At 40.5% G+C, this 102,777-nt stretch overlaps 2 protein-coding genes across 18 annotated transcripts; both read right to left on the reverse strand.

The window, feature by feature from the left end:
• Window positions 1-9,624: 9,624 nt before the first annotated feature.
• On the reverse strand, window positions 9,625-10,251 carry FGFBP2 (fibroblast growth factor binding protein 2). Its single transcript, XM_066995833.1, has one exon. The coding sequence runs from the start codon at window positions 10,249-10,251 to the stop codon at window positions 9,625-9,627; it is 627 nt and encodes a 208-aa protein (XP_066851934.1).
• Window positions 10,252-12,868: 2,617 nt separating this feature from the next.
• On the reverse strand, window positions 12,869-75,828 carry PROM1 (prominin 1). 17 transcript variants are annotated; one of them, XM_066995671.1, is made up of 30 exons: window positions 75,671-75,793; window positions 70,508-70,611; window positions 69,724-70,138; window positions 53,399-53,457; window positions 49,799-49,825; window positions 48,006-48,211; window positions 41,598-41,718; window positions 39,092-39,155; window positions 36,298-36,387; window positions 34,752-34,969; window positions 34,267-34,341; window positions 33,047-33,110; window positions 31,088-31,247; window positions 29,831-29,983; window positions 28,834-28,957; window positions 28,301-28,404; window positions 27,819-27,903; window positions 26,686-26,832; window positions 26,357-26,428; window positions 22,576-22,668; window positions 21,834-21,851; window positions 21,349-21,402; window positions 20,343-20,423; window positions 20,196-20,264; window positions 19,564-19,656; window positions 18,010-18,125; window positions 17,298-17,321; window positions 16,861-16,929; window positions 14,540-14,580; window positions 12,869-14,313 (listed from the first exon to the last, which is right to left on the reverse strand). In XM_066995671.1, exons 3-29 carry the CDS (start codon window positions 69,944-69,946, stop codon window positions 14,562-14,564), a joined length of 2,628 nt encoding a protein of 875 aa, XP_066851772.1. In that variant the 5' UTR covers window positions 69,947-70,138; window positions 70,508-70,611; window positions 75,671-75,793; the 3' UTR covers window positions 12,869-14,313; window positions 14,540-14,561. The 17 variants fall into 17 exon arrangements, with proteins under 17 accessions (XP_066851772.1, XP_066851771.1, XP_047902728.1 ...); XM_066995670.1 differs by lacking the exon at window positions 75,671-75,793 and adding an exon at window positions 75,613-75,627; XM_048046771.2 differs by lacking the exon at window positions 70,508-70,611 and having other exon boundaries at window positions 75,671-75,827.
• Between the last annotated feature and the right edge of the window lie 26,949 nt (window positions 75,829-102,777).

A 102,777-nucleotide genomic window follows, 5' to 3' on the forward strand; every position in this document is an offset into this window, starting at 1 on the left:
AACAAGTGCAACATGAAGAGAGACTGTTTGTCCCCTGCCCATTCTCACAGCTGAACTGGAAACCAGCAGTGTTCTCAAAGGTAGTCCACATATCTCACATTCCTCACAAGAACATCTGACACATGCCTCTAACTCAGAAAAGGTTATCTTTTAATACTTTTGATTGAATGTTTGAGGCTCAGTAGAAAATAAAGTATGGAAAGAAGAGAGACTTCAGATACTGCTGGATTTGGCCTGAAAGCCACCTTATTAATATGTCTGATGGTCTGAACTCATTTCCACTATTGATTAGGACAAGAGTGCATCTCAGACATGGTAAAACTGTCTTTCCTGATGCTTTTGAAATGTTTTCCTTAGGCCAGTCCTCAGAATAGGTAGGTGTTGGGATTCTTGCTGTTAACTCTGGTCGTGTTTGGACCACAGATTTTAAAACAAACGGAGCTAGCCAATTCCTTCTGAGAACAGAATTTTATAGCCTTCTGAGGTACAGCTGAGCTCAGCAAAGAAACCCTAGTCCTTCCACATTTCAGCACCATTAAAAACCCAAAGCTGCTCCTAAGCAGGGTAAGATGCTCACTGAAACATTCTGCCTAACTATGGTCTATTGAACAAAACGGCTCTATGGGTGCTCCATCAGTATGGTAGGCAGCAAGATAGGGTGCATCAGACAGGCTTCTTTCACTCCAGCATTAGGCTAAAGGAGTAATGGTTTTAATTAAATATAAACATAACTACACCAGAGAAACACTGCTGCATTCAGATGGGAGATTTACATTAAACTGTGCTGGCACACATCAGCAAGTCTGAATTCACTGGGCACACTGTATATATTAATCTGTACTTAGCAGCATGACTGTTTTACAGTTGGAAGAATTAATGAGATGCAGACAAACAGATATGCATGCAGATAAAATTATAAGCAGCAAGACCTGAGAAAGAGAAGGAGCCTGCGGTGCAGGATTTGATTATAGTATCTAATACACTTAGCCTATTGATTAAAAAAACAACAACAACAACAAAAAAACAGTAAAACTGTGAAAGCTTATTCATTTCCAGAGTGTTCCCACAGAACAGCAGCAAGGTATCTTTGAAAGCAGTGGAAGTGTAATAAAGAGACAATCAGAAATAACTTTTCCAGGGGAGAACTGCAGAGGGATACCTGACAGAAGACTTGCCCTTTTATCTCAGTTTGACAGTCTGCCCAGCTTGCCGATGCCTGACACTTAATTCCTCAGAAGGTCCAGGTTAAAGTCCAGTAAGTTGAAATGAGGAAATCTGTTCCCTGTCTTAATTACAGATCAGAATTAGATTGTTTCTGGTTCTTCCAAAGGTTCCACTGGCAAAAACTTGATCCAGGCTGAAAGTAGTAGTAAAACTGACACTGAGCAATGACAGGAGTCTTTAGGCACTACTGTGATGCTGGTTGCTTTAAGAGCTAACTCAAAGGCAAAATTAGCAGACTGCCTATGTTGCTTTTGCTGTTGTTGGAGCTGAGGGAGCTTTCAGTTCCCTCCTGAACTCTCAGGACTCTGGGCACGAACAGACCTGATGCTTCACGTTGGCATCACCCAGGGCCCTCTCTGCCACCAGACAGCATCTATCCTAGCCACATTAGAAGTTAAGAGCTCACTCTATCTATGGCCAACTTTATCCGGCAAAAATATGCATGTGTAGTAATTTATTTGTTGAATACTGACACAGGCATGCATGTATAGGTAATGGGTGGCTCTGCTTGAGAGCATGTTCAAGTTCTGGGGCCTGTGAAGGATTGACTTTTTTTTTTTCCTGTGTACACTCAGCTAGCAGAATTACAAAAATGCGTTAAATTTTCATTTCTTCTTAAATACTCACCCAGTACTATTTAATATACTAGCTTCTGTCTAAATGTCTGCTCTCAGAGGCCCCCTTACATGTCTGTTTCCTAACCTTGTAAAGGTGGATAACAATACTTGTCTATGTCAGAGAGATGTAAGGAAGTTAATTTTGTATTTCTTTTTCTTTCTTTCTCTCTCTTTCTTTCTTTCTTTCTTTCTTTCTTTCTTTTTTTTTCTTTTTCTTTCTTTCTTTCTTTCTTTCTTTCTTTCTTTCTTTCTTTCTTTTTTCTTTCTTTCTTTCTTTCTCTTTCCTTCCTTCCTTCCTTCCTTCCTTCCTTCCTTCCTTCTTTCTTTCTTTTTCTTTCTTTCTTTCTTTCTCTTTCTTTCTTTCTTTCTTTCTTTCTTTCTTTCTTTCTTTCTTTCTTTCTTTCTTTCTTTCTTTCTTTCTTTCTTTCTTTCTTTCTTTCTTTCATTTTTTAATATCCTGAAATGTATGAATAGAAGGCAATGCAGAAATAAAATGCATTACAATTTCAAACAATTTATAGAACTGAGAAACTAACTTCTTATTGAATTCAGTATCCTGTTGTATTGTTTACCTTCCCAGGTCTACAGGCCAACAAGTGATGTGCTTATATAAAGCTATTGTAGAAAGCACCCTAGTAATTATATTGTTATATGTCTCTTTAAGTAGCCACAATTATTTTGGTTTTGAATAATTTTAGACAATACAGGGGAAAACATAGAAACGATGATGACAGAAAATTAATTACCTGAGGATTTCCTTTTCAGGTGGATTTCTTTCTCTGAGATGTTTACAATGTGCCTTTCTTCTCACAGATACTCAAAGCAGTCATTTTTCTACACAGGTTTCTAGTCCTTCACAGTATATTTTCTCTGCTTATTGAAATCCTGTGGAAACTGCAAAGTAGTTGAACTCTGCTCTTTGCTATCTGAGTTCAACCAACCATGTAGATGTTTAAGAAGGGCCATTACATAGGCAGAAGGATAATGTGTCTGATGATAAGGATATAAGGTGATCATCCATTTTGGATCCTGGGTTTTCCCTGAGTCAGAAACATTGACATTGCAATCCTCTACAAAAAAAAATAATCATTAATAGTGAGGAAGAAAAATGAGTTTGCCCACTGCATCAAATCACTGTGATTGGTTTATTGTAATTCAGATGAAGTGTGTCCTGCCAAAGGACACTGCTGCTGCTGAGGTGAAATTAGTGCTCTATAAAAAGTCATCTACGCTGAAGGAAAACAGTGTTTCTGATTTCTTTCTGTTGCTGGCTCACTCTGAAAAAAGATCATGCGATTAGTATAAAGCAAAACTCGAAGCTATTGAATTGATTCCGACTATTTAAAAGATTTCAGGCCCAAGAAGGCAGGGGAAAGCAGACGGCTACAGATGATGTTCATTGTCAGTGCTCATGAATGGCTCTTACCTCTTCTTATCTTATCGTAAAAAACATCTCCTGCCGCCCTGGTGTAGCTTACCAGCACAGCAGGTGTGGTCTGGATTTCTACAGAGAGCTTTCAATGGCTGGTCTTGGAACATCTTTCTGAAGAGGGAAAGCAGCGCAGGATGGGTCATGGGGCACAGGGGAGCTTGAGGCAGGCCTCAGGGAAAGATGGAGACCTTGTCCTGACATATCACGTCTCCACAGCCTGCTCTGGCACATATCCTCAGGGTAAACCACCCAAGCCCAAGTTCATCAGCGCGTCTCCTGCCCTGGCCGCCAGCCCCTGGCAGGGTGCTGCCAGCCAGACCTCCCCCAAGCACGGCTGCTCCCAGACACACCCTGCAGAACAGCCGAAATGGCTTCATCTGCAGACAAACCATTGTTCTCACCAGTGCTTGGGACCCCAGAGCCCCAACCTATCCCCAACCCCACAAATTGGCAAGATGGCCCCGCAGCACCACAGAGACCTGGGCAATGGAGGGTTCACTCAGGAGATGACCCTCATGGAGGCCACGCCACCTTTTGCCCACACAAGAATGGGTGCTGTTCAACACCTGAGCTTCAGCTTCACTTGTGTCTGAGAGCCATTATGGTCTTCTCAGGTAATGGTTCCTGCACATAGATATGGAAACCCTACTTTGCACTTCCCTCCTGTGATCTTCCAACACTGACCAAGCCTCCTGCACAATTGTGTGGGCTTCGGATAACCTTCCCAGCCTGCAAACACTAATATTGGGATTCCCACATTAAATTTCTGGGGTCCACAAGGAAGGGGATCAGCTCAGTACCTCAGTGATGGTACCCGTGTGGTCTGTATCTGCTCTAAGAGCAGGGCAAGAGAAGAGGGTGGTCGGCTGCTCTCCTGCCCGACTGCTGGGCTGTTTTTTGACAGAGCAGACTGTAAGACTGAGCCTGGATTTTGCTAACCATTTCCTTCAGCGGGAAGTTTCCAGCCCACTTCAGGTCCTAGGTGAATTCCTAATTTTATTACCACCACGTTTGTGGAGAGGGCCTCCTCACACCACGTAGGCCAGTAAGACAAATAAAGGGGGTAACGAATTTCACAATTTGCACATTAATTTTTACGGGTGGCAGCAGCAGTGACGGAGTAATGCAGTTCCTTCAGCTCGGCAGCCAGCAGACCTAACAGGACGCCTCTGTTTTCTCTCCTGACTACAATCATTGTAAGCCTGGAGGCACTGGAAGCGTACGGCAGCACAGACACCCACGGCAAGTAGCTGGCTGTGCAAACACTTTTATAACATGGTTGAGGAGAGGGAAGTAGGGAGGGGAACCTGAACTTCCGCTGTAGCTCAGGCATTGGCTTAATTTTTTTCTTGCTCTTGGAAGTACTGCAATGGAGCTATCCTGAAAATTCAGTCTCTGGCCTCCTGCCAAATATTTATGGAGTCAACTTTGTACACAGGTTGTGAAAACTAAATAAATAAATCCTCAGGATGTCGGATATATGCTCATGAGATAATGTCTTGTCATCAAACTGACTGCATCTCTTCTGATTTATTTTCTTATTCTTGTTTTTATACGCATATCACATACTTTTTGTCATTGTAAAATGATCTGTGAAGTCTGATGAGAGCAATCTTCTTGTCTGTAAAGGCAGAGGCAGCCAAATGAAATCTCTCATGCTGCAGCTGACTCATCTTCAGAGCAAAAAAGGAGAGACTAGAAGTAACACAGCAGGAGAAACAACAACAACAACAAAGAGATCAGTAGCCATTAAGTTCCTACAGAAGCAGAAATGCCTGTTGCCATTTCTGGGAAATTTTTAGTATTTTCTTTATCTTCTTATTTTTCTGGAAGATCTTGTTCCCTAAAATCCATGCCATATCAACCAAGACACTTACTGAAAAATCAAGAATGCAAAACATATGACTACAAACCACACAAGAATGACCAAAGCAAACATAACAATTCTCTCAGAAAACACCAGAGTGCACTACTGCATAGTTAAGATAATCTAAAGGCAGACTGAGGAACAACATTATTGAGGTGTGGTTTGGTCTACTTCAGCACAAATGACCCACACACTGCAAATGATCATTTCCTTAGTTTCAGATACTTGATTTTAAGGCAAAACAGATCAGATGTTTGGTATTCCTTAATACATGAATCCCTTGTTGATTTTCTCTGGGGTCAAAATCAAGCTAAATAAAAACATGTACCACAAGACAGAAGCACCACACATGAAATTTCTCAAGACAACACATACAGTTTAGCAAAGGGATCTGCCATCAGCACATACTTAAGAAAATTCTGTCATTCAATTTAGCATAGGTAGAATGGTTGGCCCAGGAGCATTTTTTGCATTTTAAGGAGATACAGATGGTAACAGATGTACACAGTATTAAACAGACAGAACTTTTAAGCATGATTCTGTGTTTTCACTGCAAATTACAGAATCACTCAGACCAGAAGCCACCTTGGGAGGTTTGAAGTCCAGCCTCCTGCTCAAAGCAGGGTCATGGTGAATTCAGACTATGTTGCTTAGACTTTGTCCAGTTGGTCTTGAAAAACTCCAAGGAGAGAGGTTGCAGAGCCTCTCTGGGAAACCTGCTCCCTTTCTCACAATGAATGTTTTTCCTCATGCCAAGTCAGAACCTCACCTGTATCAATTTATGACTATCTCTTCGTCTCCTATCACACAAGTCAAAGAGCCTAGTTCCATATTTTTTACAGCCTCCTCACAGGTATTGGAGGGCAGCTATTGGGTCACCCTAAAAGCCTTCTCTTCCCCTGGCTAAACAAGCCCCATTCCCTCAGCCTCTCCTCACAGGAGCGTGCTTCAGCCCCAACCATCTTGGTGGCTCTCCATTAGACTCACTCCAGTTTATCAACGTCTCTCTTCAATCTTAATTGTATGTGCTAAATACACATCCTTTTACACAAAAATTTTCCAAATGCATCTTGCTTTGCTTTTCTGGAGGCTTACCTTGTTCAAGCAGCGAGTATTCATGAAGCTTCTGTAGAAGCCTAAATGAGAGGATCCTGAGGCAGGTGCACCACACGGCCTCACATTGCACTAGCAGCTGCAGGCCTTGATATCAGGGGTCTTCCTGTCTGCAGGAATCCAGACAAACATTTTAGTGTGCCATCCACTGTCAGGAAAATAACGATGAATTGCACCTCCAGTTGAGCGGATTTCCTTTGGTACTTACGTATACGGGGAGTAACAGGTTAACCCTAAAATGAATGAAACAGCAGGTTTCATTCATTCACAGGGTACTTGAAAATTGCCCTGAACTCACCACAAACACTTCTCAGTTCATTCTTTCATTAATGAATAGCACTTTCATACCAAAATGGTAAACTGAAATGTCATGGCTGTACATTTCTAGTGTTAAACACAGTTAAGTGGCAATGTAGCCAATACAATCACAGCTGTTAGACTAAGGAGGGGTATTTCAGTTAACATCCATTTTTGTATCTATTGAAAGTACTATAATTATAGTTAACTGGCTTGCTGAGGGTGCATAGCATTGCCCAATTAAATGTAATCCAAACCATACATCACCTTGGTAGCAAAATCTTCACGCTTAACTATACATTTTGGATCCTGGATAATTTACAGAAAGCATCTGAGTTCCCAAGGAAAATCGTGCATTAGCACGTATACGTGACATTCGTCCTCTACTAAACAGAATCAATGATGGCCATGTTTTTTAGACTGTATCATCATGAGTTATATAAAGTGTCAGATAACTCTGCTCTGTTGCCTACTGTGTTCAATGCATATAGATAGAAGAGGGCTCATGGGGCAAGTTTTCTTTCAATGAACTGATGAAACCTCATCTTCCCTCCTGCTGTCAAGATGGTGGGGTCACTGGTTCCCTTAGATGTCTCTCACTGAAAGGCATCATCTCATCTTTGAGGTCATTGTTGTTGTAATGGAAACTATTGCAAAACCTTCAGTCTGCTGGGTGGACTTTGCATCATAAAATAAATTTTAAAATATTTAAAAGCAACACCTTAAGAAAACCCCCACTCTCCACTTAAGATTTCCAAATAGTTCCCAAGTATCAATCACTTTGAAGCACTGTAACAGTTTGCAAATTAAACAATTAATTTCTATGACAGAAATAATGAATAGAGGTACTACTACATTTTTTCCTCACAATACAAGAGCCTATGAAGGATAACTGAAAATACAAAATGAAGATTAACCACATTAGATTTATGGGCGACAGAAATATACACTTGCTTGAGCTTGCATTTTACCAGAATTCAAGCTGTATTTCTGCCTTGCATTTACAACCTCCTGCACTGGTCCTGCACTATTTTACTGAGTAGCAAAAAATCATTACTTGCTTTTCCTTTCCATATAATATTTTAAGAGGCTTGGGGACAGAAATTTATTTATTTACTTGGTACAAGGCAAAAAGTTCAGTGATTAAGTAGGCAAGCTCTGGAATTATGAATTATCAAGCAAGAATTGCAAATCTGTGAGTGAAGCTGGATAAGTACCTAAGCATAACTTTGCATTGCATTAATTGTTGAACAGCAATAGAGAGTACTTTGTAGTACCAAGCTTTTCTGGTTGTATCCTTGTTGAGAAGCTCACTTAGGAACAGAAGTTAAAAAAATAGTTGGAGTGTAATGCTTTGTAAATTCAACAATAGGCTATTAGGTCTCACTTTATTGTTTTGATGAGATTTGTGTGAGTGAGGTATAATTTCATAAGTGCATAGACATGAGTTACCTTTCAGAATATTTACTGAACCTAAGTGTTAATGTGACTACCAACAGATCCTGACTATATTGAATTCTACAGCCACATGAGATGAACACCTCTAACCTGCTATGTTTAGAAATGTACTTTTACAATACTCTTCTATTTCTTCATTTTATTTTTCCTGCTGGCTGAAACCTATCATTGTAATATTAATGTAACAACATTGAAAATATTAATATTCATGAAAACATGTAATAGTAGAAAAATGACTCAGATCTGTAATTTCTCTTACGCATTCTACAACCAATCTCTTAAGAAACAGGTATCATCATGACTTTACACAAGTAGCGCCATTTATTCAAAATTGTAAGAAAGCACAGCAAACACATTTTCAAAATTCTTATTTTTATTGTTTGCCTTAACTGTAGCATCATGTACAGCTTTCTCATCTGACAAAGCAAAGCAACTGAGCACACACAAAAACCTGTTCAAGATCATCACAAGGAGACCCTTGGTTACAAAAATGCAGTACATGCAAGAGTTAGCTTATCGTAGTATTTCAAGTACAGGTCACTCCAGTTTCATGCAGCTTTCAGGGATGTTAAAAAGCTCCATTTTCGGGGTGCAAGGAGAAAACAGCTACAACATTTATAGGGATTACTCATTTTTACATCAAATTCTTAAGTCTAAGTTATTAAACTACAGCAGGGACCCTTCTTCAGCAGAAAATTTTTTGCTCTGCAAAACAAAAAGAAAAAAAATTAGTCACTTTGCTGCATTAAGTACAACCAAGATCATTAGCAGACTAAGCACTTAGACTGGCTCACGCTGCATATATTCCCATTTCTGTCAACAGTTCTTCAGGGTTAGTTGCCAGCTCCTGGCAGTCTCCCTGAGGTTAAATGTAAGTGGGTATAAAACCAATTACTTCTATAAGGGCTTTGCCACTTCATATCCCGGCTAAAAACCTGAGACTTACCAGACAAGCCTGCATGGGATCACCTAGCACGGCTACAGAAACAGATGTGGAAACTAAGACAGTTTGGTTTCCATTCAAATCTACAAGTTGTTTATGAAATACTTTTAAAACATAAATGGTTAAATACTAACTAGCAGTTCTGATGAACAGTTTATCCTGTCAGATTCTAAATATAATTCTATAAATTGCACTTTTTATACGGGTCTGATGTATTTGTTATTTATCACATTTTGCTGGCTTACATCCAAAAAAAAAAAAAAAAAGCCCAAGAGGGAAGGAAGGACAGAAGGGAGAAACAAGCCCTAATCAAACAGTTAAAATGAAATACCATAGGATTCAGACATACATTCTAACAGGAAAAATACAAGCGATGCTCACTATTTGGTATCAGCAGATATAACCACCATCTCAGTACATAATGAACATCTCACATGAGGCTGCCAGGGAGCCCTGAACTATCGGATATCAATGGGAGTTTAGGCTCTCCAGCCACTCAGAAGCCATAATACCACTGACTTTCCAACTTCAGATTTTAGTGACCCTAAAGCCTCCCTGTCCATCCCCTTGAGAGATCCCCAGGATTAAAACAAAGATAAACAGAACTACAACAGGTTTACATTTCGGTATGCTCTGCTGTGCTTCAAGACAGAGTTTTACCTGAAGCAAATCCTTAACCTCTAAAGATGCCAATAACGTAGGAGCAGAAACCATGCAGGGATTCCCAGCAATGTTCCCGTGCCAGTTTCATTGCTTCCGTTTCATTTTCAGACCCTTGACCGTGTTGGGTTGGTTTTATAAGAGGTAGTATTGCAGGCTTCCCTATTTTCTTAACAGAGCTTTTCCCTGCTCCCCTCACAGAGGCTGAAGTTTTCTGGACTGACTTGTCCTGATTTGCTAGGTCTTCCGGCTCCATACCGGCAGCTATTTGCTTCATGAGAGCATCTGCAGGAGCCTTTTGGCACATGGTGGCCTTCAACACTTGTGTGGATTCGCAAGCGTGAGGGAGCTTTCTAAGTTCCACGGCAATCTGATTCCAGTAGAGTTTGGGATTGTTTCGGAAAGGACGGCAGACCGACGGCTTGCCGGTGTATTCACACCAGTAGGACTTGCCTTGGCTTTTGCATTCGATTCTTAGTTTCATCTCCTCATCCCCACTCATGCTCATGGTGCAGACGTCTTTGGTTTTAGTCCGAAAATTGATTTCTTCACCATTGCTTCTCTTCTTTGGCTTCAGTTTCTGTCCCCATCCTGCCACGCCACAGATCACTACTAGGAAAAGAAGGGCAACGCTCTTCATGGCGAGATCCTTGAGCAAAAGGATCCGAGAAAGTGGAAGTAGTAAGCACCTGGCTGCTCACAATTTAAAGGCTCGGTGCACAAAGAAGCCTCTTTCCAGCTAGATGTAGGATGTAAATTTTTTTCATTTAAATAATAAATCACCCTTCAGTAGGCATGTGCCCATAATTTATAGCCCAAGGGAGTGTCAAATAACCTGTGAACTCCCAAGAAGGTAACAAGACAAATCTTGTAAATGCAGTTAAATACAGAACGATAGTTGTATAACCGAGAAGCACATTCCTGTCCAGGATGAACATGTCATATTTGATTTTTAACAGGTATTTTCCATTCTTCAGCTGCTTTATAGCTATCTTCATGCCTGAACTTGTAAAACCATGTCGAAGTAAAAAAGATAAAAGTGCCAAAACTATCTATGCATATACATCTGGATGATTATAAACATGTCCTACTAATAAGAGCTGATTTGTGCAGTGGCTTTTCTGTGGATTTGCACAGCAAGGATGCAACTTTAGTACTTCATTTTGTCAGCACTTGACATACACTGCAGACACAGGGAAGAATCAACTGCACAATCTTTAAGTCCTGAAAGATTTTTAGGCTTGCAATATTTAAATACTTGCAATATTTAAAAATATATATGGAATGAGGCTTTAGCAAAATAATGTAGGCCTAAACATAAAGCAGATGTTTGGAAGTTTTATAATTACCGTTAATCCTTGGGTTATTTTCAGCCAACAGTGCAAGACAAGAACTAGCTTATCACAGCTCTCAGCACCAGGGAATACACCCTAGGAGATGTCAAACTTAGTTTGTGCTTTAACACATATTTGTGCTTTATCACCTTTTACTCCCCCCCCGCCCCCTTTATTTTTTTTAAATATCTCCCTGTTTATAATAAATGAGACATAGGTAGGTCACAAACCAAAGACAGGGGAATATAAATATTTTTGTGTGGTTCTTTACTAATGGTTTCTGCGGTAGCTAAAAGCAGCAGAGCTAAGGAGAGTCGTGGTAATTCCCTTGGTGCTCAGTTGGTCATGAAGAACCCCCCTCCTGTGCTGCTGCATGCCACAGGACTTTTCTGGCTCATAAGATCCTGCCAGGCACAACTTCAGAGACATTTGTACTACACCCAGTCTCACCTGAAGGGCTCCTAGACAGGTAATCATATTATTTAGGTATGCTTGAATAACCCTGGGTTTAAGAACTGCTGTACTTACTGGAATAGAGTACCATTATGTGTATCTAGCCCCTCAACAGGTATTACTAAAAATACAGAGAAAATATAAAAGCAAAAACATTTATTTAACAGATAGTAAAGTAGAACAAAAAATAAAGTTGCAAAAGATGCTCTGCTAAAACTTGACAAATACAGCCCCCAGCTGTTCTGGCACCCCAGCTAGTCTGTGAGCTGCATGTCTGAAGATGGAGCCACCTCAAATGGCCATTCTGGATAGCCTGAAATTGTTCTTCAAGTGAATGTGGCACCAAGTTTCCCATGAATAAATAAATACCATCTGCCTGAGAACCACAATCTTTGCTTTCTGTCCCCCTTTAAGGCTACTTTAATAACACTTTTAGTAGAACTCTCATTTCCAGCTTCTTGCCATTTGTTCTGGTTGACTGTCTTAAAAACACAGTGGTGTGGCTCTCCAGGCAAGTCTAGGACAAACAGTAATGGCACAAGCCTACTTAAGGTTTACAATTCACCGTCCTGTGTTTTCTGGGGAGTCTTCTCACCTGACACCCAGCTAACCAGAAGAATCTTGTTGCCTACCTCAAACTTCATTTCAAGGATTTCAAAGCCCTACTGGAAGGGCTCAAAGACCTCTTGATAATTGAACAAATAAATATTATTTACACTTTCTTATGCACAATAGCACTGAGAATTCCTGGAAACTACAGACGTTTGTCTCTTGTTCTCTCTAATAATTGATAAAGAGTTCAAAATTACTTAAAAAAAATACTTTATACCAGTTTGGTATCTCTAGTTCTGAAAAGTTCTCAGGTGCAATCATGATGATAAATCAGCCTACAAGGATAAGGAGAAATACTGAAGCTTGGACTCAAGAGCTCTGGTGTACTTAAGTACTGCAGTTAATATGTTAACTGCAAACCGTTTGTCCCATTCCCATCCAACTTTTGTGTCCTGTCTGCCTATGCTTCAGATGAAATAGCTCATGGTCTGTAATGTCACTGGAAAACACTTGTCCTTTTATAAGTTGGGCTGGGTTCCCAGCAGTGAACTGTGGGAATTGAAGGCCTAGAAAATGATTAATTCTGCTATCAGTGCAACACAAACAAAGATAAGCAGTAACAACTTGAGTACTTAAAGACTATGTAGGTGTTCCCCACAACTCATTAGCTCGAATCCTACATCTCTGCATAAAACACACCCTTTGTGGAATTCAGAAGCTCTCCCACACAAAGTCAATGTTCTTTCAGTCCTTCCTGCTCCAGTTCTTGGTCTTTTATCTTGCATAAGTTAAAGTCATCAATAAAAGTAAGATATAGGAGACATTTTTAATCAGGATAAAAAAAACCTCATTTTTGTATGACTAACTGCAAATCTGAGACAGGTCTGCATGACAAAACAATTAAGAATCAAACATCAGTTAGTTAAGCAAGTTCTTTTTTATTTAAGTGAACTGGCAACATTTTCTCAAATTAAAAATAGAAACTTTTAAAAATCTACAGTTCTGAACATTACATATACACATTATGCTACATACTGTCAATTAGAAATGTTTCCATTTATGACCTAAAAATGAAAAATTTAAGGTTATTCCAGATTAAAGACTGGTATGACTTTTCAACATTTCTTTAAAATTATTTGAATGATTTTCAGGATTATCCCTCCTTCAAGCTAGTGAACTTCACTGGAAACAGTTAGGAATACTGATATGCAAAGAGACACTATTTGAGATCAATATGCCCAATTATTTCACACTTTGTAATGTTTTACACTAGTAAGATAAATACTTGTGGCTCTCTTGATTAATTCTGCTGTTAACTAATTCAGCAACACAGCTGCATGCCAAAATTCAAGGCAATAATGTTAGAATAGAAATTCTAACTCCAGTTGCTGAACGTGTCTGAATTTCAGTATTGGAAATCATATTTTGAAATTATTTAACAAAAATAGTATCACTGTCTCCCAAAGAGGCACAGTTTAACAGTGATACTGTTAAGGATGTTACAGAAGTGGGTGTGAATGGGGAAAAGGGAGTCAGAGAATGTAAAGCATTCTAAAAATCACCAACATTTTGACATCTTTCATGCGCTTTTTGGGTACTACTGAACTCTAGAAAGCTTAGCTTTTTTGCTGTATTAAGCATTACACATACTCCCAACCCTCCCACCCAAACACGATTTCAAAACAAAAGTCTCCCTTTTAGGTCTATGCTGCAAAAAAGCACTAAAAATTAAATCATAATTAAAAAAAAGGAAGAAAAAATGCAACTGAACTTTCAGAGACACAAAGAGACACTGTGCATCCCGTTACAATTAAAATTTAGTCCAAATTGTTCATTCAAGAGCACCAAATAGCAACACTGATCATGCTGGTAAATTCATTTGTGAAATGTATTATACAATATTAAAATCTTAACTAAACACTCATAAGTTTTAAGAAAAACATATATACAAAAGTCTCTGTATAGAAAATGTATTTTTATGTAAACGTGTATGTACTGTATTTAACGCATCTCAACAATTTAAAACAAGAACTTGACCAACTGTCAGAGGACTAAGCAAAGTCAGTTAATCTAATTAATTTATATCCTGTGATGTAAGATAGAAAGCCCAGTGTAAAAAAGTAAAAAACAAAAAAACGTTTTAATTCAAGCCTTGAACAGTGGTATTTGAGAGGCAGTGCCCTGGTCACAAAATATCCTGTACAGTAGTTTATGGCATAACATTCAATAGTACATTTGTGATTTACAGTGCGGGTCACATAAAACAAGTGGCTCAGTATTTTGAGGATGAACGTAAATGCCAATACGCTTGGTAGAGTAACGATACAGTCCCATAGAAGAATCTTGAGCCTCATTTCTGTAGCCTGGAAATAATCACAAAAACAATTCAGGAAAACTTGATGAAGACACAATTCTAATGTAATTTAACCAGAATGAAGGCACAGATTTTCATATGAACACAAATATGGTTCAATAGGTTTTTAAAATTATTTTCAAATCTTACAGAATTCATGTTACTGAAAGCAGAATAGTCTTAAAATAGGAAAGTAGCAGTAGGTCTAGAATTGACTTTAAAAGCTTATTGCTTACCCCTTAAAGTTTCCAGTATCTGTTACCACTGTTCCACAGAGCTATACAAAAAAGCAAACAAACAACACAAATCAGAATCATAACTTTTTGTCCACAAGCAGAACAGAAACAGAGTGTCTAGCTATAAGGTGAGACAGGCTCATTTGGTACAAAACCTTTCTCAAACTTCCACTTATTTAATGAAGAATTTTTCAAGCAAGAGAAAATAGTTTTCTGGTTTACTCCACCAACCTCTCTTCTTACCTTTGTTTTAGGACAGAAAGAAATGCTTGGGTTACCAATTCAACACCAGTCTTCTTTGAAGAGCCTAATCCAGCCTCCAATTTTACTCTCCCCAAAGTGGTGTCTGCATTTGAGGTTATTTATGTCTTTAACGCTTGCTTTAACGTGTGTATCACCTCTATGTGAGGTATCTATATAAATGTAAACACACCTCATGGATCTCCTACTTGTATTTACATGTCTCATATTTATAGAGAGATTTGCTTCTCCTTTTAGCAAAACAATCCAGCTGGTTTCCAAAGAAAACTATGCAAAAGTGCAGGTGTACAGAGATCCATTCACAGCCAGATCTCCCAAAGCATCTAAAACCCTTACAGGAAAAGTAAGGATCACTTAAAAATAAATAAGACCCTGAAGAATAAGACCCTACTCGTATGAGAATCCTGGACTAAGGAACCCAATGCATGTATCTAACATATTCAGCAGTTTTTCAAATGATTTCAGTTAACTCTTCAGAAGAAAGTATTGCTTCAAACAGAATTCTTACACCATATTATGGAAGGCAATTTTGAGTAACTATTAAAATTTAGAAAAAGGAAGTCAGAACTGAACTAGTGGCTTTAAAAGATTATTTTATGTTAATTTTTAGCTTATTCAGGAACACTGTATTAACTATTAATCAATTCCTGAAATATCATGAAAAACATGCTCTCAACTTCAAGATTATTAACATTCATATTAAAGATTCAAAGATCAGAAAGGGACTTCTAAAGCCTGAGCAATTATTAGTCTCATCTTATGTAAAAGATCAAAAGTCCTGAAACAGAGTTCTTAGATGTGCCAGTGGAGATTAGTTTTGAATTAGATACCTTGTAGATTTATTTAGGGAATCCTTAAACTGCAGCACAGATCATGTTACTGAAAACATTGTTATATTTAAATATTTACTTTAGAAGGAAAAGTGGAAAACAAATTTGGTCACTAAGTAATTACTGTCCAATACAGTTATAACAAACAATAATATACAGCTGATGCAGCCACAAAATCTGGCAAGACTTGCAAACTTTCAACTTTCTTGGTATTTAATCACTGAAAGAACAATGCTATCCTATTTGTCTGCCAGCACTCAGCCCGTATTTTCAGTCATGAAGTTCTAAGTTAAGGCACGGAGAGCTACATATCTTAATTACAGGCTACAGCCTTCCTTAAGCAACTCATATCTTGCAAAACATAATATTAAAGTTGTAGGACACCCTATGTTATCCATACAGAAACTGAAAGTCTCACAACTAGCTAAGGTCTTACAGCACAAGAGTTGGAGACAGAAAAGAACACAAGTCTCCTGCCTTTTAAATCTAACTTAAATTTCTTGTTCTGTGATGTTACCCTAACTCTACCCATGCGGAAACAGCCATTTAATCTCTTCATGTTTTCTGCATATCCTGAATCATCTGTCTTTTGCACAGCAAAAGCTCTTCACTGCATCATCTAAAAAAATGTAATATAAGCACACTTATTCTGGTGACAGAGCAAATGAGCAATTAAATGCTATGCTTATTTGCAGAGTCTCTACAGCTCCTCATTAGAATTTAGGATGATCAGAAGTAAAAGCTGATTTTATAAAATCTAGCTTTTGTGTTCCATGCATTGCACAGGAAGAACATACACTAATTAATCAGTTTGTAAAGTTGCACCTGCTTGTGTCCTAGATAATATATAAAAAAGACACACTCATTACAGACCAAAAAAAAATCAGGAGCAAGAATGCATCCCACCCTATCACTTTCACCTGCTATCAAAATATTTTAATATGTTTACTAATTTAGGACAACCCATTGTGCTAGATAAATACCTAATTATCTGGATTTTACGTCCAAATTTAGGCAATTTCTTTGTTATGTTGCTGGAGATTATTACAATATTTATTGTTATGTAAAGAACATTTAAGAAATATAAATCGTACAGCATTTGTTATAGTGAATAATCATGCAAGAAACAAACTAAGTGATTCACTTTAAAACGTGCAGAAAATTGGATAGGTGATTAATATATTAGATTAAGCAAGGACATGAAGGCATGCAGTTTCAGACTTGGTTTACCTTGTAATAACAGGATTGTGTATACCATATAAATGCTCTTTATGATAACCATTATTACCATTTTCTGTACTGTAATAAAATAAATACACCAAAAAAGACCATGTTAACTACAAGATGCACTATGTACAGTATGGCTTCCAAGACATGTACATGGATGATGGTCTTATATGCAAAGATAAACTGTTTTTGTACAATAGAAGATAACTTTTCTTTTGTAACCATTAGGAGCTATGGAATAAGTATAACTTTACATTTTTTATATTTTAATATTCTCCAAAAACTAGTTATTAAGATATTCCTGTTGAGTTGGATACTCTAATATAAAGTCTAGTGAAACAAAACGTGTTACCTCTGTTGAAGTAACAAGTCATATTAAAAATATAAACCCTCCCACCTGAATAAAATAATTTTACCAAATACCAGCAAAAATGTCTTACTTTTTCATGGGTATAGTTTCGACACTAAAAAACATAAAAAAGGAGGAGTCATTAACTAGACAGTAAAATAAGTGATTAACTTTAGCTGTACATGCCTGTTTCTGCTCTACTGATTTCTGAATGTGTAATGAAAAATTATCAGTGTGAAATGTGAGAAATGCAGTGCACAGGCTATCTGAAGAATGAGTAAAACAAAGAGCAGAAAAGAAAGTAGTAAAACCAAAACTGATGGGAAAATATGTAAGAACAGTTATCATAAAGTAAAATGCCAAGTCCCTGAGACAGAGGAACTGCAATTGAAAAAGGAAACATTGGTTAGGAATAACTAAGACAGTAAGGAAGCAAATAGTTACTTCAAGGAGATTACAAAGCACAGTTCACCTAAACAGATAATTTAGAAAAGCTTAATTGGTTGCACACTGGAAGATATTTATATAAAGGCTGCACATAAAGCTCTGAAGACCTCATTCTGAAGTCACCTCTTAAAGTCAGAGCTGGCAATATCTACAGAGTCACGGCAATATAAAATTGCCAAAGTCTACCTGCATGAAGCACTTTGCAGGCACCAACCCAAACCTGCAGTATTTCTCAAAAACATGCATTGCTAATCTGACAGACAGAAGATTTAAGGATTATAGCACCTTCATGTGAGACACCAGAAAAAACATTTAAACCCATTTGCCATTTAGCTTGACTAGGAGTATATACTTACTCATCATACACATCCTCTGTATCCATTCTACGATAGTATTTGGAGAGTTTTACAGCAAAAATTATGGCAGGAATTAAAAATATTGAAGAGCCTCCCAAACCAAACCAGAAGGTATTCTGAAATGAAACAAAATCCAGGAAAAAAAAGATCACAGAGCACGGTTAATAAAAGACTCATTAGAAACTAGTTTAAGAGGTCTCTGCACTGAAGCTCCTTATACTAGCATGGAACAGGACAAGCTAAGTATTCTCCACAGTCGATGTGAACTAAAGTAAGAACATCACTATCTTACAGGTGTAACCAAACAGAAGACTGTCCAGAGATGCTCAAATTCTGAAATTCACACATGCATAATGTCTTAAGTAGTTATTTTAACTTAGTCAGCCTTGAGCCAGAAAGTAATTTTGTCTCTCAGCATTAGTTTACAAGCGACATTTTTCCCCTTTTCTTGCTATTTTAAATTAGTATCTGTGGTTCTTGCAAAAATCTGAGTTTCCAGCACTTTCTCAATGTGCTTTTTAACTTGTTAGCTGCAACCTGCTTGCATAACTAATTGTATTATCGCACAGATGAGCTGAGTTATCATCAGATGTTAGAATGATGATTTTTCAAATTTTATTTGCATCGCCTGGAGGCATTCTGACTTGTATGTGACTCAGATAGGTTCTATCATCACGAAAACCACGATTCATCTACCACTGGAAGCTTAGTTGCTCTCGAAACCCAGAAGCTCTGTAACTTATGAGGCGATCCATGTGTACAACATGATTCTGGCAAGTTAGAAAAGTTTATGGCATTATCAAGGTCAGAGTAGCTTTGACTGGTTACATACACTTACTATTAGTGTGACTGTTACCCAGCTAAACTTGTGGTACAGACAAATAGTAGCTAGGAGATGTTTTAGGTCATTTCCATGCATGTGGTAGGTTATTTTATTTTTAATATATGCTGCCCTCTCTACAAGCTCTCTTGCAAGACAAAAAAGCCAATACTGCCCTTGCATTCTGCTGCAAGTCATGCTCAGTCTCCACTGTACAAGAATGATTCAGTCTGCTACAAGTCAAGTGATAAAAAAACCCGTTTACCTCATTCAGGTAAATTCTAGATTCCAGAAACGATACTTGAGAAAGTTTTTCCTCTCTCTCTCTCCATCTTAAGTTAGAAATGGTTACTGCCAAAAACTTCAGATTTTTATGCTTTTCTATTTCAAGGAGTTTCGGAATGATGCAAGCTGAAACCCATCCTTTCCAAAACTTAGATTCCAAATTAGTAGTAGTGCATTTATTTCACAATTTAAGTTTGAAAAAAAAAAATTACTAAGAAAAGTTGATTTTACAACATTCTTGCTAACAGAAGCCTAAGTTTAATGGAAACATAAAACAAGTTCAGCACTGGCTGATACAGATCAGAACATTCTTCCTTGAATAACTTTGGATGTGATCCTTTATTGTCACACTTCTGAATGGTCTAGCCAGAATAACTGAATGGAGATTTATATTCAAAAAATTTCTGACTTGATGCCCCGATTTTGAGAAACAGATTCAGATTTCTTACCACAGAATCCGTTACATAGCTGCATAAAAATATATCTACTGCTGTATCTATCACATTGGCAATAGGCTTGCATGCTGCTACCTCCATGGCAATCTGAAAGACATTAAAGAAAACAGTTTGAATTACCTAACAGATTAAAATAAGAACCTCAAAAAATTTCCTACAGCTTTAGTAAACAGCTACTGCTTACTAAATTGTTCTCTCTCCCCCTCTCCAAATTCACATTAAATTCCAGTGGGATGTGCTATCAAATGAACATAAATCTTTAAGACATCAACTCAATTTCTCAAAGACTCCAGCTAAAGAAAGAAGAATAAAACAAGATGCTAATGATACCATTTTAAACTAAGCAGGCTCAGTACAATATTAGCACAAATGGTAGATTTCAGGCTAGCCCGGAAAAAAAAAGTGTACTAAATTGGCATTTTATTCCAATCAATACTACTCATCCTTTCAATTCTACTTCATACGAAATTATTTACAGAAGACAAGTTTTCTCCTTCCTACTGAGCACAAATATCTTACAAATTGAAGTTACAAAACATAAAATCAACATGATTTTTCTATTATTACTATTTAGATCCTTTTTGGTTTCAAAAACAGCTCCTCTCAATGAAGCAAATGCACCTTACCGACTCCTTCACCCAATCAATGTATTGCTCGAAGTAGCCAACTATGGTGTCCATGTACTTTTTTGTTTCCTAAAAACAGACAAAAGTAAGTGAACCTCTATCTCCATGATACGTTAAATGAATGTACTTAAATCAGATAAAACTTACCTGGACAATAACTAGAGAAGCATTGTTGTTTATGAGAAGCTGGGCAGCATTAACAGCGCTAATGACATTTTTCACCTTAACCTGGAGGGGAAGAGAAGGTGTTTAATATAAATAAATCCCTCTCAAGCTGTTACAGTGGTTCCGCAGCCACTGTATGTGATAACCTATTCTCTTGATAAATCTGTAACATTGTCTTGTGAACATCTGACAAAATATGCAATTATGTTCTGCGTAAGGATTCATGACCACCTGACAAAAAACTTTCGCTACTAAAAGAGGAAGGAAGCAGCAGGTATGAATGGCAACTTTTCCTGGAACCTATGTAACAAGTTTATATCCTAGACCACCTTTCTCTTCCATTCTTGTTGTCTCAAGAGTAGAGATACTTTCATCTCCTGGTCTCAGTATGGTGCAGGCACTAGCTGCTACTTGAAGAGGAAACTGGCCGCCCTGGGGAAGCTTCTACACAGCCACAGCCTCCCAGTGTTTGGCTGATGCTGCAGAAGCAGGAAGGTAATGACTACAATGCTAAAGAGACAGGGCCCAGTGGGAGCTGGACATTGGACAAGAGCTGGTTAAGAATGTGAATCACAAAGCTCTTGTCTCATTTGTATTTTTGGGTTTTGTTTCTTGGTTGTTCCCCACCTCCAAGTTTTGCTTTCAGTGATTCTAGAAAAAAAAAAAAAGGCTACATTTTTACTAGCATAAATAGCACTATACATGGAACTTTACTCAAGTCTATTTTACCACTTGATAATTAAGTTTGTAATTCATATTTTTAAAAAAGATTCTTTTTTTCCTCCTCCTCTAAAAGGAAGGGAACGGCAACACAGAAAAAGCTGTGCAGAGACATCTATGACCTTTTTACTACCTCACTGCACTACAATCTCTTCCTAATAACAGAACAGCCAGAAATAGTAAAACCTGTATTGAAAATGTCCTGTATATGTGGCAAATGGATTTAAAACACATTAAAATGCTTCTGTTGCCACAAAGGAAACCTTACCATAAGTTCAGATGATGTCCTCTTCAGAAGCCTAATGCTCTGATTTAAAGTGCTCTAGTAGAAAACAGGGAAAAAAAAGATAAGTCATCACTAGAGGTAAGAGCCTACTTGTTTCAACACTACGTGTGTGCTTCAATTTTGTATAGATGATTTTGTTTCTAATATAACACATCACATTTTATGTAGTAACAACAGTTGTATTAACTTAAAACTAATAAATATATTGTGTTTTTAACCATTCATGTTGGTGATTCAAGTATTTCACCAACAGCACTAAGTAGCTATAAACTGTGTACTAGAAGACTTCAAATTAACTCAAATTAGTAACAATAAACTGGGAAAGATTTATTTGGGGGAAGAAAGAGAGAACAGATAAAATTGGAACTGGGTGTTCAGAGTACAGCTTTGTATTTTGTGGTATTATTGTATATACAAATATACAATATTTGTATATTGTGCAGTTTCAGAAGGGAAAAAGCACTTACCCTAGCTTTAACATATTTCTTGACAGTCAGTTTTGTAAAAGGAAAAAGAGATGAGAATAATTAGGAGTTAATTAGAAAGAACAGCATAGAATCAGAGGCCTAGTGCTTTTTTATGAGGGCTTTGACAGGGGCAGAAATACTTTATCTGATGCTAAGATAAAATAAAAGTCTTCAAGTTATGTAGAGGAAAAAACAACAGCTAGCATGTATGAAATTCACAGCTTGATACAAGTCAGTGTCCGGAAAAAAAACAGTCAGAAGAAGCTTTTTCACATCTTTAACAGCATCAACAGAAAATATTTTTCTTTGGCTCTAACTACGACTGTCAGAGCTTCAGTTCCAGTACTGTTAAGTGGCTGCTGACTCCACGAAGTGTGTGCAAGTCATAACTACATTTATTACTGAAGACAAATGATAAGGAAAAAAGAAAATGGGTGATTTAGGATTAGAATTCTGGAAAGTTCTTCCCTGTTTCCTCTTTTATTCATATATAACCACAAGTATAAATTGGAAAAAATGGGGCCATGATTTTAGGCAGTATTTTTTAGACAGTATTATAAAGTAGCAGTATCCCACGTATGAGAACTGTTTATTAAATACAGACTTTAACCAGATTAATCTTCCGTGACAATACAAAAGTAACTTGTGCATATATACTAGCAAGTTCAGCTTTCTAAATTGTATTCAAGATTCAGAGATTCAGTTTTTACATATATGTTTTAATATTGCTTTAATATTTTACCATAGCTTGCTCTAGTGGAACAACTTGCTGGTTATGAATCATCCGAATATTGTTTGCATGTCCTTTTAAGGCATTTTCCAGTGCTCCTTTTGGCTGCAAAAAAATGAAAGTATGTAGTATTGTTCAATACTTTCAGAGCTTTCAAATAAAGAAAAAAAAAAAAGAGAGCCACAATGAGAGTTACACATTATAAACTGCAGGGCAGCTGATGCTAACAACAGGCCACGGCAAATTGAAATCCTCAATGCAAGGAGGGAAAAAAAATCGCCATATTAATAATTCAAACCTCAGTAACCAAAACATGTATATTAAACTGCTTCTCTGGCTGTAACATTATCAGCAGATTTAATGGAAAATTTTCACAGAGCACACTAAGTTAGTTTAAATACAGAAGAGGGAGCACACCCCTTGCTACTCTCCTCTCCTCTGGCATGTCTCTGGTGCAGGGGTGCCCTCCTCTGGAACGAGCATTTCTCATTTACAGAGGCTCAAATACTTTAGCTATTTGCAGCGTGGACACAGCCACTAGTCATCTGCTTTCTGAAGGACACTGAAGTTTCAACATTTTCAGTCAGTAAGCTGGAAATGAGTCTGTGAAAGCTATTTTTCCTTTTAGTGGCTTCCAAATTTCAGTCAAAAGATCAGCTTGGGCCCTGATTTTAAAGCCTGGATACCCACCTGGAGCTCATACTTGTTGCAAAATGCCATGAAAATTCAATGTATTTCGGAGAATGAAATCATTTTCTATTTCCTCTTGGTGGCAAAACCAACCGGCTCCCTGAATACACACTGCTAACTCCATTTCAGAAGTAGAAGAATTTTAGTCCAAGACAAAACATAGACCTAAACCTGTTTTCTCAAAGGAAATCAGATTTCTCTGCTTTCACATCATTCAATCCACTGTTACCCAACACCACTTGCAGTTAGCAGGCTTGCTTGCCTTTCCTCCTATGAAACTTCTTTTCCCATTTTGGGACTGCAGCCCTTGGGGAACGTAGGTACCCACGGGCAGGTAACTACAGGTCCGTTTCCACAGGACGCAGTTATAAGGACTCAGAAACTGCTGGATTTGCAAGAAGAGCTACCCCAAACGCAAGCCCAGGCTCGTGTAGAGATGAGACCTCATTCAGGAAACGGGGTTTCAAGATGTTTCATTTGGGGTACCCTAACAGTACAACTTTCTACTGAGAAAAACTTCTGCAGATACTTTTTACTCTACTGGCAAATAGAGAATAGGAAGGGCCATCATATCATTTTGTCGAAAATATACTTTGTCAAAATTAGATTATCTCACGAAAAGACATGCTAGTCAAATACCAGAAGGAACAAATGACAGTGCAAATGGCTGTACGAATTTTGCTTCTCTGCTTCTGTACAGTGGAAATTACTTTTTCTGCAATGCCTATTACAGCAGCGTCTACACTGGAAAAGAGAACAAATCCCAGTGCAGCACTGTAATTGAGAATGGCAATGCATCTCTCACAGTACTTGTTCCTCTCCACTGCTGCCATCCAATCTGAGAGAACCATCCTGGTGAAAAGTAGCAAAACATTTTCCTGGTTAGACCTATGCCTTTTAAAAGCCAGTTTTATCTTTGGGGTGCATACTTCTGCGACATTTTTCTAGGTCCCCCTGCAGCCTTTTCCAGCTTTGCCTATTCTTTTAACAGCAGTCTGCCAGGGACTCTGTCCTGTCTTGTGATCCTCTTTCCAAATGAGAAGGAAAACAAACCCTTGCCTCCTTTACCCAATTTACAAGTATAATGACTAAATGCTAAGAAATATACGTACTGTAAAGCCAAACAGCAAAAGACCATCATTTTTAGCTGTATGGCCGGCAGGCTTTGATGCTCAAACACACGTTCTCTTCCTGAGAAGTGTTCCTGTGAGCAGTCATTTCACGTTTTCTGTTCTGAGAGATAAGGGTGCTCGATACTGTCGGTAAGGCTACAGAGCAGCTTCAGCATGCTTTGTGCTGGCAAGCTGGATCCACTTACCTAATAATGTCCGTGGGCAATATTGCTCCCTCCTCCACAGCATGACCCCTTAGTTTGATGCAAGTTTTTTTTTTTTTTTTTACTGTTTCCTTCTTTGCAGTGTTAAAATGTGTATTTAATTTTGTGCAAGGTGCCAGAAAATGCAATCTATACACTCAAAGTTAATTAATTCCAAAAATTTTTAATTTATTCTTTAATTGATTGTTCCTGTAAGCTGTAAGAGCTATCACGGTAATAAAGTAGAATTATAAAATACCCTTGGAAACCACCATCGATTTTGTAACAATCTAATACGTTCTATTGTGTTGTTTTTTCGTCTAGTCACTTTATAGATTACACTGTATAGCAAGAAAGAACTAAATACATACACTCTGAGAGGGAACACATATAATATTGTATTTTTTTTTGTCTTTTATACGAAGAAATTACTCAGCCTGATCTATTCTCACTTCCAATGCTTCCTTTAGATTCTGCTACAAAAAAAAAAAAAACAATGAAAAACCAATCTACCTGCACAACAGATTTTCCTTTATGGAGTTATGTAAAATGTACCTTTAAAGAGAAATCTCAGAGGCAATTCTATTAAGATATAGTATGTTGAAGAACCTCAGCTTTCACTTAGAAAATAGCCCCCAAAACAAAAACTCTCCAACTGTACAACCTTCAGAATGGTAGAGAAAAAACTGAAAATGGAAGTGAAGTGTGGCCAAAGCTATTGGTATCTGTCTAAGTCAGCAGACAACCTAAATGAGCAAACAGACCGAGTGTGACTCACCCACTGTGCTTACAGAGGACGATAGCCACAATACAAAAAAACATGGGCAGACTACCCCCCACGTGAGTACAGGTCTGGCATTAAAAAAATAAGGAACAGCTGTGATCAACTTTTGCAAAAAGCTGGAGTAATCATACCAGCAACTTCTACCAGTGCTGCCCTCTCACTGCAGGAAGGATGAAAATCTGATAAATTCCAATCAGCATGGTCTCGCTCTGCTGCTGTGTCCTTTTGTGATACAAACGACCGTAGTAAATGTGCAGCATAACTCTCTCCCGTGCCACAATGCAGCAATGTCTTAGGTGACAGCAAAGCAATCTAGTGTCCAAACTGACTCCCACTTTGAAATTAAATAGAAAGTGACCTTGACATACATCCAAACATATCACTTGAATATTTAGTTAGTTTAGCTGTTAACACAGATGTGTCATTCTGCAGATTCATTCATTTGTTGTAGTTCCAGCCTTTGACCAGTGTCAGTGTATCTACATTGAACAAGCCCTACAGAGCAGATAGGGCCTCTTTTGTGCATTCTTCCCCCTCAGTGGAGCCCCAGCTCCCAACAGAAGCCTTACGAGCTGCCTCAGTATTCATTTCATTGCTAGTTGCAAAATCTTCTGAGCACTAAGTGAAAGAAAACCCACTCAAATCCGTCATGATCCAAGCAACTTTTCTTCTAACTGGGACCATAAAATGTAGGCAGCATCACAGGAAACACTACAATGGAGTTAGCAGGCATGTTGATTTCTTAACTTGCTGTTTAACAAAGTACACTTCCAAAGCAGATGTTGTAAAACTGCTAACATACAAAAATCAAGAATTAGCAGTCTCTAAAACACAGCTCACATACATTGTTTTTTGAAGTTTTTCCTTATGTGACAATGCACCATGTATGTGTGTCTGAAGTACAAGAACTTTCCCATGGAAAGTCTAAATATTTGGTTATACATACTTATATAATACTACAATGACAAGTTTTATGTATTATTATATTGATAAGTTAAACTTACCAGCTGGTCTGCTCTTGCTTCTAAGTCATTAGCAAATGACAGAAGATCAACCTTGGTTACACTTTTATTGATCTAAAACAAGATATGAACAACTCAGGAAGAAAAGAGTACGTTGTTATTGCACAAACAGACTGCAATTAATCACACCACCTACTCTGTCCATCCTTTATTTCTTCAAATGTTTACTGAAGTGCTTAACTTCTGAAGTACTTTTGCTCTACTTCTCCTTCTACACAAAAGCAGATTTTTCCTCTAGTTTTCCCACTGCTAAAGAAACATTTCATCTTAAGCTGTGTTCCAGCCGTGCCCCTAGATTACTACAGTCTCACCTCTGTTAAATATGCTCCAAAGTTTATCCCATCTATTCCCGAAGAGCTGAAATTCAGAAGATTCTCCTTCCCTATTTCATCCAGCAGAATGATTTTGCTGAGATTTATCTGAATATGTTCAATTCGAAGTGCTACATCTTCTGTATACTGAGAATAGAAACAAATTAAAACACAAAAGTAGTCTGCATCCAGAGCAGAGTCTTCTATACCTCTCCCCTCATATAGCAGCATCTACCTTTTGCTGACTCATCACTTCTATGAAGAAGCACGCAAATGACTTCATTGTCAACATCTGGTCAGCTCAATTAACCTTGTCAGAATCCAGGTAACGTTCTCCCCTTCCCTGCAGTACCCACACAGTCTGGCTACGCCATGTTCTATATCACCTGTGCATCTTTCATACCAATGAATTACTTCTCCCTTCCCAGCCTCCACCATTGTGGAAGCTCAGACAAATTTTTCCTTTTAGTCAATCTTTCCTGTCCATTTTAATCATATGTTAATTGGAGCAGGGACCATATCTACTAAGTGTGGGTACAATGCCTGGCAGAATCCCCTAAGGACTGCAGTAATGCAGGTCAGGATTACAGGTAATCAAAACATTAGTACAGTCATGCAGTGACAGTACTGTTGTGTGTTATTGCAGCCTAACTGAAAGGATTTTATCTTATCCCTCTCTCCTTACTTCCAAAATTGGAAACTTTCTTAGGAGCATAGCACATTGTATACAAGATCAACATAATTCTGATTGGAATCAGAAGAAAACAGAGCAAGAAAGGCATTTATGTAAAATAACAAGACCCTCATTATGCACCATAAGCAGCCTTTGGAAAATGCTAGACCTTCTATGCAAGTTTCAAAATTAAAAACATTATTATCTGCACCCATAAAAAAGCACATCACAACACCTTCCAAGGTTTTTGACTAAGACTGATAAAGAACTTTAAGATCTTATTTGCAAATATATTTCTTTCTTTCAAATTAGTTTGGACAGCTTGTGCCTCCTCGCAGAATGTACTGTACATAAAATCCAATACTCCTTAAAATCCAGACATGCTATACTGTGTTCAAGAGCAGACCTGTCCCCAGCCTTCAAAAATATTCAAGAACCCACTCTTATTTTCTTTACTTACCATACTGATATTTAGAAATTCATTGATATTGAACAGGTGCTCTAGGTGAAGGGAAGTATAAATTCCTTTGTTTTCCTTGCAATCACTATAAAAATAAAAATACATACATCAGCCTGAACACCACCTTGGAGACAAAACATTAAACGAATGATTAATGATGTTTTCATATTTTAGGAAAATCAGTCTTTTAAAAAAGTTCTGGCTACGTTCTTTGAAGCTTCATCTATAAGGAAGTAAGTAATAACTTCTGATGGTCTCAAAGATAAGCTTTGCAAAGAGCTAGTGTTATGCAATATTATGTTAAAATTATCCCTGGTAACTCATTGATAGAAGAAAATCATTTTTACTAGTGATACACAAGAAAATCAATGTTGTCTTCGTGAATATGTGAGATTTCTGTGTGTGCTTGAAATACGAAACCTGGAAGATAACACAAAAACTATGTATAAATGGAATTCAATCTTGACCATAACTTTACATACCTGTACACTTTTTCAAAAGTCAAATTAATATTTGGATTTTTAAAGAGCATGCCAGAAAGATAGTTTTTCCAGTGCTGATTTAGTAAGTAGGGAGTATCCAAAACCTAGGAGACAAAATTCAGTGATGTTACCATAAGCCCATGTTTTCAATTCATGAATATATTCATGTGTGATCTTTTGACACATACCCACATCTAAGCTTATCACGCACTGATGGAAAAACAAGCAGAGCAGTAGATTCAACCTCTCTGGTGTAGAAAGTGAATATTAAAGCTCCATGTCCCCAAGAAACGCTGAACTGCGGAAAAATTTATCTCCAAAGGAAGACAGGCACGCAGTATTTACACTGCAAAGCCAATTAAACCAAGAAAGGATCAATGTCTCTATTCAATGTGCAAATGGAAAGTAAAAACAGATCCAAACTCACTTGAGGTGTCTCACTTGAAATAATAAGTCATGAATAACTGACAAGACCATTAAGACTCACAGGGATTCTATTCATTGTTTAACAACTCGAATTTGAATAACTTCACCTTGAATAAAGTTTTATCTTCAAAGGGCTCACAGACCAGTTTTTCTACATTTCCACCTGTGACAAAAGTGAGCACCACTACAATCATCAGCACCCAGGAGAAAAGAAAACTGAATCCGACGCCACTGAAAAAAAAATATTAGAGTAAGTTTTCAAGAAGAAAATATACACACTTTGGGTAACAGTGAAACCAACAATTAGCAGCTATAGCATTTGCAGAGATAGCAGATGGACAAATGATGACCTAGTAGATGGCCAAAATACTTCCATTTACAACAATGTTCTTGCAGTCTGAAATCTCCTATGTGTTTAGGTCCTGTAAGTTTTCAGGTTTTACAGTTAAGTTCAGCTAAAGTGGGGAGACACATTTACAGTTGGCATGCAAACTCCTTTAAGAGTTAGGAGCCACAAAAGCACACAACATTCTTTTATATATTCAAATCTCTAGCTTTGTATTCTCAAAAAAGTTGTAGATAGATTACAGATGCAATCTTCTCCTGCATACAACAGAAATTATATTAAACCCCTACTGGGAACTTCTAACAGCACCCCCAAACCTGAGAAAACCTGGTCTGAGTAAGTCATGTTTCTCACCTCCTCGTATAGCTTTTTTCTTTTGAGCAAGCACATAAATATATTTAGAAAAACACCTACAAATTCAATTTACACTTCCAATTATTTGATCCAGTTCTCTTATTCTGCAGTTTCCGAATAGGCTTACACAGATATTCACTAGCTAAAATACTCACTTTACAAGAGCAGATTCAGAGCTTTTATCTTCAGCTATGATCCTCAATAAAAGTGCAACCCAAAGCCTAAGTGCCTCAGTGGAAGTATGTTAAGTAAATATTTATGCTCTAATTTTTTTCAGCACATATAAATTTGTAACAAAATCCTCTTCATACACATGTTCTTCAAAATCAACTAAAAAAAAACCAACAAACACCTTCTACAGGTATCTGTTTGTATTTTGCTTTTCACAAATAAGTGAAACTTACGCCATAAGAAAGTTTCCTCCAGTGTTGGAAATGCAGCCCCTGGTTGTTGGAGAAGCGTGTTTATCATAACCACAGGTTCCACATAGCAGTCCAAGATAGTAGAAGACCACAATCAAGACCACCATGCAGCAGAGAATGAGACAACCCAGCCACCTAAGGAATAAAGCCAAAGTGCTTGGTTAGCATGCAAACAACGGACTAGAGACCTGCACAACACTTTGGGCAATACTATATTCCTAATGGCCCATTTGTGGTTCTGACTGAGCAACAAACGTCAGCAATGAAAAAACTTTTTTTCACCAGCATATATTTTGGGCCAGAACCCAATCACTTTTGGATTACAGACATCTGCTACTGAAGGGTTGGGGAATAAACAAACATTACAATACAGTATTCCAAGGTCCAGCAACTGCAGGTGGCCTGTACTGAAGTTTTAAAGACTCCAGGTGGAGCAAACAATGAGTCAAACTCCAAACTCCACCAAGTCAAACAGCAATTTGTTCAAGAAGCAACTGAATTTTTGAACTGAATGGGTCAATTGAAATATCATTGAAATTGAAATGTGTAGGGAGAACTTGATGAGCTTGAGGACTGCAATAAAAACTAGACAAAGTAAACAGTATGAAATAAAAAGCTTTGTGCGGCAAAATGGGATTATTATTCAATTACAGAAGTCATATAGGTCTCAGTTAGAAAGAATATGTAATAGAATACATTTTCTCAAAGTGTAATTAACCCATGCATTCGCAAGGACAAGTATTACATCAGTAGGAACAGGCATAAATGCACAAAGATTTACTAGGTGTGAAGCAAAATCTCTGCTATTACTACTCTGCATTGGAAAGGCCTGCAATAAAAAGGCATTGGCTCCAGGGCCCCTGTGTCCCTATGCTCCCACAACTTACCTGCAACTCAACAAAAAGGAGCCGCAAATAAAGAAGTCACCCCAGCATTGGGGTTAAACTGTTTCCTTATGCATTACATCTTCTGACATCTACCCTTTCTGAAAAAGATTCGAAGGCCTGCAGAGTAGAAACCACCACTTGCTCTGCACTGGAACAGCACCCAGCTCGGTTAGCTGCGATTTTGGACAGGGCTTTTAACCAAAATGCCAGTAATGAAAAGTTGCTTTATAGCATCTTGGTTTCACTGTCGTCATCATTAATAGATGTCCTTTCAGAACATTAAAATATTATGCAGCATTAACAGTAGGTAGGACTTCATTTCTGTCTTAATTCCTATTTAACACGTTCATACCTGTAAAAATCGTACTGCTCCACTACTGGAAAGTAATCTTGAACATATGCTTCACTCTGTGTAAGATATATTGTCAAATCTGCTAAAATCTTCTGAACAGGGAGAGTTTTTGTGAAGCTGCTGATATTCGAACCAATGGATTCCAGCACATTTTTGATATCTAAAAGAATAAATGTGTTACATTATTACAGATTAATAGAATAAATTTACATTCTATCTATGCATTATAAAACTCTATTAAGCCTTTTTGCACATGTAACAAGGCAAGCCATGAAGACAAGCATGAGGAAAAGACAAGCAAGCAACAAAAGCATTTAGCTTCAAAGTAACGCAATGGCATTTTAAAACACACACTTTATTTTTAGCATTCCGTTTAATGATGAAAGATGTAGATGTCGAGCCAGAGCTTTCTTTCCTTTTGTTACAATGAATGTGCCACTTATCTAGCCATCTTAAATCTTGCTTTTCATGCAATATTGCAAATGGTAACACTGAGTGAGACAATTAGCCACTAGGTTTATGAAGGAGAAGATCAAAATCTATTTAAACTCCACCCCTTGGGAGTACAACACTGTGAAAGAAATTAGACTGCCTATATTGATAATCTATAATAGTTACTTTCAGTCTTATTAAAAAAGATTACTTAAATTCATTCCAATTAGTTAGCAACACTCCAGATAATGATCAGTTAAGCCAGTTTTTTCTCAAATTATGAACAACTCTTGTGCTCACAATTTAGATACACACGATTTAAATACACAAAGACACAATTCATTGACTTATTATTCTTTATTTGTAAAATGCAGTTTGTGTCTATTCATCCCCTTTCTTTGAACTTGGAACATGCTTAAAGCATCAAGATGTAGGTTGCTACTTGGTAGTAGGCAGCACCCTCCTCTTTCTCTGACAACTGGACAAGCTCTGTGTTTTGATGTTTACTCTTCCAATTAAGCTCAATCAGGTACAAAAATATTCTTTTTTAGAAAAATTTACAAATTACCATGAAATTTCTCTAGTGGAAGTATTGTTTTTGTTTGTTCTGTAAGTCGAACTCAGTTTTTATAAAAACAAAAAAGTACAGCTATAATAAATGGATACATTAAGATGACCTGTCTGTGTTTATGGATATCAGCAGTTATGGTAAATGAGCAAATCTGCATTAGGTTTCCTAATGAAAAGCATCACATCACACTCTTAGAAAACGGGCTCATTTTAGGCAAGTTCACACAGTATACTATGCTTGTATACATACTGTGTTTCATGTTGCCAAAAAAACAAAACGAAAAACTTACAAGGAACAGCTGTATATTTATGCAGAACAGGTCCACAATGCAAGAACAAAAATTAAAACAGATTAGTATACATACATTATACTACATTTCAGTCAGTGTCAAGTGTCCAGGTACTGTCAAAATCCACAATTTAAAGTCAGAATAACAAAGTAATTAAGACAGGCGTTTAAATTAAGGCACATCTTCCACCTCCCCTTTGTCATCTGCTACATTTTACTAAAGCAGCAGGTAGGGTCAGGTTTGTTGTTTTTTTTTGTTGTTGTTTTGTTTTGTTTTTTTTTTTGAAAAGCATCACATCCCTGAGTATACCATAGACATATTGGTCAAACAAAGTTAGGCTTGCAACCAAACAAAGGTAAAGCATCAGTTTCCAGTTGGGATCTCAGGATTTCTCATTATTTGAGGAGTAAAAAGCCCAACAAATAGAACTCCTCCATAAAACACCATATGGACTAGTTTTAGATTTTGGGTCTTCATTAAGACATACTTCCTCTTTATGTTATTTGTGGCATTAAATCTTGCAAAACGTTAAGTTTTACATTTCATTTTTAATGATCTTTAGCCCAGGAAATATATCATCAATAAAAGAAAACAAATGATCAGTAATTGATGTAAAAACATCAGCATTAAACAGCTAAAGTGAAAATACAGTTTCCATTGTCCTCACCTGATAAGATGTTCTTAGTTTGGTTCACCACTAAGTCTGGAGTATCATTAAACGCTGCATAACCCTAAAAGCAAAAGTTGGAAAAATTATAATTAAGTTCCACATTGCCAAATTACTTGAAATTTTTTCCTTTTATACAAGGACTGAAAGTTTACATATGGTAAAATGTACGTGGTAATACTATGGAAAAATACATTTTATTACTGCACATTAGAAACGGTCAAAGCAAATTATGAAGTCAGGTGCATTTCAGATTTGGTTTGGACTCCATCATATTCCTTATAAATTATCTTAATTTATATACACACGCATCTGTCACTATCATAACAAATTTTATAGTACTTTTGCCTGTCAGATCTAATTCATGCAAAACTGAGAATGCACATGAAACACCTCCTCCCTGCAAGTCTATGCCTTCTTAACATGAAACGTGTTTTACAAACAATGAAATCCATCTATCTCTGTAATCCATTTTCTTCAGTGAGAAGGGGAGAGAAAAGATAAAAGCTGTGGGGACCAAGCTCAGTAGCTCAGCTGGACAGAAAGGAGAGGCCACTGCAGTGGACGCCTGAAGCCTTTTCCTGCAGGCCTGATCAATTCACCAGCTTGCAGGGGTCTTGGCCTCCAACATGTAGCCTTTGGTTCAAGAAAGTGCCCTTCTGTTATTCACAACTGTTTTCAAATTGCTAGGTTTATAAACTGCTCAAACTATACTATTTTTGATAGGTGAAAGGATAGGTGAGTCACAGTATTTTGTAGACTTGCAAAAATACCAATAGTAATTGCCTTAGAACTGTTGCACCAGACTTAAGATCAAATACGCACATAACAAATTTAAAAAAAAAAAATCAAGATAGCTGGAATTTCAATACATCTAATTAGGAGACCAATTAGGATTTTTACTTTTTTAATGTAAACTAAAAATATAGAGTCTGCTACCAGATCCACGTTTCTGTCTTTTTGCTTTTTAAGGACTCTTCTTTCAAGCAGACAATTAGCAAAACAATTTTAAAGTGTAGTATCCTGGGGATGTAAAGCACCACAGTCATATATTTAAATATTAAATCTTGGTCAAACAATGGAATAATGAGATGTATCTACCACGAAGCAAGATAAGGTGGGAACAAGCGAATTCTGCTTGAGAAAGCTAAGGGAAAACAGGTGATACGTAAGTACCCTTTTTATTAATTAAGCACTATCAAGCTTGTCAGGAAACATACCTTCTGAACCAGACTAGAAAGGTCTATTTTAAGGACATCGTTGACCTTGGCTAGCTGTGAGCTCACCCCCGGCAACTAGGAAACAAAAAGCAGTCTTGAGTCACATCAAAGCAGTAGTCTTGCTACTTTACTAATATTTCAAATATAGCAGCGAGGGCAAAGAAAATAGAAAGACCATTTATAATAGAATCTTTCTAGCACACCCCCGAAACCTTTGTTGTACAAAAGCAAAGTTTAACTTCAGCATTTTCGGGAAGAGCAGATTATTTTGCTGCCCATAGCAGCACTTTAACGTAGCTGCTTGACACACATTTTATTCTCTTCTATACGGAAGATGAAAACAGTAACTGGAATTACCCAGAAACACAGAATATGTTAAGTTCACTTATCTCACAAGCGACAGCACACTGAACCATCAATTTGCAGAGATATTAATGGGCTTATTCAAGGCAATCACACTGCAAGTCTGAAAAATATTCTCTTACCCCACTAAAATTGGCATTAATGTTCAGTTGATTTAATGAATTCCTGATGATATTGCAAGTTGAGGCAGCCTGTGCTGCAGAGCATGCAGAATCATTGAGGGTGTTGCTCAGGTGCATTTTAACATCTGTCAAATTTGCATGAAGCCTCTCAGTGCCTTCCTGCAAAACCTCAACAGAGACGCTCACATTTTCCAGTGCCTCCTTCGTTTCTCTGATTGCTGCAAGGATGAGATATAGTTTTTAAAAAATCTTTAGTTAGAAACTAGATGCAAGTAGAGAAAGCATGCGCATATAAACACTATGAGCTTCTTAAAAATACTGATTTAAATAACCTTTCCATCCCTCCCAGAAGAACCCTCTAGCACAGAATACATATTTCTTGCAGATAAAAATAAATCACTTACATTTTCCTACAAACAAATTAATGAGCTCAAGCTACTTTTATTGAGATTCTACCCACTTCTCAGACTACTCTTTTCTCCTCTTTCCCTCATTTTTCTTAACCTGAGATTTCAATAAAGAACCTTAATGCTTGGTTATTAGAAATCAAAAGAAAGCCCATATCCACAAGAGAGTCTTTTCAACATGTCGGTTGTAATCCAACTCAAGAAATTATGTAGCTGCAAGAGGAAAGGAAAAGAGATTGTGTTGCAACGGCCAAGCATTAATGCATGTTAACACTGTCTGCCGTCGGATTCTGTCCCAATCACACAAAACAAAAGAACACTAAACAGGTGTTTTAAGACAAAAACCACACAGATACAACTAAAAATGCACAACTGTACAAAAATAAAGCACATTTCACATAACACAAGGTTTTATCTTTTTTTTTTTACCTTTGATAGCCCTTTCCACTTTGACTTCAAGACAAATAAGAGAAATAAAGCAAAAAAGGAGAATGATGACAAATGAATGAGAAAGAACTCAAGAAAGAATTTATGAGTTAAAAAAAAAAACACAACACAAAGTGACTCAAGTTGAAGGATGACTTTCACTTTGCTCTATAAGGTGTACCCGATTCCTGAAAAAAGAAAACCTTAAATAGGGAAAAAAAAAAAAAAAAGTATTTTCTTTAAAGGAGACAGAACTAAGCACAAGCAATGCTAAACTTAAAGGTACAATCAAGAAACTGTTGGCACTCTCATAGTAGGCTTGGCAGTGATGAGGCCAACGTTTGTTCATTCACTGACCTGTAGAAGGCTAACCTGCAAAGACCTACAGAGAGCTCTTACAGCACAGCTCTCCTAGTCTCCCTTATAATCAACGGAAAGGGACAACCACCTGAAACAGGGAATACAGACTTATCTGTCTTCAATGACTGCTGAAACTAGGTATCAACAATGGCACCTAAATCTTGATTTACTTTTTAAATACATTTATAAATCTTAGAACATCAGACATCCTCAGTCTAAAAGCAACATGACGTAGAAAAATGGTAAGTAGAACCATAGCGCTGCATAAAGCCATCCCATGCTGTGAACTAGAAAGATGACGCCTGTCTTGCCATGGCAACAGAACATTAATACACGAATATGCACATCTTTACCTCCTGCCATTGTCAAAGCCGCATCAAGTGCGGGACGCACTTCTTTCCCCAGCTGTTCTTGAACTCTGCTGCCGAGTAAAGGTCCAACATCTGTGCCATGGAGAGATGAAAAAATGTTACATACTAGTTCAGTTTAAACTACCTCTTAGCACAGGTGCTATCAGACTGAACAAAGGATAAAGTATTAAAATTTCTCTAAGGCCTGACAGTCAAAACGCAGCGATAGAAGGTAACACAATAACTCAATTCTCCTTTAGCTAGCTATAGGCTTATAAAGGACAGAATTACATCAAAATACAGTGGAAAATATTCACTAGCACTTGACCATATACATAAAGACCCATACAAGTCTTACGAGGAGCAGCTGAGGGAGCTGGGGTTGTTCAGCTTGCAGAAAAGAAGGCTCAGGGGAGACCTTATTATACTTTACAGTGACCTTAGCGAGGTTGTATCAGTGTGGGAGTCGGGCTTTTCTCTCAAGCACGAAGTGATAAGATGAGGTGGAAATGGCATCCAGTTGTGCGAGGGGAGGTTTAGGTTGGATATTAGGAGAAATTTCTTTACTGAAGGGGTTGTGCGGCATTGGAACAGGATGCCCAGAGAAGCGCTCATCATCCCTGAAGGTCTTCAAGAAATGTGTAGATGTATAACTTAGTAGCATGGTTTAGTGGTAGACTTGTCAGTACTAGGTTAAAAGTTGGACTAGATGATCTTAGAGGTCTTTTCCAACCTGAATGATTCTGTGAACATTCCAGTAGACTCCAGAATCTGCATTTCATTACATTTACTACTTTTTTTGGAAACAGATTTTTTCCACAAGCTACCTTAACACAGTCTAACATCTGGAAAGGAATTTTGTGGCATACTCATTCACTACAAGCTACGGTTTTGTAGTGCAAGAGAAAGAAGGAAACAGATTCTTTTCCTTACTCATTGCTCCTCATGTGTCAAGGTCACCCACAGCCTGCCAAACACCTCTGCTGAAATCCCTTAAGCGCGTTATGCACGTGTCTGCCAGTCACTGCTCCTCACACACTGCATTCAGCTCTGGTGCTCACAGCACCAGCTTCAAGCTTGCTCAGAACTATCCCCACCCTCCAAACCCTCCTGCCTCACTGCCCGCAAACACAAATGAATCTTAGTTCATCAGAAATGAGAACGGGTGTGTGTGGAAGACAGACGAGTGCAAGAGCAGAGATTGGTGAAGCATCTTAACGTAACATATCCTTTAGGTGGCTGCTGGGTCTTCTTCATTTTCAGGTTACAGTAAACAGCTTTTTTGGCTTTTGCTCTCGATGAGATGGGAATACTGAGTGGTGCAGAAGCATCCATTACTGTCAAGACTGTCATTTCTAGCTTGGGATGAGCTTTTTACCAAGCAGAAAAGACTTTTCAGCATTTCCTTAGGGTGGGCAAACTGAACTCATCTACATTTCTCTTGAGGTTTATGCTGCTGTTGGTTCCCTTTGAATGAAATCCTTTTGTCCCCAGGTATCACACACTTAATTCTGGTATCTCAGTACTATACAAGAAAATAAAAGCTATCTTTATTTATTGATGAGCACTCTTACCACAGATCCAGCTATGTTCCTGTTAACTAACGCACTGAACAGGCATTGAGAGTAAATAAATATTTAATTTGAATTTTCAGTTCGGAGTGCCTGGGAAGCTACAAGCTAGTATTTGAAGTGTAGATGTCAATTTATTTTTAAATTATTATTATTATTTTTAAAGCCTTAAACATGTCACACAGTTTTTAGACTAGAGTGTTCTTGGCTAGAGTTTATTAGGGAGATGTGCAACTACTACTTCGGCTACCACCTTCAGTGTGCTTTAGTAGCCGTTCACAGCGGAGACGCATTGACCTGGAGGTATGCCAAGCTGCCTGCATTGAAAACTATCTTTAAAATGCACTTTAAACCTACACTGAAGGATAGATTCTAGGAATGATAAATCAATACATTTGCTTCCAGCAATCTTGTTTAAAATCAGTTTTGGTATTTTTGTATTACATTTCAGTCTGAAATGCAGACCTGTACCCAAGCTACCATGTTTATTAACACATGCTAACAATATATACTGAATTCTAATCTGTACTGAATATGATCACCCTTTTCTATTATCAGTGTTTTTGGAAAGTCATGCTTAAGTTCTAAAAAACGTCAGAGGTTTGGTTGTTTCTGTTTATTGAGGCATATAAAAAGGTGATGCTTTGTATCATGACTGTACTGAAGAAGAAGGTGAAGCAGTTGTATGTCAAGTTTTATCTCTCGCTCTTCAACTGCTCATCCTGAAATGCCAAAGACACTAAGCAGCTTTGGAAAGAAGATAAACACATATCTCAACTTCTAGCTGAGTAGAGGACAAAGCATAACAACAAAAATAAACAAACGTGGAGATCTATCAGTCATTGTAACTGTGGCAACAGCTTGCAGCTCTCCTCTTTCACATTTGGCTCCACAGTCAAAAACTGAGGAATAATACCCTAAAAAAGCATTAGGTATTAGTGGTTACTCAACTATAAAATGGAAAATAAAATCTTAGTCTGACTTACTGTGTAAGTGATTTAACAAAAGAATTATTTCAGAAAATAATGTGCATTACAGCAGCTCCAAGACAATTTATATGAAAAGAATCTTAGGTTTTAGTCTCATTTACGATTAAGAACAGTAATTATGTTTGCAAACTATATTCTTATAACTAAAATTTCACTTTGCATTATGAACTGTTTACATCATCTTATTGAAGGCTTTAAATACACATCACTAACCCCCTTTAAATCAAAAGTACTTACTGTTTAGGTCAGAGAGTGCTTTATCCTTGGTCGTGTTGTACTGGCTCACCAAGTAGTCAATTTGCTGAAAAAAAGATAATAAGAAAAACTATTAAAGTAATTGGAAAAAAAAAAAAGTAATGCTTTCAAATGAGTCAGGAATTGCCACACTTTGAAACAATCCAAATATTTGTGCAAACCTCCCAAATCCTGGAGCTCTGTTTTCAGTTAACTAAATATTTTAAAACCCTGCTTAGCAGAACTGCACATAAAAAAGACGCGGATAATCAGGAAATCTACGTAACTGGAACATCTCTGGGGAAAAAGATTCAGCTTAAAAGTGTTAAGTAGCCGAGGAACGGTGGCCATATGAAGGTTTCAAGTCAGTCAGGCACAGTAAGTTTGTGCATGTCTTCATCTCTCTTATTTGATTTTTCTAGTGAAAAAGAAAATTTCTCTGGAAATGAGAGACATGCAACAAATTGATGGGATGGTAGCTTTGAAGAAAATTCACAGTCCTGATGCTTTTATCTGGGCAGCCTCTCAGAGCTTCTCTTACAGAAAGGAGCTGGTCATTCTGCCTTAATGCAAATGTTTTTCATTATCCACAAATGGATTTGGCCCAGTCTCAAGTTTTCAGTGGAGTAAAGAAAAAAAAAAAAAAAGAAACAAACAAAACATCACCCACAAAACAACCCACACATTATACAACAGTGGATGTAATTAAACAACAAAGTATGACACAGGACTTTTCTTAACCAAAGGAGAAAAAAAAATTCTTACCAAGAAGGTTTTAGTTTTTTAAGTGGGACAGCATTAGGCTGGGCTGTTTTCCTAAACTAACTTGAGAACTAAGATTTTGGAGGTCTACAAGTTTTACATCATCTCCAGCAATGTCACAGACAGAATGTGATTCAGTATAACTAATAGAGGTATCACTCAGTACTCATGCAGTCTGCTAATCTTACAGGCAAGAACTCTTTACACGTGACTTCATTTTTTAAATCCTCTTATGTTATACACCTCCTAATCATGAGGCAAGGACATCAGTTAGGATTTCAGAGTTTTATAGCCAATGAATTGAATTCCACAACCTTTTCAACAAACTACAGTCCTTCTCTTTTCCTCAAGAAATTCTTACATGCACGTATCTATACATGATACCATTGTACCTTGTCTGTCAAAATGACTTATAAGATATATCTGATGATTACATTATTAAGTGCTATCAAGTCTAAGAAAGAAAAATTAGTAATCCCACATATTAACTAAAAACCTGCTACATATCTGAGATTTTGACAAACTCCTAGCATGAATGTTCAAGTCCTGGCACTTAAATTCAATAATTCAGGTGTTTTTATTAACTTTTAAGCTAGTGTCTATTTTTTTTTCTCTATTTAGACAGCTTCTTCTATGCAACAAGATTGTCTACACCCACATTTCCTGCCATGGGCACTAATCATGCTGTGAAGAGGAGACTAGTGGGTTCTGAGGCAACTGGGTTACATCTTTGAGTGCAAACTTTCCTTCAGCACCCCAAGGCAGCTCCAGGCTCACGAAAGGCCCTCTGTCTCGAGAGAGATGCGAGACGTGACCTCCACTTCCTGCCATATACCTGCATCACCCTACTGTCACACCACCACGCACAAACTAATAATTGTATACAGAACAACTCCAGATGTGGAAAAATTTAAATGTCACTCCCCAGATGTCTCCTGTCCTCATGTAGACCTGCCAGCAGAAAAGCAGCTCATGGGGTATGGAAGCCCAGAATTACTGTAATTGGGATGCCACCACACCCACTGTGTGAATACCAACTATTTCAAATTTATCAGCCACATGGAAGGAAAATGGATATACTAGTAAATTAAACAAAGGCCAGATAATACAGCTGTAGGACATTTTTCCTCCCAAACCATAAAGAACTGAAATTTGTATAGGGGGAAGTTTACAAGTCTTAGCATTTCTATTTTTCCTTTTAGTACAAAAAGCTACTGCTTTTGCGACTTCAAGGAGAGTTTGACAGCAGAAAGGAGAGAATTTTTTCTTTCAATATGGCACAGTACCGCACTGGTTTAAAGAAAAAAACAGTCAAAAATAATTCTGGAATAAAGTTACCATAGTTCATTCCCAGAGTACATATGCCCAAGAGACAAGCAAACAGGAAACATCAAAGAAACCAAGTTTTCATGTAATACTTTGTTTTTTATTAATATGTGTTGCTTTTAAAATCATATTTTTTCAAACATTTCACCTGCTACCAGTCTACACTAGTTCAGTGAGAGGAAAAGGGGTTCACTGAACAAGCATCATTGTAATAGCCTCCAGCAGTCCAGCTCAAAAATTGCTCCCAAACATTAACAATTATGTGAAAACTTCTTACCTCCCATCATTGACTGTACTTCATGAGACTGACACACAAAGAACAAACACCATACTGCAGGTGTAATTTATACCAAACAGAAAGAAACAATTATTATACTTCTTCCCTCCCACCCTCATTTCCCATAAAGAAAAAATTCTTTACCGCTGGAGTGTCGTTAAGGAAAACTTTCAGATCTTTAAAATTACTGTTAACCAGTTTCTTTGCTCCTCGGACTTGACTAGTTAAGTGTTGGTTGGCGGCATATGCACAAAGTACTCCAACGCTACAAAAAATACAGATAACAGATATTTATTAATGTAAATGCCCATTCTGACATTTTAAAACGGAACAAAAAATATACAGGAAAAAAATATAATCAAAATAATGGTCTCCCTAAGTTTACATTGTCTTTTTCTTACTATAAAATTCTCACATCCACCACTCGGTGGAGTAGAGGAATTAGCCGTAAGGGCAGATATGGTACTACTAATTCAAATATAGAAAGAATAAAGCAATGTTAACCCAAAGTCTTCAGAAGTTTTTAACTTATAGCCACTTACCATTTGCATTGATACTGTCAGAAACTGCGCATAGTCTAGGTAAATTGTATGAGACTTACAAATGTTACACTTCCACAAGTATCATTAATGCTGACACAGCTACAAGCAAATGTTCATAAAATAGCTATGAAAAGGAATATTTTACATTTGGAAACTTCAGCAATTTTTACTCATAATGGCCCTATTTATTTACATAATTACATACATCTTTTAAAAGGACATGAATAGACCCTATTAACTCTAAATATATGTATAAACATTTCCTGATAATAAAACAAAAGGTGGAAAGCGAGCTGAGGCTTCCAGTGAGCACTGCTGCTAATTATTTCCTATTTGATCATTCCCACTGTAAAATTCTAACCATAACACAATAGACTTGCACAAACATTAAGTAAAAAGGCAATTAAAAATCCCATGAGAGGCTCCATAAGCTTTCTTAGCATACATAATACTTAGGGGTTTAGTCTAGTTCATGTGTAAAATAAACAGAAGGATGAATTTTGGTTTTAAACGTCTCATATTCACAACAGCTAGCCTGCCAGTTGGAAAGGCTCTTCTGCAGTCACAGGCAGCAGAAGATGAGCACAGCGGCCTGAGGTAGGAATGCAGTGGTAACAGCCCAAAACTAACTTGGTGCAGGTTTTAACAGGTAGACAGCATGGAACCACTCGGCTCAGGCATGGCACATCCCCAGAGGGGCAGCACTGCTGCATCACAGGCATTTCTGGACAGCACGTTTGTTCAGTCTCTTAGCTTGCACTGCAGTGTAACAGCTCAATCCTAGCGATCAGAGAGGCAGTATCATGAAAAAAAGACATGATGGACATCCCAGTGACAGAAGGGAGTCACTAACGCCAATGGTACTCTACTCCTCACAAACTGACAAACTTCACGTGTTGGCATCAAGAAGACCTAATATTTTTAAACAGGTCTTCTAGAAAACCCATACTAAGCTCCCTACTGGGCAAAGTTAAGTATAAGTAAGAACAGTTTTTGCTCCAGAGAATTTATGTTCAAAGGAAGCCATAACATAGGCACTCAAGTGAGAAGGTGATGTTGGGGAGTAAATGAGTGCCTAGAATAACATGATACATAAATCCTGGCAAGACAGGATCAAACACGCTGATGCGGCTCATCTCCTCATTTTATCCATGATCCAAAACCAAAACTTTATCTTGCTTTTCCTACTTCAGCTTTCCGTGGCACGGTAAAGGCTTGTTCTCCCAGCAAGACAGCTCTCAAGTGCAAGAACTTTTGTTCAGCTGCGCTGACAAACGCTCAGGAGGAAAATTCAGGTTTCAGAGCGTGAAGAGATGGCAAGGCTACGCGCAGGCAAGACGGCTGCTGTCTATTAGAATTCCTTCGCTGATGTTTCTCTCAAGATCCAAAAGAAAAATTCAGAGCAGGATGACAGAATCTGACATAAAGAGAGAGCTTCTCATACCCAAATTTCACAGTTCTGTCCTTAAAGCTGGCTATCAGCTCTCTTCCCAGAAGAAGTCACTAACAAAGGGCCACCGACATTCACCTAATGACTTAACTAACAGCAAGTGGCACAGTTACATTTCCAACAGGGCCAAACACTCCAGCAGCCTTTAGTTACCACCCATGGAAAGCGATTTTAGGAAGCGTAAAATGCCATGAAACCGAGCAACTTGCAGCGTAAGCAGAAGAAACAGCAGTAAGTGCTCTGCACTGTGGACACACACAATTTATCATTTCTCTCCATTCTCCAGGGATGGCAATTGTCTCAAAAACGTTCTTCTAGCAAGGTAGTCAAAGATGGTTTTTCCCTTTATTGTTCCTCTCCCCCAGATCTGAAGAAAAACGACCTCAAGCTATCAGGAAAAGTAAACATTTGTGTATCCCTCTGCGGTCCGGTTTATAATGTCATCTTTGTTCTTCGGCCAGGCAGCGTTTTTATGCCTTTTCAATGTTATGCTCGCAGACCAGAAAGGTCAATTTCAAGCTAACAAAACAGTACTTTGTAAGATTTGAGCACGATCATTTTTCTCTTCAGTCTCCTACATGGAAGGAGTGGGAGGACATAAGACGGGGGAGATGCTTTAAATAACTAAACAACTGTAACTAAACAAATACCTAGCACGGGAGAGGAAAAATCTGTTTGTTATATAACTGAACCTTGAGTCAACGTTCAATAAGCAGCTACAAGGAGAAAGGCACAAAGCAGCAATAAAACAGACATGCCTTTTCTGCGGCAGATTAGAGAATTGTTTGAGCAGGCTCCTGGGAGTCAGACCTTCCGTGATCAGCTTCTTGTCAGGTGTCACCAAGTGACATAAGTTACTAATCCAGTTGCAGGGGGGGAACCAAGATTTTTCTTTAGACGTGCCTGCTAAAAAACTTACAAGTTACAGAATAGGAACACTGGACTGATTTACATCTTGGGTAAGTGCCACCTTCCTCACTACTAAATACTGAATGCAAGAAAATAATGGGTAGAGATTTCTGTACTAATCTGCTCACCAATTCTTTCAATTAATGTTGATTTCTGGGTTCTGAACAATGTGCATGACCAATCCCACAAAGCCCAGAGGCCTTCAAAGAAGCCTGAACAAGGTACTTGTCAAGATACCAAATACCACCTCCACTCCTTCAGACTTAGCTTCCCCTTGCACATCATACGTGACAAGAGCCATGACTTCAAAAAGAACTTACACCACCACCACCTCTCGCGGAAGGCCAGAAAAGGGACCTTCTACTTCAAACCACCTTCTGGGACTGATACATTTGATATTGGTACCAATACCTTGTCTTTATGAGGTAGAGGAATTAACGAAATTACATTTCCTTCCCTCAGAAAACATGTTTGCCTAAGCTTGATGACTATTAGGAAATAAAATTAAATAACAAACCTGCTCCTAAACTATCAGTTAACCTCTGGAAAACAAAGCACATAATTGTTTTAGTGGTAAATTTGGAATATGACACCTATTCAGTCATCTATGTGGTAAATTAGTTCTATATCCTATGCTCTTCAGCAACAGAATCCTACTTTGTATATAATATCCATACATGAAAACTGAATTACCAAAACCATAGCACGTATTTCTGACTTGAACTACCAAAAGAGGTATTTCAAATGCAGAATGCTTCTACTGGAGAATGACACACCTAAGACTTATTTACTTGAAGATAAACAACTGTGTACATAATCACAACTTCTGACTTGCCTCTGTTCCTTGAGGAAACCCCACTTCAGGAAGTACACCTTGCCTTCAGAAAGCAGATGCCAGATTTTTTGTTTGCTTTATTTTAAAAAAGAGCTGGCATCTTTGCCCTTCCTTTACGCAACTTCTCAGTAGACGTAAAACCTCATCCTAATAACCAGAACACTGTCAGTGGAAAAGTGAGAAGAAATAATGTTCCCCATGAATAAAATCTACTAGCTGAAATCTCCTAAAAATCTACATTAACAGCACATACAGGCAAGTCTGAACTTGCATGCTGAGACATAAAAAAAAGTCTTCTTCATGTTACCAGTATTCAAGAGTTGTTGCCTATATATACACACCATCTATTGCAAGCTCAGTGTTCAGCATCTTTCCCCTACTCTTACTCTTCTACCGTGCATTTGACCTGACTTCCCCAGCCACAGAAAGACAGTTTGGATCTGTCTTTCAGACCAAGGACTGAAAAAATAAAGAGGAAAAAAAGAAGAAAAAAAAAGAAAAAAAAAAGAAAAATGGCTCATGCTTCCTATTGTTCTTCTGTGCTTCGATCTTTTGAATGAGAGAATCCCAGAATGCTTGGCACTGCAAGAGAGAGGGAACGGAGAGGAAGATGCAGAAAATACATTTGGGCAGTACATCCTGAACAAGCCCATCCCCTAGAAACCCCTCTCATTCCCTCCAGCAACTGTCCACGTGTTCATTCCACCGTGGGCCCCTCAAAGCAGAGCTCCGCTGGCGGTGTGGTTTCAGAGCACTACAAGGGATGGCTGCCTTCCTAAACACATCTGTGGGAGAAATATTTCAAAGGGAGACCTCCAACGCTGCACAAACTTCCTATTCAAACGAGAGGACACATCTTAGTGATTTCATGGCACAGTCAGACATAGCAGTAGCAGTGGAGATTATTTAAGCTCTTGTTCTTTTGGCTATGTCTGCAAGTAGCCACAAGCATTTGACTTGCACAGGACCGAACTCTTTTATATTAATGTCACTGCTTATGCATGAAGCCGTGGCACAGTCCTTGAGAAGTGTGGCTTTGGGAAAAACAGCTACAGGTAAATCTTCCAACTAAGCTGAAACTGCAAGTTGGGGGAAAAGTAGAAAATACATCCACGAGGAAAGGGTGGGGAGGGAACAGCTACCAACAAGTCCTTTCGCCTTTCAGAACAATGGTAAGGAAGCTGACGTGGTTTTAAATAGATCCAGGCGTGGCATCTTCTCTTCCTTTGTTAAAGAAGATCTAGGAAGGGCATCAGCCTCCTGCTTTGTACAGGTGTGTAGTGGAAATCTGAGAGCTAGACCTGTCTCAGCTGGGCTGGGGTCAGTAATATTACCTGCGTAAAGCCTGTCTTGCCTTGCGCAGCACTCACAGCATTAGAGACTTAGCTGGGGAGTCGTATGGGATTATCTCTGCCTGTGGAAACCTGCAGACAGAGCTCAGGCCAAGCCCTCCCTTAGGGTAAGCATCTGATACTCCTGATGTCTGATACAGAAGAAAAAAAATAAGGATGAGTTAAAGGGGCAGCTTCCCTAGTCCTGGAAAGCGTGTTACTGGGGATCGCTGACTGACCATTCAGGACGTGGGGAGATGCAGTTGTTACCCTGGGTATGCTTAACAGGAATGGCTGGCAGCAAACGCACAAGTTGCAGAGACTGACGGGAGACTCAGCTGACAGGCAGCAGCCCTCAGGCATCGTAACCAGAGCACAGCGTCCTGAGACACGGCATAAAGACATCCCTGCAGCTCCAGCATGCTGACAGGTAACTCATAGCATTTTCTTTGAGGCACCACCGCAACTGGAAGAACTTTTCTCCTGTCATCATGGCAAGGATGTGTCTATCACCTGCTTCACCTGCTACCATTTGGCTTTCTGGTTTTCAGAATACTTAAGTGTCACGTTTTTTAGTGATGCCCGGGAGAAAAGAGAATGATCCAATACTTGATATCAGCCAGGTCTACATGTGAGCATGAGGAAAGCCTTAATTCAGCATGACAGACAGCAGTAAAATGAAAAAGAAGTCAAGGTTACAGTGAAGTGACAAGGTATGTCCCACCTGACTAAACAGCTGCAAAGTACAAAACAAAAGATTTAATGTTTTTTCAGATAAAATCACACACACACAAAAAAAGAGCAGGTGAAAAAAATGAAGAAGCTGAACGAAAAAAAAAAAAGTAAACAACATATTTTGAAAGCATCTACAGGGTAAAGAAAAGTCTGGACAGCAGCCCCTCATCACCCATTATCAGCTCCTAGCGTTAATAGGATTAAAATGTCTCCAAACTCAGGCGTTTTACAGCGAGTACACGCATGGCTTAAACAACTCACTCAGTGCCCAAAAGAAAACCCATTAATCCGAACTTATAAAACAATCTAGAGGTCAACAAATACTAAATAAGGTCACAGTTGCTTTTCTCACCACTACTACACGACCAAGAACAAAACTGTAGGATGTACCTCAGGGTCTCTATGGGATGGCAATGGAACATAGGACACGGGATCTTCTGTTCAGGAGTTCAAGGTAACATTCTGCTATTGCTACTCTGAGACTGGCAAAAGCCTCGTTTGTCAAATTCAAGCTTTTTTTTTTTAATGTTTCATATCTACATTCCTCTCAAGTGAATACATAATGACCTGAGGATATCAATGGCAGCAGCACTTTTATAATGCAGTCACATTTTCTTTAATAAGCAGTAATATTATTTAATCTAATGAAATTATCTCTACACCTGTAGGCTAATACAGTAACATTGTAATGTCATATGACACTGCAAAATTAGCGCTATACCAAGCTTCGCATTGTTCTATTACACTTGCCTTATTATTAAAGAAGCAACAAAAAGAAATGTTGCAAAACAGCTCCTCTGACAGTCAGCATTTTTCTTCTGTCTTTGATGCATTTCCCCACCACAGTTGTCACAGCAACGACACATACAGAAGCAAAGTCCCACAAGAGGCAGTAACAAAATAAATAGCAATCCCAAGGCTGCGGAGACTATAAAACCGATTTCATAGTAGATGGCCTGTAATTCAGACAAAAATAGTGGTAATAGCAGATATCACACAGTAACTGCAATCAATACAGAGCAAATTAATAAAAAATAAACTAAAGGCTAAACCATCTACTGAGTTACTGAGGTTATGGACCTGGTGTTTTTGTCAACAATCGACAACTTTTCCAACAAAAAGATACACATGACATTGTAGACACCGATAGCTAACACTTGGTTAACTAGAGCATTAGGGAGGTAAGCTACAGGAATGAATTCGAAGGGAGAAATATGCTCACATGAAATGAATGCAAATTGATTCCATTGAAATAGGTTAAAAACGAACACATTTGCTTTCCTGGACCACAAATCTAATGGTTCTCACATCTGTTTCCAAGAGGCCTCCATAGATGTCAGCAAGACTGCCTAGATCAACACTTCGTTTGGGGGAGGGAGGGCACTTTGTTCTCTTTTTTAATCAGTTACGAGTGGAAAGATTCATACGAACAGCAAAGGGAAGTACTTCACTGGGTGACAGATTGCAATAGCAGAGCTTTCTGCAAACCGTAGAAGAAAAAATTGCTTAGGGACTGAAAACCATAAAGGAGTGGATTTTAGGCTCTCTCAGGTAAAGACATTTATTCCGGTGCCAAGCAGCTAAACAGCAGCGACTAAAAGGGTGCTTTCAAAGCCTGGAAGGAATGAAAGGGAAGCATGCAATGCAATACCCTAACTAGCTTTTACGCTGGAAGCAGCGCAAGCGCTTGAGGTCTGTGAAGCTGGGCCAGGCAGCCCTGGCACAGCAGCATGCAGGGCGATGTGGGTGCCAGGGGGCAAGCTGCGAGCTCTGCACGCTGCGAGCTCTGCTGCAGACACAAACCAACACGCCCAGACCCCAGGCAGGCAGGCAGGTGTCCCTGTGCAGAGCTAGGCAGCGTGGTGGGGGCATGCTCCAGTTGTTTCTCTTGCCTAATAAATCTCTCTCCTCATATTTTCTGCAATTTTAGGAGAACTAATTATCACACCAGTACTTTGAATCTTCTTGTTTTTACAGATCTGCCAGCGCTGGGGCAGCTTGGCAGTAAAAGGATGAAAGTGGGGCTGCATATTGTCCTGCAAAAGAAGTTGCAATTTCTCACAAGCTATCTATCATGCTCCACTTCCAGCCTTACTGATGCCCTTCCTCACAATCCCTAATTACCAACTGATCCAAATACAGCGACCATCACCATTAGCAGAGTTGCAAATTTCTGACCTAATTACCAGTTCTAGGATGAAATCTAGTTTTTGTGTTGTTGTTCTTGTTTGTTTTTTTAATTGTCATTGCTAATAACTGCTGGTTAACTGCTGTTATCCCTTGTAAAGAGTACAAACTAGGTGCTTGGAAGAATTTGGCTTTTTTTTTGGAAAGAATTATAAACTAACCCACAAAAACATTCCTATTTTCTTTTGTAGTTAGCTGAACACTTCAGAAATTATTCTACAATGTACATTTTAAAATATGTTAGATGGAAAAAATACTTAAGACAAAAAACAGCTAAGGATGTTTTAATAGGAGTAGTGCGTATCGACATTGTTAGTTTCTTGTGAAAGCTGTACATCTACCAGATAACACATTACCTGGAGAGTCAGGACAACATTTTCTGGCTGTGGAAGTCAAAACAAATGGAGAGTGTGTATAATACACAGGCAGCATGCACAAAAACAAATTGAGTAATGAATAATTAACCACGATCAAAACAATTAGCAACACAGAAACAATAATAAAAAGCTACCGAAGTAAAATAACGCATAGAAGCACCATTAAATAATCACAGAAAAGAATTTACAGTAAAATATAGAAGCAGATAATTTCTGGAGTCCTTTGCAAGTAAACAAAGGAATCTAGGTTTTGTCCAACACATCTTAGAGCAACACAGACTGGTTATTTCCGTACCAAACATCTGTTTCTTGTAATTCCCAACATATCTCGTGGAAGAGAAGGCCAGGGATTGCATTACTTTGTGGTTTAGTGATTTCTTCAGAAATTCCACCTGCCATAACTGATCTGTGATATTCCTGACTAACATTTTCTTTTCAATGCTAATTTTATTTTGGCACAAGAGCAGCAATTTCAGTAGTGGTTTTGGGACCCTAACAGATTACACAGAAATTTCACCCTTACTTTCAACTAATTACAGAGAGGTTTATTTTAAATTATGCAAAAGTAAAAAAGAAAAGGCATTCAAGAAGGACTGAGGAAATGTATTTAACAGATCCCTAATTCACTTCTCATCCATATTTCAGAAAAACACTGAAAGCTAAATATTCAATGACAGGAATTTCCGAAGAACCTAATTTCCCCTTGTTTTCACAATGAAAACTGTAGTTCTTGTATTTTTCCTATTCATTTCCACATGCCAAGCTCACACCTGTTAATGCTATTCCTTGTGTGGTCAGCAGAAAAGTGGGCTAGCTAAAACAGAATCAGAATCAGAAATGTTCTCAAGTTTTAGGGAAATTTTTTCACCTGCATCACACACATCTTTATGAAACCTCTGCTGTGCAATGTGCTTAAAACATTGAAAATCGTATTTGGTATCTTATTTGTAATGGGAGGAAAACAAATACTTATCCTCCCTTAAAAATATGGTACTGAGTATGATTTTGAACCTTTTAAGCAAGAACACCTCCCAGCAGAACTAAAGCCATCGCAGCAGCAGCGTGCTGGCTCTGTGTGAGCACACAGCAGCTGTGCTCAGCTGCTAGGTTATCCTGGCAGATCCGTGTCCCTGCCAGGGGATGGTAAGACATCCGCGGTAAGACTCCAGCTGGGAACACAGGGATACACGGCACAGAACTGGGAAGGGCCTCCTGGGTCACTAACACATTGTACAAATAGCTTGACATAAAAAAAAAAAAAAAAGATATGGAGGAACGACAGCAGAAATTTAACAGGATATATGTCAGAAGTTGTTCTTGCTACTGCTTGGTGAACTGGGAAGTCTTCCTCTAATATGCATTTATACATGGCCCGTTTCTGTGCATCTGCTTCTGTGATAACACCATCTTTTGCCCAAATAGCAGTTTTTTCTTCCTGGTGCTTCCTCTTCATATATATTTATAAGGAGTAAACATAGCCCTTATCAGTGCTTTTCCTAAGCTAAGCAAACTCTTCCAGTCTTGGAAGACACTCTGAAGGTGTCACTGAAGGTGTCACTGAAGGTATCACTCTGAAGGTGTCTTGGAAGGTCACTCTGAAGACCTATGTGTTTCCCAGATCATCCTAATAAATACTCACCGAACCCATCCTAGTCTGAGTTCATTCTTCCTGAATTTGGACAATGAAAACCACAGGCAACATTTCCTATTACCCACACCATTCAGTGACATTCACACTTCCCTTTCCCTATTGGAAGTTCATCCAGAGGCATATCCACAGCCATGCATACCTCTTCACAGCTACCTCTCTCTGATGCTCCTGTCTCCTGAGGGACTCTATTTACCCTGATGCAACTTCTCTTCTCAAATTTGTTTCAAAGTTTCAGGTCAGAATTAGGACCTACATCTAATGGCCTAAATCTGTTTTAGTTCTTAAGCACACCTGATATTGTGTTTGTCACCCTATGATCACACAATTTTACCAACTGCTTTCGCCACAGAGGACTACAGCTGTTATTAGGCTCACATTTCTCACAACTTACATAGTAGTTACTTAATACTATACTGACGCTCATGTGTAACAACCTATGCTCTAATGTTTTGTCCAAAGACTCTGCAAACCAAGTCCACCCTACGCTGCTCGCTAGGAGTGCAGGCACCATCTGTGGTGCACCACTACACAAAGCCCCACCAAACAAGCCCATGGGATTGGCAAGAGTTGCTTGATGTACCATGAGGACAACACCCATGCACTCAGATGTCACGCAGAGTACATCGAACCACTGGAGTGACAGGCTTGCTGTCAGAAAGCCATGGAAGCACAAGGCCTTCCCACTTCAAGTTCTGTCTTCAGTTTTGGGCCCCTCAGTACAAGAAGGACATCGAGGCCCTGGAATACAGAAGGGCTACGAAGTTGGTGAAGGGCCTGACACACAAGTCCTGTGAGGAGCAGCTGAGGGCACTGAGGTTGTTTAGTCTGGAGAAGAGGAGGCTCGGAGGAGACCTGAAGGAAGTTGTGGGGAGCTGGGGGTTGGCCTCTTCTCACAGATAACTAGTGATAGGACTAGAGGGAATGGCCTCAGGCTGTGCCAGGGGAGGTTTAGGATGGAAATTAGGAGACATTTCTTCTCAGAAAGAGTAGTCAGGCATTGGAACAGGTTGCCCAGGGAAGTGGTGGCGTCACCGTCCCTGGGGGTGTTTAGGGAAAGGTTGGATGTGGTGCTTAGGGACATGGTTTAGTGGGTGACATTGGTAGTAGGGTGATGGTTGGACCAGATGATCTTGGAGGCCTTTTCCAACCTTAATGATTCTATGATTCAAATCCCAAGATCATTCAGCTCACCTGATTCAAGGCAATAGCTTAGTGCCTGTGTGCCAAGTTCCATACTCATCTATCTGATAGGCACACGATCCTATAAGTTCGTGGGTGACACAAAGCAACTTGTTCATTGTGTGGTCCCGGTTAAGATTCCTACTGCAGGAACTCAACCAGTGATGCTGGTTCAAAGATGGGGTGCTGTCTTTGAGACCAGCCTAAAATCAGATCCAAGTTACGTTCTACCTCCTCTTGCTACCAGATATCCTAAGAATTTCAGCTGTTACAGGAAAATCACAAACCTAAAGAGAGAACGGAGAATATACTTGATGTGATTAGCATACTACATAAACTAAAATATACTTTATCAGTAGACTATGGAAACTTTTTGAGGACAATAGCTGAAATTAACATGAGAACTGAGCAGTAATGGCTCTCTCTTAAGCATTTTTAAATAAAAAACGTATTTTTCAACACAAAGGGGTTTCAATCTTTGCACAATAAGCACCATAATCACGTTACAGCTGGAACTTATAAGGGAGCCCTAATTATGTGTAGTATTTTTACACTGGCTTATGAAATTTCCTTTGTGATATTTTGAAAAGTTTTGCTCCCACATTTTATAAGAAACCATCAGTCTTGTTATTCTCAAATATCACTCTTGCATCCTATTTTTATAGCTTTAAAGTACTATTTAATATTTTAGAAATATAACTGAATTCACAGTTTTCATTATTTTATGTAGATACACATAGACAATTTACCTTTTGATAATCGCCCTGTGTATTCCCAAACTTCTGCTGTGCTACTTTTCTGATGAGATCTGAAAATAAGCAAGAATATTCCAGAGTTTTAAAAAAACATAAATTATAAAAATGGGGGAAGGAGGATGGCATGACTTCTACTCTTAGGTAGACTAGATGCAATTAAGAATAGACATCAACAGGATAAGCAAGCACATAAATGTTTCCATAAACTTGTCTGGTTCCAACATTTTTAACCATCTGTGCATTTTATGAGATCACAGGAAGAAAACCAGGTTATCTATCAATTAAATCCCACTGAAATGCAGTGAAGATTTTTCTGAGGTCACCCTCTGTACCTTAGCAACATTATTAAAAGTTAAGCACAAACTTATCAATTACTTGGACAAAGTTCTGGGTTTCAGCTTTGCTTCATGTTTATGGCATGCACATATATATAGATACATATAAACACAGAATTACATTATGTGCAAAACAAGCATGATAAGGATGACTTCTTGACAGAACAACACAAGGAAGAAGCTCTTTATCTTGCCCACTTTATCCCAATTTCTCTTCTTTCATGTTTTGGGGGGTCCCTGAACCAACAGGGACCTTGCATGAGAGTACACAACACTGCCAAAAGAAATCAGAAAGCCTAACACATACCAGGTTACTGCAAGCACAACTGTATCTCAAACACTCATATCTAACTTACTCACAACATAGACAAGATACAGCATCCACTCAAGAAAATGAGGTAGGAGTTTAACATCAACAGAGCCACTCAATGTTAGAAACTTAGCTCCATGCTCCGAGCTCCACACTAGGCCGCGCACAAGCAGCTGTGCTCGGATGTGTGGGAGAAATGATGGACTGAACTTCTGGTTCCTCTGACGAAGACGAAGCACATTAGGAAGGAGTTCTCTGCCCCTCACGTTCATATTGAGCTGGGCTTTATAGTCCTATCACTAGTTGCCCCATATGGAGCTGAACCTCCTTGAGAAAAGCCTCCATACACCCTCTTGTTCGGTGGGTCAGTAAAGGACCTATAGATTCAAAAATAACTATTCACCTCTAAAACATAAATCCAAGCCCCCTCAGAATTTCTTGTAGCACTCATGAAACGTTCAGATGCTGTTCGCTATTCTCCAGTTCTGCACGTCTCAGAAAAACAAACCCCCAAGAGAACAGTTTCCACAGCCCTTGTTCCCCAGCACCCTGCAGAGAGAACAAGTACTCGATGGTCTGCGAGTTCAAGAGATCCTGAGAAGTTCCTCACAGAAAACTGTTTCAAAGGGGAAAAAAAACACAACAGCAGAGCAACGCCTGCTGTTTTCAATGTACCAAGGAAAGTATTCCCTGCAAGGAAGCTGTAGCCACCAAGACTGCAAATTAAAAATTGAAAATAAAAGCCTGTTAACGTATCAGAGGAGCACCAAGTCACAAATCATCCACAGATGAGAGGTATATTTGAAAGGAGGAGCACAAGCAGTAGATCAAGGACCCTCTATAGCGAGACAACCTCATTTTGGAAAAACTAGGCATAAACTAGAAGATTAGGCTGAATCCCACAATAATAGGAGTAAAACCAAAACATAAATAAAACAGCAGCCCAGGAAGAAGAGAGGAGTTATAATCCTCATAAAATGTTCAAGCACAGCTACTAAACACCTTGAGAGTCGGGAGACCGCTGGAGAAAAGGGCACATACTGCTCTACGGGCAGCACACACCTGATCCACAGCTGCTGCTCTGAGATCTCTCTCACCTTGGGGCTGGCAGAGGCCTCCCTGTGCAGAGACGCTCACAGCATCCCTGACAGCACGCGGGTTTCTCGGGGAGTTTCAGGAGGTATACACAGCCAAATGAGGCAGCACTGCACAAATCCCCAAAAGATAACTCACGCTGGTTGTATTAGACAAGCTTTTTCTTCTGCAGCAAAGGCAAAATTTCTTTCTTGTTTAAATCTATATACCTTCCCAGCAAGTAAATTTGAGAAAGGTTTGGTGCATGAAATATGTAATACAATGAATTTTCTCTGCAGCTAGATTTAGCAAGCAGAAGAAAAGGGCTAAAATAACCCTTTTGTTTATATATTTATTCAATCATTTAGCACTGTATAACACCCCACTGCAGAACAGCCACTGCAGAGAAGTTTCTCCCATCTCAAATCACAGTGCGATAGGAAGGAAGAGGAAGGCCCAGCTTCTGCACTCCTTAGCCACACGAACTGCTACAGACTGCCTGCAGGACAAAGATGGGGGCCAATCGCCCAGGGATGCTGCAGCATCGCCCTCCTGGCCTCTGCTCCACAGCCCCAACTGCCAGGCTGTTTCTGCCTTGGAGCTGCCCTTGCTGTGGGAAAAGGTTGGACCCAGGCACCTCCAGAGCTCCCTTCTGATCCAAGCTGTTCTAAAATTATCCTACAATCATGCCAACTTTTTATCATATATAATTTAGCAGAGGAGTGACAGCACTGCCAGGAGGCATGTAAGGAAGCTGTTTTTTATTATTGACAAAGGCTTCCTTTGACACGTTTCCTGTTGTGAATCAGTACAAGCTACAATTTAAAAAGCAGTAGCCTGTCCAATTGAATAAAAACTGAGTTTTTAATCAGTTTTTCTACTTGAATGTGTTTGTTCCCTGTCATATATGAAAATAAAACGTTTTACATAAAGTTTTACACAGATACATACATTTATGGACATCTGTATGTGTATGTATATATAAAACTACTGAACAGAACCACAGAGCAGTTGAGGCTGGAGATCACCCAGGCTAAACCCTGGCTCAGAGCAGGGGCACCTACCACAGGTTGCTCAGGGCTACGTCTAGTCAGGGCTTGATCATCTTCAAGGACAGTATCCAACATATAAAATAAATACATAAATATATATCCCAAACCCCTGTGATTACCCCTATTACCTGTGGGTAATAGGAAACCCCTATTACCTGTGATACACTTAATTTGCTCAACATATTCCTGATTCACAGTTGTTATTTATACTTTCCACCATTTATATCCTGACAGTCAAAAAAAAAAAATGACAGAACTGGAATACACTATGACAAACTGATGCAGGAAATGGCACTTTCTGTGTGTTTACAAAATTTGGAGGCTCTAAAACCTTTTAAGCAGAAACTGAAGCACCTTTAGGATTATAGTAAACAAGAACGCCTGAAAACAGGTACAAGAAGTTCCCACACGGATTTCATTAGGTATTCAATAGTGAGAGAAATAACAGGTTTCATGTCATACACAGCACAATGACTACTATTACACAGCCCATTTTTTAACTCAATTTCAGAATGTGAGTTTTCCCTGCTGAATAAAGATTTACTACTTATATTACTTGGGAAAGATTTTTTTTTCCAGAAGTAATTTGAAGCTTCAGGGTGTTTTTCTCACCAGGCAGCACACAACGGTTGACCATTCTTTACAATGAATTTACTATTTCAATAGCCCTCGGTATCAACTGTTAGACGTATTGCCAGTTAATTCATTTCAAATGAAATGTGGAAGTCATATAAATATTCCCGTAAAAAAAAAATACTATTGGCTAAAACCAAATGTAGAATTACCTTCACTTACCCACCTACACGTGTAGGCACAAACATGCCTCAGAGTTTTGCAGGATCACGAATCTCCATCTCAGGTTGTATGCACATTTACTACAGCAGTACTTAAAGGTTAAGTGGGGGAGTGTCCTGTGCCCCCCTGTGTAAATTGTGTACCAGGAGCACCAAGTTTTCACACATGGCTACATAGCTCACTGTAGCACACTGCAGAGGCACCTCCGCCTATGTTTAATTCACTCATCTACACAATTTACGTTTGCTTTTATGAAGTGCCTTTCTTCCCTAGCTAGCCTCATCTCTAGCATTCAAATACGTTTTTATTTAAAACTGAACTAAGGTAACTCCACATGATGCTATTCTGTATCATCAGCAGAGTACCTCACAGCTGATCTGACACCTTGCGTCTGATTTCTGTTTCAGACATAAAAGCACTAGGCAGGTGTGAGAAAGAGCAGTGTCCTCTATTTTCAAATTAACTGGATTACTTCCGAAATCTTGGCTTGACCAGCTGCACACATTGTTTCACAGGGCCAGTAATCTGAAGCTCTAGCCCAGAACACATTTCATCACTGGGGTTAAAGAGATTTACCTTGTGAGACTCATTTACACGGCTAATTACATTACTGCTTTGCACTGCCTCCTTCCTGCTCTCATCGCACATGCAAAAATCTATCTGCCCTGGTTAAATCTAACTAGCCGGATGAACTGTTCAGTTACCAATGCAATTTGTGATGAAGAAACAATCACCACCTCCTGCATTGCATGAGGATCGTGCACACAGGCCCAATACTGTACTTCTCAGACAAGAAAATGAGGTTACCACTAGGTCTGCTTCTTAGAACTACTTGACAGAAAACAATAGCAAAAATAATACAGATTTAAAAATAAGCTCTCTGGCTATTAAGTACCAACATAAATTAGTTACAAATGCTTCTGCCAAGAAAGCTTTTCAAATCTAGGTGACAGGAAAACAGCAGGAGTAAAACCTCTGGGAACACTGTGCTTGATCTTCACTCAAACAATTCCATTGAGCCAGTTCAGCTATAGTGTAACTCCTGCATTAATCAAATTATGCCAGAAATTAATTTATCCTTTTAAGCGTAATGTAACATATTAGGCTTCTATTCTGAAAAAGACTTCAAGCAAACCAGTAAGCACCATGACTGAAGCATTCAACTCACACTGAATGGAGATCTTCAGAACAACAGGGGAGAATTATATAGATAATATACATGATAAGTTAATAACTGCTTTCATGCCACCTCATTCTCATATCACAATATTTCATCCCACTCCCCTTCATCTCTAACAGATAAAAGTCAATGGACTATGGACTCACTTCACAGTTCAGCGTGTTTCTGAATATGGGTCAGTTTGATCCCATTAACTGTCATGAAAAAATAGCAATAATTAGTCTGAAATTAATGAATTAAAATAGCTTCAAGCTTGGTTTTCTTTCCCTCTCTAATTATGACACAGAATAAAAAACAACCCTTGCAAGTCCACGAAAACCAGAAAAGCTTGATAACATCTGAAATGTTATATGAGATAAAAATCTTCTGGGTGTTTTATAGCAAGTTTTACTGCAAGCTTACTGACGTTTTAACATACTTGCTTTGACCTGAGCGGAGTTTTGGTTGCTTCCCCAGAGTCAGAACACCTCTTGCCATTAACGTGAGCCATGGTCAGAGCCCACTCCTTTTGAAGGGGTCTCCTCCCGCAGGTAACCTAGGGACCGTCCCTGCACCGCTGCCAAACTACCTAATGGCTCTGCTCACTCGTACCATTCCTAATCCCTGTTCTACTCTGCGCTGGTGCGGCCTCACCTCGAGCACTGTGTGCAGTTTTGGGGGTCACCAGGACATGAAACTATTAAAGAATTTCCAAAGGAGGGCTACAAATATGGTGAAGGGTCTGGAGGGGAAGATGTACGAGGAGCGGCTTAGGTCCCTTGGTTTGTTCAGCCCAGAGCAGAGCAGGCTGAGGGGAGGCCTCATGGCGGCCTGCAGCTCCCTCACGAGGGGAGCGGAGGGGCAGGCGCTGAGCTCTGCTCTCTGGGGACAGCGACAGGACCCAAGGGCATGGCATGGCATGGAGCTGGGACAGGGGAGGGTCAGGCTGGGTGTTAAGAAAAGGCTCTTCACCAAGAGGGTGGTCAAGCACTGGGGCAGGCGCCCCAGGGCAGTGGTCATGGCACCGAGCCTGCTGGAGCTCAAAAAAAGTTTGGACAACACTCTCGTACACATGGTCTGATTTTCGGGTGGTCTTTTGCGGAGCCAGGAGTTGGACTCGATGATCCTTGTGGATCCCTTCCAACTCTGGAGATTCTGTGGTTCTTTGACTCCTGCAATGATCACTTGGCTTTGGCTCCACTGCAGGGCTAGGTGGGAGCTCAGTAATGGTGACAGCAGGAGAACCCAACATGCACATTGGTGCACAGAGTGTCCTGCTGTATTCCTCACACCATGCCACCTTTCCTCTTTCTGCAGGGCAAGAAAACTCACTCTGTAGGTGAGATAGGAAGTTGCTGAGTTGAGATCTTTCCACTTCCCATGCAACAGAAAACCACGTCAGTCCACAGATGAAAATGTGTAATACATGAATTCACTCATATAGGCTAGACCATTCTTTTTCAACCCCAAATTAAAAGGTGTCACTCCCCTCTTCACAATGTCTCAGTTGGACAGACTGGAGCCATAACCCTTGATCCCAATCTAAGGAAAAAATGGACAAGAAAAAAGGCAAACAAAAAAAGAACCTTGCCATTATACTGACATGCAAAATGATGCCCTAGAACCCAATATTCTGCAGTGCCTGGTTGCATGGAGGTTTTAACCAAAAATACATACAAAATTGCCTAATTATTTTAATTTCTCATTTCATCTGCAATGCAAGTTTGACTTTTCACCCTCTTCTGCCTTCAGTATGCTGCTTCCTCTCACCAACACGATTATCTCCCATTCTCATTCCCTGACTTTAATTGCATGGTGATCAAAAGCAAGAGAATAATGCTACATTCCCAGCTTATCCTGGACTACTCTGGATCTGTATGAAAATCCAGCAACACACAAAATGAGACAAAAAGCAAATATGTAGTAAGTGCATTTAACATCTTAGTAGTCTTGAAGAGTGTGTACTGCCTTAATCGTGGCTGAAAGAAAAGAATGCCTAGAAATGAGGCTTAGCTTATACTGGATGCAGTGAGGGGTGATGTGAGAGGGGTCAGGCTACAATATGAAACGGCTGAGGAGATGGATGAACAGCTGTGAGCTGGATCAAAACTGTAGGAGTGGTCTAAGCTGGGTGAGTTTTAATCAGAGCGCAGGTAGGACCAGGTGCAGTGCAATCGCTGAAGATGTGGAACTGCAGGGCAGCCAACAGCTGCCAAGCACACATCCTGCAATAACCAGGATGTGAAATATCCGGGACTCTCTTTACACCCTACTGACAGAAAACAATTGTTATATGGAAGAAATTACACAGCAGTGGATTAGATAAGTGACAGTCTATGAATTTCATTCATTCACAGAAAAAGTTCCCTAATTTCCTCAAAGCATGGATGAAACTACAGAATTTCTATAAATTTAGCTTCCTCAAGGTTGTTATTACTCAGGAAGACCAACCAAGTAATTTTGTCTTCCACAAAAATGTCCTCACACCTTACAGCTGCCCCAGGCTGAATTTATCATCCCCTCCCCCCCCCGCCTTTTTTTTTTTTTGGCTTTCCATGAACATATGCAGACAATGTTAAAGAGCCTGGCCAGAAAATAAGTTTAAAGTTAAAAAAAAAAAAAAAGCCAAAGCCACAATATTAACTGTTATACTACACCTAAAATGAAAGATTTCTCCTTTGAAAATAACCTTTGCAGGGACTTTTTAGCAGTTCTTTGCTACAAAGAAAGTTCTGTTCTTGCTGAAGTTTTGGAAAAAGAACAAAAAGAGAGAAGCCTTTAGAAAAATCTCTGCTTAGGAGTTTGCAATAAATTTGCATATATCATGCAGACACAAAGTCAAGTATAAAGCTTTGAAGAAGTATCCACACAGAAACTGCACCGTCTCATTTTCTGAACACAATGAAACTTCTGTAGTGCATTGTTTGTGCCACTGCAGCTATTTTTTGCCATTTATTTTGTTTGTAGTAGCTACCTAAAGTTCTCTCCAGGCCACCATCTGGTAAGGATTTCCAACAGATTACAGGAAAAGATTTAACTTGTTACATTGTATATGCTTGTCTGTTTGAGCATACTGCAGAGCAATTTCTTGATAGTTCAAGAATGGTGTAACATATTGGACTTGTAATTTTTATCAAAATAGTAAACACCTTCATTATAGAACAATTGCGGTTTTCCTGCTCTTCACTTCTCTCAGAAGTTCCCACAAACTGAGGGAAGCACAGAAAATCCTATCTCTGTATTGCATAACTTGAACTGTTGGAAATATGAGTGCAGATAATTGGGAGTGACACGCTGGCGCCCTGCTGGTACCAGCTTTTACTTACCTCAGTAAGTGGCTTTCTGCAGCTTTACTGTGATTTCTCAGCATTCCCTCTCTTTGTTTTTCCATTTATGCAAGGGCCAGAATCTTCCACGTTTGATAATGGTGGCACACACAATGGTTCGAAATACTATGGAGATCACCCCTTCACTCAAAAAAATTAAAGAAAAAGGAAAAGTTGCTACTTTGGAGAAAGATCTCAGCTTTGTACAGGTACATCTTTCAGCTTTCATCTTTTGTACCTGGGCATCTTTCAGCTGAGTTAAACATCCAAAGCAATTAAAATCAACTCTTTTTAGATGAGAAGAAATACATCTGCGTATTTAAAAAAAATGCAAAGCAGGATTTGGATGTTGGGTTTTTTTTTTTTGTGATTGATAAGCTTACACTAAGGCATATATACTGAAATTAATCAGTTGAAACTACAACAGTGGGCATCTGTGGCTGATTTCTGATCAGCTGATTTCCCTTCTAACTAGAAAATAACTCACTTGTGGAAAAGGAAAAGTACACTTAAAAACTTTCAATATGGAAAGATTTAATAATGTTCAAAATCACTAAATTAATAGTGATACATTATTTTGCTCCACTAACTTTTCAATAGTGCACATTCAGTTAGGAAAAAAACAGCGTTTTGTTTCGCTAAAATACAAAAAATCTACATACCACAACTTGAGAAGCAAAAAAAAAAAAAAAAAAAGCAAGAGCAAGGGAGAAGAAAAATTTCTAATTCTCATAACTTTAAACGTAACTAAACATTGAATATTAGGCCTGCAGAAACAACATTTCTTGCAGAAATATGTCAGACTCCCGTTACTTTGGCTGACATCATTTAAGAAAAAGCCATTACGCACCAAGAAGAGTTTGTTGCCCTGGAAAAGACAACCTAAGCAAATTATCAGACAAGAAAAAAAATGAGAGGGCTAGGCTAATGTCGTGTAATTATGAAGGCCCATAACAAAAGAAAACAAAGTCAAATGCCTGCTCTTCCAAAAGCAAGCAGTATCCATACAATATCTCACATTAATTCAAATTGCTTTGTAAAGATGATGAAGGAATTGAGACTCCTCCAGGGTTTTGAAAACATTATCCCAGTAAGTTCAGTAGGTGGGTGGTTGGACCAGATGATCTTGGTGGTCTTTTCCAACCCTTCTGATTCTATGATCCCCTCTCTCAGTCCCTGTCCATTCCACAATCTGAGGAACCTCTTCTGAGGTTCAACACTTGGTTGATAGAAAAACTTATATAAATAAAACAGAGGGGGAGGATGGGCAGCAGAATAGGTGCCATTGTAGGGCCAGGAAAAACAGGGAGCCTCAGGTGAGTGGCCTGAAAACCCACCCAATGTCTGCAATCAAGGAAAACTTTCCGAGAGGTTCACAGATGATACATGTCACCAGAGAATCGGCTGACCCAAAACCTATTCCGTCACGCTTCTCACCATATGAGATGTTGGCAGGTATGCTCTGGAAATCTCAAATAAGCTTTCATCCTTCAGTGTTTCAGGTTTCCTGACTACAATTTTGTTACCAGAGGGAGGGACACAAACTACTCCTCTCTCCAGGTGGTGCATTCTCCGACTGTGACTGCACACTGGCCTCTGAAAGGTAAAACTTGGGCTGATGCCCAACATGCTTACCTCTTTGCCATGAAATATGACATGGTTGGCCAATCTTTTAGAGACGCAAAGAAAAATGAACACACAGAGAACTTAAAGAGTTTAATTCACTGTTTTACTGTAATTGCTGGTGCATAGACACCACACTACATTCAACAGAACTAACGTTACCCACTCATACACACTGCACACAGTAGTACTGCCCATCTAAATACATGCATTTTTAGGAGGCGGTACCTTTTTTCAAAAACAAATGAACAAATAAGAAAACACAACACTTTATTTTTACCTAGAATGATACGCAAATGGCAAAGTGAGCTCATGTGATGATACCGTCCCGTACCTCCCACTCCTCCCCTCCTTGTAGCCACAGACCCTGGATCTGGCTGCACTCAGACCTCAGCCCTTGCACTGATGCAGGGATCACTGCTCATCAGCCCCTTCTGAGCAGCCTCCCCACGGAAAGTAACCCAACTCCCTCAAGCTCTGCTCAAGGTTCATTTTCATTAATTTCTCACTTCTGTCTTAATATTATTGAAGTTATAAGGCCAGGCTGGATGGGGCTGTGAGCAACCTGGTCTGGTGGGAGGTGTCCCTACCCATGGCAGGGGGGTTGGGATTAGATGATCTTTAACATCCCTTCCAACCCAAACCATTCCGTGATTCTAAACTGTGAAGCTGAATTGTCATTTTTCAATTACTGTAGAAGCATGGATTTGTCCCAGGCACAGCTGGCATCTAGCATTAAACCAGATCAGGGCAAGCACTCGGGATACTGTGGAGAGAGGATTCCAGGTGTACGTAAATCTGAAAATCTTGCATTAATCAGATGTGCTACAGCGGTTAAAACTGACTTGCATATTGTCTACCTAATACCTGTCTCTAAAAGAGAACTGTTAGTGTCTGCAACCATATTTTCCTATGGTGGCTTCCAGCAGATGATCTGTTTAAGCCTCCCCTTAAGGAGACAGAACCTCTGTCTCCTCCCCATCCACAAAAAATCTGACAAGCAATCTGTTAAATAGTCTTCAGTTTGGAATAGTTTGTGGAAAAAAGAACTACGCTTCTGATGCCTAATATAAAAAGCATACTTTAAGTCCCCGTCAGAAAGTATTTCAGTATTATTCCTTGTTTACACATGTATATCATCAAGTGGAGCATCTCTTAACTTCCCAGCACGAAATGAGCAATGATCTTTTAAACGCTGTTTCCTTAAGCGTATGTGAGTGGGCAGAGAAAAGAAGATGCTAATTTATCTTGTATCTTCCTGCTGTTCAGTATTCCACAGTATTTCTAACCTTAGACACAAGGCGTTTCTTTCAATATATACCCCACAAGACTAAATAAAGGAGTTCTGTAAATCCGCCGTTATTCCAGTTCTACCCAAATCACTACCACTGCTACGTGCTACATACAACCCCTACCACCGAAACCTGCATTTTTGATAAACACACTTTGGCTACTGCCTTAAATTTGTGCCACACTTCTAGCCACAGCACTAAAAAGAACAGTACCTGCACGTGGTGAAGGCAGCGACTACATCTCACTGAAGCTGTCGTTTCACAACACAGCTTAGCCAATTTAACAGCTACCTTACTCTAAGGCAGGTCTTGCTCTTCTTCCCTCCAGCTTCCTGCACCACCAATTGCATCTGTGCCCCCAGTCCAGCTCCAGGAGGCAAGTTTTAAGAAAACCAACCCAGGTGGTGCACAGGGGAGAGCTGTCAAAGAGTCGCTCAAAAAAGCAGTACATCACATCAGCATGGTTCTGCATCTGAAATAATACCGAGAACGACTTTGCGCAACTGGAAAAGGATGTTTTAAATTTTTACAAAAGGTCGTAATAGTTTTGGAAACCTGAGCACTGTCCTGTGTTGATGAGCTGCAGCATCTGCACGTAAGCCAGAGCCAGAATGCAGTTCTTGGACATGGCCAGCACCTCCAGGAGTCTCGGATCTCGAACCAAGAGGACATCACAGCCATGCACGGCTGCATTTAGCTCCAGTGCTGCAGCACCCAGATGCACGTGCATCTCATGCAGGCATGGCTGAGATGCTTGTGCAGATGAGGCAAGGGTGTTAGTGTCAAGTGTCGCATTTAGTCTACTATTAGATTGAAATTGCCAAAAAAGGAAAGGCTTCCTGAACCTGTTCTGTTCAGATACCAGATCAGAAAACCACAGATCTTATCCTTTCACCTTCGCACGGATGCTTTTTTTCATACAGAAACTGTGGAAGATTTATTAGTTACAGGAAGCAAAAGCCAAGTAGAAATGGACACGCAAGAAGTAAACTTTTTTTCAAAAAAAGCTAATTTTATACAAAAAAATAAAATTCTGACTTTTTAATTGAGGGGGTGATAAAGTCTTTTGATGTTTTGCTTTAGAACCTCAACTCTAACACATCTGATGTATTAAAAACCCCACAATATCCTCAGTGTTCATCCAACCTACCTCCAAGAGGGTTTTACTATGTTTTTTCTATTACAGCTATACTAGCTAGACACGCTGTTTATTTTCACATAAAATTGTGTGTGTTTTTTTTTTAAATATCAAATATGTTACAATTGCTGAATACACTCATGTGGGATACCAGTTTCAGAGATAAGGAACACAAGACTAACTTGCTGAACTTGATTTGCAGCTGCTTTGAAAGACTGACCAGGCGAGGAAAAAGGAAGGACAACGGGGGTCAGAGCCAGGACTTGCACTAAAACAGACCACTTCTGCTCTTCAGTCATATCCTCAAACTGCTCAACAGGTGAGACTCTGCAAACAGAAAGGACTGAGGGATGCAGTCCAGGTCTAAAAACAGCTTGCTGTTCTTCTTCCCCACAGATAAACAGTACACTTAATGCTATGCTTTGCCCGGCAAGCATACGCACTCAAGTTCACATGAAAGCTTTCCTCCTGCTTCAGCAGGAACAGAGCAATCCAGACTAAAAAGCAGAAGCTGGAACAAAGCAGTTGTAATTTAAAGCAAGTGGCACAACAGTCCAGCAATACACTCAGATACAATACGAGGTAAACATGCCTTTAAGTTTTTGCCTTATTTCATCTAAAAAGAGAAGGAACTTTATTCCCAGTTTGTTTCTTTTGTGAACTCTTCACGCTTTAGTTACAAGACACAAGCTGTGAAAGTGAAGATTTGTGCACGTCCTGCTGGCAAGTGGAATCTCAGATTAAAATCGTCTTACCGCAACTAACAACCAGTTTCCATGGGAACAAAGACAAAGCCATGCTAAGATATTCAGAGCAGCCAGAGGATCACACTGACCATGCCCTTTACACGCAAAGTTCCCACCTGAAGGTCTCCAGCCCAACAGGTGACACACACCACGTCACAACTATCAGTCAACTTAACCCTATTAATAACTTAATGCTTCGCTTTGCAACAGATTCTAGGTAGGACAAAGACTTGTTTGGGTAGATGTCCTCCTAGCTGAGTGATGCAAGCAACCTGCAATTTCCCTATTATCTATTTACTATAAGCAATGCTGTTAACAGTAAAGAATAACGATGCACTGTCCTCGACAACAGAAACAGAGAAACCAGGACACAGCAAGACTGAAGAGACCTACTGTATGAGCATCACATACCAACCCAGTTACCAAACAGTCCTTCCACTCCAGTGCATCATCAACTCATAGTGGAGGCTGCTTCCCTTCTGAACAGCTTATGCTCCAGAGTCAGTGACTCCCATTTACACCAGTACACATCATCCAGCGAGAGCCAAAGTATTTGACTGATGGAGTTGAAAGCAGAATCCATTCACAGGCACTGAAGCATTGCAATCAGACATCCTTGTTCATTTTTTAAACTAGTTTCAGGCCATACCCAAGGAGCACAGCACTGTTCTTAAAGATCCAGCAACTGAAAGAAACCAAAAGAGCTCCAGTTCCTCACCCAGGTTCTGTTAGTGTGCTTTACTCAGGCACTACATTTAATCCTATTAATAACTTACCCATTAAATCTGAACTTAGATTAAGCTGTATGTCTGCAAACCTCATGGCATGAGCAACATACTTAATTAGAAGCTGTTTATCAAATAATTACTCAGATTTAATTAAATAAAAAAAAAGCCTTACAAAAAAGCTCAACTATTTTGTTTTAAAAATTGAAAGTGATTGCTCTATTTAAAGTAACTAATAAGAACATTTAAATAAATTTTAAGACTTAATAGCAGGCAAATGAACAACTTAAGAACAATTTTTCCCAAAGACTCTCATGTACTTCATATTTTGCTTTAATCACAAGCTATAAAGCTCATGCTAGCTTTTTTCCTAAAGGCTTACTTGGTACTGAAGGAGTGTAGATGTTACACTGTAACATCAGAGTGCTACTGCGAGCACAAAAATGACTTGCAAAGGCAGGAATATCTACATGCAGTTAGACAAACCTGTCACTTTTTTCTTTTTCCTCCTAGCTAAGTGTACTAACAGTAGATTGGAAAACCAAACACTAAGTACTTCCAAGTACTAGGGAAAAATATATAAGACTACTAAGATCAAATTTTGAAGTGAGTCCTGCCTATGAATAATGTTCCTCCTCTATCTTACGGTTAGATTTGATATTCTGGGGCATCAACCTGGAACTAACTCTTCTGAAGCACCAGACCAAGTGGGATGACAACATTTGGAATTAGAAACACTGAAAAGGCTTTCTGTGCACACTTGTGATTATGTTTATTTTCATCTCTGAATCAGAATTAACTCTATTTCAAGTTGGCAGTTTAAAAAATCCAACGTTTCAAATATGTAACTACACCATTAATACACTGAATGTGAAAATAGAACAGCATATGGCAAAAGAGATTAAAGCGATTAACCAATTAAATGGTATGACTCAAACTGACATGATCCGCCAAATCTGCATTTTGCAGTGAGGTGTGCAGGGGCATGGGAAAAGGACTTCACCTAACGAAAACACTGAAAGCCAAACTTCTAAAAATAACTGCTTTGGTTAAAAGAGTCTGCTAGGACGCTAGCAGGAGTGAGATGTGTGAGATGCTCAAAACTTACAAGGTAAGCAGAAGTGATTTACTTTTGGATGTCTCCCTTCTCTTTAACGCTGGATTTCACAAACACCTACTTAAGTGATGCAGAACTTACCACAAGCAGTCCCATGTGACTGTAATCTTGATAGCAAACCAAATACTCAATTATTTATATATTTAGGCCACATAATGTTAAATTTGACATACAAGGCTATAGATCAAATTCCCATTACTACAAAGACACGGTAAATATCTCACTGACTTCATGTTTCCATAATCAAAAGACAGCAAAATACTCGGGCAGGCCTTCAGACCCAGCAGAGGCCTTTTTCCGAGAGCTGAATGCAGACAACACCCCTAGTGTATGGGGTCTCACGGGGAGGCAAACAGTTCGTCTGTATGTTTAATGGAAGGAAAGAGGCAAACAAAAACAGAGGCATCTGGAAACAGTTCCTCCAAAAGGTGACGCTCCATCAGCTCCGTGCAACTGGCCTCACTACGCCTCGTGTAAGACCTGCCCAGAAGGCAGGTTTTGCAGGGAGCAGACACCAAGCTTTTGCTCTCCAGGTTAATGTCTGGGACTCCAGGCATTTGTGTAAACATGATCAATTCATTCAAGTTCATTTGACTTCTTCTACAGCTATCGAAGAAATGGCAAAAATACAAGCAAATAATAGTTGACAGGTATCATACAGGTCTGTCACCAAAGCTGCTTTTAAATCCTTCAGTAATTTTAAATCTTACCATAATTGTATATACAACAAAGTAATTTAAGCTTCTTTTATACAGTTACGGCTAAAACACCAAAAGGAATCAGTAACAAGCCAAAGCCCTCCTTAGGTTATTAAAATTTCACCTCAGTATAATTTTAAATGCCAATATTATACAAACACATTAGCATTTTCTTTTAACAGCTGAATGAAACAAAAAGCATGCTGAAAATTTACATTACTGCGACTATTAAATCCACAAACACACAGATCCCAAAAGCACATTTCCAGCAATGCGACCTTGATGCTCTTTTGGTATCTCAACTTTCCCTTTAGAAGGGACAATTTAGTAAGACAGGAACGGGGGCTGGGAACATAAATGCAGTTCCAGTCTTCACTTCGGCTCACAAAGGAACAAGAAATTGCATGCCTGTGTAAAGGAACTGCCCTTATATGAAAGTTGACTGTTGATGCAAATATGGAAACAAATGAAGTTTATTTCAAGTTGCTAACTTTCTGTGATCCTTCCTAGGCTACATCCCTTAATACTGTACTAAAAAATAAAAAAGTTTGCCGTAATATGCAAATCAGAGACCTGCCTTTTAAGAATTTCATATTAAACAGAAAACAAGTTATGCTGTACTCACACCCCATGCTTCTGAGCATAAATTAGTAAAAAAATTCAGGTAAGAAAAGTAGCCTCAAATGCATCAATGACAGCTTTGAGATATGAGAGAAAAGTACTGTGAAATTTCATTAACATTTCGTTTTCATTAATAGCCTCCAACTATGCATAGCAGAAAAAAGTGTTATTTGTAAGGAACTGTACACATTCCCAGGTCACACCATATGCTAATAATCAAGCCCTTGCTATCACGTACTTCCAAATTATGGTCTTGGTACCAATAACAGATCTGAACATAAAATCAACACAAATGTTTATCGACTTACCTTGAGGAAAAGGATTGGGCTGTACTAAATACAGGAAAGCATGGACTATTTTAAACAAAATTCCTATTGGCCCGGGTTCGTGGTATGCACCTGTATCATACGTCTTGGCAGGTACAAATCCAAAATCCAAAGTCCCGGGAGGCGGTTTGTATATAGGCTGAACCTCTGAAACAGTACTTCCACAAAACAACAGCAGCAGCAGCAGACAGAGTTCCACAGCCATGGCTAGCAGTATTCATAAAATTTGAGGTAGAGATATGTGTCCCACCAAACCTAGAAATCTTCAGTACATTCACTCGGGGGTTAGCTTTCTAGGCAGTAAAATGCTGGTGTCCTCACACCTTTTATTCTCGGATGTCTTCTTGTTCTGGAGTGGTATGGAAGCCTCTCACAGAAATGACTCAGCGCACCATCTCTGGAAAAAAGACAAAAACCAGCTTGTTAAGGTGTGGGCATGCAAATAGGAAAGTGCAAGATACCTGCAATCTTCTGCACAAGTTGAACGTATCATCAGCTGTAAAACCAAGCTTGGTAGAGCAGAAAAGAAAAAAAAGAAAGGACTGAAGGTTGTGAATCAAGTGGTCTACTGCACGCACTGTACTTGAAAGAGGGATAAGTACAATTATGCAGAGTTCCAGGTCAATGAGTTTTCAAAAACAAAGCAGAGCATTGGGACAGCTCCAAGGGAAACAAACACAATTAAAGGTACAAACATATGAATTGTAGCTCTGACTAAACACAGTATGCCATGCAACAGTAACCGCAGCATGTGACTAACCCCCACCTGCTGTTACTCCAGTTGATGGCAATTATTGGCCATATCCCGTAGTTCCTTTAATCTGTAACTTTCCAGTTTGTAGGACTCCCATTTTCCTCCCCATGCAGGACCTAGAAGAGGGCATCTCTGTGACACCTGTTTCACAACTAGAGCCAGAGACTGTATCTCAATTTAAGCCTCCATTCTTTTAACCATAACTTTTAATCACTGAAAACAGGTAAAAAAAAATATTTAAAAAAATGCAATAAAATCCACCACCGACTCAGAAGATAACAGTGAGTGTCAGCAATTACTTTCTCTTAACTCAAACCATCGCAAGGTTCTCCTTAAAAGCTTGAGCAGTCAACAGTTTTTATTAATAGCTTGCTAAAGCTAAGTGGCACTAAGGTGACTTTGGCTGCTTATGCATCTTTAAGAATGTTGTGAATCGACAAAACCACAGCAGTTTCATCAAGTGCCTCTTAAGAAAAGTAAACACAACCCCCTCAGCTTTCCAACAAAACATCTGGACCAGAACACCACTAGTGGGGACACCTGGGGACACCCTGCCCCTGACAAGACACCCGCTTCAAACCTGGGAGCACCCAGCACAAGCTGCCTCTGCTCGGCATGCCTCTGCTGCCATTTCCAGCAGCACTGCCCGATGGAAATGTTCAGATCATTCACTTGCAAAAATGATGGCAAAGCAACGCGAACACCTCTGGCCTCAGCCAGCCCAAACTCACGCCAACATCTTCACTTGCGAGGTGCTTCCAGGTCAAGGAGAGTCTGAAGACAGAAACACTTCCACCAGTTGGTAGCAAGGTGAGACTTAGTCTCTCCCATGCCTGACAGTCTCTGTAACAACACAAGCTACCTTTCCAAAAACCATAACGACTTGCTAGAACGAACAACCTGGAGGGTTCGTTCTCTACTCCGTCCTGCGTGCACAAGATAGAGCAGCATCAACAAAGATATGGGCCTCAGGAATGCAAGGCCAGATCGAAGAACACGAGACAGTTTGGTTTCCCTGAAGCCCAGTCTAGCTGAAAACAAAAACTCGCAGCTATTTTTCCCCCTTATGGCTAGTGAAAACCAAGGAAACCAATAGTAATCCTACGAATATCAGCGGTACCAAACCTTATTCAAAAAGCCAATGTTAGCAACCATATGTATATGAAGCTCAACGCAGAAATGTAAAAACTTAGAAGTCATTAAACCAGGAGGATTTCTTATCAGAAAGAGAAAGTTTAGTTCAATAATAATGAAAGAAATAACCAGCTCCAACATATTAGTTTTCTTCCTTTAATCTTTTATTGTTATTAGACTTTTTCAGCAGAAACGACCAGAACTGAGTGCAAAAGGTTTTTCTCTTAACGACAGATCAGTGACGGTTGTACAAGTTTGATAAGATAAAGCTCAGCTTGTTTTGCTTAAGAAGTTTGGACACTTTCTGAGCCAAGTTGAGCTTTCTGGAGATTTCTGAAGAACCACTCCGACACCCCAGTAAGCCTGAAGCTCACACAAAGTAACTGAGCCTTGATCCCAAAAGTTAAGGAAGATGATGCAAAACTGTACAGAAGACACTGCATGGAAATGTTAGGTGTGTATATGAAAGATAAAATTAGAAGGGAAGACGACTTCCATAACTGGCATCTTAAGGCAAAGCTAGAAGACAGCACATTTTCTGTAGTGTGTTCTGTTATACCAGAGAGATAGTGGAAGAAGAAAAAGTCCATACAACTTCCTTTACCTTAAAATCCAATTATTATATTTTTAATAACAATTTAAACTGGACCTAATTGTACGAATAATTGTCAAACAAAGCACTATCAAAATGTCCTTCCCATTCAGGAAAACCATCACCATGCCTGGCAGAAGTGTAAAGTCATACATTAGCTGATACAGAATCCTGGCAGTTTTAAAACAAGGACACCACTGAAATTGCAAGGACACTACCTGTACTGCAGAGACAAACAATATCCTGCTGAACAGAGACAGACAAGCACCTTCCTATCACAAAGACACCACAGAAATCTCCAATTCTATATAATTTTCAGATAAGCCTTTATAAAGTTCAAGACTTTTCAAAAATCAGGGGGGTGCCTTGCAAGAAAGAATCTGCAGGATTCTTACCAGGCTCTCTGCCTTTATTGGCAAATAAATCACAATACACTTGGTAAGACAGTCTTATTGGACAATTCCTCTAGGCTGACACCAAGTCTTCTCTAAACTACGTAAAGGTTACATTAATAATGACCAGGAACTTGCAGAAACACTATTAAGCCTATAACTCTGAATACCTGTGAGCATTCAGGTATTCAACGTACCTAAAAATAAGTCAGGTATAAAAACCTCCCAGCAGGTATCCTCATCTTCAGATCTAAAACAAACACATACCTTGGCTGGGAGCATCTTAGTAGTTAAATATGCTAGATAAACAGCGTAGAAAATGATAATCAGTCCATGAAGTTTGCATTTGTGAGAACTGCAAGCATGACATACACACAAGCGAGAAATGTATGAAGAGAAGTGGATAGCAGCTTATGGTAATCTTCGTTGCAGCATGTGGCCGTCTCATTTCCTCCAGAACAGTGAGACATCACTGCAGTCGGTGAGCTGTAGTAACACCTGCCCAGCTCCCCAAGTTCAAGTAAACAGTGAGTGACAAGAAGCTGTGTGAACCTTTGAAGTGTTTCCATTAACTAACTGTCAAGGTGCATGAAATGAACAAGGCGTTCATTTCATGCTCATTTCATTAGTTTTGATTACAGTATATATACACATATATACCTGTTAACTACTTATGATAAATAGCAATGAAAACTTTCATTTATTTTCTGTGTGGTTTGCTAGCATCCATCTTTAGCAGACTGGAGCTGTTGCTTTTTATTCTGCAGCTGTCACTTAAGCATTCTCCATGCACAAGTCACTAAACTTAATTCCCGCTTTTTTAAAGCACTACCTGTGGGAGACACCATCACTCCTTTGCCAAGTACGCTGCAATATTATCACATCTCCAATATATCTTGCTTGGTATTAAAAAAATAGCAGTATTTTGCAAAACCAATAAAGCTTCTGCAATGCCAGTGCAAGTTTAAGATGGGAAGAGGAGACAAACCAAGAGATGCAGAAGTTCAATAACTGCCTCCATCAACTCTAAGGAACAGAACTGGGAAGCAGCACGATGTCCAGCTCTTTGTTCCAACGGCACCGGCCTCCTCCTATTTAACATTGCAATCCACGCACATACGACGCTGCAGTGCAGCGATGCGAACTACGATTAACCCTGCGAAGTGAAATTCAGTCAAGCAGGGGCTAGATTGCTGAAACGCAACGTGGGAGCCTCCTGGCACTGACCCGGGGTGGGACAGTGGAAGCAGGAGCTGTCCGCAGGAAGCCCACCCCAAGGAGCTGGCTGTATTTCTTACATTTCATTAGTCATTTGGAAATCCATGTCCATAATCCCCTTCAGAGTTCCTGTGAAAGCAGCCACCAAAAGACCTGAAATAAGGCAGTCACAAAGCCGGTAGCTACAGCTGGCCTTTGACTCCAAGGTGTGTATTAAAAAAAAAAACAACAACACACAAACAAGGCATAACACAGCAAGCCAAGCTGGCTGCTGTCAAGTTAAAATGGTACGGTTTTCTGCTACAAAACCTCTCCAAAGCCTTCCAAGGATTACAACCTGTTGCCATAGGAGGAGTAGGAAGCAAATAAGCCTAGTAAACACCAGAGGCTGCAGAACAGAGTCTGGCAGCACCAACAAAAACCAAACAAAATCTACACCTCAGGAGGCATCCGACATGACTGCTGGATGCTCAAAACAAAAAAGCATTGAAGTCAGAAAAAAAGGACATTCAGAACCCACATTGGCTTTGAGCAGCTAGCTACTTCATAATCTGAAATAAATACACATCAAAATTAATTAATTGAAAACCAAACCCCACACCCTGCCACTTTTACAAGCCACAGCTGTTTACAGACAACAGAAAGAGGCAAGTAAAAATAAATTCCAAGCGAGTTATCTTCCCCGGATCTGCAGCTCTGATTTTTAGCCAACCGCCTACACGTGTGTGTTTTCATGGACCGAACAACATCAAAAACACACAACGTGATTTCCAGTGGTGCCTTTACACTAGTATTCGTAAAGCGTTCCCTTGTGAGAGCGCTTCCCGGCATCTTGTAGGAGATGTTGAAACACCACGAAGCCATCCCACGGAGAGGCAGCTCTTCAGCAGAAGTGAGGTGAATGAGGGCTCACTGTGTGCCCTAAGGACCACCGAGGGCTCAGTCTGTGCCCTAAGGACCACCGAGGGCTCACTACGTGCCCTAAGGGCCACCGAGGGCTCACTACGTGCCCTAAGGACCACCGAGGGCTCACTGTGCGCCCCAGGACCACCGAGGGCTCAGTCTGTGCCCTAAGGACCACCGAGGGCTCACTACGTGCCCTAAGGACCACCGAGGGCTCACTGTGCGCCCCAGGACCACCGAGGGCTCACCGCGCGCCCTAGCAGCACCGCACTCGCACAGCCTGTCATAAATTACAGCCGACCCAGATTATGCCCACTTCCAGCCGAGCCCAAGTTTCCCCCCGGCCCTCCCCATCACTGAGCACCGCGGTGACCTCCTCCCCGCCACGCCGCCCAGCCCTGGGAGCCGCCAGCCGCCCAGCACCGCGGGCACCTCCGCTCGCCCTCCGCCGGCGCACCGCCCGCCCTGGCGGCTCCCCCGGCCGCTTCCCCGTGCGGGGTACGGCGGGGGCGCAGCCCCTGTAACCCGAAGGGCTGCCCCGCTCCCCGCCCGGCAGGCCCAGGCCCTCACCGCAGCGCTCCCCCCCCCCTCCCCAAGCCGACCCCCAGAGCCAGCGGCGGGGACGGGCGAGCCCCTCCGCCCGCTCGCAGCCACCATTTCACCGCCGAGCCTCCCCGCCACGAAGCCACCCGCAGCCCCCCTCCCGCCCCGGCTCCCCTCAGCGCAGCCCCCCCAGGGTCCCCCCGCTCCCCCGCAGCCGGCTTCCCCTCCGCCCCCCCGGGGCAGGGGGCTCTCCCTCGCCGCCGCGCTCCGTCCCCTAGCAGAGAAGGGCAGCGACCCGCACACCGCCCGCACCGGGGGACCCCGCCTCGCCCCACCTGCCCCGGGGGGGCAGCGCTGCCCGGGGACCCCTCCTCACGCTCGCCGGGCACTCACCGGGCGGAGCGGGGACGGGGAGATGGAGGCGAACGGGGCACGGCGCGGCTCCGCCTTCCTGAGGTGGTGGCGGCGGTGGCGGCGGTGGTGGCGGTGCCGCCCACGGACCGTGGGGGCGGGCTCTGCCCCGGGCCGGGGCTGCGGGACCACCCCGGCGGGCTGCGGGAGGAGAGGGGAGGAAGAGGAGGAGCGTGAGGGGCTTGGCCCCGAGGGGAGAGCCGGGGTGAGGCGAGGGGGCTGCGGCATGCCGCCCCCGAGGGCCCCCGGGGGGTCAGGCCGGCCCCCAGACCTGTTGCTGCTGCCGGGGCTCTGCAACGATTTCTCTTAGGATCCCCCCTTTTTTCCTTTTTTTTTTGGAGTTCAGGCTGTTTTGCTCTTCCTATCAATTCCATCCCTTAAGGTTACTTCCCTCATTAGCTGTTGTAAGGGCGTCTCGGTTTACCCCTCCCGGGGATGCCCTTATTTCTTGACAAGGTTATCGTTTCTTTTGGGACCGTGTGTCCATGTTCCTAAGTGACTTTGTTTCTCAGCCCAGTGATTTATTGGTAAGACAAGAAGCTCTTTTCCTACAGTAACACACACTTTCCTCATTTGTCCTCTGATTTTATTTGCAGCTTGGGTGTTTCAGTACTGCCCTCCCCATTGCAATATTGAATCACAGAATCATCTAGGTTGGAAGAGACCTCCAAGATCACCGAGTCCAACCTCTGACCTAACACTAACAAGTCCTCCACTAAACCATATCACTAAGCTCTAAATCTAAACGTCTTTTAAAGACCTCCAGGGATGGTGACTGAACGCCTTCCCTGGGCAGCCTACTCCAATGCCTAACAACCCTTTCATATCATAAGATATGAAAATGATTCCCACATCTCTTACTAGGCTCTCCATCACAAATTGAGGCAAAGCAAGCAGCTGCACCAGAGGTCCAGGATCATACAGGCTCCTTGGAGAGGCTTAAAACGCTGAAGGAGAAGGCAGTTATTCTCCCATTTGGCTTTATGCGCTGGCAGGTAGAAAGAAAAGGAGGCTTCTGCTGTGGCAGGAGTCTGTCCTGCTAATGCAAGTTTGGCCAAGCGTTGGACAGTTTTCCTACAAGTGCTATTCGGCATTGTTGATTTTTACCTATAGTTCAACTCGGGGCACTTGTCAGCACTGCCCATCGGAGAACAAGTTGCCAGGTTGGCTGCGTGCAGAACAAACAACTATTCAGACCCGGGCAAATCCTGGATTTGTTCAGCAGGAGGATACTTAGTGGTACAACCCCAAACGGGACAGAACAGCACAAAGCTCAGCAACAGGCTTTTGGCTTAGCTCTTCCTATAGTCCTCATATACACCCCCAAGCAGTGTGTCAAAGAGTGGAAATGGTGTAGTCTTGGAAAGACACGGAATATCTTGACAAAAGGACAAGTGTGTTAAATTAGACAGATTGTCTTCAAATCCAGAAGTACAGCTCCTTTTTTAAGCTCTAGATGAAAATTGTTCTAAATATGAGAGAATATTCCTTCCCAATAACAAGCTGTGTGTGCCCAAACTATTAATCTGATGAGCTGGTGGATTTGATTCCTTGCTCTTGTACAGTGTTAGAACAGAAAAGCCAAGTCTCGTTGCCATTTGACTGATTTTAAACTGCAGAATGAAGGCATAGAGCTACGACAATAAATATCAGCAAGAGTGGAACAGTATGCAGGGCTTGAAGACAATGTAGAAATATGGAAGAGAAGACCATGGAATGAAAGGTCAGGATATCAAGACCTTCTGAAGCCAAGGACACTAAGATTTATTTTTGGATTACTAATTAATACAACTACTAGGTTTACTACAGGTTAATGGTAGTAAAAGCCAAAGATATTAAGGTTTTATTTTGGATTACTAATTAATATGAGTAAATGGTTCACTACAGGTTAATGGTAGGTACCACAGGATTTGTAAGTGAGAAATGGCTGTAGTTTGCATAAACAAGGACATGCAGCTAGAGTTACAGGAAAAAGATGCTGGCTTCACAGAAGATTTCAAACTAAGCTAAGTCAAGACCAACTCTGTTGATGGAGGCATTCCAACTAAGCCAACACCAATTTCCTGATGAGTATTACCCATTTGTAGTAGCTGTCCCACTTTTTTTATGGTTAGTGCTGTTGATATAAAAAACCTAAAGCTGTCCAGCTTTCTTATAATCTGAGTTTCTTTGTAATATTGGTATCCAGCCTGAGACAATGAGTTTGCCTCAGGTCTCTGGAAGTGATAATTTATATCGTATTAGGTACTGAAAATGTGTTTTCTGAATAGCACCTGGTTAACACATCTGAGCTCATCACTGTGCGATGGTAGATCAAAGCGTGACCTCTTCAGCTGCCTCCCATTGTGTTGCTGGCAAACGCAAGTGCATGTCTGGCCTGAAAGTGCTCTGAGCAGCTGCTGACCTTTCCTTGATGTTTCTTCCGTGCTAACTGCATGTCAGGTAGAGGTGGACAACTGTAAAGTGGGAAATACTGCACCAGTGTGCGGTCCTTGCCTTTGCTCCCTGCCATCCAAATCACAGCAGGAACCAGGCTTGCTTGGCTGCACATTTACCTACTTGACATTTGGCTGGGGGCACTGCGAACTACTTGCTTTTACAAGATTTGCATGCACGCTGTAACGCCGTCACATTAGAGAAGTGGAACATGTAAAAAATGTACACAGTGTTAGCAGGTTCAAAAACCGTCAAGAAAAGTTGTTTTCCAGGGACTGCACAATTATTTTTTTTCCTGTGGTCCTTTGTGTCTCAGTGCAACGGGACTAAAATTCATCAGGATGCCTTCTAGGATGATTCTTTGTGGCCAAAACTTTAAAATGATCTCAGAATTCAGAACCGTGCTCAAATTCCCAAGACGGCCAAAGCCCTAATTGCTGACATCGGTGAGGAAGTCTGTCAAACCACAGCACAGTAGATGCTAAGGCCGTTAAAAACCTGCTTATACACATCCAAAACAGGAACAGCTGGGTGAAAAAACCTGCCCTGTACTTGCTGGTGCTGAGCATTTGAAAATCTGGCTGCATATCAATCATCTCTGTTATCTCAGAGGAAAATCCTCAGAAAACAGGAAGATACATCAGATTTAGAGCTTAACTATAAGCTGTATCATGTAATTGATTTTTAAGTAGAGCTCGTGATTAAAGGTCTATTAGATAAATAACCTTTTTCATTAGTTGGGGTTGTGCTACGTAGAGTATTGCCTGAAGAGAGCTAAAATCAGAATCCCAACCTTCCCTGCTTCCCAAAAGAGAAAGGTTGAGGTTAAAATAGTGTTTATATTGTGTTTAGTCACAATATAAGGCTGTTCCCTGAGTGCATATTCAGAGGGAGATGTGTGCGTGAATGTGGGGAGAGAAGCAGCACGCCTTCCCTGCACTGGCACTGTGGAGAAAAGTGATTTATGCCCTTTGCCAAGAGCTTGCCTAGGAGTGAATTCTGCCAACATCCCCAAATGAAACCAGTCTACCTATCCCACTCACCATTTTGCCTGGCTTTCCATGGGTTATAACCTCCAAGTCCTTCCCTGTCCTTCCCACCATGCTTTCTGCCCAGCTCTGCCCTCCCTCCTGCTGCCCGATGCCACGACTCCCTTCATTTCTGGCTTAGCCCTTCATCTTCTGCCAGCCCTCACAATTATCTGATGCTGCCCTGGCAGCACCTCGCAGTTACCCACGTATCCCTCTCCCTCCTCCTGCTCATCTCCCTGTCCCCCGTTTCTCCCCCTTTCTGAGATCCCCAGTTGCATCCCTCCCTGTCCTTAATTCTCCTGCGGGATGCGAGGCTTAAAGGATTACAGTCTGTGTGAGTTTGCAGTCCGGACTCTGCAGACGCTGGGAAAACAGGGGACTGGGGTGAAAGGAGGCAGGGAAATGTCAGAGGACGAATACATTGCTCTATTAGTCACCAACCGCAGAAATCTTGAAAGAAGGATTAGGATCCTTGAAAATGGTGGGAAACAGAGCACAATTGTGTGCTATAGCCTGCCATGTATTTGCTTAATTTCTTGCTCCCGAGGGAAAATAAAAAAAGGAAACGGACGGTCTTATCCACATTCATTCTCAGATTTAGAAAATAGCTTGACATTTCATTGTAGACCCTTGATTCATGACAGTTTATGATATTATCTCAGTGAGACTCGCCTTCATCCGAACGGAAGATTTATCCTGCTGTATATCATTTTACGATGCCTTCAGAGTCGATGCTTTGTCAGCTACACGTCTTGCCATTACACTCTGCTGTGCCCCCTCTCAAACTGTGGTAGATCTGCATGACAACTCGTCAAGCAACCTAAAAATTGCATTCATTTCATTTGAGGGAAATCTCCACTAGTTGCTCCAGCAGGTTTCAGAGCTAAACAAAGATAGGAAATGACAGGGATTACATGATGCATGTACCCTGAGCTTGTCGCTTCTTTTATGAGCTCCCCCCACCCTGTTTTGACATCATCTCCCTGTTTTATTTTTGCTTGCAAGCTTTGACATGTGGCATTCTGATAAATTGGTACGTCAGGAATGCTTGAAATTAAAATGGGGAAGACACATCTCTTTTTGGCCCTGGAACAGAAGGAGCATGACTTGGTTCTGGTGTTGTACGGCAGAAAACTGGGGAGAAACGGCCAACTGCTACAGCAGATGTGGGTTCCAGCTCCAGCGCATTGTCCTCCTCTGGTGACACAGAGGGCCGGGATTGCAGCTCGCAGGATCTCTCGTTGCAGGAGCTGCACATACCCAGCAGGCTGAGAGAGGATGCGGCCACGAGAGCTAGGACCCGCGCAGTCCGAGAGGCAAGAGAGGCTGCAGTATACGGTGTAGACAAGCCGTTCATCTAAGAGAGTAACTGAGTGTCAGCGAGAGCAAACCACTACAGAAATAATTAATCAGCCAAACCAAGTGCACTCATGAAAGCTAGCACAGAAGCAAAGTCATGGATCTCAGTAGGCAGTTGTCAGGACTGAAAAGATCAGTGTTCATCTCTGTGTGTGACCCCGTGATAAAGAGAGGTCCCCTCAACCGGGATGGGTATCCCGTGCTTCCCACAAAACGTAATCCTACCTTATGAGCTTAGCTGCTGCAGTGACATTCTTTTGTCTGTCTGCTCCGGAGTAAATTCTGCCTGACATAAGTAAAGAAGATTGGGAGAAGGTTATTTTTAATATCGGTATAGAATATCTGTACCGAAAGAAAGTACAAGAAAGGGAGGCACCGATTCATTATGTTTTCAGGGAGGATGACACCACCACCTACAACATCTTGCAGGGGGAGCATAAACAACACACATCACAGGATTAACCTGACAAGGCCCCTTCGCTCTAGTTTCTATTATTAACTTTACAACTAGTGCAAGTCTCCTCAGATGAACTATGTGCGACAACATTTATCTTACACAGACTGCATCTCAGCTGAAAACTTATTAATAAGAGGCCTGAGTTTTATAAGTCCTTTACAGAGGCATGTTGGGTATCTGATCATTAGGCTTTGCATAGACTGGGTAAAGAACAATTTGTCTAGTCCAGGCTTCTGGTCTAGGTGAGCTTCTCCCTCCCTCTCTCATGTTAAATTGCACACTGAAAAGAAACAGCGTTTCTGTCCCTCCCCATCCCGAGGCCCCATTTTCCACTGAATGGTTGGGAAGGCAGCCTACTATCCACAAGCTGTTATCATGCAAAACAGATGTGCAGCTTCTTCTCTTTGCCACCTCACAGCTCCCTCCTCAGTCTTCTCAGGGTTGGCACAAAAATCCTGATTCGGGCTGAGCGAAAGAAGATTGCAGCCCTGATTACAACTTGCTCCAAGCATAAATGCCATTTTCTACACTATAACGTAAAAGATTTTTTATTTTTATGTAGGAAGGTGTTTTCAGAATTTTATGGAGGAGATGGGATTTTTTAACTAATATTCTCATTAATTCATTGTTTCCTGTATTCAACCTCCCTGCTGACTAAAGTATGAGAGACCAAGACGAGGAAAAGCATTCCCACTGGTGAAGCAAACAAGACATAGAAAAAGAGAAGGTGACCTTTAACTCTGCTCCTTGTCCTTTTTGCACGTCAGAATGTCAAATGATATTCCATATTAGAGGTATTTCATGGCAACACTAAGCATTTGGGAACGGGAAACATTTATGGTGTTGGAGGACACCTGAGGTTTGCCGCCCAAAAGCTAAACCGTGGTCTTAAAATTTAGCCTGAGCAAAAGGCAGCATGTAGCTGTATTGGTGCAGACAGCACAGCAAGCATCAGCCTCGTGCTCCAGGAGCCATGGTGTACCTCTTGGATCTGCCCTGCTGCAGGCTACAACTTCCCTCCCTCTGTGCTTGAGCTCACAGTCGTGCTGATGCATACAGCCAGGGCACATCCACGCTGTCGTGCTGTTTGCTCTTTGCTCAGGTTTCCAGTCTCTGGCTGCGTGTGTATTAGTTCACACGTTGTCCCCAGACTGGCACAGTTCAAGTGACAGTGAAGCCTGGGGTGCCAGGTAGGACGTCGTTCACTTGAGCACGTCCTGCGGGGTTCAGCCTTTGGCCTGGGGATGGAAGCCCATGCAGGCACAGAAAAGAGAGACATTGCACACAGTCTGAGTGAAACCAGACTTTCATCATGGCACTTACTCATCACCTGCTTTCAAAAAAAGGACTGCAGCAAGTCATGCATTCTTTGGTTTGCACTGTCTGGTGAAAAAAATGAATAAGCAAGTGTTATTTCGTAAGCTCCTTGATTCATAGTTTGTATTTATTTATTTATTTTTTTAAGTCAGAGGCAGGTGTTCTGATATCTTTGCATGTGAGTCCTGATCACTTTGCATGCATGTACAGCATATGGGAAGTCATGAAAACTCACATACTAGTGTCAATATCAAGCTTGTCAGACATGGAAGACTTCTGGAGAGAGGTACCTCGGATTCAGACAACAGTAGATCTTTGTCAGAATAAGAACTGTCAGAATGGCCGTTTATTCTCATTACTAACAAACAAAATTTTAGCCTTCACCTCAGTTGTCTAGGATCAGCCTTCAATTTTGTTCTTACTCTTCTGAACAGCCTCACAATAGTGATGAACAACATAGTACCAAGCAATACTAAAGGTGTGGTACCATTCAGTGGTGATGCTAGTCTTAAAGTCTACCCTTCACATCTTGGTCCAGATCTGCTTGGTGCCTCTCAGCCTTAATGAAATTATTTTAGTCTTTCCTATGAACAAATTAAAACTGTTATGAAAGAGCAGCATCATTCTCAAAGACACCTTGCAAAGCAGAACTTTGATGTTTTTCTCTCCTTTTGTGAACTAAGTATTAGAAAGAACCACGTTACAGGGTATGTCTTAATACCCAATGGCACCGGTATTGCCTAGCCACTTAATTAAAAGGGTGCCTGTGTTTGGATATTGTTGGCTCTCGCTGCCATCACGTATGGTACAAGCATCCACTGTAGAAAAGGAGAGTCCATGCTTGGAAGAGGCAGTGGTCTACAGTGGATATGAGGTAGAAAGGTAGGAAAGAGGGAGCTTTGTCAACAGGACGGATTCCAGCTAGGAAGTAGCAGTATTCTCTTCAACGTGTAAAGCCTACAAATCCTACACTCCCGCTGAGGTGAAAAATGTCTTTTGAGAAATCTGGTAGCCACTGATTATTACTCTGATACTTTATCCATAAATCTGAACCTGACTCACGTTATGGCAGTCTTTCTGATCTTTAATCTCCTGAACATTGAGTTACAGACATTTGAAGAGTTGGAGGTCTAATAGACTGAGCTGGGGTTGCAAACACTTTCCCGCTCCTCTCACTAAATGGACAACTCATTTAACTCCGCATTTCACCCTGCCTATCACAGAAAGGCCTCCCAGGATGATCAAGGCCATCTACCCGCCAGGCAGATTATTTCCATAAGCTGACTTCACGTTGCTTTGTTGTATCTAATTTTGCATGTCCAAATGATAGGATTTTTCAGTACATTTTGGGAAAGGTTTCTCAAGGCTACCAGATTTCACTTTCCGTTGCGCCATGCACAGCCTAGCATTTGCCTCTGTACGGGCTTAAATATTTGCTCTTGCAAATTTGTAGTGTTTGCCCTCTGCTATTTGTAGTAAGGACAAGAAATAACTTCCCAAATCATATTTCTGCTGAAGAAGTAATCATCCTGTAAAAAGTAAGCCACAATGCACTCTAGTAAGTCTTATTAGTTTATGTATTCTATATGAGCTTTCTGAGGGTTGATGAAGTACAAGCAGGCAATTTAAAAATGCACATCAGATGTATTTTGAGCTTTCTTTAGCAGCTGTTTCATATTACCAAACATGCACATTGCAGGCTGGTTTTATAATTGTATAATTCAAGTAGCTTGCAGAGTATCTCAATACACCGAGCAAAACCCAGCAAAACCTTATGAAAAGGTGTGCATGGTAATTCTACTTAACAGCTGCCAAAACAAGAGCAGAGAAATCACATAAAAAATATTTCCTGCCTATGTGAAATCCTTGAAAATTCCCAGAAAGACTACAAAAGGCTATAAAAAAAAATCCCAGAAAGACTACAAAACAGAAACCTGCCCTGGGATGAGAATGTGCTTTACATCACACCCAACCAGGGGAGATATACTGTGTAGCTGTCAGCCAAATCTGAATTCTGGTGTACATCAAATGATACTAGTTTGTACTTACTGACACAGCATCCCACATACACTTGAAAAATCATTCCACTTGAATTTCCAGCAGAAGATAGTATATAATATAACCACCTCACTATGTATTTTCTGCAGCCACTTTGCAACATCTAAAAGACAGTGGATTGAATATGTTGTCTTTTGATTTTGATTGAGAAGCCAAGTTTCTTTTTTAAAATTGAAGTTCCTCTGTGATGGAGGAGCAAGGTAGTAGTTTTTATAACTGGAAGCTTACAGATTTTAAGTATACATTTTCTCACCAATTTTAAAGAGGGACAAACTCTTCTACAACATTCTTTGCTGCTGAAGCAGAATTTGCACTGCTACCAGAGCTGTGACGTTTGGGAGCTACAATTCCTCTCCGTGAAATGGCTCAGCTCCCCCAGGCTCTCAAAATTCGAGTGATGCCTTTGCTAGGTTCACGATGGTCTCACATTTGTTATTCCTCTAAAAAGAAATAAAAAGGAAGAGTGTGTCCAGGGGTGAAAAGCTTCAAATTCATCTCCGAGGAACACCTACGTGCTGAAGAGCGGAGTTTCACTTACTGCTTATCCAGGAGCTGTCTGTCGCAAGGCTTGAAACAAGGCTAAAGCCTCTCCTATGACCTATCCACCTCCTTCTCCCTACCCTTGAGAAAAAGCCTTTACTTGCTACAGTTCAGTTAACCAGTTTATAAAATGGGTATAATAAAACTTGCCTTTATCACAGATTTTTGTTAGCATATATTTCTGCAGTGCCTCTGGAGCGGAGCCCTGTTTGAAAAGCACTGTACAGTGCAGTGAGGTGTCTTGGGAAATCAGACATGTATGCTGTATTTAGAAACGACTTGTCTATTAAATGAGATAGTAATTGGTTAAATTGCCTGGTAATGAAGGAATTTTTGCTCTTCTTATTAGATAAACAGTGTGGGGTTTTTTTTATTGCAAACAGTTCTCATCTGTCTAAATCAGTTCCAGGAAACCCTATAATGTCAGTCACTATTAGCATTTGGAATAGCATTAAGAGATTTATACAAGCTCATATTAATCTGTCTAGGCTAACCTTAGTATCCAGGCTGCCTCAGTTGCTGTATTTCAAATCTGCAGAACGTCATTTCTTCTCAGTGGGCTGGAAAAGGTTTAGTCCAGATTTAGCAGTGCTTTGATCGTGCTATGAAGTCATTCTGAACTCATCTGTGACAAAACAAACAAACAAAACAAAAAAACCACCAACATTTATCTGGAGCACTTTTATATCAGTCTTATATCGAGTTGCTTAACCGGTTGGAGCAAATTTTTTGCCTCTCTTTCTCTCTCTAGAAGCTGCTACAAGGAACGGATGATAGTTAAGACAGATAGCAGTGTCAGGAACATTACATTTCAGAAATACATCGTCACAGAAGCAGAGAAGGAAGGGTCCACAGCTCCATCTGCCCCTGCAAAGTAAGCATGCTCACAGCACTGCGAGGCACTTGTCCAAACGTCAGCCCTGCACCTCCCATGAGGGCAGATGCACAAGTCCCTCAAGCAGCCCGGTCCAACGCTTAATGATGCTCATAATTAGAAAGTTTTCCTAACATCTAACCTAAATATTCTTTTCTGCAAATTGGGTTCCGTTCTTCTCATCCTACCCCCAGCGGACATGGAGAATAATTGATTGTCGTCGTTTTTATCACACTGAAATACTGGAACATGTGCTGGAACATGTTACCATGTGCTTCTGCTCTTCTGTTTTCTGGATCAAAACCCAGTTCCTTCAGAGTTATCCTAAGGGTCTGGTTCTCATTTATCTCTTCTGACCTCCCACCAACTCCTGGGTGTCCACTAAATATGTAGCTCGCCTGTGCAAACATGCGACGCCAGCTGAGGACACCCTTCCTGAGGGGAACAACCTGGTGACTGCCCAGACCACACATACAAAACTTCTTAGTGAGCTCCTCAGTGACTTAGAAGTCAGAGAGTTTGGGGGGTTTTTTGGTTGATTTTGTCACCAACTTGGAATGCATATCATAGAAAGTTATTGTAATCTCTCTTCATTTATTTATTTTTTGGTCTGTAAAAGGGAAACGAAGATGCTTGTGAAGTGCACGGCTCCTTGGGGGGAAGATGCTATTGAAGTGCAAAATAGAAATGCTTTTGTATCATCACTTCTGCTAGACAAATGCTTGGGTATCTGGCCCTCTCATCACTTATGCTAGCTGAAACAGGCAGTTGTTCAGAAAGCTAAAGTCACCAAATCCAGCAGAGTCATTGTAGGATTTGTCCAAACCTGGATCTGCAGCGTGCTGTCCTCTTGTCAGGACCCTTTGTTTCCATTTCCTCTCCCAGCTCTCGGCAGCAGGGAGCATGCTTCTGTTCGGATGGCACCAGCACGGCGTGAAGCACGGCTGGAAGTGAATTCTAATTACACTGCTCTGTGTGCACCTGGCACAAGCTTTGGGACCATTAAAACATGCCATGGTCACCAGCAGAAACGGGATGTGGGATGAGTCTCTGTAAATGGGTGTTGTTATGTTTCTGTAGTGCATATTAAAATACTTGACTTTTTTCCTTTTGAAATTCCTGGCAACGATGCAAAAGTGGTTTTTGCTTTTTTTTTTTTTTTTTTTAAGCTTATTTGCAGCAAAAGGTTATAATAATACAACAGCTTGAAGCTCCAGCAAGATTTGGAGTCTCAGAGGTAAACAGAACTTGTTCCAAGTAAAAATGTGCCAAAATGCCTGCTCAGGGCTGCGACCAGAGCTGGGTAACAGCGTGAAAAAGCCGAACTGAGAGCTGACCCTGCATCCAGGGGTGTGGGTTGTGTCCCTGATGGGGGTCCCGGGCTCTGCTCCAGCATCCTGGACCAGCGGGAGCAGCCTGGTGGCAGAGAAGTGGCCTGGCAGACCCTGCCCCTACCCGCGGTGACTGCGCTGCTGAGCCTTTGAAGAGAAAAGAAGGGATGTAGATGATCCTAGAGGGATGGAGGGAAGAAAAGTTGATGTTTCTGCCTGGTTGCCCGCTTGCTGTTTAAACACACAGGGAGACGTCTGATAAATATTTAAGTTGCACCAATTTATTTAGTGCTGCACATGTTTAACAAGATGAATACTAAAGAGGCTAAATAGATTAAGATTTCTAAAATGATTGTGCCACGTGTCTTTTTACTTCGGGTCTCTGTGCAGCACGGATATTTCCACCAGTGTACCTGTCTGTTAGTACGTTAATAAACCCGGTGCTCTGAAACCCTGACAAACATACCCTGCACTAAGGTAGCCACGCTGCAGTGCATCCACGGCTGTTTGCAGCAGCAAAACATCTCCAGGTCAGGCCAGGCTGGGGATTTTGTGCCTCTGCCCTGGCTATCACCTTGAACACCTCTAGTCTCACCTTGAAAGTATTTGCTTTTGCACAAAGACTGCTTTATGCTTAATATTGCCCTGGCACACATTCACACATTCACATCTCACCGTATTATCAAGGAAACATCTGTGTATATACAAGGATAATTTGATCCCCATGTGTTTCTGTGCCAGTCACATGTTGGGGGAAGCAAGTTTCCCTGCAGAAGATTAGCCTGTGTGCTTTGTATGACAGATAAAGCCTCGCTGAATCTCGCTTGATTAGTTCTCCTGTCCTGACCCTAATACAGCGGTAAAAATATTTAATGGCCTGTACTAAATTAAGTAACACCAGACTGTGACTCGAGTATGCATGACTAAATCTAGTTACCCCCAAAAGAGAATGGCTTAGGTAAATACACCGTGAGACCAGCTTGCAAAGGAAGAGTCGCTCTTGAATACTGTATTAGTCATGAGACATAATCATGCAGGAGTCCTCTGGCAGTCCTAAGCTTTTGTTTCAGATAGTAGAATACCCATTAGAAATGAAATTACAGCATCGGCATCATCGAGAGCTTTTTTCCTTGTTGCATTCTGATTGACAGAACGCCTGCCTGCAGCAGGGCGCTGCGCAGCTACCATTGCCCTCGACAGCAGGGCAGAAGCCTAGAGATAAAGATTAGCCACCATTTCGTGCTCCTAGCTACTCCCCCTGCCACACCAGAGAAGCTCAGTTGAGATCAGAGCATCGTGGTTACATATGCACAGGGATCCAACTTCACACGGGTCAAGATGGGATGAGGACAATGCAGGTCTTCTTTACAGAGTAGCCCAAACTGAATGTGTCTGTGAACATTGCTCAGATCAAGCTGGGGAGAGCTGGCGCCAGCGGCTCCCGCTGAAGGATGGGGCAGAGCTGCTGCTGCTGGGGCTGCTCCCTCCCAGTGCAGCCAAAACCCTTCCCGATGACAGCAATTCCCACTCCTGCAGACAGTGACTCTTGTAGGGTTTTTGCAGTCCCTCCCAGGCTTCCATCTTTAGCAACTGCCTGTTTTGCCCACGTGTTAAGACACTAACGGAGGGGGAGAGGTTTCCACACTGTCTGTTGAATTCTCACTTGAGCACAATTGGCGCAATAAAAAACTTAAAAATAGTTATAAATTATGCTATTGTTTATGAGACGTGCAGTCTATGCACCCATATATAACAAGTATTTCTTATTAAATGCATTTATCCTCATTCTGTCATCCACGCAGTCTTTTTCACCACTCAAGTTGCGTTTGACAACTTGTTTATCCATTCTGACGGCGCTGGACGAGAGCTAGCTTTCCACAAAGTGTTCATCACCTCCAAACATGAGTATCGCTTCCACTCGAGATGCTTGCTGGAAGATTTAACCCCTGCATCAGTTCTGTCAGACAGCTTTACACAAAGGGACAGAGCTTTGTCTTCTGCACTGTGGAAAGACCTTCTGTAGGTCTTATCAACGTGCAGTTAGAGAAAGTCTGTTGAGGCTCTCTCAACAAACAGCAAATCTGGGAGGGAGTTGGAGAGGGACAGCCTTTGCCAGTGAGGCAATACAAGGCCTAAGGGGAGGCTACCAAAGCCACAGTGTTATTTTATTTGTGAGAGCTTTGCCAGGGTGGCAGGAGACGTGATGCCGAAGGCTTAAACAGAGACCTGAACGCTGATGTCAGCTGAAGGAAGGCACAAGCCTGCAAATAAGCACCCCAAGCTAATCCGTGGAGCTCAAAAGCAGGGCAAACGGGGCTTTCTTGCCCTCTGCAATTGGAAGAGTATTCAAAGGAGTTATTTTCTCTGGAATTTGCAAGACTTGATTCCTTCCACTTACCGAAATACTGAAGGGAGGGGGGCTGAAGGACGACTCCCAGCTGTGTGGCTCTGTTTTGAGAAGGACCAGCTCTTCGTGCTCCTGCTGGGCAAGGGTTATCTGAGGCTTCCTCCATCAGCCACCCCACTGCAGTTACCTCAGTAGAAAGGTAGTAGATGGGGTATCGATACAGAGAAAACTAGTTGCCTAATGCCTTCTGTATTTTCAGTCCTTTTGTGATAAATACAAACATTGTGAGCGGTTGCAAAGCCGTTTAGAAGTATGGAAGCAGATGAAGAAATCAGGGTAAATTTGTGCTGCTTTTGAGTGGAGATTTCTGTAGCATACAAATACTTAAAATGCTTGCTCTCTTGTTGAGAATATCTTTTTTTTTTTTTTCTTTTCCTAGTCCTGGGGTGAATCGCAGTATGAGATATAGCCTTTAGAAAAACATTAATTAGTATTTTCAGTCTACAGAGTCTAGCTGGAGCCAGCTGTTCTTTTAGATTCATCTACAGCACATGTCCATCTCTGAGATTTTATGAACTAATTAGACTGTGTTTTCAGTAGTACACAAAGAGGACACACATTTTATATGAATTTACCTTCTGGCAACTGGAGTTCAGTGTTCAAACATCAAGCGCTGGAAGCCCCCACCCACATAGCCACAGAAAAACTCTCGTGGTGAATGAGGGCAGGAAGGGAGAAGGAATCATCAAAATAAAATTCCCAGGTTGCCAGCCTGACTTTTTAATGGCTGCTGGGACCTGTATGTGGCTTAGAGACTTGTTTTGAGAATTGTTGTCAGGCACTTTCTGGTACATTTTCCTCTGTTTCAGAAGCAATGGGTCGGAGTTACTAAGTATATGTGCATTATTTACACATCAGTTCTGTGCAATTTCCATCAACCACCTACAAAAAATACCCAGATTCAACAGCACACTTACCTATTCATTATGCGTAACTTCCCAAGCCTCAGAGACACACTTCTGGCCATACTTTCCTACATAAAATTACTTTTTTTTTTTTATTATTTACTAGTATACTCCTTCTTTGCCCTGAAAATATATATAATTCATTTGAATATTTTCTGCAAAATGCAATACTAATGGGATTTGAGTTTTGCTGATAAGGTTTAAAGTTTCAGGTTCCATAACTGATATTCATACAAAACTTAGTCTCTGGGTTTCAAAATAGATCCAATTCACAGTGCAAAGCAGCTTAAATTCACAGAAATAACAATGTTTAAAAGAAAAAGAAAAAAAAAAAAAAAAGGATAAATGTCACCCATGCAATTTCCCAAAAATTCTTCCTGTGCAGGAAGACTTTTTCTTTCCCAGGAAAATGACAATGCTGAAGAACACGAAGCAAGAAAACGTCCATCTTCAGACTACCTGCTGCAAGAGCCTTGCCTTCAGTGCTCTTGGTGTTCACAGTCCAGTCTGTAACCAGCTTAAAGGGGGAAGGTGACATCCTCCTTCCTGTGTTTTGTGCCCTGAAGGCACACACACACACAAAAAATGAGGTATTTTAGTTTCCTATTGCACAGAAATAGAAATATTTTTGATCAACCTGGAGTTATCTCTCAGTATTTTTGAGGTGCACACAGTTACGCTATGCCATGAAAAAAAGAATAACAAAATTTGAGCTATGAGGCACCTCATCCTGTTTGTCTTTTTCTATCTTCTGTGGAATTTTTTTCTATCTTCAATCTTCTCTCAGTGGAGAGATTTGAGTTTTATTTGCACCCGTGTGATGCATCCATTCAATGGGATAGTCCATGTCATATGTGCCCTCACCACTCAGCATCCCTCTATCACCTATACAAGGTGAATAATGCCTTCCTTATGCCATTTACTCATCAGGAAGAGTTTCTACTTCTGTGAATCCGTTCTGGAGACAGCATGGGCTTGTGGCATAAGCCTGCCACTTGTCCTCCTACCACAGAGATGACTGGCACAGAGCCTCAGGCCTATGGGAGCTACTAGTAACTTATCCACCTATTTCCATCTATATCCATTTGATCATAACAGAAATTGCAGGTTTGAACAGCTTTGCCTCTGGAAAAGATGGCTTGTCACTGTCAGCAAGCCATCTTCCCTTTCTGCTACGCTGCAGCTGTAACTAGGAAATTATCAGCAACTCTTCTTTGGAAGAAGCCCACACTTGGCCTACTCTACAGATCTGTCCGTTGAATCCACAAAGGACTTCTTGGTGTCTCTTAGGACAGCTAAGTACTACTTTCTTTAAGCCTACATGCCATATAGTCCCTTCTGATTATTTGTATCTCTTCTTTTCTTCCTTCTACCAAGCATTGGCTTTCCAAATGAGAGGAAATCTTCAGGTAAGTTTTCATATTCCATGGCTTGTCTCTCTTCTGTTCAAAGATGGTTACAGTTTTACGTACCTTTATGGGTGGAGGGTCAGGTTTATTTTCCCAAGACCTTCCACAACCTGTCCTTCTCTTCTGTCTCAGTTTCCTTCAGAAAGGCAAACTGGAGCAGAAGCGATCTATTATTTCCCTGAGCTCAGGGTCCATCTGGGTGTAATGACATTAGAGGTGATATATCTGTATTCGGTTGTGAACGTGCCTTTGTGGTTTTACCTTCTGCATTCTTGATGCTCAGTGAAGGGCTGGTCCAGTTGCTCTCATTTGCTTGGGATGCAGTGCTGGGTGCCCAGGATGCTGGTGAGCCCACCTTTTCAGTTTTAGCAAAATTGCCTCTAAGGTACGTTTCTGTTAGCAAGTTCTTCGCTAGTGGAAATGAGGAGATTCAAACTTTCCTAGCTGGCCTTCTATATTCTACTATATTCTATTTTGTGGGATGAGTATCCCTGTGGATCCATCATAAATCCCTTTCCAAGGGACTATCTGAATTTCATTTTAATCAAGAGAGAGGTATACCTGTTCTGTTTTCTCCAAGTTCACATTTTTAGGGCAAATGCTGTCCTTCACGCTCTCAAAATCAAGGCAACATTTTATTTTTATACAAATGTGTTTTACACATCTTTTTATACAATGGTGCCAGACCCTCCAAGTCTACTCATGCTAATAGCCAAAACGGAAATAATGACATCTCTAAGAAAAGATAATTAAATGAAGTGATGCCTGCATCGCTATTGGACAGCCACATTGGGCTACCTTTATTCATCAGCACTTACTCCTTTTAAAAATAGAAACCTCAGAGAAAATCCTGCCAGACGTAACTCTCAGATACTCATCAGAAGGATTTCTGGCAGCAATAGTGGTTTGTATTTTTGAGTGGGACATCAAACAACAACTGGATGGAATAGCACATAAACCTGGAAAATTTCTCCCTGGAGTCCTTCGTGAATAGTCAAATCCCAGCTCCACATTTCTATCATTGAAAATCTGTGGGGATTATGTCAGCTACCTCTTGCTTGTGTGTGTGCAAGTGTCTTCCCTGATCATCAGAGCTATCAGGAATATTACAGGGCCTGAGAAACGAACACAGACAAACCCAGAAGGCTGGGTCCAAAGCAATCTCCCCTGGCAGAATTCCAGCAGCTTCACTCAAGCACTGCAACAGCTTGTGCAGCGCCGGCTGATTCTCCCTGCAGAGTTCAGGTTTCCAACATATGGTGGCCGTAAAAGGGCACAAACAACTTGCAGTAATTGTGTGAGAGAAAAATAAGCAGTAAAAAAATGAGAAGATCAAAGAGCGAGAGATTATTAATATCAATGCCACGTGTTCTGGAAGAAAAACAGTCCTGAGTGACTGGAAGCAAGAAGTTCTTGAGAACCGTGCCTTGGCACTAATTCACATTTATCCCCGTCCCTTCACTACTGGCAGTGGAAACAGGGTCGTCTTCCGAGATGTCGCTGCTGCTTGGTATGCTCAGGCACTGTACTTTTCTGTGATGATCATTGCTCAGTACCATGGCTGTTTTTTTTTTTTTCTCCTGTAGTTATAACACGTGGGAAGACCTTTCTGATCCTTCACTGTCTTGGCTGAGTTGTGCAACAAGCCGGAGTGAAACCCATGAAGCTGCTAAATAATTCCCACATGAACTTTCCGCAATGACCTTTGCTATTCCAGGGCTCGACATTGCATTATCTTAAACAAAACCATGGGGATGAGCACTACTCTGCTTTCAAACTCTCTTAAGAGTGTGTCCTAATAAAGCTGTCTGAAATTAATGAAATGTTCAGTTTGCTTGCTTGGAGGAATATTTGAGAAACAGCATCCATTTCAAGCAATGTTACTAAACCTTACACCACTTCTATATGCTAAATTTGGTGCAGTGGCACATAAGATCTGGAGCAGATTTGCTTTCTTACCTCTAACTGTATCATTCAAGGATGATACAGAAATCATAAGGTGAGGAAAGAGTAAGACAATCTTCAATGGAAAAGACTTAGATTTAAGAATTCCTGGATATACATTAAAGAAGGAAAGATTATGTTTTAATAAAAATATAAAGAAGAATAAAATATTAATGCAGCTTAGAAAGCAATGCTAAATAAAGGATATTGTGCCAGAATCATCCTGAAAGAATAGGACTTAAAAGTACCCCACCAAAATGCCCATCATCTTGTGGCAACAGAAGCTGCTGCATAGAAATGCTGCACTGGCCAGTCACCACTTACCAACAAAGCCCAGGCATATAGGGACAGAGAAATGCAGAACAGCAAAATAAAAGCCATTTTAGAAAAGCGTTCATTGTATTATCAGGTTATTATTAGCTGCAGAGAGCTGTATAGAGCTGTAAACTCAATTTGTGACAACTTTTCAGTCAAAATAAATTGTTCTGCAAGCAAATGTCAGCTAACCTTATCATAAAAGGCTCTGTTCTGATTGCTGCCTCAGAACGAAGCTGCATGCATAGCTGGGGCAACACTCACTAGTGTGCTCCTGACAGAGATGGGAATTAGGAGTTGTTCAGTTCTCGCTACGATTGCTTTTAATAAGCCGATATAATTACATGATAATACTATGCAAAACTACTTCTGTGGGTTCTCTGCAATAGAGGAGGATTTCACCCTGGGAGAAAACATTTGGTTAAAGTGGCAAGCCTTATTTTTTTCACTACAGTCCTGCCAGTCTCACAATACTTGCACGTACTCTACTTCCTAAGGCTTGAACTCCTAGACTCTTCTAATTGCATGAAAATCTGCAATTTAGGTATTTAATTCAAAGAATAAACCTGCACCTCTTGAGGTTACAGACAAAAGCTTCCAAAAATTAAAAAATAAAAAAAATGTCCTGGAGGCCAAGGAAAAGAAAATGGAACCCCAAATTTTTTGTTTGTTTTTGAGTCTCATGGTGTGCATTGACCATGGTGCTTCAGAGAGGGCTGGAACCCGCTCAGAGATTCTGGACACCAGAGGTGGACTGAAGGGTGGCTAATACCGAAGCTTGGGCTTGAGCCATGCTTGCACATTCCCCTGATGAAGCCAAACATGATGACGGTAAAGCAAATTGCTTCCTTACCGCAAGCCAAAAAAGCAGGGACATGCTTTCCTTCAGGAAGGCCCAGCTGTATCGGTCTTCCTGGCCTTGTTCCTTACTCCAAGGCAGATTTTGGGTCAGTGAGCTAGATTCTCTGTACTTCGTTTCACGAATTTCTTAAGCGGAAACAGTCTTCTGTGTCCCACTGCGAGAGAAAGTGCTGCTCTGAAGCTTAATTGAGATTTATTATTTTCAAGATTATTGGCTGAAATGTGAAAGCATGGTATTGTATTTGTACAGGGATTTATTGCACATTTCAGAAAGCAGAAAGGATTGAGTGAAAGCTATTATAGATTTTGGGGTATGTTTTAATATGCGTATCACTTTCAGGCAGACAAGCTTTTAAGTAGTGCTGGTTGTTTGCTAGGGAAATTGCCTAAGGGGAACTACAGTATATTTCCTAATTAATTACTTCAGATTAAAGGTATCTATAAATGCTAGTGCATTGAAGGGCAAGTTATATTGGTGCTTTCAACTTACAACCTAGGAATTACTAATTGAATTTGTTTTAATTAGGAAAAGTCAGCTAGAACTGAGGAGCTGGCCCACATCATTTTAAAGATTCTTGTGGATTGCAGTGCCCTGGAAATTGCTATGATTTGCCTTAGAAATGTACTTTTTTTTTTATGTGTGTTGTTTTAAGAAATTGTTCAACTTTATTATTTTTTCATTAGATGTTATTGACAAGAGTGGGTTCTTTGCACTAAATTAGCACCACATACAATACATTCATTGCACAGGAAACCTGTCAGGGTGAAATATGTTTCTGATTCTTTGTGGTCTGCTCATATTCCACTGAGAGCAGAGGCTCAGAGACTTAGCTTCTTGCCTGAAGTATTTTATTTCAATATTCATCCAAAAGTATAACATCCAAATCTTTGAAACCTCACTGGAAGTGCAAATGTAAAGATTATTGAAGTGCAATGGAAATCAAGCATAGCTTGTGCCTTTCATCTCTCCTTCATAGCACTACATCTAGGATTTCATATCAAGATAGTGACTTTGTAAGTGGAGCTGATATTGAATCTTAATTTGCCTGCTGTGGGTCTTGAAAAAAGTGACTTTTGATTATCTATAATCAAAGCCTCAGGGTCCCAAAGCAAAAACCATTAAGTGATATTTATGGCTATTAGCACCTCAGTAAAGAAAAGTGACAACCTCTACAGACTATGAAAGAGATCTGTTTCCTAAGAGTATTCAACTGCCTAAATAAAATCCATTAGAATTTAAATCCTTTCAAAGTCTAGCCCAGACACAGTGCAGTTGGCCATGCCACTACATGGGAGGTGTCCAAAGCTCACGCTGACGAAGACGACTAAATGAAAGATTTGCTTTGTCAACCATAAGGTACGTTAATAGGAGCATCGCATGGAAGGGAAATAATTACTGTGTTGTTTTTGTTACCAGTGAAGCCTCATTAGGAGAACTGCCTTCACTTTTGAGGACAACACTTCAAAGAGGCAGAAAGATTACAAGAGTCAAAATGATCAAGAACAGGCAGTACCAGCCTTCCACTAAAATTTTTATTTTTGTGAATTCCACTAAAATGTTGCTATGAAGCAAGTGGTTCATTGTGCTCCTTATCTTCTAGGGTTAGAAAAAAAGGAAATGAGAGCGTTGCAGTCTTCCTCTACTTTTGCTCTTAACAAGTAGCCATCAAATAAAAGATTGTTTAAATTGATGCTCCAATATCCTAGTAGCAAGTGAGGTTTCAGTCTTTGGTCCAGGAAATGACAAGTGACTCACCTGAAAACTAAGTTTCAGAGTCACCACTGCTAGGGAAAACAGAAGGGACCAGTGAATTTCATCTGTGCACAACAGAAGGGCTCCTACCCAGGAGATGGGGTTATCCTTTGGGCACCCAAGCCTCAAAGGTGGACAGTGTTGGTGTTAAGGAGGAACATATTCACTTATACTGCCTCAGCTGTGTGCTGCTCCCTGTCCCCAAGCAGGTGAAGGATGGGGACGGAGAAGCAGTTGCCACCCTCATCCCATGTTGAAGGTCCCAATGGGACATGGCCTTGCCCTGCTGATTTTGACAGGAATTTGCTTTCTCATATGTCATCACCGGACATCAGGACACCACAAGACACTTCAGGGGTTTATCCAATTTCTTCCCACATGGTACGACTTTGCACAACGAATCATGAGAGCTTCTTACCAGATTCCTATTGACCCTCTTTGTGGGAATACCAAGCAGGCTAAACACCACAGTACAAACCAACCATTCTTCCTACCAAACATACCAGCAGTTTCATGGGGACTCATAGGGATCCGGCCACATCAGTACTTAGGTATACAAGCTGTTTTCATTCATCTTAGATCCAGTCCTGGGCACTGAAACAAACAAACAAAAATCCCTCCAAGTAGCAGCTAACACAGTCATTAGGCACTCTGATTTAGAAGAGCAATCTTTACAGCAGGGAGAAAGGAAACGACAGATCAAACCGACTACAGTCATCCACAATTTTTCTAGGCAAGTAATCAGATTAGGTTTTGTTCTTTCTAGTACTTGAAAAGTAACACGATGAGTGAAAAACAATAAATTTGTCAAATCATTTCAAACCGGTGCATTTCCCTTCAACAGTGTAATACACTGTAGGGTAAGAAGCAGCGCATGCCACACACGTTGACTTTCATGAGGCTTTTGATGCTCTTTTACCACAACAGAAGTAAGATTCTGCGGAAGTCTGATCGTGGCCTATTGCCATTCAGTGTTTTTAACCAGTAGTGGTATGCTGGTGCCAGAAAACCTGAAGGAAGGGATAAAGGACTGGAATTCAAAGCAAACTTAACAAAGTACAAAGAGATGGTAGGAAAAAAAAAATCCTCTGAAGCAGCTTTAACACAGGATTTTACATTTTGGCATCACTACACAACACTGCAAGCCCAGGTTTGGGAACTAAGCAGTTTCATAAAAAGTTCATAGATCCTGCAGTGCTTTCAGACTCTCCTAGGTCCAAAGCAGTATGCTGTTTTCAAGAAGCAAATCCCATCCCAGGATGCAGTAACCAAAAGCTGGCTGATGAAATCCTCTGGCTCAACTCGGCTCCACGAGAAGGCACCAGCTGGAGCTCTGTGCCCAGCTTCTGCCTCAGGATGGGCACGGGACAAGCAGACCACAGAGAGGAGCTGAACTCGTTTGGATTGTTCAGCAAAGGAGCCTGAAGGGAAACATCAAGAGTCTCAGCTGCCAAGGATGTAAGGGAAAACGAGAGAGGGAGGAAGAGATTAAATTCACTCTCCATGCCCACAATGTACAAGAAGTAGGGGATTTAAATTTCAGTAAGAAAGATTTACTTCACATAGCAGAAACCTTTCCAGAGGTAATATCACCACTTACCAGTGTACATATTTACTGTTCAAGAAGGTTGTGGAATCTGCCATTTAAGACTGAGGAAAATGTCAAGCAAATATCTATCAGGAGGTACATGAATTGAGCTCTGCGTTAGACAGGACCTGAGCTAGAATAAAGACCTCTGTACAGCTTTTGATACAACGAAGCAGGATTGATTTACAGGGTTAAAAAAAATAAATAATCCAGCCACTGGTGCTGCCATTCATGATGAGCCAACACAGGAGGAGGAGGAAAAAATAACTGAATAAAAACAAAGACCTCAGTTATGACATTGCTTCCCAAAGTACAGGCAGCAGCTCTAGTCAGGGCGCAAGGCTATCTTCTGTAATTCTTTAAAAGCTGTGACTGGTGCATGTTTCAAGGCCAGGCTTTGAGCAACCTGGTCTAGTTCGAGGTGTCCCTGCCCATGGCAGGGGTGTGGAACTGGATGGTCTTTGAGGTCCTTGCCAACCAAACCATGCTGTGATCCTGTGTAGGTACGGGCAATGTATAAGGCCAACGTACGGCCTACCAAGGTGAGTAGCTTACAAATCTCCAGCAGTGGAAGGGCTGGAGCTGCCGTGCTTGTAGGGTGACTTCAAAATGCCTCCTTTAGATCGCTGGTGGAGCTGGCTGGAGCTCAGGCCTTTGTACCCCCGTCTCCCACGCTGTGCGCTAGGCCGCTGTGTTCTCACACCCCACCACCACCCCACCGTCAGCTCAGAGACACAAGAGAAGCTTCTCCAAAACGTTTCTCTCTGGATATAACTGCGCCGATCACTTATTACAGCATGAGGTCAAGTAGGAAACTTCTGTGCTGTGATAGAAAAGTGCGTTATTTACGGTTACACGGCGGGCTTTGACAAAGGCCTCAGTTTTTCTGTTCTGTTCTCTGTGTGCAATCTACATCTAGGAGGGCCTGCCAGAGTTTACTTCAGGCTACAGCCTTGGTGCCCATCAGTAGAGGAAACCATACCTGGCCAGATTGCTGAGCAGTGTGACAAAGGAGAGGAAATAGCTGCTCTTAAGTGTCCAAACCCAGGTCCTCCCCTTCTCCCCAGCTCAGTCAGTCAAGGATGAGACCGATCTGTGAACAAGCGGGTTTGTGCTCATTGCATACCCAGGTCTCGCTCTGTGAGAGCTTTTCATCTGGTATCAGAGAAAATGCCCTTCAGAGGAAGACTTTGCCAAGTGCCGAGCATGGACATTTCCAGAGGCGTGCTCTGAAGCCCAGCCTGGGGAACAAGAGCGCTCGGTAACCAACGTTACAGCTGAATTTTGTTCAAGCACCATGTGATTGATTTTAGTGAGCAAGGCTGACAGTCCATTGCTTTCAGAGGTGTAAAATAATGGCACAGCTTGTGAGTGTGCAATCACAATGAACAGACTTCACCCCACTTTGTCCCTACCACAAATAAACCCAAATGTGTATCTGGAACCATGCACCGACATGCGTGTTACTCCTACAGTTGTCCTTCAGGTATAAAGCTCAGCACTTGCAGAAGCTGTTTTCAAACATTTGTTTTCCAATGGTCAAAGTTATGCACAAGCCCAAGTTGTTTTTTTAAATTATAAATATGCTCCTTGTAGATCATCAGCAACCATATAAACGACACAAGCTTCAGAAGCCTCGGTCTGCATAGCGCTATCCCAAGGTGGGCAGAAGCAGAAAAATCACCAGCAATTTTATCTGTGAATAACATTAGCCTGAACAATTTCTCTTCAAGACACCAGGAAAGGCTTTCAAATGCTCCACAATATACTAAACAGATTTAAGAGGTTTCACATGGCTTTTAGGCCACAGCTCCACGTTAATTACGGAGTTCTGGTTTATAGTCTTTGCAGAATTGTATTTGAAGGTTACCAGGTGTCCTCATGCTTGCATTATCCAGAAGGGAATTCATAATGCTGATAATTTGATACTTATCTCACTGCTCACCACAGGCTACTGACTGCTGCTTGGAATTTTATGGCAAACGCAAAGCCAGCAATTGTGTTTAGAGGAAGAAAAGGTTTTTATAATTACTATAAAAACAAGACAACCAACATTTTTTTTAACAGTTTTAGAGCCTTTCCCTTCCACAATTAAATTCCTACAAGAATATTTCCTTCAACAAGACAAGATTTATCCAACCATCTTTTAAAAAACAACAAAAAAGCTACAGATTATGATGAACACCAGAATAACCAATGAAAAATTGACATATCCAAAATGACAGAAAGGAGAGCAGATTGAAGACCATGTTTATTTCCTTGGTCTTTAAACCATAAGGAGAACTTAGAAAGTGTAAGTACACTGTGAACTAAGTATGCTGTGCCTTGTCTCGTACTAACAGGGCTTGTTAGCAGGGCTTCTTACTCACAGGAACTGCTCACACCAGAGATAAAGCAGAGGTTACCTTGCTCCTTACAATTGTTATTTGAAACTGTGGAGCCTATTTTTTATTTTTTGGATTTGCAGTGTTGTTGGGGTATCAAGAGCTCAGCACAACCTACTGTCCTTAGGCACACTGGGACAAAAACCCACATTAAAATTCACATAGTCCAATTTCAGTAATGTTTCATAAACTAGCCCTATCACTTAAATAGCAATAAATAACCCAACATTTCAGGCTAAAAGCTGAAACCTACTTCACATACTTTTTCTGATTATTATTATTTTTTCCTATTTAAGACCCATGAAACAGAGTCATTTTCTGGAATTGATTTACCTGATATTGTTCCTAGAAAGAATCACCGATTAAGTATACTCCAGAGCTTTGCTGCTTGCTTTTAAGAAATGAATGCCTAACACGAAAACTGGCTAGAGAATTTATTCCTGCCTGTGTGGAGGCAATACAGCACGTGGTCACTAAATGGCAGAACAGGCACCACGAACCACTGCCACACAATTAGCTCTCTGTCCAATGTCACAGTCATCTTAAGTGACTAAAGACAACTCAAATTTTGTGATCAGCCTAATAGGTGGATGCTCTGGTACTGTATCAAGGACATTGTCTGCTGATTTGAGACAGCGCCAAGCCTCAGTGCAAGATTCATTTTCATTGCAGATATGCCCTGCAGGTGTGCAAAGTGCAGAGAGTGTTAACTGACCTGGAAACAAGGTCCCATAGCTTCGAGGTTAGCTATATATACAGGATACCTCAAGAACTGTTTCCAGAAGAGATGAGTTTAGCAAAACTCCTGGTGCCTTGGTTACAGAAGGAAGTTGGCTGATGGCTACATTACTAACTTTGACAAAAACACCAAGTTCAAATCAACTCTGCAGGCAAGCCCTGGACTGACAGTCCTGACACCAGGACCGTACTTGCTGGCATCAATTCAAACACCCTCCTGCTCTGACTTTGCACACTGAGCTGAAGAACGTGCTGCCCAATGCTGCATTTCATTGCCCCACTTCTCAGTAAGAGACATCACTTCCCAAGACTTATTTCAACCTATTTTAATTACCTATTTTTAACTGTCAGCATCAAATAAGATCTAGTGATGCCTGAGCTACCTTGGTATTTATTTTCAAGCGGAGCAGAGGATATAAGCACCTGTCAGGACTGGACATCACAGAAAGGTACCCTTTAGGAAATCCAAAGTAGTCAACAGATGCGCTAACTCATCACTACTTCTGACTAACAAACTGAACATAGATGAGAGTCCAACATAAAATCTTTCTTCTCTGAACACCAAAAATTGCTCTATTAAAATACGCGTTTCTTGTAACATTGCTCTCATATCACCCATCTGAGATAATGTGATATAAAAACATGAAATTAATAAATGCACCATAATACGGTATTTACCTATTAATACAAGGTTTGTTTAGCAAAGACAGCTTACAGATGTGCATCAAAGTCACCCTAACAGATTAGAACCCCAGGCAGTGATACTGCAACCCAGATGTTTGTACTCACAAAACAAAATTCCTCTCCCTAGATGGGATGCACAACACCCTCCAGAGGTAGGCTGTAAGACAGAATTGCCTGCAATTAAGAGTGAAGCCTTGGCTCTGCTCGACACCTTTACTCCACTACAGAGTAGAAGAGGATGGAAGAAATCATCTACACAGCTTTAAATGGTAGCTGCGAAATATAGGTGGGAAGAGTATTTTGCAGTAAACACAGACTTTAATGCTGAATTAATTTCATTGCAAACATGTCAATGTTTTGGCAAAACTGAGAAATAATTTAAAAAGCTATGATCATTTTATATTTTTTTCTGTTATTAGAGCTGCAAGCTTGCTAAAGAGCATTCTTTAGCTCTTTGTTTAGTATTATATTATCTTTATTTAGTATTATACATTCACGATCCAAGGTCTTCTGTTGGCAGTGTTTTTTCTGTAGCACAGTAACAAATACTGAAGTCCTGAAAAATCCCCCAAAAACAAGTTAGGCTCAGTCTCAATTGTCACAACAGATAAAAGATACTGCTCTCTTAAAGAGAAAAAGACTTACAACAGTGATACATCAGGCGTTTTTTACAGCCTCTGAAGTCTAAGCACCTCATG

Source organism: Anser cygnoides, chromosome 4 (assembly GCF_040182565.1).
Source record: "Anser cygnoides isolate HZ-2024a breed goose chromosome 4, Taihu_goose_T2T_genome, whole genome shotgun sequence".
Classification (NCBI taxonomy): Eukaryota; Metazoa; Chordata; class Aves; order Anseriformes; family Anatidae; genus Anser; species Anser cygnoides.

What these genes read in the sequence shown, in the direction of transcription:
- PROM1 (XM_048046771.2), bottom strand. Translation starts at nt 69,946, where the DNA reads ATGGCTGTGGAACTCTGTCTGCTGCTGCTGCTGTTGTTTTGTGGAAGT. An exon ending in GGCTTTGACAATGGCAGGAG is followed by an intron (nt 34,970 to 36,297) that starts GTAAAGATGTGC and finishes TCATCCTTGCAG; the next exon opens with CAATCAGAGAAACGAAGGAG. An exon ending in ACTTTTGAAAAAGTGTACAG is followed by an intron (nt 27,904 to 28,300) that starts GTATGTAAAGTT and finishes TTATTTTTATAG; the next exon opens with TGATTGCAAGGAAAACAAAG.
- FGFBP2 (XM_066995833.1), bottom strand. Translation starts at nt 10,251, where the DNA reads ATGAAGAGCGTTGCCCTTCTTTTCCTAGTAGTGATCTGTGGCGTGGCA.